A 144,179-nucleotide genomic window follows, 5' to 3' on the forward strand; every position below is an offset into this window, starting at 1 on the left:
GGGGCATTTTTTTGTGGTTAATGGACAATAGTGCTGATGCAAGATACCAAACTATCAGCTGTGAGCAGGAGATCTCACCACCTACCAAAGGAACTACCACATGTTATCATGATAGCTGCATATGTCCCCCACGTTACTGCCTGTCAAAAACGTTACTGCCTGTTATATCTACATGCTGTGACCCCCCTCCTCGTGTCCTCCAACCACATTCGGCTGTATTATTAACATCACTCCGCACAGAGAACTAAATGATCCTGCAGTGTGTCTGTTTCTTTCGTTTTAGTTGCTATGATTCCTAGGATTTCTCTATCTGCCATGAGCTTCTATGTGTTTCTCTCTTGTTATATACTACTGTACCATCTATGAAACTGTATCACTGAAATTTCCCCATTGTGGGACTATTAAACTATTAAAGGACTATCTTTATATCATATATATATATATATATATATATATATATATATATATATATATATATATATACACACACATACACACACACACACACCTGCCAGCGAGTCAAAAATTCCTCTTCTGAATAAATGATGAGGATCAAATTTTCTCATGTTGAATAGTAGTTTTCTGCAAAGTAAGAAAAATGTACAGATTTTCTATTACTACTATTTTAAAAAGTCTTTTTGGAGATATATGTAAACTAGTGAAATTCTTATGGAGTAATTCAAAATAGTAAAAAAAAAAAAAAAAAATTCTCATTAGAAAATTCTTTATTATTCCAGTGGTCAATGGTAGGGCCAGTGCCAACCTTCCCCTTCAAAATTTAAGAATTTGGAAATAGATAAACCCATCTACTATAAAATTGCAAATGATATGAACCTTATGGGTTGTTGGTTTTTTTTTTCCTCTGGATCAACACTGAATGGTTATAGGTTAGACTTGATGTACCTGTGTCTTCATCCAACCTCATCTACTACGTAAGGCCACAAAGTTCACTATAGATACAATGAAAATTGTAATTGATATTTCACATTAGGCTTATTCATCAAAAATATTCATGTGCAGTAGAATGATTTCGAATGAAGAAGTCAAGGTCTATCTCTAACTTGAAATGGTCTTTTATACTTCTCAAGAATCCAGATATGTAGACCTATCAATGTATATACATTTAAGCAGAGCCAGAACCTTTAGCAATCTGTGAACCTGGGAATGGTCCAGTCCATAGTGAGTGCTTCCATTATTTCAGATGGTGTCCATTGCACTGGTAACTGACGTGGGTGGAAGAAGTGAATAGTGTTCTGTTCAGTACTCACCAAACAGCTCTCCTAACTCTCTACCATGACAAAGAAAGGGCTGAGTGCTGATGAAATGCATACTCACCTCTCACTCCCCAGGGATCCACTGACACTTAGCACGTAGAGCGCGTTTGCACAATGCGTTACACTATATGGGGAGATAAACGGACATTATGCCATGAGGACACGTCATGTTGTGTGGGGGGCATTATACTGTGTGGGGCCTACAAGAGGGAATTACACTTTGTGGGAGGTACTGAGGGGGCACCATCCACTGTATTGTGGATGAATTTTTTACAAATCTTTTTGACATGCAGCAGTATTAAACCCACATCATGTCATTATAGCTACGGATCTCACTTCCAGTTTTCAACCTTTGTAATGCAGTTTTAGGGAGCCTTCACATGGAGTAAACGCTCATGTATTTTTGCAAAATACACGTGTAAAAATAACACTCCCATTGACTTCAATGACTTTTTACACGTGTAAAAAATATCATTGAAGTCAATGGGGGTCTTATTTTTACATGTCTATTTTGCAAAAATACTCGCGCGTTTACTCCGTGTCAAGGCTCTCTTAAAGCTACAGAAGACCTGAAGAATGTCTGGGTGTGTCACAGTGAAAACTGCCCCACTTCAGGTGGTGCTGCACCAACTTTTAGCTTAACACACTCCCAGCACATGATTTGGGCCACAGAGGGCCCACACAAACGTATAGCCAGCCCTGCATTTTAGAGCACATATTCTGTGTCCAACCTAATATTGCATGGTAATGTCGTCTTGGTTTCAGTCTCCTACTTAGCTTAATATAGTGCTTTGTCTAATTCAATGATATTAGTTCCCCCAACAAAATATGAAGTCCTTTCGATATACGACTTCTTGGCTGTTTTGGCAACAGTGTACCACCTATCTATTATAATCTTCAAAAGTTACAGCAATTTATGAGGAATGAAAATGGGGACATGGACTTGTTCGGTTTATTCTGCAGTGGTGAAGGATGCAATTGCTAAACAAGCCTGCTGGACAATTCTGATAAGTCCTTGACTTTGTAGCCCACCTATAGGAATGTGACTAGTATATAGCTTTTATGAATGATTGAGACAACCATAAATACCTTAACAGAGCGATGCGGCCATTTGTCCTACTGACAAACTGTCACCAAGCAGGCGGTTTGAATTTCCATGTCACCAACCCCTGTCATGTGGACTGCAGGCACCAGCATGTCCTGTGCAGCCTGGCTAAGGGGGCATTCACACTACCGTCATTGTCCGACAGGTAGTGTCCTCTGCTAGTGTCCGTTCAAAATCTCCCATGGACATTAGCAGCGGACACTAGCTGTGTCCGTGACACTTTTCATTCATTTAAATGGCGATCGGGTGCGTTGTTTTACACTCCGTGCCTGTCCTTAACTGTCCGTTTGTAAAAATGTCCGACTTTTCAAGCGGACAGAAAAAAACTACATGTCGGGTTTTGCTGTCTGCTTGAAAAGTCGGACATCTTTACAAACAGACAGTTAAGGAAGGGCACGGACAGTAAAAGAACGTACTCGATCTCCATTTAAATGAATGAAAAGTGTCACGGACACAGCTAGTGTCAGCTCCTAATGTCCATGCAAGATTTTGAACAGACACTAGGAGCGGACACTACCTGTCGGACAATGACGATAGTGTGAACGCTCCCTTACTGAGCAATTCTCTGATCTCTCATTCAATTTCAGCACAACATTTAAGGAACGTATACAAGCAACAAACAACGCCCATGTCCTTTCTCTAAGTAAGCGCAATGTAAACACAGAAGTGAATTCAGCCATAATTACTTCAGAGTATAGAAAGTAAAAAGTTGTGTGATTATATGCAAAATGGCAGACATGTGGACCCCAGTTGTTTCCTATGCCACTTTCAGAGATAACCCTCATTATGTATTATTTACTAGGGACACTTTAACTGATGATTTCTGAAAGCACCACATGTACTTTAATATTATGAATATATACATAAAGACGAAATATATATATATATATTATATATGAAACATATTTACATACAGCAAAGGAATAGAACTGACATAATGGTGAGCAGGATGCACTATTAAGCCTGTGTGCATTCTTTCCGCAGACAAGAGTTTCTTTAAACACTACCAGTCAGCAGAAGCAATAATGAAATGATAGATCTCACTGACTGCCAGAGGGAAAAAAGCCAACTCTTACAATAGACGTTAAAGGCTAAGTCTAGGATAGGATTATAAAGTATACTTGAATAGGACCAAGTTATAACTAGAGATGAGCGAACACTAAAATGTTCGAGGTTCGAAATCCGATTCGAACAGCCGCTCACTGTTCGAGTGTTCGAACGGGTTTCGAACCCCATTATAGTCTATGGGGAACATATACTCGTTAAGGGGGAAACCCAAATCCGTCTCAGGAGGGTCACCAAGTCCACTATGACACCCCAGGAAATGATACCAACACCCTGAAATGACACTGGGACAGCAGGGGAAGCATGTCTGGGGGCATAAAAGTCACTTTATTTCATGGAAATCCCTGTCAGTTTGCGATTTTCGCAAGCTAACTTTTTCCCATAGGAATGCATTGGCCAGCGCCGATTGGCCAGAGTACGGAATTCGACCAATCAGCGCTGGCTCTGTTGGAGGAGGCGGAGTCTAAGATCGCTCCACACCAGTCTCCATTCAGGTCCGACCTTAGACTCCGCCTCCTCCGGCAGAGCCAGCGCTGATTGGCCGAAGGCTGGCCAATGCATTCCTATGGGTATGCAGAGACTCAGCAGTGTTGAGCCAGTTCTGCTCAACTACACTGTGTGCCAATCAGCCTATCAGAACCCTTGTGCACACTCGGCTCTGCTACATCAGAGTCGAGGGTGCACTGGAACCCTTGTGCACACTCAGCTCTGCTACATCAGAGCCGAGGGTGCAATAGAACCCTTGTGCACACTCGGCTCTGCTACATCTGATGTAGCAGAGCCGAGGGTGCACTAGAACCCTTGTGCACACTCGGCTCTGCTACATCAGATGTAGCAGAGCCGAGGGTGCACTAGAACCCTTGTGCACACTCGGCTCTGCTACATCAGATGTAGCATAGCCGAGGGTGCACTAGAACCCTTGTTGGCCAATGCATTCTATTAGCCTGATGAAGCAGAGCTGAATGTGTGTGCTTAGCTCAACTACTCCACCGGCGTAGTTGAGCTAAGCACACACATTCAGCTCTACTTCATCATGCTAATAGAATGCATTGGCCAGCGCTGATTGGCCAGAGTACGGAATTCAACCAATCAGCGCTGGCTCTGCTGGAGGAGGCGGAGTCTAAGGTCGGACCAGAATGGAGACTGGTGTGGAGCGATCTTAGACTCCGCCTCCTCCAACAGAGCCAGCGCTGATTGGTCGAATTCCGTACTCTGGCCAATCAGCGCTGTCCAATGCATTCCTATGGGAAAAAGTTTATCTCACAAAAAACACAATTACACACCGATAGAGCCCCAAAAAGTTATTTTTAATAACATTCCTACCTAAATAAAGGTTATCCCTGCCTCTACAGCTGTCCCTGTCTCTTAGTCACAAAGTTCACATTCTCATATGACCCGGATGTGAAATCCACTATTCGTCTAAAATGGAGGTCACCTGATTTTGGCAGCCAATGACGTTTTCCGATTTTTTTCAATGCCCCCGTTGTCGTAGTTCCTGTCCCACCTACCCTGCGCTGTTATTGGTGCAAAAAAAGCGCCAGGGAAGGTGGGAGGGGAATCAAATTTTTTTGGAGTTTGCCACGTGGTGTTCGATTCGAATCGAACACATCGAACAGCCTGATATCCGATCGAACATGTGTTCGATAGAACACTGTTCGCTCATCTCTAGTTATAACAGGAAGAGTTTAAAAGATTCTAAGAATACAGACAAAATTGTGTTACCATGAGGAGCTACCAAAAAATATATTGTACTACTGCCTAATATAAAGGTTGTATGAACAGAAAACAAGCAAAAAATTCTGCATTGTTTTTAGAATTGATGACAAATCAGGAGTAGAATGTTATGATTTACCCCCAATAGATCTGCATCACCTTTTGCACCATTTATGCATGTATGAAGGACAATAAACAAATTCCTGTGCTGCTCTAGCTACATCTGACTCATTTAAGGGGGCTGTAGGATCAGAAAAATATGTAAATTTTTCCCAAGCAACAGTGTTATGCGTTCATGGAAAAAAAGAGGTAATGTTTCTCATTAGGCAAAGATGGTAGAGGGACTTATTAGACCATGCATGTCCTGTTAAGAATTCTATATGCCCAGGACCGTAAACGAAGGACCGCACTTCACTCGTTTCAGTTAGAATAGCTTCAAACAAGTTTATTGAGATTCATAACACAACGCGTTTCGGGACTCATGACCCTTTCTCAAGTGTACAAGAAATTTGTTCCATGACTAGTCAGTGTCAGGCAGATTGCACTCACTAGATACAATGTTTAAAGAGGGAAAGGTTTACAAGCAATGTGAGAATGAGCAATGAGCAGGACCAGAAGGAAATTCTCACATTGCTTGTAAACCATTCCCTCTTTAAACATTGTATCTAGTGAGTGCAATCTGCCTGACACTGACTAGTCATGGAACAAAGTTCTTGTACACTTGAGAAAGGGTCATGAGTCCCGAAACGCATTGTGTTATGAACCTCAATAAACAGGTGAAGCACGGTCCTTTGTTTACAGTTCTGGGCATATATCTTCACACCACTGGTGATTGGGTACTGCAGCTTGGAATCCACCCAGGGAGGAACCCCATGTTAAACAGTTCCAGAGCCTTAACGGTAGTTGTGATTCCTCACAGAGCAATCTACTTATTGTGATTGTCCCTCACTGTACTTAAATACTACACCATATACAGCGCGGTGCTGTTTTTTATTTTTGCACGGTTAAGAATTCTGAGTAGTATGCAAAAAGACCTCATTGGTGGAAAAGTAAAACTTGCTCCTAGCTCTTTTCCACTAATAAAGTCTTATTTGCATATTCCTTAGCAAGACATGCATGGTCTATAAAGCCCCTGTACCACCTCTCCCTAATGAGATACATTACCCATTATAAGCCATATCTAGACCTCTCACATAACTTACAATTACCCAGCCCTGCCCTGATGAGAGGCAACAACCCTGAAACTGCTGTCTGCGGATACACACATTTCCTTCTGGAGGAGTAAGGCCGGGTTCACACGATGTTTTTATGGTCCGGAACATTAGACGGAGGACAATTCAGGTTCTGGTCCAAAATACGGATAGCTGCAACTACACTTCGGATTAGGCTCAAATGAATGGGCTTAGTTGGGAGGAGGGAGTGTCTTCAGGCGGATTCGCGAGGCGACTCCGCCTAAAGAATGAGCATGTCAGTCCCTTTTCCCGGGAGCTGGAACAAACGGCTCCCGGAAAAAGAACTAATTGGCTCCCATTGATTTCAATGGGAGCCGTCTTTTTGGTCAGGATTTTGAGGTGAATACGTCCTCAAAATCCTGACCATAATACCCCGTGTGAACTCAGCCTTATACTTGCTTGCTCATTATTCCTACATTATAACTTAGGTTTCTTTTAAAAGCCATGCATTTCTCTATAGGACACTACCTTCCAAAAGGCAGCACAAGTTCCTCTTACTTGTATAAAAAAAAAAGTACTTTTTTTCCTGTAAAACAGTAACTTTGTACAACCAATTTAAATAATTTTGCAGACAGTCCGGAAAAAACCAAACACACTCTGATGATCACCATTTTCTGTATTCTTCTTGTGGTGGGTAGTGAGTGGAGGGGGGGGGGGGGGGTGCCAAATCACACTTTACATGTCATTCTCCTCAGGTCTTAAAATAGACCACATATTTCACATTCTCTACAGCTTGGGTGGTGCTTTATTCTGTGCCAGTTGTAGCTATACTTTTCTATTACTGGTCAAAAGGAATTGTAGGGGTTTAAGAATTGGTCTGGCGCAGGAACATTGCTCTATGAATTCACCTATTGGTCTGCTAAACTAAGCACATAAGACACTTACAAATAGCTAAGATCACCGGTCATGGAATCCAGAAATAGTCTTTGTTTTACTGCTTTTATACATAAACCAAATCTACAGTATATGCCAGTTTAGCTTTAAATTTACTTATCTTATAGTTTTATCAATAGGTTATATAAAATAAATGTCACTGATACCAGAACCACCATTCAGACTGCGTATCCTGAGAATAAACTAAACATTTTTACTGTTTTATATCGTTGGATAGACAATAACCCAATATTTTGTCCATCAAGATAAAGCGCTATTACAGTACAGTGAATCATCAGACTCTTATGCCTTCCTTTAGTATTTGTGTGGATTCCATTTATTACTCCTATCACATAAAGCAGTAGACAAGCATTCGATTTTTTTTGATTTTTTTTAGGCAATACTGCCACCTAAAAGTGAATACATGTACATCTGTTTAACCTGCAGTGTAGACTATCACTTAAAATGAAGAACAAACTCAATGTAAGACCATGGTTACTGGTCCTTTAGGACCCAGCAGCTTCTACAGTTCCTGACAGATCACTATTAGAGATGAGCGAACACTAAAATGTTCGAGGTTCGAAATTCGATTCGAACAGCCGCTCACTGTTCGAGTGTTCGAACGGGTTTCGAACCCCATTATAGTCTATGGGGAACATAAACTCGTTAAGGGGGAAACCCAAATTCGTGTCTGGAGGGTCACCAAGTACACTATCACACCCCAGGAAATGATACCAACACCCTGGAATGACACTGGGACAGCAGGGGAAGCATGTCTGGGGGCATAAAAGTCGCTTTATTTCATGGAAATCCCTGTCAGTTTGCGATTTTCGCAAGCTAACTTTTCCCCATAGAAATGCATTGGCCAGAGTACGGAATTCGACCAATCAGCGCTGGCTCTGCTGGAGGAGGCGGAGTCTAAGATCGCTCCACACCAGTCTCCATTCAGGTCCGACCTTAGACTCCGCCTCCTCCAGCAGAGCCAGCGCTGATTGGCCGAAGGCTGGCCAATGCATTCCTATGTGAATGCAGAGACTTAGCAGTGCTGAGCCAGTTCTGCTCAACTACACATCTGATGCACACTCGGCACTGCTACATCAGATGTAGCAATCTGATGTAGCAGAGCCGAGGGTGCACTAGAACCCCTGTGCAAACTCAGCTCATGCTAATAGAATGCATTGGCCAGCGCTGATTGGCCAATGCATTCTATTAGTCCGATGAAGTAGAGCTGAATGTGTGTGCTAAGCACACACATTCAGCTCTACTTCATCGGGCTAATAGAATGCATTGGCCAGCGCTGATTGGCCAGAGTACGGAACTCGACCAATCAGCGCTGGCTCTGCTGGAGGAGGCGGAGTCTAAGATCGCTCCACACCTGTCTCCATTCAGGTCCGACCTTAGACTCCGCTTCCTCCGGCAGAGCCAGCGCTGATTGGCACACACATTCAGCTCTACTTCATCGGGCTAATAGAATGCATTGGCCAATCAGCGCTGGCCAATGCATTCTATTAGCGTGAGCTGAGTTTGCACAGGGGTTCTAGTGCACCCTCGGCTCTGCTACATCAGATGTACATCATCTGATGTAGCAGAGCTGAGTGTGCATCAGATGTGTAGTTGAGCAGAACTGGCTCAGCACTGCTAAGTCTCTGCATTCGCATAGGAATGCAGTGGGCAGCCTTCGGCCAATCAGCGCTGGCTCTGCCGGAGGAGGCGGAGTCTAAGGTCGGACCTGAATGGAGACTGGTGTGGAGCGATCTTAGACTCCGCCTCCTCCAGCAGAGCCAGCGCTGATTGGTCGAGTTCCGTACTCTGGCCAATCAGCGCTGGCCAATGCATTCCTATTGGAAAAAGTTTATGTCACAAAAATCACAATTACACACCCGATAGAGCCCCAAAAAGTTATTTTTAATATCATTCCTACCTAAATAAAGGTTATCCCTAGCTATCCCTGCCTGTACAGCTATCCCTGTCTCTTAGTCACAAAGTTCACATTCTCATATGACCCGGATTTGAAATCCACTATTCGTCTAAAATGGAGGTCACCTGATTTCGGCAGCCAATGACTTTTTCCGACTTTTTTTTCGATGCCTCCGGTGTCATAGTTCCTGTCCCACCTCCCCTGCGCTGTTATTGGTGCAAAAAAAGCGCCAGGGAAGGTGGGAGGGGAATCAAATTTTTTTTGGAGTTTGCCACGTGATGTTCGATTCGAATCGAACACATCGAACAGCCTGATATCCGATCGAACATGTGTTCGATAGAACACTGTTCGCTCATCTCTAATCACTATGGCTGCACCCATAGCTGAATACACAGCAACTGGAAAAGCAGGGACAGTAAGACTGTCTCTGCCTTATCTAGAGGTGCTTAACACTGCAAGGGTCTAGAGTTACATCCTTACAGGGGTAAAAGAGGACCATTAGGACATAGAATAAATATAAAAGGTTTTGTATAATCTTAAATTTTCTATACTAAGTTGAGAAGTCAAGGGAACAGTCCTGACAAGTGACAAAGTTATCTCGGCACGAGATGTGCAAACATGAAAAGCTGTCCATCACCAAATAGGATCACCTTCTCAACATAAAGAGAAAACCGATAAGTGAATAAAACGACCGGCTATACTAAATCTTTTTCCTATAAAGCCGTATCTACTGAGCTACTCCTCTAGAACAAGTTGTCTGTGTATTAGCCCAAGAACGGTGGTCCAGTTTCCAGATAAGCTTTTGTTTCTAGTAGTATCATGTTGTCCTTTATCACAATCTGAACACATCCTAGCTCATTAATTTTAAAGTGATCCTATTATTAGACTCCCTTTTTTTCTAACACATAGGAATAGCCTTAAGAAAGGCTATTCTTCTCTAACCTTTAGATGTCTTCTCCGTGCCACCGTTCGGTAGATATTCTGTTTCCCGTATTTATGCAAATGAGTTCTCTTGCAGCACTGGGGGCGTACTCAGTGCTGCCAGCGCCGCCTCCATCTTCTTCAAGAACCAGCTTCTACACGTCGTCTTCCGGCCTGGCTTTCAATCTTCTACGTATGCGCAATCGACTGCACCTGCGAGCGGTCTTTTTTTTTTATTTTTTTACGCGAGCTCTTGTAGTAAGCAGCCATAACAAAAAAAAAATGGCCATGCGCAGTCGGCTCTGCCAATTGCGCATGCGCAGAAGATTGAAAGCCAGGCCAGAAGACAACGCGTAGAGGCCGGTTCCTGAAGAAGGTGGAGGCAGTGCTGGGGAGTTCTCTGTCAGCATTTGGGCCCGCCCACAGTGCTGTGAGAGAACTCATTTGCATAAAGACGGAAAACGGAATTTCTACCGAACTGCGGTGCGGAGAAGACATCTAAAGGTAGAAAAAGAATAGCCTTTCTTAAGGCTATTTCTACGTGTTAGAAAAAAAAACAAGGGATTCTAATGATAGGTTCTTTAAAGGGATCCTATCACCACCTCCACCAACTCTTTGGATCTTTTATTAGATGCTGCTTCACTGATTCCGAAGCAGTTGGAATTTTTTTTTTTTTTTTTTTACCTCTAGCCTCATTCCTGTTTTTTTTTTTTTTTCTTGTGTAGCATTTAGACAGTGTTTGTTTTTGTACTGTAGCTAGTTACCTCTAGTCATGTGTTGTAAATCATCCTGTACACTGTTTCCAATAGTTTGGATCGTTCTTGACGCCAGGTCATATTTTAATTTTGAAACATGTGTAGGCAGTCCTTCTATAATGTGACCGGTTTTTAGTAGACACTGTGCCATAAGTGTAGTCTCCGTGCACCTGTAGTGGATGTTAGCTGCTAGCTCATAAACCGTTTTCAGCTAGTTTTGGTGCCTGATATGCTAATTAGGCTGCATACTGTCAAATGGGCGGTCTCTTCCCAGAGCAGACAAGTGGACATGATTCAGAGCTCTTCAACCACTGCCCAATCAAACAAAAAATAACTTCACCATTCGCTCAGGAATGGTGAGGATTAAAGGAAAAGTTCCATCGGCATCAGAATACCTATTAAGCCATGCAAAGGAGGTGGAAAAAGCAGCAGTGGTGAAAGGTTTAAGACTAAATTTGCAAAAGAGTAAACATATGGGGAATATCTGTAAAAAAAAAAAAAAAAAAAAAAAAAGGGTACACATTTAGCCGGTCAATAATTGCATAAACAGTGATGAGAAAGGAAAAAAAAAAAAAAAACTAACAAAAATCAGACAGTGCTACTGTGCACACAGCATACATCTTGCTTCATAAAAGGGAGTCAGAAACAAATTTGTTATAAACCTAATCACAGTACCTTGTAGTGGTGAATTCTACAGTTTCTGAATATACCTCTCATTCATCTTTAGACCCCCGTTTTCAAGTAAGTTGGCATTTCATCAATATTTGAATGATTGAAAACTGCTTTGAAGGGCATGCATTAGCTTGGCTGGACTTTAGTATCCACTTTATATTCCCAGAGAATGCACTTTACACCTCAAGCGTATAAGAATAAAAATGTTGATTTACATATAAACTGGACTTATAAGCTAAGGCCCCACCTTGTAGAATGTAGCTCAAAAATTTTTCTATTTACTCTTTTTAAACATTGCATTCAACGGTACCGCATTTCTCTCTGTTTATTAAATCTATATGGAAAAATGTGAGTTTTTTTCCACAGGAAAAATGCAGTTTTTCTGCAATGTGTGAATGGGATTAGACATAATATCATTGACTTTGCAGATACTGTAAATATAGCATTTTTTTGTGCTGCATTTCTGCAAGCAAGCAAAATGGGGCCTTGGCCTCAGAGCTGTATCGCAGAAACATAATTGGAAACTACCATCAGGTGTGATATGATAAAAAGGAGTTTATAATGAATTTTCTGCTGACAATCTTACTTCAATAAATGGCAGACTTCTACAACGGTTGCAAAAAGTTGCTGATCTGAATAGTGGGATGACTGTATTAAATGTATAACATTTAGTTTTTAGACCAAAACAGATTTCCCTTCAAAAGAGATAAAACAAAAACACTCCGTGTGAACATACTCTAAAGTTGTCCACTACAAAATCTATTTGTCCTTTCAGGATCTTCTTCATTCTGACGAGTGGTTACAAAATATAGGTGACACACTGTATAAAGCAGGACCGTACCTACAAACAGACCATGTAATATCTACCATCTCCTTTGGTGGCACAGGTTTTCTGACAGATTACAGCAGACTGTTGAAGATTCTTTACCGTTGAACCCTATGAGGTTAGCATACTGTCAAAAGAACTTCCATATAACGATTTCTAAAGCAAAGAAAGCCTTTAAAGAGGACCTTTCATCAGATTGGGCACAGGCAGTTCTATATACTGCTGGAAAGCTGACAGTGCGCTGAATTCAGCGCACTGTCGGCTTTCCCGATCTGTGCCCTGGGTAAAGCGATATCGGTCCCGGTACCGTAGCGCTTTACAGTCAGAAGGGTGTTTCTGACAGCCAGGGACGCCCTTCTGCCCAGCAGCGCCTATTGCGCTGTACTGTGGAGCGGGGAGGAACGCCCCCTCCCTCTCCTGATAATACTCGTTTATGGACGAGCACTGTGAGCAGAGGGAGGCGGCGTTCCTCCCCGCTCACACTGTACAGCGTGATAGGCGCTGCTGGGCATAAGGGCGTCCCTGGCTGTCAGAAACACCCTTCTGACTGTAAAGCGCTACGGTACCGGGACCGATATCGCTTTACCCAGGGCACAGATCGGGAAAGCCGACAGTGCGCTGAATTCAGCGCACTGTCAGCTTTCCAGCAGTATATAGAACTGCCTGTGCCCAATCTGATGAAAGGTCCTCTTTAACAGTTTTCAAAGTATAATGAAAGTACTGCAACTTTCTAATTTACTTGTTACATTCTACATACTACAGTTAGGGCCAGAAATATTTGGACAGTGACACAAGTTTTGTTACTTTAGCTGTTTACTAAAACATGTTCAGAAATACAATTATATATATAATATGGGCTGAAAGTGCACACTCCCACCTGCAATAAGAGTTTCCACATCCAAATCGGAGAAAGGGTTTAGGAATCATAGCTCTGTAATGCATAGCCTCCTCTTTTTCAAGGGACCAAAAGTAATTGGACAATGGACTCTAAGGGCTGCAATTAACTCTGAAGGCGTCTCCCTCGTAAACCTGTAATCAATGAAGTAGTTAAAAGGTCTGGGGTTGATTCCAGGTGTGTGGTTTTGCATTTGGAAGCTGTTGCTGTGACCAGACAACATGCGGTCAAAGGAACTCTCAATTGAGGTGAAGCAGAACATCCTGAGGCTGAAAAAGAAAAAATCCATCAGAGAGATAGCAGACATGCTTGGAGTAGCAAAATCAACAGTCGGGTACATTCTAAGAAAAAAGGAATTGACTGGTGAGCTTGGGAACTCAAAAAGGCCTGGGCGTCCACGGATGACAACAGTGGTGGATGATCGCCGCATACTTTCTTTGGTCAAGAAGAACCCGTTCACAACATCAACTGAAGTCCAGAACACTCTCAGTGAAGTAGGTGTATCTGTCTCTAAGTCAACAGTAAAGAGAAGACTCCATGAAAGTAAATACAAAGGGTTCACATCTAGATGCAAACCATTCATCAATTCCAAAAATAGACAGGCCAGAGTTAAATTTGCTGAAAAACACCTCAAGAAGCCAGCACAGTTCTGGAAAAGTATTCTATGGACAGATGAGACAAAGATCAACCTGTACCAGAATGATGGGAAGAAAAAAAGTTTGGAGAAGAAAGGGAACGGCACATGATCCAAGGCACACCACATCCTCTGTAAAACATGGTGGAGGCAACGTGATGGCATGGGCATGCATGGCTTTCAATGGCACTGGGTCACTTGTGTTTATTGATGACATAACAGCAGACAAGAGTAGCCGGATGAATTCTGAAGTGTACCGGGATATACTTTCAGCCCAGATTCAGCCAAATTCTGCCAAGTTGATCGGACGGCGCTTCATAGTACAGATGGACAATGACCCCAAGCATACAGCCAAAGCTACCCAGGAGTTCATGAGTGCAAAAAAGTGGAACATTCTGCAATGGCCAAGTCAATCACCAGATCTTAACCCAATTGAGCATGCATTTCACTTGCTCAAATCCAGACTTAAGGCGGAAAGACCCACAAACAAGCAAGACCTGAAGGCTGCGGCTGTAAAGGCCTGGCAAAGTATTAAGAAGGAGGAAACCCAGCGTTTGGTGATGTCCATGGGTTCCAGACTTAAGGCAGTGATTGCCTCCAAAGGATTCGCAACAAAATATTGAAAAAAAAAAATATTTTGTTTGGGTTATGTTTATTTGTCCAATTACTTTTGAGCTCCTAAAATGTGGAGTGTTTGTAAAGAAATGTGTACAATTCCTACATTTTCTATCAGATATTTTTGTTCAACCCTTCAAATTAAACGTTACAATCTGCACTTGAATTCTGTTGTAGAGGTTTCATTTCAAAACCAATGTGGTGGCATGCAGAGCCCAACTCGCGAAAATTGTGTCACTGTCCAAATATTTCTGGCCCTAACTGTATATATGTATATACTTTTACATTTTGCCAGATACAGCTAAACATTCCTCCTTTTTACAGCTCATTGTCCAGGTTACAGACCACCTCTCTGGTCAGACTGATGACTCAGCTCCTGCTGACATACAGTATGTTATCTTCTCTCCCTCTCACTGCTTATTGCTTTCAGTTGCTGAGCCCTGATAAGGGTTAGAAAAGTTTCTTGCCCAATGCTTCTGTTATCTCTGCATGTGAACCCAAAAACAACTGCAATTTAAAAATCACCACCAAGAAGTTTTACAGAGGAAAAAAAATAATTTTTTAATATATATAATCACACATATACCGTGTTTCCCCAAAAATAAGACAGTGTCTTATATTAAATTGTCGTCCTAAACATAGGACCTGTCTTATGAAAACCGGCAGTCACAGCACTTCCTTAGCGGAGCATCAGCATGACTGCCGGTTGTAGGTAGTGTGTAGGGAGGGGGGGGGGGGGGGAGGTATCCTACTTACCTTTCCCATCTTCGTAGTAGCGCTGGTGCTGCTGTTCGTCCCGGCAGTGGTGGGCGGGGCTTAGCGAGCCTTCGGGGGTGGGGCTTAGCAAGAGTTTAATGGGCAGGGCTTAGCGATCCTCAATTCACTGACAGCTGCCTCTGGGATGAGCTAGGAGAGCTCATCCTACAGCAGCAGGGACTGCGGACACAACAGCAGAGGCAGCAGCCGGATTTCCTTTGCACACAGAGCACATCGCACAGTGTTCAGTCGGCTGCAAAGATTTTTAGGCATGCTTCATTTTCAGGGGGGGGGGGGCTTATATTGAGCAATTCAACAGAGAGACACCCCCCCCCCCCCCCCCGCATGCCTTACTATCGGGGGTGTCCTATTTTCAGGGAAACACAGTAAATACATACACACACCGTATTTTACAAAGGCTGTGCTTGGGATCACAACTTAGCCCAGTTCATTTGAATGGGACTAAGCTGCAAACAGACCTTCTAACCAATAAATGTGAGGTCACAAGGCCAGTGAGATGGAAGCAACGTGCATGTTGTCCCTTCAAGCCAGCTGATCTGCAAGACTCCTGCTAATCTTCAATTTATAACCCATCATAAAGAACAGGCTTCAATTGATAAGTCTTAAAAAGCCCTTTATGCATCAATGTTTTTCTTTTTGCTCATGCATCATTTTAACACTTCAGTAGTTACATTAATTATAGGGTGATAGGGAAATCAATACGTTCATATATATTCCCTATATGTGTATACATTCTGTCAATAACTTAAGATTGTAACATGCATCTCCAGGTCAGCTTGACACATATTCCATATTAATCAGAATATTTGCAGACATAATGCCGCACCCCATAATAAACAGAGTAATAAAGTGGCTGGAATAAAGTGATAAGATGGTTATTAAAATAGACTTTGTTATGCCACGCGGTAAGGTGACTAAAACATACACTACGTAATGTGCACTGAGTTACCCTCATCATCAGATGTCAGAACAGTTAGAATATTCATGATTAGGGGTGGGATATTCTTGTAATACTCATGTATAGAAATTGCTGAATCCTAACGGGTAATGATTACTCAATGACACACCCATATACGCCTACCAAGTTAATGATTACTCTATAATACACCCTGTATGTACACCCACTTCTTTGGGTATAAGGAGAGATGATTTGTTCAATAAAGTATGCTTTAGCCCAGATTCAACTTGTTTCTGTGTCATTGCATCACTGACGCTCCGGAGTGTGACGTAATTTGGAATCCATCCAATATACCTATTGGTCTGACTTGAGGACCACCTTGACAGTAAATGGCGCCCAACGTGGGGCTGGCAAAGGCAAAAGACCTCAATATCTTGAGACCCGGCAATAACAGAGTTAAGGATCAAAGGACACACAGACAATCACCGGTGAGGTAAGAACCATTGCTTCTTACTTACAATATCTCTGTGTTTCCGGGGGTCTTCTAACTCTGGGACCGGATCTGAAGGTATGCTATAGTCTGTCTTTTGTACTCCCAGCCCATATTATTTGGCAAAGAACCGTAGAATATCATTCTTGATACTTAATGGTATATTGGATTGGATAGCTCTATGTATTACTGTTTTGTTATGTCTAATGTGTAACGGCTGTGTGAATGTATGAGTCTACCTAATACCTGGAGGGTATGGAATGGTCTGTTGGGGTCTGCCGTAAAGACCAACTCTTCCCGGGATCAGACTGGCGTGTCCGGTGGATCAGGGAGGAGCGCCCCTGATGGGTGATCCTACATGCCAGATACCTCCTCTTGGGGACAATTAGAGATATGGGGTACAAAGTACATGAAATGACTGATAGATCCTCTGTAATTCTGTCCGGTAACCAAAGGGGGACGCCCCTAGCCAGAGGATAAGTCTTGTCATATGTTTGTCTTATGTTTGTCATTGTTTGTCTTGTAGTATGCACAACGCTATCTCACATGATTTCAGGAGAATTTGAAAGGGTTTAGGTTGTTCTTGTTTTGTTTAGCATTAGTTTGCTTCACCCTCTGGTTGATATATAGAATCTATTGTTATGGAAAAAGTAGCCTGATATCTGTACCGTATCTAGCTCCCCTGGCGGTGATCAGCGACTGGAAGGTGACTGAAATTTAGGAAGTCACGATTTGGCCAAAGGGGTCGCTGAACTGTTCTTGGGCCCAGCAAGCACTTTGTGAGCTACTGGGTGGGAGAAAATGCCTGGAGTGGGAGTTAGATCAGGAGGGTACAGTATCTGTGGCATCTTATAGAGTACGGTAGTGGTATACAGTACTGAGAGACATAGAGGTTTATATGTCAACCAGAGATGGGCATAGAGGAAAGTGCAAACATGGGAAATGTACCTAGCCAGCAGGAACCTGAAGGGGTTAAGGCTTGTGATGCTTGTGAGATAGTGTTATGTGTACATGCAAAGTTGTTATGAAAGAAAGATTCAAGTAAGTTATTAAGTTATTGCAAGTTCTAGAAATGTGAAGTGATCCATTGGTGAGCTGGCAATCAGCCTCAGTGCTGATTAATGGGTTAATGACAATAAGTTGGTCAGAAAAGGAAGTTTGGTTTGAGGTAATGAAAGATATGAAACAAGAAAGTAGTTGGATTGTGAAAAAGACTTTGGAAGGTATAATATATGAGAAAAATAGTAAATGTAAAGTTCCTCCACCATCTCAACCCCCATCTCATGTCTCCTGTGGCAACAGGACCAGGAGGATGGACTTGGGTGTATGGACAGAAAAACCATGAGTGGTGTAAATAATGTTTTTGCCAAAAGGGGGGGGGGAGGGAGGAACCAAGATCACACAAAGGAAAAGGACTATATCATGATGTTTGCATCTAGACTAGGGCATATGAACCTGAACCTAGTACCTCTGCGATAGAGCAAGAGGAAAGTTTTGTTACATTGGAAGAGGATAATCACCCTTCCTATCTTCAGACTATAGGGGGATAACATCATTCACCCTTTAGATTTCAATAAGCACCAATGACTATTATCTCATTACAAACCATGGGGTCTAAAAGATAAAAGGGTGCTACTCAAGAATGTCCCAGACTCATTTGATTTGTAAAGGGGCTTCTATAGACAGATTATGGGGTCTGAACAACATTTACATGGACAGATCTAGAGTCCATCTTAAAGGGAAAAAAATGATGAATCTATAATGCAATCAGTTATGGACACAATAGAGAAAATGGGAGAATCTACAATTCCTGGAATACAACCCAGCCAGGAAATCATGTAGGTGTCTTGAGTATTATAACTGTGAGGAGATAGTGAACATACCAAGCGTCACTGTAGGTCCCCACATAAAGGTAAAGTTCGGGGGAACTAGAACTCACAATAGGATCCTGTATCAATGTACCACAAATTGTAACTGCTCATATATGTATGACCAGATTGATAGACTATAGTCAGTGATATGTCACCTGTTAATTTATTAAGAGTAGATATACTGCTACAGTACAGGGTATACAGATGCATAGTGTATACAGCCCCACCTGACTCACTGTGGTCAAAGTCCCTGATAATGATATTGGGCATCTGCCAGTTTCTCCGGTGGTAAAGCTAGGAGCAAAGTCCCTTATAGTGGAGTAACCTCCAGCAATAGGGAAATATATCACAGAATTAATTCCTTCTGGTGCAATAAAGCCTACAAACATCTTGTAACCTTAAAGAGATACAGTACTTGCTTTTGAATCCAGCTGCTCTAGTTCCTATTGGTGCAGTGGATTCAAAAAGGGGGAAATGGGACAAGGAAATTCATTTGTTGATTTTATAGCCTGTGGCTCAGGGAAAATTAGGTTTTTCACATGTTTTTAATGTACCTCTCATTAATTCAGATGTTGAGTTTTTTTTTGTAGATGGCTCAAGAAACATTGGTGATGATGGACGGTTCTACACTGGGTATACAGAGATCACACAACATGAGGTAGTCACAGCAGAACCACTCCCTCCTCATATGTCTGCACAGGAGATGGAGCTGATGGCGCTCATTGAATTGCTTAGAGGGTTAGAAGGTAAACAGTACAACATATACACTGACTTCAGGTATGATTTTAGAGTTGCCCATGACTATGGTCCCATATGGAGGGCAAGAGATTTCATTACAACAGCAGGTACCCCTATTAAACATGGGAAGTCTTATTAAACAGTTGATGGAAACCCTGATGCTTCTAAAAGAAGTAGCTGTAAGAAAAGGTAAAGACACGCACAAAGCCACCAATGATGCAGAGACAAGGTGCAAACAAAAGCAGCAAGGAAACCAAGGTGAAAGGACACCCCAGGAACACCTCCGCTGATCATGGGGAGTACTGAGTGAAACCAGATGGACATAAGTACCTTTACAGGCTCTAACTTGGAAAACACCGGGGAAGAGATGGAAGGTCTGGTCAAAGGCTGGAGCTCAGGACAATGAAGGTCTGTGGAAGGTGGGATTGCGGGTATGCCTGCCAAGGTCCTTGTAGCTGTTCACGGTACAACCCACCTGTCTAAGAATGCTATTTGTGTTTTGGTGGATAAGCAATGTTTCACACCTGGGTTTCCAGTGGTTGCCAACAGATTTACACACATGTATACAACACAATCCGGGTAGTATAGTTAAGGTGCCCCAGATACATGCACCAAAAACCCTCTACCCATTTCAATGACTGCAGATTGACTTCATACAACTACCTAAGGTAGGCACGTATGAGTATGTGTTTGTGTGTGTTGATCTTTTCGCAGGGGAAGGCGTCCAGCCACCAATGCCAAAAGCCATTGCAAGAGCCCCTGCAAAGAAACTGATATTGGAGGTTTTCTGTAGGTGTGGATCTGAAGCCATAAAATTTGACAGAGGTATCCGTTTTACAGGAGAGGTAATGCAAAATGTTATGCAAATGTTGGGAGTCACACAAGCATTTCATACATCTTTTCATCCACAAACTAGGGAAAAAGTGGAGAGACTGAATGATACCCTAAAGCTTAAAAAGTCAGAAAGCAAGTGAGAAATTAGGGAAATCCTGCACAGAGTGCTTGCCATTGGGTTTATTTCCTATAGGGTACACGCCAATGGGAAAAGGAAAAATAAATAAATAGTCTCCTTTTAAAGGTTTTATTCAGGTCAGCATCAAGGCTAGGCTTGTATTTCCCACAGACACTAGTCTAGGCCTATACACTGTGACAATTTCTTCAGTTATGTCCAGAGCCTCCAAAAGAGACTCTCACTTGTGCATAAACAAGCTTATGATTCTATTCCAGGTTTGATGGTCCTTTCCAAGTCCTCCTTACTACCGCCACTTGAGGGGAAGGCCACTTGGATGCACACAAGCCACTATAAGCCCTGTAGCAAAAGAATGATCCTGTTTCTGATGATTCTAGTAACCTCGCTCCAAAAAGGGGAGACGACCGACGGGCTGATAACCCAAAATGACACTGTGATGACCATACGGCTTATAAATGATATTTTCTACAATCAGCCTAGATTTATAGAGGAAATAGCTGAACAATTTGGTCTAATTTCTTTGGTAACAGGGAGGAATAGAGTAGTTTAAGAGAAGTTATTAGTAGAAAAAGGAGGGGTTTGCAAAATTATTGGCATTAATGGTTGTACTTTTATCCCGAATAATACAGCCCCTGATGGAAGTGTCACTAGAGCGCTAGAGGGTCTTACATCCCTGTCTGAAGAGATGGCTGAAAACTCAGGCATCAACAACCCCTTCACTGATTGGCTGCAAACCTGGTTTGGGAAAATGGAGTGGTCTAATGTCAAGACTTTTTGTCTCGGTGGCAGTTGTAGCGGCAATACTTGTTACCTGTGGATACTTCTGAATTTCCTGCAATCAAGGACTTTGTCATAGATTGACTGATACAACTATGTGTTAGGAATCAAAGCCCTGCAATGATGATTAAATGTGAAATGCTATAAGTGAGAATAAGATATGATCCTTCCCATACCTTCAGGGAATTCGGGAAGGCCCGACAATAGCTTCTTGCTATTGAAGTACTTGTGGATGAGGGAGGTCTCATATCTGTTCTCAAAAGGAGGGATTGATAGGGAAATCAATACGTTCATATATATTCCCTATATGTGTATACATTCTGTCAATAACTTAAGATTGTAACATGCATCTCCAGGTCAGCTTGACACATATTCCATATTAATCAGAATATTTGCAGACATAATGCCGCACCCCATAATAAACAGAGTAATAAAGTGGCTGGAATAAAGTGATAAGATGGTTATTAAAATAGACTTTGTTATGCCACGCGGTAAGGTGACTAAAACATACACTACGTAATGCGCACTGAGTTACCCTCATCATCAGATGTCAGAACAGTTAGAATATTCATGATTAGGGGTGGGATATTCTTGTAATACTCATGTATAGAAATTGCTGAATCCTAACGGGTAATGATTACTCAATGACACACCCATATACGCCTACCAAGTTAATGATTACTCTATAATACACCCTGTATGTACACCCACTTCTTTGGGTATAAGGAGAGATGATTTGTTCAATAAAGTATGCTTTAGCCCAGATTCAACTTGTTTCTGTGTCATTGCATCACTGACGCTCCGGAGTGTGACGTAATTTGGAATCCATCCAATATACCTATTGGTCTGACTTGAGGACCACCTTGACAAGGGCAAACTGGAATTCATGTCAACCTGAGTCAATTCAAATCCAATATTTAATTGGCTGCAGTGAAAAAAAAGGGAAAATGCATATGTTTTTCAATAAATTCATCAGTAAAGAAAGATTTTTATATGTATATATAGAAAGTTTAACAGTAAAAATTGAAAGAAAAAAAATGCACGTAGATATATATACATCTTCAGATGCCCCCCTCCCCCCTAATGTCATGTTAGAAGAGAAAACAACATAATAAATATATTTATATATCTGTATAAACACAGGTGGCAAGTTGTTAGTGAGCAGTTTAACATTGAGAAGGTTTCCCTTGCTTGGTTTAAAACGCTTTAGTTGGTTTACATGACCATAAATAATGCAATTAAATTACTGTAAAACATGGCCTACCCTCTGAAGCATGTAAGTGGTACACAGCCAGTATATTTTTCTCTCCTGTCAATGTGTAGGTAGATGGTTTTAAAATATGTACAAGAGACCAGTAAATAGATCAAAAACAAAAGTTTTAGTGCCTTTTACATATGCATTCAAAACACTATATACATAAGAGAAGTATGCATATCTATATACCAGCTGAAAAATCCTGGTTAAAAACACAGTAATCAGATTCTTAGCAACTGCTCCATCTGCAAAATGAGGTAAAGAACACGTGAAGTTAGAAGGGTATCCAACTGGTTTTGTTCAGATTTCTAAACTTCACATTTGCGACCGCTGATAGATGTGTCTGCAGGCAGGAAGCAATATATGGATTCAGTACATTATAACAGAGTCATATTACAATCCAGTTAAATCTCATTTAGCAGTGCTTGTTTTTACAAGAACACACAGAAAAACACAAGGTCCAAGTGTTTGATCCCTGGCGTGGAGTAAGGAAGACATTGGATGCACCATTATAAATTGGTTTCATCCCAAGAAGGATCATTCATGTTCTTGAGAACTTTCCGGATGAGCTTCTCAAGTTCTTTACGTGCTCTTTGTTCTTCTTCTAAAGATCTCTTCATCTTTTTGCTATCCTGTTGATGACAGTGTAGATATGAATAATAAAGAAACAAAGATGGGACTTTTAACATAGAAAAAGTAGTAGATTTCTCTCACATGTGCTCACTGCTGATCAGTGTCTATCAGCTACTGTTTGTGGCTAAAAATAAAGGATTTTGATAGTGACTTTAAGAGCTCGTTCAGACGGGGCAAGAGGGGGCGGATTTAGTGCTGAATCTACATCATAATCTGCCCCCTCACAATAGAGGTCTATGTAGAAGCGAGTTGCCCTTTCTTCAGGCGGATTCTGCCACTGATTAAGTACCAGTGTCCACCTCGCGGCAGCACCCTCCGGACTAGGCCCATTCATTTGGGCCTACTCCGGAGCAGGAAGCCACGACTGTTGGAAGCCGTGAAAGTCATGGCTGGCGCATTTTGACCCTATTCTGATGCGGCTTCCCGCGTCAGAATCAAGACAAAAATCCGCCATTCCATGCCCCGTGTGAACTAGCTCTATATGGACAGGTCAGTCAACTAGCTTTTTAAATCAATCAATGAGTCTTCCTAGCAGTGGTAGCCAACCAAAACAGTGTAGCCATCTGCAGAAGCAACAATAGATCCCAGGGCCCAACTCTGTTTACAACATAGCTAAAGGCTATGAACAAAAAGACAAAAAAAAAAAAACGGTCATTGGTTTCTTGTATAAATAATTGCTAAACGCACATCAACTTAAGGGGAAGCAATCTTCAAAAAAATAAAAATAAAGCAATAATACAAAAACACAATAAAAATGAAGTACCGTATATACTCGAGTATAAGTCGACCCGAATGGAAGCCAAGGTCCCTAATTTTACCACAAAAAAAAACTGGGAAAACTTATTGACTCGAGTATAAGCTGAGGGGGAAATGCAGCAGCTACTGGAAATTTTCAAAAACTATAACGGTCGGAGGTTTTGGCTGCAGTAGTTGCTGGGTGCTGGGGAAGGGGAGAGGGTGTTTTGGTTGTCTGTCTGCCCTTTCCCTGAGCTTGAGGACTGGGTTTTTTTTCTCTGCACGTGGAATTCAGCCTGGCTGAATATAGGGGATCTGCAGTGCTCCTATTAACCCCTTCCTGACGGAACAGGAGCACAGATACCCTATATTCAGTAGACTGGGCACTTTAAGACACAGGAATACCTAATGTGTTTTATGGATTTTTTTTTAAGTATTTTATGGGAGATTCTATACATTAATATAATGGCTGGATATAGACACCCCACCACAAAAAGAAAAAAAAACCCACATAATATAATATACCGTATTTTTCGGACTATAAGACGCACCTAGGTTTTAGAGGAGGAAAATAGGGAAAAAAAATTTTGAAGCAAAAAATGGTAAAATATTTAATATATGGGAGTTGTAGTTTTGCAACAGCTGCAAGGCCACATTGACAGGTGACCCTGCAGCTGTACGGGGACGCATAGAGTGTTTTTTTTTTGCGGGGCCAGAAGTACTTTTTAGTTATACCGTTTTGGGGACTATCTATTGCTTAGATCACCTTGTATTGAAAAAAAACCCGGTGGTTTATGATATATGATTTTCTACTTTTATATATATATATTCTAGGGACAGGAGGTGATTTAGAACTTTTATTTATTTATTTCATATTTTTATTATATATTTTTAAAGCTTTTTTTTTTTTTTTTTTTTACTATTTTATTCCCCCCCGGGGGCTTGAACCTGCGGTCACTTGATTGCAAGTCCCATAGACGGCAATACAACTGTATTGCCGTCTATGGGACATTCCGTCTATTAGTATTACGGCTGGTCATAGAGACCAGCCGCAATACTAATATAGCAGTGACAGGCCTGGGAGCCTCATTAGGCTCCCGGCTGTCACCCGAACAGGTCGGCTCCTGCGATATCGCCGCGCAGGAGCCGGCCTGCAACTTTACAGGTACGGGGCCGGTGGGGACCAGCCCCGGGGGAGAAGGGGCCACCGATACTGACCCGGCATCCGCTGTACTAGAGAGGCGGATGCCGGCACGGGATAGACGCCGGGGCCTGAGACATCGCTGCGCTCCTCTGCCCTGCATGAAGCCAGCGGCGGGGGGACGGAGGAGCGGAATAGCATCGCCCCTGCCGCTGCTGGCTTCATGCAGGGCAGAGGAGCGCAGCGATGTCTCAGGCCCCGGCACCTGTGCCGGCGTCTATCCCTTGCCGGCATTCGCCTCTCTATTACGGCGGGTGCCAGGCGCTACATTCAGACTATAAGACGCACCCTTCTTTTCCCTCCAAATTTTGGGGAAAAAAAGTGCGTCTTATAGTCCGAAAAATACGGTAGATAGATAGGATAGATAGATAGATAGATATGGAGATATATAGAGACATATGGAGACATATAGAGACATATGGAGACATATAGAGACATATGGAGACATATAGAGATATATATAATTTATTTTTATTTATTTTTTTGCTTGGCTCGAGTATAAGCCGAGGGGGGACTTTCTCAACACAAAAACTGTGCTGAAAAACCCGGCTTATAATCGAGTATATGCAGTAACACAAAACAAGAATTCATGGGTGTCAGTGTATATTGTGGTGTAGAAAGTTATAATATAAAAGTATACACAGACCTGCTTTAGCTCTTGGACCTCATCTTTCAATGCATAAACTGTGTCAACAAGACTCCTAAAAGGATAAAAATCAGAGAGGTTTTTGGAAAGTGCACAATCCAAAGCAAAATCTCAATATAATAAAATTGAGTGATTTCCAGGGCTGTGGAGTCAGTAGTAAATACCACCAAACTCTTCAACTATTACACAGCCTGACTCCTTGATAAATGGCAGGCACGGCGAGCTAGAAGCAGTAAAGTTCCTCTAAATTATTAAAAAGTCAGTAAGTGAATTCCTAAGAAAGTAAAACTATACATCTAATTAATTATAATCTAAGCATCCAATTATTATCAGTAATTGTGTAATTTAAAATAATCGTCTTTCTTTGTCATTGATGTCAGAGTCGTTAAGTTTTCCTGACTTCACCGAAAATTGGCCCAGGCAGACACCACAGCCCTGGCTATTCCACCAAGAGAAATTTCTGTAGTACAAAATGCCACCAACCTTACCATTTCCATCAATGTGAATTGTTCTTAAGAAGGAGGGAGCAGTCTCAAAAGATGATCATCTGTTAGCAACTGTAGAAGTGGCCCTTTGATACACTGTCTAACAACATGCAGCTGAAAGCAATGGAATCAACTACTCACTTTTCTTCTATGACAGTCTGACCGTTGCTTCTCGTTTCTTCTACAATAATTTTCTCCTCTTCTGGAAGTAAAACCTGAGGAGCAGACTCTTTGCGTGAACCTGAATAGCAAGATGAAGAATGTTAACAAGAGTTCAGAACATTCATACTTTGTGCTACACTTCTATTGTATGTTACAAGGTTGAATAGTGCCCACAGGTACAAAGGTCTTCCAAACTACAACTAGAAAGCCTAAAAACTGATGGAGTACAAAGGCAAGATATCTATAAAATTACCTTATAGCCAGAGGAAAAGAGCAAACAGTTGTTCAATGTAGTTGGCTGTACATAAAAGATTACGAAAAAAAAAAAATCTATATACACAATACCTGCAGCATCAGAGCTCAAATATTACAGACTGTACATGATATTACAACATTAAAACAGGTTTACAGTGAAAACTTACCTAAAAACAGGCAATATGAAAAGGGACACACTAAAACAAATTACAAGAGGCAAGCTGGCTCGGATTACATTGACACAAATATTAGAACATTTGTTGACAAGAAGTCTATTATAGAGGGATGACACAATGGTGAAGCAGGGATATGCAGCATAACCTTTTAAAGGGAATTTTACACCGGTATTATTTTTTTTACTAATTCAAACCAGACCCTGCTACATAGTTTATTCTAATTCGTCTTTATTCCCTGAAGTCTTTCATCTATTTTCTACTCATGATCATGGAGCCTTTTAGCGATCTGCTTTACAGCATCAACATGGATCATAGGAAGCAACAGTCTTGAGATGACAGACTTCTGAATGAGAAATTGCAAGACATGCTTTGTGATCTGTGCAGAGGTCATTGTGCAGGAAGGGCGATCAGAGAAGGAGTGTCCATCACCTACTGTGAATGGTGGATCTAAAACCGCTTCATTGAAACCTTATTTTAGCATATTTCTAAATATAGATTATGATATGGAAAATTACAACATACATAATTAGAAATTCTTTAAAAAAAAAAAGTTTGACATAAAAACGACTTTTTTCTGACACACAATAGTTTTTTTTTTTTTTCATCACACATTTCCTTTAAGTCAATGAGACTTCGTTCCAAAGTGGACAAGCAGCTACTCTTTTAGCCTGAAGCCACAAACACAGTTGCGGAAAAAGTGCCTTTTTTGTTGCAGATTTTGCTGCGGTTTACTGAGCCAAAGTCAGGAGTGAATTTAGTAGAAAGGAAAAGTAGAAGAGCTTTCTATACATTTCCTATTTGAAGCTATTGTTGGTTTTGGCTCAAACAATTGCAGCAATATCTGCTTTTCCTCAATGTATGTATTCAGCATTAGACTGGAAGCACACAGTATTTTTATGGCAGTCTTTGATGAGATTTTAAAAGCCAAACCAGAAGTCTATATAAAAGAAAGCTTAGTCTCATTTTTACTTCCATTTTGGACGTGACCGGTGAAGCTAATCGGTGGGCTAAGGAAAGGAATCAGGTTGTTACTACCTGTGACCTTCTGTGTCCTTGGTCGCGATTTAGCCTCAGCGTTCACATGTGGCGAAGACTTTTGCCGGAATTAAACACTAAAGTAGCAAGACCAAATTGTGCTCGGAGACATAGAGCACACTTTTTTTGCCCAGCCTCATAAAAAAAAAAAAAACTAAAAATAAAGAATACACCTTAAAAGATTTAGAACATCTTAAAATCTTTAAAAAATAAAATAAAAAAAATAAATAAATAAATAAATAAATAAAAAAAATAAATTGAACACTGCAAAAGCAGCAAATGTTAGGTTTTCCTTAGAGATGAGCGAACACTGTTCGGATCAGCCGATCCGAACAGCACGCTCCCATAGAAATGAATGGAAGCACCTGGCACGCAGACTTTGCTGACGGCCGGCCGCTTAACCCCCCGCATGCTGGCCACTTCCATTCATTTCTATGGGAGCATGCTGTGAGCGTGCTGTTCGGAACAGCTGTTCCAAACATTGTTCGCTCATCTCTAGACTTTTCCTTAAAATTGCTTTAAAAAAAAAACAAAAAAAACAAAAAAAAAAAAAAAACCACACCACACCTAAAAGCTTTAACTCACAATTGAGGACCATATTAAGTAAGTTGTAGAAAAGTAAGATGTCGTGAATGATATTAACCTCTTTAAACCACCCATATGCACTTGTTGCAGCATATTCAGTCAATGGTAGGTCTGCTGGCTTGTGGAAGAAATAACTAAAAGGATTATGAGTTGGCTGCAGTTAAGTGGAAGATAAAATGATCTAGTATGTTTCAGGAAACCGGAACATGGAAAAAACAAATAGTAAATAGTAAATAGTAAAATAAATAGTCTGAGGCTCCGTTCCCACGGAGTAACGCGCCGCTCATTTAGACACGTAAACACGTGTCAGAGTGAGGCGCTTCAAAACAGATCCCACTGACTTCAATGTGTGCCAGCTTATGCACGCTACACATTGAAATCAATGGGAGGCTTTATAACCCATTGATTTCAAAGTGTAAGCCGGCACCCATTGAAGTCAATGGGATCTGTTTTTAAGCTCCTCACTCTGACATATGTTTACGTGTCTAAATGAGCAGCGCGTTACTCCATGGAAACAGAGCCTAAAGCTGTAGGAATCAGATGAAATATGAACAGTCATTTGAATGCTTAGTTTAAAAAAATTACACAAGGGGGAAAAAAAAAAAAAACTAAACTCCCACCCCTTTCATATTGAATATACAGACCACAACTATACAATAATTTGAGATTTCCAAATTTACAGACTTTTACTGGGGTATGGATTGCTAATGGAGAGCATAGTTTCCCAAAAATAATTCACTGAAACATTTCAAAATATGCACATTAACAAAGAAAACCCTTTCTAAAGAAAAAAAAAATGCCTGCAGTGTGGCGTGAGGGTCATCCGGGAGTGTGAGATGTGATCAGCTAAAACACTGCTACAATACTTCCTGCCACACACTAAACAGCTGGATGCAGGCAGGTAGGGGGAGGAACAAGAAAGCCATCTTTCTAGAATGAGAAAGACAACCCTCTCTATGCTGCAAGTCCCAACCAATATCATGACAGATACTAGTGACAAGGCGACCAGTCATGATAAGAGGAGGATGAGCAGGACTTCAGTATGAGAAGGAAAGGTACTGTGCTAGTAAAAAAAAAAAAAAGCCCTATACTGTAAAGATCACATCTGTGCTATGTATCTAGAGCAATGTGTAAATCTATTATGTGCAGGTGACAGTGTATAACACATACATACACATAGCAGAGCTGTGTGTACAGAGATCATATGCAGCACAGCTGTATATGTAGAGATGTGTAAATATACTGCGTCTAGATGTCCAAGTTTGTGTAGCAGTGCTGTGTGTATAGCATATATGTACAGAAGTATTGTGTGCACAGCAGAGCTGTATATGTACTGTTCATGCAGTACAGCAATGTGTTTGTGACACTAACCCTTTACTTCATTTGACCAACAGAAAATTAAATTTTACTAAACATTTTTTTTTTCTATCTAAATGTAGGATAACTTATTTTGGTCTGTAAAATATGGTACATTATGTGACAAAAAATAAATAAAAATGAATACTTTTTGCAGGACTCTGATGAGAGTGTTGCTTCGGCCAAGTTTAGATGATTTCTAATGACTTTTTTTTGTCATTTACACATCACATTTCTTTTTACGTATGTACAAGCCAATGTGCGGTTTTAACTCCCCATTTTGTATGGTCTGTATTATACTAAAAAGAAGAAACCAATGATAAAAGACTACTGCCAAGTAGAGATGAGCGAGTAGCATTTGGTCGAATACCTCCCCGCCATAGGTATTCGTGTAAGCGGCCGAACACCAAGGGGTTAAACGTATCGAATATTTGATGCGCTTAACCGCTTGGTGTTCGGCCACTCACACGAATACCTATGGCGGGGAGGTATTCGATCGAATACTACTCGCTCATCTCTACTGCTAAGCGTACATTTTTACACATGATATATTAATAAATTGTAAGAAAATGAAATCTGTTTTCTGAGATATTGATGACATTCATTAGATACCTCATCATCAGATTATTGAAGGTATGAAACGCCGCACCCCACTAATAGCTGCCAGAAGTGCAGCGTACATGGAGTCAGATGCAAACTGTGCCCTACACTGTACAGGGATGTGGAAACTAAGAAGAGCTGCAGTAGGCTGGCATGGCCATGCCACTATTAATAAGTAGTGCAGATTGTTTGCATGTTTTTTAGTCACTGATTTATATAATTGAGATTAAGAATGACAATCACTTTGGCCTAGCACATCATGTGTTTTCCTTTAGGAAAGCTATTACTAGGAAACAAAGTAGCATTCGAGTGTCTGGCATCCAAAGGAGACTCCGCCGCAGAATCCACCTAAAACTGGCAGCGAGATGAGTCCTGCAAGGACTATAGGGCAACATTTAGGCTGACCCGAAGGATGGAAACCCTAATGCTAGTGTGAGCTTAGCGTGAGTAGCTGCCAGCCTGTATGTTCTATATACTTTGGAGTCCAGTAGCACAGCTCAGGTATATATGTAGGAGGATTGATGAGACATATCAGCATACGAAGCTGGAACCTGTGTAATCCATTGTAAATCACTAGTGGAAGCCACACAGATCTGTCTTGTAAACGTTATATTAACAAGTCACTAAACTTTTATTATTTTTCTTATTTTGAGTGCAGGCAAGGATAAACTTTGTAATATACTTCATTCAAGAAAACTACCTGTTTCTCAGCGCCGCACCTCCCATGAGGCGACCTGAAGCGACCGCTTCAGGCGGTGCTATGCCAGGGCCCTAGGGAGGGTGGCATTTTCGCTTACCTAAGCCAGTCCAGGACAAGCTGTCCTGGACTGACTTAGCACCGAGCGGTGGATTGGGGAGGCCGCTGGAGAAGCGCTGCTCCAGCGGCCTTCCCTCCCGCTCAGGCAGAGAGCAGGTCCTCTCCCTGCCTGCGAACGCCGCTAAGCCCCACCCCCTTTGCTTCACCCTGCCCCTTCGCTCTGCCACGCCCCCCTCCGCTCCACCCCCTCCTCCCGAGGGGGAAGGGCAGCTTTCTGTCGTCCGCCTCGGGCGGCGAAAAGGGCAGGTTCACCCCTACTGTTTCTTCACTTACTTGCCTCCTTTTTCCAGTGATTAAATCTATACAATATTAGCCTATGAGGAGAAGGAGGAGAAGAGCTCCCAAAGCAGAGAGACATCTGCACTACAGATGGTTTTCTTTCACAACATACCAGAGTGGTCAGAAATTACAAGCCATCTTTCTCCTTACAGAAAGGACTCATTTAATGCTGTAGACTGCCTCATCTCTGTCTCCCTCCTTCCCTCTCTTATCTATAGATTTTATTGTAACCTTATCTGCTTGTGTACAGAGATCATTCCGATAAGGCAGGAGTAATCCTTAGGGTGCATTCATACTACGGATATGCTGACTGATTTTGAACGTTAAAACACGTTCAGAATCAGCGCGTATACAGCAGTTCCCATTCATTTCTATGGGAGCCGGCATACGAGCGCTCACCATTGAAATGAACGGTCTGCTTTTTTTCTCTACGAACGCTCCCATTGAAGTGAATGGGAAGCGCTCGCGTGTACGGCTCACTCGGCTCATTCCGAGCCGTACACGTGAGCGCTTCCCATTCACTTCAACGGGAGCGCTCGTAGAGGAAAAAAAGCAGACCATTCATTTCAATGGGGAACGCTCGTATGCCGGCTCCCATAGAAATGAATGGGATGTGCTTTATACGCCGCTGATTTTGAACGTGTTTTAACGTTCAGAATCAGTCAGCGTATCCGTAGTGTGAATGCACCCTTAGGCTGCGTTCACATATAGTTTTATGGTGAGGCGATTTTAGGAGGAGGAATTTGAGTCAGTTTTCTGACCAAATTCCTGACCAAAAAACCTTAAGGCAATTTTCTTTAGTTAAGTATATTGCAGTTTGGTCTCTTAACTTGCACTATTGATTTATGAAAAATAATTAAAAGTTTACTTACTCTTTGAGACCTGTCTCATCAGTTTCATAAACCCCTGTACACCAATATATTACAATGAGGACACTATTGCAGTTTTTCCTGCCCTGTAACGACAGCCATGAGTTATAGTAATTGAGCTTCAATGAAGTTATGCATTAAACTGAGGTAAGCCACCTTGGCTGTAAAAAAAATAGAAGGCTATCATGAGCGTAGGTATTTATGCCTTAAGTTCATTTACAGTGTCCATCACATCTACCACGTAAAAAAAAAGTCACTTTTGAAGGCACAAACTAGCAAAGGCAAAATTTATTTCAACTGTACATAACAAATGCATTCGCTCCAACTTTGCTTTTTTCAGTTTTTTTGAGAAAGCAAATATTTCAATGTCATACTGAACCACAATGCATATTTATACTGTACAATACAACATTCAGAAATACATCTGCGTTTTAGTTTGTAGTCTTAAGAAGGCAATGTCCCACCAGACATGGCTTTTCTCTTCTGTAAATGAGATGCACAGGAAATCACTCACACCACTGAACACTGGGTAATGTGTGCTTTGCCGAAGATACAGAAACACTGGACATAGAGATGAGTGCTCTATAATGCAGAGAAATACAGTGCGACAGTTCATGTCATTGAGGTGGAAAGGGATCAGGACATTCACTAACCTCTTGCTCCAATGCCCTTGTTCATCATATATAGTTATGTACATGGATATACTGTATGTATATTTATATATGTATATATGTTACAGGATTGCATAAACAAAGTGTTCACTTGACTCACAAAAATAGAAACACTGACTTTTGTAACATTTGTTATTTGACGTTACTAAAGAGAAGGAAATGCTTAATACTTCAGAACAGTTAATACTTCATAATGCATTGACTGCTTTTAGTGATAAAAATAAAACTAAGAACCAGAGATAGATTCTTCATGTACTAAAAAATAAATAAAATCTTTTTTAAAAGAGAGAATAAATACAAAGCTGTTTTCCATTGGTCATATTTCTAGTTCTCCAAATATAGCCAGTGATGTACACAACGGATGGTGCCATGGCTATGTCAAGCAATGTGTATGGCTACTTTCAGAACTGGGGGGGGGGGGGGGGGGGAGAGAAAAAGTTTTATAACTGGGGTGTCAAAAAAAAAAAAAACCAAAAAAAAAAAACAAAAAAAAAAAAACCATCACACACACACCACACGCCTTTTGACTTCTCACATCTGTGCTACAATTGTGCCTCATTGGGAAATCTGTGGAGGTTTCAGTCCCCTGTGATTCAGTGTCTTTCTACAGTTGGGTCTTAGAAAATGACTTATGGTGGTCTTGATACCTTAGAAATCAGATGATCAAAATCTTGGCTGACTGTGCATTGTTCTAAAAAGGTTGAATAGAATAAGATAGTCAGAGTCTCACCTTCAACCACCTTCCTTCAGGAGTCATCTTGAATACTCCTTCAGTGGATAGTACAGGATGCCTATTTATATGGCAATTTCCTTGACTTTGGAGAACTAGAGGAAACAATTAGTTCTGTATTCCAGGCAAATCTTTAATTCAGAATTTAACATTGCCACAAACATTAAATTGGCCGAATGCTTATTCAGCAGACGGCAATCTCACAGATCTTCTCATACACATGCACACTGAGCTTGACAGAACATGTATAGGTTCTGAACAGGGAGAGGGGTGAAAAGCTGCTGCTAGAAGACAAAAGGATCAGGCAAGTGAAATCCAACTGTCCAATATTCATCTCCCTCAACATTGGCAGAGTATCCAAAGAACCCCAATCATATTAGATGGGTGGTTAATGTGTATGGCCAGCTTTTGTCAAAGTGTATATCATGAAAAAGGATTCAGAATACACCTAAAAGGAATGGTATCTGTATAGAATAAAAACTTAAAAAGTGTAAACACAAATTTCCATCACTGCACCCTCAACTTCATTGTCCTTTACATTCTGCACTACTATTATGTATACTGTACTTCTTACAATGTAGCCTGCAATATAATTTTAAGATCCATACTTTCTGTGGTCTGCCATCAGCCCAACAATTATTTGGCACAGCAACACATGGGCAGCTAGAACCAGTACCTGTGCTGCCTGTCGAGAGTATACACAGTCATTATCCTATCCTCTATATTTTCCTACAGAAGCAGAGAGACCACAAGTATACTGTCATGGAGGCTGAACTGTGAGGTCCTGTATTATAACTGTGAATAATGTGTGACAGGGATCTCTTCAGCTGTGGAAGATCACTAGCACAGTTCATGCAAAGCTGTCATAGAGGGACTATAAAAGCCTATTATGGGTGACACAGATCTTCATAAAGGAAGGTAGAAAAGCATGTCACCAGAGCCACATTCAAAAATTGCTATATAGTGACATAAGCAGCGAGAAAAAGAACAGGCAAACGACCGACACACAGAATGGGAAAAGTTACTTGTGGGTAACTAATTTTTCTTTGAAGTTTTTAGATTTGTAACTATGACAAGAGTGTGTTTTCTATTAGCATTAAGAACTGGAGATTTGTGTGACCCAGACATGTTTTTAAAGGGATTCTCTCAGGTGGGTACCTCACTTCTAGTCCCTCCTAGACGTGGTGGCTGAATGGAGGTTACAATATCCCTCTTAGCATAGGTGTGGGGCGTGGAGTAGGGCAACGTCTTGTTAGGCATTTCTATCATACCCTCAGCAGAAGTCATAAAAGTCTGTGGTGAGGAGGACAGCCTGTCGGCTTTCTTTACATGTATTAGTTAACGCAGTGATTTTATTCCTCATAAAATAAGCAGAGATGCTCCAGTATCGTTGCTTCATGGGGCATAAAAGCATAGATAACAACAGACGAGTCTGAAATGATGGGAGGTTCTCTATCACAAAATGAAGACATAAAATTTATCATTTGAATTGGCAGAGCTCAAAAGACCGAAAGGTGAGGTACATCTGGATAGCACCCAATTTTATATACTATACTGAATGTAAAATACTATTGACAATGTAATTTTTGACAGATACACCATTTTCAGAAGAATACTTAATCTTTGGTGCTTTGCGAGTCAAAAAAAAGGAAAATTATATATATATATATATATATATATATATATATATATATATATATATATATATATATATATATATACACACACTCAACTGCTTCCTTTTTAGAACTTGTCCCTTTTTTCAATCTATATAGAAATTATGGGCAGCCTCTTGTCATGTTGGCACTAATGAGAAAAATGTCATTAAAATGTCAAGGATAAAAGGTGGAGGAAATATCCACACCAATCCAATGAAACGTTGTTCTTAAAATGTGATTATTACAGCCAATATTTGCAAGCCTACAAAGAAAGAGTGGATCATTTAAACAATAAGCACACAAAGTGTAACATACTAGATTTGGCCTATCAATAGACAACAGAAAAGCCTTCTGATTCAGTATCCAAAACATAAATTGGGCTTCATATTCTACAAGTATAAATGGAGAGAATCATCTCCACTACGTGCATATCTAATCTATAAGCCAAAAATGGGAAGTTCTCTTTGCTGTAAGACAAGTATTAACAGTTCTTTTAACAAGTGATGGCCCCCAAGAGGAAACATCAAATGAAAAAGCAATAAAATAGATTATTATATTTCTATTTAGTGGACATCTGGACATTCCCTTTAAGGTGACATTTTGGAGCCAATCTCAGAAGTGGGTCCAGCAGAAAATCGTATTAAATGCTTTCCCACTGTTAGAATAAACATCTAGCATTGGCTCAACAACCTGCATCAAAGCAGTTACAAATACTGCATGTGTAATGTTAGTCTTAGATTGCCAAAGGGAAAATGACTTACTATGGTAGAATAGGTTTTAATAGTGAATAATTGATTAGCAGAATCAGATCTAGAAAAGAACTCTGCAATAGTCATCCAATAAATTGCCAGGAGAGAGGGAGAAGGGAGTGAGACGTAATATTTACCAATAACTTTTTGATCAATCTCTTTGTAAACTACTGGATCATTTTGGCCATAACCTCAAGGTGCTACATAAAATCTCTATAGCCGATTAATTTGCAGAAGGAGTTTCTAAGCGCAATGGCTTTACTTGCATAGCGAGCAAGATAAAAAGCTACACTGTACGTAAAGAGAAAACAGCAGGCGAGGTGCTCAGCAGTAACTGCAAGCATTCTATATTAGACAAAAAGTTATCAGTTGTTCCATTACATTACGGAGGGGCTGCCTTAATAGTTTTATATGTGGAATCTCATGACAGTTGTTCCTTGTCAGTATTTGCCATGTCTAGGGTTTATTTTTAGTCTAGCAAATAGGATTGATTGAGATATATATATATATATATATATATATATATATATATATATATATATATATATATATATATATATATATATATATATACACAGTCCTATGAAAAAGTTTGGGCACCCCTATTAATCTTAATCATTTTTTGTTCTAAATATTTTGGTGTTTGCAACAGCCATTTCAGTTTGATATATCTAATAACTGATGGACACAGTAATATTTCAGGATTGAAATGAGGTTTATTGTACTAACAGAAAATGTGCAATATGCATTAAACCAAAATTTGACCGGTGCAAAAGTATAGGCACCCTTATCATTTTATTGATTTGAATTCCCCTACTTTTTACTGACTTACTGAAGCACAAAATTGGTTTTGTAACCTCAGTGAGCTTTGAACTTCATAGCCAGATGTATCCAATCATAAGAAAAGGTATTTAAGGTGGCCAATTGCAAGTTGATCTCCTATTTGAATCTCCTCTGAAGAGTGGCATCATGGGCTACTCAAAACAACTCTCAAATGATCTGAAAACAAAGATTGTTCAACATAGTTGTTCAGGGGAAGGATACAAAACGTTGTCTCAGAGATTTAACCTGTCAGTTTCCACTGTGAGGAACATAGTAAGGAAATGGAAGACCACAGGGACAGTTCTTGTTAAGCCCAGAAGTGGCAGGCCAAGAAAAATATCAGAAAGGCAGAGAAGAAGAATGGTGAGAACAGTCAAGGACAATCCACAGACCACCTCCAAAGAGCTGCAGCATCATCTTGCTGCAGATGGTGTCACTGTGCATCGGTCAACTATACAGCGCACTTTGCACAAATAGAAGCTGTATGGGAGAGTGATGAGAAAGAAGCCGTTTCTGCACGTACGCCACAAATAGAGTTGCCTGAGGTATGAAAAAGCACATTTGGACAAGGCAGCTTCATTTTGGAAACAAAAATTGAGTTGTTTGGTTATAAAAAAAAGGCGTTATGCATGGCGTCCAAAAAGAAACAGCATTCCAAGAAAAACACATGCTACCCACTGTAAAATTTGGTGGAGGTTCCATCATGCTTTGGGGCTGTGTGGCCAATGCCGGCATCGGGAATCTTGTTAAAGTTGAGAGTCGCATGGATTCCACTCAGTATCAGCAGATTCTTGAGAATAATGTTCAAGAATCAGTGACGAAGTTGAAGTTACGCCGGGGATGGATATTTCAGCAAGACAATGATCCAAAACACCGCTCCAAATCCTCAGGCATTCATGCAGAGGAACAATTACAATGTTCTGGAATGGCCATCCCAGTCCCCAGACCTGAATATCATTGAACATCTGTGGGATGATTTGAAGCGGGCTGTCCATGCTCGGCGACCATCTAACTGAACTGAACGCGAATTGTTTGTCCAAAATACCTTTATCCAGGATCCAGGAACTGATTAAAAGCTACAGGAAGCGACTAGAGGCTGTTATCTTTGCAAAAGGAGGATCTACTAAATATTAATGTCACTTTTCTGTTGAGGTGCCCATACTTTTGCACCGGTCAAATTTTGGTTTAATGCATATTGCACATTTTCTGTTAGTACAATAAACCTCATTTCAATCCTGAAATATTACTGTGTCCATCAGTTATTAGATATATCAAACTGAAATGGCTGTTATAAACACCAAAATATTTAGAACTAAAAATGATTAAGATTAATAGGGGTGCCCAAACTTTTTCATAGGACTGTATATATATATATATATATATATATATATATATATATATATATATATATACGGAAATACACAATAATAGTGACTAGCAGATAAATTTGCCCCCTCCCCTTTAACAGTCAGCAGGATTTTCTGCATAATCCTGAAATAACGGTTTGTAGAAATCTGGTAGAACAAACAGGAGTTTAGTTCTTACAAATTTGTTCCATTTTGGCTGGAAAATGGGAGAGAAGTTGGTGCTTTAAAAGGGGCCTCGGATAAACAAAATTATGGTATGCCAGACAAAGTAGGGGAAAGTGAAGGTTCCAGCTACAGCCAGATAAATAGACCACAAGGGAGAAGATGGGATTACATAAAGTTTCTTAATATATTGCCTCCGTTTAATTAGCAATATGAAACAAAGTAGGAATGAGGAAATTACCAGAAGAATTGTTGGCATTGTTTTTCATTTTGTTGTCTATTTTCTACGTTTAGTGTACATTTACAATCAACAATGAAACATGACATCCAACCATTAATAAGAAAAGCTGCTTATAATAATAAAAGCACTTATTGCTACCTAAACTGAGGCTTCGAAGAGCAGTATATGTAGCAGCTAACCAAAGAATGTCATCTGTACTGAAAAGTAAGATGAGAAAGATTTGAACCAAATGTATGTTGCCTGGTGCAAAGACTATAGTTTTCACCAAGGACTACAGCATGGGAAGTGGCCTAGTACTATAAAATAAAGAAACTGTGTTCATCTGGCTTACTAAGGCATGTTATTCCAAATTAGTTTTACCATTAAGAAAACCTTTACAAACTAGACCTCATATTATATCATGGAAAGAAGCCAAGAGACCATTAAATCATGTGATATAGCATTAAAGGGATTTTATCATTAGAAACACTTTGTACAGTGAATACACATAGGAATAGCCTTAAAAAATTCCCTAAAATTCCTACGTAATTTGGACCCAGAGAAGAGAATCGCGCAAGAAGGCGGCAGAGGCGGTGAAGAAGATAGCCCTTCGTTGGAGAGTTTTCAAGCAGCACTGGGGACGCCCCCTGTGCTGTTGAAAACTCCCCCAGTGCTGCGAGAAAACTGACTTGCATAAAGAAAGATGATATTTCTAAGGAATGGTGCTGTGGATCAGAATATTAAAAGTAAGAAGAATAGCCTTTAAGGCTATTCCTACGTGTATTCACTGTAAAAAGGGTTTCTATTGATAGAATCCCTTTAAAAGTTGATACGATTATTGGCATTTAGAAACAGAGCATTCAATTGCCATATTAGATTAAGCAATTCCTATTTCCTACTAATAAGGGGATATTCACACACTGTGAATATGGCATGGATGGATTCTTCATGGAAAAGCTATCAGAATAGTCCCAATGGAATGGGAATAATTGTCATATGGATCTGTGGCACACCGAACTAAAGATACTTTGGAAAACTTACCCGTAGATCCTCCACTAGAAGTCCTCACCATATACAACTTGCACATTAAATCAAATATATCAGGCGGTGTTGAGCCATACACATTTTTAGTGTGAGAAAGTGATAGTAATGCAATTTAGGAATAGATCGTGCTTGCTTTAGTGGCATTACATGAACCTAAACCTGGAGCCAAGTGTCAATAACAGGGCCAGAGGATCTTTACTGCTTCTGAAAAAAAAGGATGTCAAAAAACTGATGAAAGATCCCATGAAAGAGCATCTATTTTACACAGACTTCAAAGTTTTGGTTTTATTTTTTTTTTATAAAGAAAAAATAAAAACAAAAAAACTATCCGTTTTCATACAAAACAAGCAGTCTACGTTTTCATGTGCTGTCCAGATGTATAATATCTTTTTGCAATGAAGTCTATGTAAAACGGATGCATGAGAAGCATGGTAAAAATGCTAGTGTGATGCAAACTTGGCCTGTGCCTACATTCACATGACCGTGGCGCAACCAAGGGACCCCCATTTTTAAAGATTCCTCATAGATTTCAGTCCAGTCGGGGATCCATAAAAGCTGGTAAAGAGGACATGGCCCATTAAAACAGACTTTCAACAAGAGGTTATGTGAATAGCCTCCACTCCTATATGTTGAAATTAATGCAGCAGTGTGATGGCACATTATCACTGTCGTGTCAATGTAAGCTTAGGTTGATCCCTACTGCTAGTCACGCTGTTTTAAACCTGGTGTCACTTGTACACAATATTAGCTATTGACAAGAGCCACAGAAATGGGGCCAAAGAAGCAACAATAGATAGAAAGAATAATATTTCATCTAGACAAGCAGCAGCTTCTGTGTGATACTTTAAAAAACAAGGTGTCTTCCCACGGCATACATATTTCATACCAATAGAATATGCAATATATATACAAGGCAGGAAACCCTCTTTGATACCATCTGATAAGTTATATGCATGATGAACAATTAAAATAGCAATAAAACATAACACAAATGTAAATACTGTAAAATACATACAGGCACATTAAAATAGAACACAAACAAACAGTGACCATAGCAAGTGCTGGCAAGTTAGGCATTTTACCGTCACCCATTTCCATGTGCTGCATTGCCTTCCACTCATGGGTTGTGCAAACACTCCTCTCCTGCTAGTGAATTGCTATGCTGCAGACTTCCCTCAGAACTATCTTGCTTTGATAACTTAATTTATGAGTAATTTCTATACAAAATTATATATTCACAAAAGGTCCTCACAAATTTGTACGGTTTTAGGTTTCCAGATTACAAAAAAATACACAGAAAATTATCACTTCAAAAGAAACATCAAAGACAGAATATTTTAATCTGCCAGAGTTTTTTTTTTAAAAAAAATCCTCACATTCTCTTTACAGAAATCTAAGCTAGGAACTTACTGCAAGCATTTTAAGAGTGTGAGGTATATTACCAATATACATGTTACCTTCAGGAATAAATTTTTGTTTCTCCCCAGCAGAAAAAAGGAACCTGGATCCATATATATTTACACAAGTAGTACCAGAAGCTACCTTAGTTCTTATAATAATCACATTAAAGACATAGAACACAAGTAAACATCTAAGAAAAAAGTAGGTTGTGGTATAACAAGCATTTTGTTAAGAAAAAAAGTTTAGAAGTGCATTAGTTCTGGTGAGAGATATATGAGCAACAGCTCTTACGAGAAGTAGACCCCATTCTGTAACTATGGGCTGTCCATATACTGTCATAGTCAGAGTCTTCGGAGAGGTCTGAAGGCTCCAAACGTGAAAGACTACTGCGACGACCCAAGGAGTCTAGACTTGATTGGTCATCATCAGCCAAGACGTGATTATGCATCAGGTCAGTGCCTTGCCATGCTAAGGATGATGTATGGGTGAAATGAAATGGCAATGGTGGGAGGCAAAGATGGAAGGAATGAACAAAGGAGGAGGAAGAGGAGGAGAAGAACAGGACAGGAAAAGCCACAACCAAAATCATAACATGAAAACAAAACAAAAAGCAAAAAAAGGGTGATGGGAAGAAAGGGAAAAAGAAAATATTGTTAAAAAGGAGACCAAAGCTTTGCAGATTTCATTAGTTACTATTTCATGAGATAAGACTGTGCAGCCAGAGGTAGATACAACTATTGTTAGGTGTAACTGCATTCAATGAGCCTACAGCAACTACATTCTGTCTAGGGACCCGTCTAAAGCACAATATGGTGATTTACACTACAAATCTGAAAGGTCACAAAGTTAGAAGAGAGCAGAAGATCTATCTACAAAAGATTAAAGTGTTCAAGAAAATACTGAAAGGGATTCTAGTGTAAGAGGATGGCCATTTGGGATATTTATTTAGTGTCAAGAAATTAAAAGGGTATTCATATTGCTAGGTTGTACCCCAACATTAGAACGAGAGGAGGTCTGGTTTCTTGGACTTGCCAGCAAATAAAAGGGATGGAGTTCCCTGTGGGATTTCCCATGCAGGTACGTTGAAAGCATCAGCACAACAATGTATGGACCACTAAACTGAATACAGCATCCAGTTGGTACACTGTATAGGTGACATCTTCAACCGCAGCTCTGGGCCCATTCACATCAATAGAAGCAGAACCGCTTTTGGCCATATACCTAGTATACAGCTTCTAGCAGAAAAAAACAGCTGATTGCCACAGGTCTGACATATCCTGTAGATTGGCCATCAATATCCATTTTTACTATGTCTTTGACAACTCCTTTAAGGAGTGGTGGAGATATATCCAGTGCACTACCATAAGTCAGTAAGTGATATACTGTAGATCTATGCCACAACTGAAAATGGAGTTACTATAAACCCAGCCCCATATAATAGATAGGTTCAAACAGAATATCTCCCTTGTGAACCTAAGCCTCTATTGCTGAGTGCTCGCTGGTTTTGTCAATATGCAAATTAGCTCTTAGGAGCAAAGATGGCTTTGCCACTTTCTCTCTGGAGAAACGGCAATACCATCACTGCTCCACAGCAATCTTCCCATTTATTTTTTTTTAAGTGGCAATATGTCAGCGACAACAGAGACCTTGTTTGATTCAGGCAAGCCTAACTCATCTATCAGTGGACTGGGTTTACATGCTGGGTTTTGGTGACAGACTCCTTTGTGGAAGGATTACTGTGTGATAATACACATGTTGCACATTGCTGTTTTGTGTACTCACTAGATTCAAATGAGTGGCATAGTGGTAACGTGACTGGACACAGTAGTAGCCATGATAGTAATAACATGGCTACCACTGCTGTGTAGGCAGACTTCTTAAGCAAATATTTCTTGCACTCTATTACATGGGTTGACAAATGTGTCAGTGATTATGCTGACTACATCGTCAATAATGTGACTACCGTATAACAGCATCAGAGATAGGTGTAACAGGCTGGAAAACATTTACGCCTTTAAGGAGGATGCAGAGGCATAAACCATGAAGGAAGAAAGCAAAATGGAATAGCTTGATATAAACATGATTGCTTTAGATCTGGCCTTGATACAATCATTCATTAAAATTGTATATCATCTGCAAAGCATATGGGATAAGCTGCTTGGTTGTGATACATAAGCAAATCAGCAGGAAATAGTAACAGAAAAAAAAGACTTTTCTGTTTATTGCAAAGTCATGAAGAACGAGGCTGGAAATCTGCGGTTCCTTAATATAGAGCTCTCTGCTTACCTGCTGCATAACAGTACAGAAAAGCAAACACATCCAACCTACCAGCCATAAAAAATAAACACATGCATTTAACATACTGACTGAAGGATTTCTTGATAGATTTTACTACACCAGGAGTAAAGATGAGCAAGTTCACATAAAGGAGGTTAGTATATCAATTTAATACAGAGCTGCAGACAACTAGTCAGCGGCCATCTCACATTACATAGAAGCATTTAATAGGTAATAAAGCTGTAATTTATTTAGCCTAATGAACAGACATTTGACTAAATCTGTGAACACAAAGTATCTCCAAAACTGCAACAAACACAAACACACCCTTAGGGATGCTCACACTAGTAGTGCCTGTTCCTAGCAGCCTTTACAAAATGTTAACTATGGACACTAACAGAACCATCATAAATCCATTTTAAAAAATCCCATTGATTACAATGGAATTTGATCTGTTCGTTAGTTTTCATTTTCATCAAACCAGTCAAGTCTGACAATTACACACACACTAATTTATGTTAAAGTGTTTATTTTTTTTTAAAATGATTCATTTAATAGATTGGTTAAAAAAAGAAGACACATTAACATCAGTTAGTGTTCATTGATGTCCATTACGATTGGAGGTTGTTGTTTTTTTTTCTTTCTACTAGATAAAACAGACCCCATCAGAACAGAAAACCAACGATAGTGTGAACGTCCCCTTACATGCTTCCATTAGTGGAAATATACAAAAAATTGTTCTTTTGGAAAAACTGAACTATAATATAAGCTGCTATAAAATCTAGCCAAAGAAGGTGGTGGTGGTGGGGTTATATTTAAGATTAGTAACCAGAAATATATTTGTAATAACACTAACAGGCAATATAAATATGGATTTACTGAGGGACAAAAACAAAAAGTGACTCTGGGTAATATACTCCGTATAGGCCACGGTGCACTCCAGAATGTATACTTACAGATCTTTATCTTCATTCAGTAGAAAGTGACAATAGGACAAACCAATATGAACATTCAGCATTTTTTTTAAGGAAAACAAATCCCCCTTACAACAAATACTTTACTACAAAATTAATGAAAGGGGCTAAAAACAAAACTTACTGGAATTTAGTGTTTGGCGTGTTTTGGCACTTGTACAGTAGGCTTCAATAACTTTTAAAATTTGAGCATCTTCCTCTAGTGCGGCTGTGCCTAAAAAAAGACAAAAATATGAGAAGTTTGAATGCGGTTCTCAAGACAGATTTAGAGCACACATATTTCTGCTGGAACTTGTTTGTGAAATACATGGCCAGGTTTGTGTGTAGAAGTGATGCAGATAGTGGGATTGTGATCTCTACCGTCAGGCCTCTTTCAGGAAATAGCTGTATTCATCTTTCCTGATGCTATATTGTGCCATCTTTTTGTTAATCCTCCTAGAAACCAGGATTGTGGGGTTGGGAGGCCAAACCATTGAATCAGACTCCTGGTCTGGGTTTTTCTGAAAATTTGTTCATAAATGACTGACAGCAATCCAAGTCATTAACCGCCTCCCGCTGGAGACATTTTTTCGATTTTTGTTTTTTACTCCCCACTTTGCAAAGCACACAGAGCCATATGAGCACTTAATGTTTGAGAGACTAATTATTCATCCTAATGGTACCATTTATTATTCTGTAGAATGTACTGGTAAGCTGGGGGAAAAAAATGGTGTGGAATGAGAAAATGTATACTTGTGAAACTTTACGGGCTTCGTTTTTATGGCGTTCAATGTGCAGCCAAAATGACATATCACCTGTATTCTATGTTTCAGTATGATTCAGGGTATGCCAAATTTATATAGTTTTATTTACACTTTAACCCTTTAAAAATCCAAAGCTTTGTACGAAAAAAAAAATTAATTCTTAAAGTCACCCTATTTTTACACCAATTTTTTTTTTTTATATTTCCATGTATGGGGATCCATAGGGTCTTTGTTTTTGTTGGGCCAGGTTTTTATTGCTTTGATCACTTTTTATTCAGATTTTTAAATCAGAGGCAAAATAGCAGTTTGGCACTTTTTTTGGCATATTTTTATAAATTTTTGTAAGTTTTTTTACTTATATGTTCTAGGGAAAAGGGAAGGGGTGATTTTAATTTTTAATTTATATGACAGGCCGCCATACTTAAATACATGACATCCGTTGTAATAGTATGGCAGATGTCGGGAAGGGGTTAATAAACCAGTGATTTCTATTAAAGTAAATATGTGACTACAATAATAATTTTAAATTTATTTTGAAATAATATTATAATGTATTATTAAAAGAGCTACAGCAAGTAGCTTTTTTCCTACTCCAGTCAAGATTGGACTGAACTATACAGCCCTTCTGGAAACTTTTGTAACAGACAACTGGGTATTACCCAGTTGTCAAGCTATTCATAAATTTCTAGGAGGAATAACAGGGGTATGGTACAATTCAGTTACAGGAAAAGTGCACTAGAATGGGGAATTATAAATTATAAATGACAGCAGACAAGACTACACAGTAGACAGACCATATTTAAAGGAGTCAACAGCTTGGTTTGCTTGAGTCTTCAGATCTCTTCCAAAATAGAAGATGAACATTTATTGTACCATTTTAAGTAATGAATGGATAACCAACCATTTATATGCCAAGGTATACACACATGTAATATAGTCTAGCAATAAAAGTAAAAAGCCACATTCCACTAGCAAAAAAATGCTATTCTTGTCAAAGAGCTTTTTCTGAAACATACTTTTTCTTAGTGCAAACTCTTCATCTGATGGTTTTCTTTCTGGCTTGCGCTTGGGAAGTAATTTTTTCATAGTTTTGGGGCTTTTACTGAGGTCCTATTAACAAGGAAAATTGAAAATGTGGTTAATTACAAGTAATGGATATTCTTAACAGTCCAATTTTAAAGGAATTGTACCATTACACTTATTATTGCTAGATGTCAGACAGCTGGGACCTTTAGAAATCAGAAGAGCGGAGCCCCAAAAGTAAGACCCCCAGCAATATGACATGTACTCTCTATCTTGTAGATTGGGGATAAGCGTCTCTAATGGCACAACCACTTTAAGGACCAAAAGACTTGATCAACTGGACTGGAAAACACACAAAGGAAAAACCAAACAAATGCTGGTGTACGTGTGTGTCTATATAGTACAATCATTTAAGGAACACTGCAGTTATGACCATGGTTGTAGAATTATCAGCCCTAAAGCCCCTCACTCCAGTGGAACTCTACCTCTAACTCCTGTTTTAACTACTAAGATCTACTTTAATAAAAGGAAAGGTTGCTTGATAAACTGAGTTAGGCTGCAACCATTCCTGACTGAGAAGAGGCTAGACATTTATCAGTAATAGGTCCACAGAGTGTAATGGAAATTCAAAACACAAGAACCTCTTACTTAAAGGGAACTTATGCTGTATATTGCATCTGAACACCAGGTAGCATATTATAGAACAAAAAGGGCTGAGCATTATTGATATATAGTTTTGTGGCAAACAATTCAGTCCAACTTGTATTGTATTTAGGTAAATCCCTGCTGTGTCTTTGCTTAAAGGGACTATGTCCTCAGGATGAAGCATATTACATTAGTTAGACAGGCATTACCGTATTTTACGGACTATAAGGCGCACTGGACTATAAGCCGCATTGCCCATGAGCGCCTTATAGTCTGTCTCGGTTCATATATAAGGCGCACCGGACTATAAGCCGCAGTTCGGTGCGCATTATATGTTACTGAAAGCGGCGGCAGGCAGACTTTGCCAGCGGCCGCTTAACCCCCCGCGTGCCATCCGCTTCTATTGGAAGCGCTCGGCAGCCTGAAACAGAATGTGAAACTTACCGAGCGGTGCAGGGTGGGCGGGCATTCAAGCCTCCTCTTCCTGCGATGTTCCGTCCTCCTCCTCCGCCGCTCGCTGATAATGGCCTGGGCGCATGCACAGTAGTAGAAGCATTATGATATTGCGCATGCGCCCAGGCCATTAGTTCGCGAGCGCCGGAGGAAGTGGTCAGGACATCGGAGGAAGAGGAGGCCTGAATGCCCGCCCGCCCTGCACCGCTCGGTAAGTTTCACGTTCTGTTTCAGGCCGGCGTGACAGCAGGGCTGCCGGACACTTCCCATTCATTTCTATGGGAGCCGGCATGCGAGCGCTCCCCATAGAAATAAATGGACTGCTTTTTTCCATTCATTTCTATGGGGAGCGCTCGCATGCTGGCTCCCATAGAAATGAATGGGAAGTGTCTGTCCATTCATTTCTATGGGGAGCGCTCGCATGCCGGCTCCCATAGAAATGAATGGGAAGTGTCTGTCCATTCATTTCTATGGGGAGCGCTCGCATGCCGGCTCCCATAGAAATGAATGGGAAGTGTCCGGCAGCCCTGCTGTAACGCCGGCGTGTACGGCTGTGATACACGCCGGCGTTCCGTAGTGTGAATGCACCCTTACGGTGCCTTTTATGTATGTATGGAAGCGGCACGCAGACTTTGCCGCCGCTTCCATCCATATATAAGGCGCACCGGACTATAAGCCGCACTTACGATTTCTGAGGAAATCGTAGGTTTTTATGTGCGCCTTATAGTCCGGAAAATACGGTATATTCAGCCAGACCTTGTCCGTCAATAAAATGTATGGCTCAGTTGCCAAGTTAAATGATTTTTGTACTCACTAAAAAATCCTTTTCTTGTTGTATTCATTGGGGGGGGGGGGGGGGTCGGGCACACAACACCATGGCTATAGGACTTGGCCACTAGGAATAAAGGATGTTGGCTCTGCCTCTGGGCTATATCCTCTCCACTGATACTATGCTAGTTAATTTGGACGGACAGACGGACAGGAGGGAAGGGAAGGGAGGAACAAAAACAACCAACATGTCGTGAACCAAAAATAGCCTGAGGCAGGAACAAGACAAGACAAAAAAAAAAAAAAAAAAAGAGTGAGATCTGTGTCATCCAATGAATAGAATGAGAAAAGAGTTTTATGGAAAGTACAAAAATCTACTGTATTTTTCTTGCTTATTTCAATGGGGGACACAACACCATGGGAAGTTTTAAAGCAGTCTGCACAGCCACTGCAGAACCTACAACACAAGGTGACATCAGCAGAGACCACAGAATGGATCTGGTAGAACTTGGTGAAAACTGTGGACAGAGGCCCAGGTGGAACCCTTGTAGACATGGGCAGCAGAAGCCTGATATCGAAAAGCCCAGGAGGCTCTAACAGCTCTAGTGGAATAAGCCTTCCCACAGAGAGACGACTGCCAACCCTTGAGCTGATAGACTTCCCTGATAGACCAAATCCACTTAGAGATACAAGGGCTTGGCTGCTTCCAAGGCTTCTAAGAGGCCTCAGAGAGAACAAATGAACGACAGAAGGGGTCTGAAATACACAAACAGACCACATACGTACATGCTGAAGACCCCCCCCTGAAAAAGAAAGAAATAAAAATGATGCAAGACAGAAGACCCGAGTCAGGTCATGTCTGCCTCATACGAACACTAGGCTAAAATTGATTGGTATAGTATCAGTGGAGAGGATATAGCCCAGAGGCACAGCTAACATCTTTTGTTATTCCTAGTGTCAGCCTCCTAGAGGCCAGGTCTATACACATGGTGCTGTAGCCACCAATAAAATAAGCGAGAAATTAATTTATTCCACAGTATGCAAATGAGCAGTCTGGACCATCATGAGCGGCTCAGTTACTCCAAATTGCCACACATTACCTACTCTCTTCTTGGAGAGACCAGGCCAATGAGGTATACTGAAATCTCACCTGGCCCTGTGTTCTCACATTCATGCCTGCATATTAGAGCAGTGTGAGATAACAGAGCTGCCCTCGGTACTCCAAACTGCTCTTTCGCATATTGTGGAATAAATTAATTTTTTTTTACAACAGAGACAGGAATTTCCATGGGGAAAAGGGTAATACTGTCAGGTGAGCCTGACTTCATTGACTAGCTGTGTTGCTGGTTTAATATGCTTCACTCTGATGACAGCCTCCCTTTTAAGTGTCCATTGGGAGGTCCTTTTAACAGCTACCTCTGCATGGAGTCAGAAGAGATGTCAGCTACTGAAAGAAAAACAATTTAACTAAATAAAATACAAGTTATTGAAGCTTTTACCAAAAACCTATATATTGAATTTGCACAGCTCCTCCTGTCCACACCATGCAGCCTACAGACAGACTCCCTTTCATCCTAATTCAAATGTTTAACTTTAGGTAATTCCATTTAAGGCTATATAAAGAAAAACATTATTAAACCCAGTCAGTCAGTCAGTCTCATGCTAAGGCCAGTGAATACTGCAAGTGGTAGACAAGCACAAAAGGTAGTGTGTCTAATCAGGAACAAATACATTAACTTACAGAGATTTAGGAATAAAGGCAGGACAGATGTGGAGAGAGGATCCTAAAGAGGGAAGGCACTAGACACCTTTTGTTTGCCATCAACAGCAAACAAGCTGTCATAAAGGGAACAGACCACTAGCAAGGTGGCAATGCATAATGTGCAGATCTGCTCTACATGCCATACTAAGACGACACATTGAGCCTACCCTTACCTTAAGAATACAAGACATCCCCTAATAAAGATTGAAAGAAGCAAAAACAAAGTAATGAGCAACATGCTGGCCAGACATTATTGAAAGCAGTTTCTGAATTGCAAGGTTTTTTTTTTTTTGACATTTTTGGTTCCTCAAAACATAATTTGCATTCACTCATGATAAATTATATTAATATCTACAGTTTTAGGATGTATTCAAACAGCTTTAGAAGATATCTTCTATTGGACTTACTAAAACAGAAATAAGCCATGTTCTTACAATCTAAACTAAGGTTTCCTTACCTCTTTGTAACACAGTGCCGCAGAAGGTCGAAGAGGAGGAGCAGGACGCAAGCAACTCAAGCTCCATGGCTTTGAGGTTTTTGGTGGCTCTAATGGGCTCCAGTTAATGCTGTGTGGTGTCCCGTGGTGTGAAAGGTGGGGTAACGTGTGATAGGCTGGAGTGTGAGGTGCTGGCTTGCAGTCTGAATGCTTGCTTGATGGCGTCACTGGATGTGAAGGAAGCTGAAGCCAAAATAAAAAAAACTACATTATGCTAAGACATTGTGATGAGATCTAAAGGTACCCTTTTACATAGGATTCAATAACGACAATACAATTTAAAAAACATACATAAGTCCATTTTGTGTCAGGCAAGCATCGCTTCATAATAACCATCTACATTCAGTATACAAATGAGCTCCAAAATGCTTCACACTAGGAAATACATTTATTAACCATTATGAAAATAAATCTATATTAAATAGGATATGTAAATGTAACCTTTACCTATGAATTAACATTCTTCTCACATAATTATGTAAAATTTGACGTTTAGCCAGAAACATATTAACTGAAGCAAAAAATATGTGTAAGGCAGCATAATGTATTTCAAAGAAACCGCAAGCCTCAATTCCAGCAGGGATTTCTATTAGAAAGTTTACAGCATTCAGCCCAAATAACAGTAGCGTGATTATAAAAGTGATAAAATATGCCTGGAATGGGCTCCTCATTTCAAAGAAAACCTAGTTAAAAAATAAATTAAAAAAAATTAAAAAAAAAAAAAAAGTGTTGGCTAACCAGTAGTCTATTCGAATTAAAATGTAAATACCATAAGGGAGTGTTCCTGAAAGACACAGCTGGGAAATTGAAGGTGGAGGGGGGTTCTAATCACCCAAATTATAAGGTTTTTTTCCTAATTTATTTATTCTAATGAAGTCCTTTTAAAGTGTAGGCCAAGTGCTGTATGCATTCACTATATAGACTTTCAATGGACAATCAAAATTTGCAGTCTGTAGAATTTCTACACATTCTTGCAACATATCAGTGTCAGCAAAGACATGTAACAGTGCCATGACTCCAATTTGTTGCAATGTGACGATTTGCACCAAGTAATAGAAATCCATGCCCATGATAAAATAAGATTACGGCCAGCAAATTACTATAAAGCCAAAGATGGAAGCTACCACCAGAATGCCAAACCACTGTATTAAAAAATAAATTCTACAAGTCTCTGCTATTAGCAATGGTTTCAAGGTTCTGCTACATGAAAATTTACTAATATTTTATAGATAAATCTGACTCTTACAGTATGACAGGGCACAGAGTGAGGCTTTATTGTAGGGGTGGTCATAGAGGTGAATTTTGTCTGTTTATGTAGATGGTCAACCCATTCCTGTAGATCTTGTTGGTTATTACATGATACAGTTATCCGTTCAATCATGTTACCTAGAAATAAGATATAAAAGACAGACAATGGCATTTGGGTTAAAAACATATTTCTCATTAGTGTGGTTTCTTCACAGCAGAAAATCACCCAAGTTTAACTTAAATAATTATTCAGTTGGCCTGGAATGTGCATAAACAAATAAATATTCAATATTACCAGAAATTTCATAGGCATTCTTGTGATTTTCATTGTCTTCTAGTTTTGTGATGCAAGTACCTGTCAATGGAAGTTTTCCCTGGAGAAAAAGACAAAAATGACCATCTACATTACACAAGAAGGTGTGCTTGCCATGCATAAGTATATAATTGATCCTAACTGGCATCTGGAAAGTAAAACCGTTGTTTCCTATTAAAATCAATCAAGAAATGGGGTTGGCTCGAGACAGTTTGATCTAACCTACAGATGTTCAAGTATTGACCATGTACTATTTCAAAGAAAAGCTTAATATCAGTTCATGTTCTGTGCAGCGGAATGCATATCCAGTCACAGTTAGTATTGTACTGGTTTAGTATATTTTGCATAATGTATGTAAACCCTCAAATGTACATCACCAAGGAATATACCACTATGGAATATAATGTACTGCACCATGGAATTAAAGGGATCCTATCATTTAAACACTTTTTTTTTTTCTAGTTGACACGTTGGAATAGCCTTATCAGTCGCCTCTGGCCCACTGTTCGGTAGAAATACCAGTTTTTACCGGTATGCAAATTAGTTCTTTCGCAGCACTGGGGGCGTTCCCAATGCTGCCAGAGAACTCTCTCCAGCGACGCCTTCATCTTCAACAGCAACTGCCTCTTCTGCGTCTTCTTCCGGCTGGGGGACCACACTCCGGCATCTACGCCATCGGGACGCAGGCAAGAGCCGAGTGCACAGACCAGCCAGCGTCTTTTTTTTTTTTTTTTTTTTTTAGGCCGTTACGCGGTAGCGTAGTTCTACGCTACCTGTAGTTCTACGGAGAACAGGAGTGTACTGCGCATGCAAGCGGCCTAAAAAAAAAAAAGAAAAAAAAAATGGCCGCCGGCCTGTGCACTCGGCTTTTGCCTGCTTCCCGATGGCAGAACAGACTGCGCAGGCGCCGGAGTGTGACCCCCCCCCAGCCGGAAGAAGACACAGAAGAGGCGGTTGCTGTTGAAGATGGAGGGGTCGCTGGAGAGAGTTCTCTGGCAGCATTGGGGACACTCCCAGTGCTGTCACGAGCGCTGGGGCCCACCCCTAGTGCTGCGAAAGAACTCATTTGCATACCGGTAAAAAAACGAAATTTCTACCGAACAGCGGGCCAGAGGTGACTGATAAAGGTAGGAGACAAAGAGCCTTTAAGGCTATTCCGACAGGTCAACCAGAAAAAAAAAAAAAAAGTGTTTAAATGATAGGTTCCCTTTAATATAATGTGTGCTGTTCGGCTCATATTTATTAAATGTCCTGTATTACTAATTCCTTCTCATGTTATTACAATGCATTGTTGTTGCTGCCATCTGCTGGTCAGAATTTGCATGCTGCATGCCCTTGCCCTCGTTAATAAAGTTTTTTTCTCTCTGGGCTTGGTTTTAGGAAAGCCCTGGTCCATGTCACTCCCTGCAGCCATTTTAGCTCTTCATAGCTGTATGACAGGACTTGCTAATACTTGGGCTTGTCAAGGCATCAGTTAGCCTCAGGAAAGACACCAACAGGACTGCAGCAATACCACTACTACTAAGGCTACTACAGAAATGTTTTATCGCTTGTCGCTGTTCTTGGGTCAAATAAACCCACGGTGGTTCATATCATCGTGTCTACGTTTGAATCTATCTATCCTGAGCTCCTGCCAGTCCGGTCTGCTCCACTGCTTGGATACGAAGGTAGGAGAGTCACATTAGTTACACCTTCATTCGCCTTCATGTGGGGACAGAACATAATGTACAGCACAACGGAATTGATGGTGTTCTATAAATAAATCTATTGCTCCCTCTAAGTAGACATTTTGGCCAAGGAAAAGGCCGGCGGATATTGTTTTTTTTTTTTTTTTTTTTTTAACAATAAGACTATAGATGAAGTCTTGAGAATTGCCCACCCTACTCATAATTTCCAGAAATATTTAAGTGCATATTGTAATAAAGATAGTTTTTGCCATCTCCTTGTTTTAACTGTTTGCATACTGTCTCTTCTCACTTCCGGTATTTCTCCTCCCCCTCACATTTTTATTTTATGATGAAATGCTCTTTAACACACCACTGACACAAAAACAGGAATCCCAAGGGCATTTTAAGCGCCCATTCTTTGCTTTGGGCAATCCATGTTTGTTAGAAGGGACCATGTGATCATAAATTACGGCTGATTACTATGATCAGTTTATTAAGTAACATGGCTGCAAGGGTTAAGGGGTATTGAAGTATGAAATCTTTATTTTACTGATTTCATTTAAAAAAAAATTTAAAAAAATTTCAACTTAAGACAACAAAAACTGCAAAGATGTTGCTACGTCTGCTGTAGTCAAATGAATGGGTTTGAAAAGTGTATGGCCTTGAGCGCCGGTGAGTGTTTTTTGCTCTCCGCGGCAAAACTTTTTTTTTTTTAACCAGACACAAACTCGGAACATGCAAGACTTTGTGACCAGTTATATAGAATAAAAAATCTAGTGCTTTATCAGTAGATTTTCAATAATGACTGAGCTAAAGATGCATACAAACAACCCTTTTCACATAATTTACTGCCCAGTCGGCATATGGCACACCCTGAACTCATTGACGCCAACCTAGATACATTAAGTTGATGCTTGTTAAACCTGACTAGTGCAAGATATGGAAATCATATGGTCTCTACTCAGATGGGCATGAGAGGTGGGGAGACAATGGGCAATACTATTTATACTACTACTGTTAATACGGTTATGTTGTGGGGGGAAATAGGAAAGTAAAGAAAAAAAAAAAAAACACTATCATAAATATATATATATATATATATATATATATATATATATATATATATATTTATTTATTTATAGTGGCCACTAGAACACAGATTTAGCTGGGTAGACAGAACTAACAGGGAATGAATAGTTATTATAGATTTGATCTGCAGTAGAATAAAGGACTACAAACTGGGCCTTTAGTTTATAAGGTAGCAAATAGATAGACTTACCTGATAAATAAAACCACTCATTCTGGGACTGGCAGAAAGCATTAATAATACATTGGGAAAGAGTAGGAGATACCTCTCATTCTTTTCCTTTAGAAAAAAAAAAAAAAAAAATAGATGAGCAGTTAGTATCACGTAGTGTGCATGTTCTGTATACCAAGTGTAAGCAGCAAGACACACAACAGGCTGTAGTGTCAATGGGTCATGAATAAGCATAACCAGTCACTGTGGTAAATCTTGTGCATTTTCAGCCTGCTGCTAAAGTTCTATCTACCTTAAAAAGAAAAAGTCAGTCTACTACCTCGAAAATATAATTGAAATATTCAAGTACATATTACTACATCTTGGCTAAAATGCAAACTCAAACAATACAGCAGGCTGCTAAGACATATGCAAATATTTATAGATTTATTCTTCTAAAGTACATTATTGCCATATTTACTATAGATAAATCCTCGATCTAAACCTACAAAAAGAACTCAAGTAGAAAAGATTCAGCTGCAGCTTGATCTATTTAATAGCCTTTAGACATATGGGTAAAAGCACAGCCAAAATGGAGACAGCCTTTCTCCCATACGCAAAAAACTAAGTCAGACGAACACGTTCAACTATTATGAAGTAAATATGTGGGGTGTTCAGAGAACAGCAACTGACCATGATGAAACAGTAATTACATTACTTCCTCTCTGATGGCCATCACAAGAAGATCCACATTCAATCCTGAGAACAATTGTGGAATTCAAGCCCATAACTAAGCCAAGTGGTAGAAAAAGCCTTTACCTCACTTCCTGCACACTGTATCATTACTTGGGACATATATATAACTGAACCCAGAGTTTTAATATCGTCGCCTTCCCAGCCTCGTATAGCCTCATTTAGAATCTGCAGTTCCAATTCCTTTCTTTTTCTCACTTCTTGACATTGTGCCTGCAAAAAAAAAAAAAATAAGTGTCTGTAAATATTCTGAGAGACAGAGCAACACATAAATGCAACAGCCAAAACACTACACAATTTGTTACGCAGGATCATTTCATATAATGGTATAATTCACTGTTGCACAGCACCACCACTAAATTCTGCACAAAATCCATTATAATCAGCCTGCAAATGAAACTCAATTGGATGGAATCTTAACTCTCCCATAACCGTACTCACTGAGGGAGGTTTTTTTTTTTTTTTTTTTACTCATCTCTTCTGAACAGATTAAGCCCAATATAAGAGCTAATTCAGATTGCTGTGATGTGGCTTTATCAAATGTCTGCAAATGCAACTTCAAAACATGCATACCTGACCTTACAATATAGATCCATACAATGCTACTAGTTCAGATAATTAGGGATTGGGATTTGTCCATAATATGAACCATATTATACTCATTAGTGGAAAAAAAAACCCAGGGAAAAATAGATGTCAGATAGCGGCAAAGCTCTGCATACAGTTATGTGTCAGGTAGATATGTAAATGCAACATCTGTGGACAAATGTGCTTCAGGATCCCATCTCTGTATGCATCAATACCTGACCATATCATTTTTTTTTTTTTTATTAAGGCTAGGGGTGGCCCCCAAAAGGGTACTAGAGCCTCCTTTCAACTGTACAGTTTTCCCCCAATGGTCCATGGTCATGTGATATATACGCTTACATATATCATAATTACATTCATATATATATATATATATATATATATATATATATATATATATATATATATGTTCACACAATTTCTATTTGATGTCAACAAGTCCTGCTTTGTTTGTTTGTTTTTTTTTTTTGTTTTTTTTTTTAGTAGTGTTTATGCCTATTCTATGGGGCTTGATAAGTTTTGTGAGTTTTTACCTAAGGCAAACTGCTTCACATATATTACTAACCTGGCAACAGTTGAATCTGTTCCTAAAATAATATGCAGGGTAAGTCAAGAGCCAAGATCAGCAGTCAGAGGGAAGGAGGAATACTACAATCGTACACACAAAGATCTATTTTCAATGTATTTTTTTTTATATAGTTTCATATTTATCTCTGTTGAAATATGTTAAAGGAGTTGGCCAATTTCAGACCAATATTGAGACATAAACGTTATAGAATTGTACAATAAAAGGATATACAATTTTCCAATGTACTTTCTGTATCAATTCCTCGCGGTTTTCTAGATTTCGGCTTGCTGTCCTTCATTCTGTTACTACTAGTGGATAAAACACGGACCATGGTCATGTGATTTACGGTCCATAGTCATGTGATACACACAGGTGCCACTCGTTACAGTCAGCACATCTGCCTGGTAATTAGCTGTGCACCTGTGTACTCATCACATGACCATGGACCGTAAATCACATGACCATGGGCAGAGTTTTATCCACTAGAAGTAACAGAATGAAGGACAGCAAGCCGAAATCTAGAAAACCGTGAGGAATTAATACAGAAAGTATATTGGAAAATTGTAGATCATTCTATTGTACAATTATTGTATAACGTTTATTTCTCAATATTGGTCTGAAATTGGCCAACTCCTTTAACATATTTCAACAGAGATAAATATGAAACTATAAAAAAAAAAATACATTGAAAATAGATCTTTGTGTGTAGGATTGTAGTATTCCTCCTTCCCCCATAACTGCTGATCTTGGCTCTTGACTTATCCTGAATCTTATTTTAGGAACAAATTCAACTGTTGCCAGGTTAGTAATACATGTGAAGCAGTTTGCCTTAGTCTGAATGTGGCTTGATAAATTTTGTGAGTTTTTACCTGTCATAAAATAGGCATAAACACTACTAAAAAAAAACAAAAACAAAAAAAAAAACCCACAAACCAAGCATATTATTATACAAACCATAACATTTGCCTCAACATTGGTCTGAAAGTGGATAACCCTTTAACACATACATGTGTATTAATATAATTACCGAGAGGTTCTTGAAAGCAGTCATGGACTTCTGGATATCAGGCCTATCAGGATGATAATCCTGTAAAAAAAACATTAGATAGGATAATAAAATTTCACACACTTCCAGTCAAGAAATAAAAATATGAAAAATGCATTTGGAGAATTGGGAAAAACAGCATAGTAAAATTAAAGTATACTGCTGCCAATCACAAAAGCCTTTCAACAGTCAGAAAAATGTGAGGCACTAAAGCACTTGCAGGTCCATATGAACCAGTGGTCAAAGGCCCATTGTATTCTATTGTCTCCATTCGCCTTGACCTGCTTATTGCCCAAAATATCCATAAAAGTACTAGAAAATTACTAGTCACTAAGAGGAAGACGGGAGTTACAATAGCACTCAGAGCAGAGTCTTGGAACTTTGGAAAATGCCACCTGAATCAATATTTGTTGTACGTATCATCTTTATGCCACCCTAAACACATTCCTAACAGTGGCAAGGAGTGTGGTGGGCCTATCTGCCCTGTCAGATGTATAGTCATTCATGCTAGTTTATAGCAGAAATTATTCCTCAAATCTATACCCCAGCAACTCGCTCCTATAATGTCATATGAAAGAGGAGATTCTCACAGGTTGCAGTTCTATCTGGATTATTTTCAGATATACCATCAGCTGAAAACACAGTAAGAACAGGGGTATTTGTATGCTTCCCAATGCTGACTGTTTTCAACTGCAACCTTGGAATGAAAGGTGAGAATTTCCTCTTTAAGGCTAAGGCCCCACGTTGCGGAAATGCAGTTTTTTTTCTGTTGCAGATTTTGTTGTGGTTTTTTGAAACCTTTGAAAAGGAATAGGAAATATAAAGAAAGTTCTTATACTTTTCCCTTCTGCTCACTCCTGGCTTTGGCTCAAAAAAAACTAATTTTTTTTTTTTTTTTTTTTTTTTAAATAAAATTAAAAAAAACCCTGCTTTTTTGCAACGTGGGGACTTAGCCTAATACAAACACCAGAAACATATTCTAGGTTTTATAATGCCCGAGATATAATGGTTTGAAGTGACCCTACCCACCCTTATTTATCCTTGCATTACTCAGTGAGAAGCAGGGTACAACTCTAGAAGACTTAAGGGGGGGGTTTGAACAAAAGGCAGAAAAAAAGGGGCCAAAACGTTCAAGTATATTACAAAATGTATTACTGACACAAATCCAGCCAGAAAATCACAAGTTGTTAGAAGGCTTAAGTTACTTAAAACTGTTCTACATCTCACCATTCTGGAGTCATCAGCAATTCTGAGGCATCAAAACTGCTGATATTCTCCCTATAAATCCCTTACATACAAAGTGCAATATTTTCATTTTTAGAGAAGATCTGAAACGATTTAGCATGTATACAAGGGCTGTGGAGTGAGAAGGACAAAGCACTGACTCCAGCTACTGGTGCGCTTCAGATTCCTTCATTAATGGCTGACAGCCATGTTCAGAAAGAGACTAGTGACTGAATTCCCATAAAAGCATCCTAATACTTCTACAAAACCAATAATCGTATATTACTATTAAAAATAATCATTTTAATTTTGAAAGCAAAGTTGGTAATTTTTTTGTCTGACAGACTGCATTATGTACAATGGTTTTGTGGGGAACAAAAAAAAAAAAAAAAAAAGTCAGTTCCACAAAACAAAAACATCCTTCCACTTTTAGCCAAGCCAAATATGTGCTTGCAATTTTATGGAGCCATAACAGACAGTCCAATATGCAAGTCTTGTGACACATTAAACTAGGCATATATACTTCAACAGACAAATGAAGAATAAAGTGACCAAGCCCAAGCAGATCCTACAGTAACAGCAAAATGTACTCAAGAGTCTGTCTATGCCACCATTCATAGACTAGTCTGTTAACCCTTAAACACTGCTAGCAGACTAGAATATGCACATAAGTCTGGTCAAACATATAAGAAACCTGTTAGACACAACAGCTATTCTTCCAGCCTGCGCCAACAATAAGAATGCTTAGCCAAGCCCAGATATGTTCTGAATAGGAATAGAGGAATACATGACTGCCAGACACCTCCCCGAAAACAAAAGGAACAAGCGTGTATAACTGGTGACCATTTTTTGTAATATACTTTATTAAATTCCTTTTCCATTATGAAACAGACTGTAACATTCTCTTAGTAAAACCTTCTAACTAAGTGGTTACTGACGAACGTCTGTACACATTTGTATTGTGAATATGCAGAGCTGAAGTATTTACCAAAGTAGGGATAGTCGTTTCATAGGACTGCATTTTTAGTATTTATTTTACCATCTAGAAAAATTATTCTGGTATACCAAGGTTGTAGCATTAGCTACAACAGAACATGAGAAATCACTGGTTAAAAAACAGTTGGGGATTAGATCTTTAAATTTAGAATGAACTGCTACATATTAAGTCACATTCCCTAATGCTGTGATGGCGAACCTATAGCACGCGTGCGGTCACCCGGATTGCTCACTAACAGGGAGTCAGGTACAGGATTCCCTGTTTATGAGTGATCGCTGCCTTCAGTTGTTTGTGCAAATGCAAATACAGCTGAAAGCCGTCAGTGTAGGCTGCAGATCACGCGACCACGGCTTACACTGGCTGCAGAGTTTGACCTCTGCCCGGCGCAGGCGCTATGACATGAGTAATCAGTGCCCGCAGTCAAAAGGAGTTGGATGCCGGGGGCGGAATAATGAAAATATATAAAACTGGGGGTGTATTGATAGACCTATAATATTGTGTGTGGGTGCCACTGTGGGGTATATAATACAGTGTGTGTGTGTGTGGGGGGGTATATGGAGCGTATAATACTGTGCAGTGGGCCTACTGTAGAGCATATAATACTGTCTGGGGTCCCCTCACTATTTGTGTCACACAGTTTTATAGCAGACGTGATATTAGTACAGGCTGTAATAATATTGCACGGTCACTATAATACAGATCCTGTGCGATGTAAATAGTGAACATTAATTGTTCAAAAGTACTAAATGCAGAGACCTTTACATTTCAGTAAAAAGTTGTTTGAATGGGGCTTTACAGAGCTTTCAACAATACACCCAACTGTAATTTGTGGGTCCATAACTGTCGCAATTGTGGATACGCACAGTATTAAGGTTAAATTGCCGTGTTGGCACTTCGCGATAGTGTGTTTAGGGTTGCAGTTTGGGCACTTGGTCTCTAAAAAGTTTACCATCACTGCCCTAATGTGTTGTTCAATAGTGATAACTCATTCTGCTACAACTAGTACTTCAATCTCGGTTTTCTTATGATACCAGAGCCATTTTTATAGGTGGTATAAAACTGAAGATACAGCCATATGATCATCCCCTTGTAGCAAGGAGTACAGGTGTACAGTCAGGGTCTCACTGGCAGTGCTTAGTTAGAAAACGGGCTGTAAAGTTTCCAATAGCCATGATCTCTTAAAAGATCATAAAAAAAAAAATGATTTGTTAATATCCTAGTAACTGCACAGTATATCCGGTAAACACCTTCCATAACACTAAGGCATTTTTCTAATTATCACTGTTAAAGAATCTCCCATATGCTGGTAAATACACAATCCTTGAGCTTCAACAAAATCCTCATGCTTCCAACCTTACGTGCACTGGCTCAGTGTCACAGGGATTTAAGCCCATACAAACAGCTCATTGAAATAACATAAGAAAGGTAGGGACAATTCCAAGGCTGAAAAACATTGTAACAACTACAAGTCTGCAAACTGTACTAAACTTATTAATATTCATGTCACTACAGAATAAACTAAACTATGCAAACCCCCACCAGCATGATATATAGAGCAGGAGGAGCTGAGTGGATTTATACATGTGTTTTGTGAGGGAAGATTCAGTATTAACCTGCCATTTATTGTTTTTGTATTGTAAGCCGATGGCTGGTCAGATAATGGAGGGGGTATACAGCTCACCCAGACTACTCAGGTGGGGGAGATGAATAACTCCAGCAAGACTGGTTCTCAGCAGATACCTTTTGTCTGCTGAGCGTTATTTCAAGTTCTCTCAATTGGGCTGGATTTTTAGGAATGACAGGTAGGATTGGTAGTGGGACCTGTCATTCCACCACTCCTCCAGTCCACACATTGTGAATGTTTCTGCAGCGTGTCAGCTGCTGTGAATTGTCCTCATCAGTGAGGTTTAAAAAGTCAGCTCCAGCAGCAAGACTGTGGACAGAGCTTGGCTGGAGAACCAGCAGGAAGGTCAGACTGTTGGAGCTGTCTTGGTTGATGCAACCTACTGCTGAGTCTGCTATTACAGGTGAGGTAACCTATGTTTTAGTAAGAGCCTAACCGGGCAGGTATTTATTTTTGTATTGTTTCCTTTTGTTGCTGCACTACCTTTTTGAGTGAAAATAAAACTCTACCTTTGTTATGGACTAAAGAAACTGGACTTGTGTGTCTATGCCACCCCACCTAGCAACCCCAGACCCTGACAGTATCTTTGTTCGTTCTATGCTTAGAAGAAGTCAACTAGTCACAGTCCTAATTGCTATATATGACTACACAGAGATAGCAGTCAACCACTGAGACAACTTGTAAATGTCCCACTCCCTACGCCAGTCAGAACCTTTATTAAAAGTGCTGTATGATGCACCAGTCTTAATTTTGCCCATCTGTGTTTCCCTTGGCAAGGGATGCGATTCAGTTGGGAAAGGGTGTGGATTAAGTGCATCAAAATTTTGTTCAAAAAATATAGGTGGTGTAAAATTTAATACAAGTGTCTAAAGATGCACCAAATGTATCAAACAGTATCAGTCACTGACAAATTGGCTCATCTTGAGACTCCTTTGAATGAGGTTATGCTGTTGACGTATGAGACATTGGTACATTTACAGTATACACTGAAAATATTAAAACTGTACGCTTATCTGATGCCCAGGGATACGCAACAACATAATGATCAGTTGTGGCCATCTATTGGAGGGGAATAAAAAAACAAAACCAGACAGGAAAATCCAAACAATGTAACTAATCCTCAGGGGGAATAGCAACCACATGGACATTAATTGTTAGATGCCATATAAATCGGAGGAATGTGCTGACATATTTAATATGAAGAACAATGAGAAAATATACGTTCAGTAAAAGTAAAAAAAAAAAGCTCTTGCAAACTAAAGGTAAGCATCTGACAACCCATTTAAGACACCTAATCTATGAATGTAGCTTATCTGCAACTTCAGGAACTGATAGAAAGCTCTCAGCGCAAAGAACTACCAGTGATGGTATATTTTTATCCTCTGCAGAGAAAAAAAAAACAAAAAACTAAATAGTTGTCAAGCATAGAATGTTATAACTGTCCATCTCTTATTCATGTTGCTACACCTATGCTTATGGTTTTCTACTCTGAAAGAAGAAATAAAAAAAATCTTTTTTATTGGGTGATGTAAGAGTTGCCATGTTTGGAAGTAATAAGACTTTCCATACCTCCATGTGTCGTTCCAGCTCTTTTAGTAGTGTTGGATACTTGTCCAGACGCATGAATGGCTTACTGAGGCCTGTCGTAAGCACAAGAATACCAGGGCTATTGGCACCTTTCATCTCCATAAACTCTCCAAGCTCTTCACTGAAACACAAAAGGTACAAAATGTTATTTTTCGCTTGCTTTCAAACATGCAGTTCAGTAGTCATAAACATTACAGATATTCCTGTAAACCAAGTTAAACACATAAAAAAAAAAAAAAAAAAAAAAAAAAGGGGGGGGGGGTGTCAGCTACCCCAACATTACAAGTTATACCACTTCACTTGCAGGAGGAGAGAGCATTTACAGTATCCTCTGTCTATACTGGTGTATACGAGAAGATAAGCAGTCGCATGTTACATCACGCAACCATGGGCTCCATTACTACGGTTAACATGCTCTCGATAACCACATTGCAAGCAATAAATCAATGTAGGGAATGGAGATGTAAACACAATGTAATGAGGTATGTTCAGAAAGTGTCAAACCACATTGAATTCTTATATTTAATATGCAGATCCAGTTATAATCTACCATAAATGAAAAGTGTGTGCATATAAGAAACTATGTAATAAATCTAATTAAGGAAGTCCATAGCTGTATCCTATATACACACACAGAGCTCTAAGGAGAAGGGGGAGGGGTGAAGAAAATGTAAATTGATTTATTTCAAATCACAGAATTGCAGAGTGCAGCAGTTATCTTTGGTTTTCTCCAGTAGCCGCCTTCTAACCCTACCTAATATGTAAAACGTAACTCAATTCGATAAGTTCTTGTTAAATAATGTATATTACTTCAGCTTAGTTTCTTACTCGACTGTATTATTCATTTCTGAAAGTTTTTTTTTTTTTTTCTATAATTAAAAAGGTACACTTTAATATCTACTACATTCATCAGTCCATAGGAACACCAAGGCATGGGAATGTGACAGCAACACGTTTAGCCCAAAGTTTAACAGAAAAGGACCAACTTTAGCGACCCCTCTTAAATGGAGTATTCCACCACCAAAATCACTTGCATGCTGTTCCAGGTAAGGTCATTGGCATTATGAAGCCTTTATCTAGCTAAACCCTAATGATCATGTCTGGATCACTGCCAACTCCCCCACTATTTCCTATATCAGATAATCTGCACCCCACCCAATTAAAAATTAGTCTATTTGTAGCACTTTATGACATGAATCAGTCATTACAAATATCTTTTCTCTGTTGTCGAATGCCGGGTTCACACTTGCGTCCTGGCCTCCGTTATGCAGGTTTCCGTTTCCTGCCAGAAACAGGGCATGCATCTTTCAAACCCATTCATTTGAATGGGTTTGAAAAGTGTCCAGCCGTGAGCGTTTTATGCTCTCCGTGGTGAAACAGTTTTTTTTTTCTTTTTTTAACTGGACACAAAGTCGGACATGCAGGACTTTGTGTCTGGTTTAAAAAAAAAAAAAAAAAAAAAAAAAAAAAAAACTGTTTTGCCGCGGAGAGCCCAAAGCGCTCCCTGGCACTCACAGCCGGACACTGTCTGTCGGGTTTCCAGAAACAGAGACCGGACGCAGATGTGAACGACCCATAAGGGCTCGTTCACATCTGCGCCCGGGAGTCCGTTTTGCAGGTTTCCGTTTCCTGCACAAAACAGAGCAGGAGATGAAAAGCTGCAGGACTCTTTCAAACCCATTCATTTGAATGGGTTTGAAAGGTGTCTGGCCGTGAGCGTTTTATGCTCTCCACGGCGAAACCGTTTTATTCTTTTTTAAACGGACACAGAGTCGGACATGCAGTACTCTGTGTCCGGTTTAAAAAAAAAAAAAAAAAAAAAAAAAAAACCGGTTTCGCCGTGGAGAGCACAAAACGCTCACCGGCGCTCATGGCCAGACTCGGCATGACAGGTTTCAACCTGAACGGAATGCCGAACGCTAGTGTGAACCCAGCGTCAGTCTGTATATATAAGGAATTACCACCCACCGGTGTCTATCTCTGATCAACGTTATAATGCAAGCACTTGCCTCTTATTGTAAAATAGTACACCATTATTATACCCTCTTCCAATTCAGATCTGCACAATTGCAATGTGAAAGTTCATTCTAGTGTTTCAAAAGGGACATGCATGTTTAATAACCCAAGAAAATCCCATTTAAGGTTTGTGTTAAGGAGTGCAAACCACCAAACCTTCCCAGATGCTCCTCAGAGTTTCATCACAAGCCTGGAATCTATCTAAACCCCAGGAGAACACCTGCCACTGATACCGATATTTACCTATCATAGATCAATATCTGTTCACCCAAAGAAAGTATGCCTTATTATATAGCTTTGGCCACAAATCAAAGACAATGTAAATTGAAGAAAGACCAACTCTTCAATTTTAACCATCTTCTCCTTGCTCAATTGGAAAAGGGGTTCTGAAACGTAATAAAAACACTCACGTTGAAAAACCCTAAAAATGAATTTTACAGAAGAACCTTTATATTGTATACAAGAATTCATTTTTAGAAGAGAGATTGACCAGTTACAGGACTAAAGCAGTGCACATAAAGTTAAAATGCAAGCTGTACAGCCAATGATTTTAATCTAATGTTCTAGGTACAATGAAATCTGTCGCCAGGATCCATGTGCACACAAAGGTATTCTGGATTCGACTGGACTATAAAGAAACGGGAAGAAAAGAATCCATCCATGAATAGCTGAATGCAGTAATTCTAGATTTCCTGGCATTTCACTTTACCACAGTGCCTCTGTTATCTGTGAAAAGGGGCAGCAAAATTATAACAATTCTCTGATCCCAGCTGTACTAAATAGGACAAAACATTCTTTCATGGGGTTTGTTTGAGTGCTTGTAAGCCCTGCGCAGACCATCTCCTCTATGCTCGGCTTACACGTATCGCAAGCTACAGATATACCACAAACATACAGTGAACAGTAACCCACCTACAAGGCAATGCTACAGCATTAAAGAGCGAATTCCAGCTCTAGGCCACACCAAAGGCACCAGAAAAAGTTAAGCGTTAAGATTTCATTTATCCTAACAATGTACCTAGTTATTGAAAATATATTTACTGTTCTCTCGAATTCTTAAAACCCAATGTAAAGGATCATCTCATTCGCCCATATCGGGGGGATTTACACAGTTTCCAATGTGACTATGCACAAACAAATATAATATTAAATCTACAGTGTGTATATGGTACTTGGAAGTCTACAGCATTTTAGAGAGATCAATGTACTCATCCAAGCAGGAGGTGGAAAGAGAAAGAACATCTGCATGACCAGGTGCCAAAGCAATATCTTCACACAAATAAGCGGCAGTCACGGCCTAAAAGACAAGTTACTTTAAAAAAAAATTCCTTTGTGACTTACACTTCAGTCGATGACTTCTGCTTGTAGTAAATGGAACAGGAACTTTCCGCACTGACAGGCCTTAAGATGGCACACAGGCAACGCATTGTACTGAGAGCACAAGCGCTGTGGTACAACAGACTAGTAGCTGTATGTCTTATGTCCTGATAGAAGGCTGGGGCTCTGATGGGAGGATGACATCACCTCTCCTGCATACAGCCAAGCTAGGGGAAGGCAGTGTGCAAGAGACACAAAGACTTCTCTGCCTGGGTTATCCATGCTCCAGTTCCTCTGCAGATATACGGAGCTTTCACCAATCGCACTTACTTTAGACAAACACAGCTTGCACTTAAGCTATCATCTGCTTCACTACTTGGCTCAATAGAGATAACGGATTTTAGAAAAAGCACAAAACCTGCCTCTCAATCATCGTTCAACGAAAAGTGAAAAAATTCCTTACAAGATTTGGACTTTGCAGGTTTTCTTTATAACTGATGAAGCAGAAACCTCATGCAGGGATGTATTTAACCCCTGAGACCATTCTATTAAGTTTATTCGCCAGTGCTCTTAAACAACAAGGTGCTGTTCCCATGGGTGACTAATTCACAAACATGAGTCAACACTATATTATATAGTTAGTTTTGCTCAACATATGACAATGAGTTCTGATACACAATGAGCAAGTTTAGGCAATATTCACATTGCATTTGGGTGAATATACTCAGCATATGTACTAAGAAAGCTTTAGAGCCTCCCTTGGCCGATATGCATAAGCACTACTTATACAGTGGGTCACTGCAAACAAAAAAACTGCACAGTCTACATTTTTTCCTTTTGTAACAAATGGCTGACCTATGCACTTATTCCACAATATGGATTCATGTTCTCCGGAATATTTCCAATACATACCTCAAACGTGATGTGAACGTTGTATTTTAACTGTAATTAATACACCATACACGCTAAAATTAGAATATTGGACATTCTGTAATCCAGTAGTTCACAGGAAAGAATTATCACCCATCAAATCCCTACTGGCAATTCTCAGCAACTTCCTCCCTACCAAGCTCTTCTCTTCCTTGTTCCCCTTTTACTGCTGAATAGATCACTTCTAAAGCAATGTAACAGGCGAGTTCACATGGTGATTAATCGTGCTTACAACTGTACACACACACACACACACACACACACACACTATCTGCACTTGCTGAATGCAGAATTTCCAGTGTACGTTTATGAGACACCACTGCTTGTAAGTGCTAACCCTAACTGACCTATCAGAACGGATATTTAATGGTACTGTGAACGAACCCCTAGTATAAATGACAAACCTACAACAGGAAGTTATGAAAGATGGATTCCAGTTCTAGGCTAAAGTCAGAGGACATAGCCTTGTACTGAGAACAGATTGCCTTCATGTAAAGCAGGGGTAGGGAACCTTGGCTCTCCAGCTGTTACAAAACTACAACTCCCAGCATGCATACTTGCACTGCTGTTCTTGGAACTCCGATGGAAGTGAATGGGGCATGATGAGAGTTTTAGTTTCACCCCTAATGTAAAGGCTTAAAAAAATTAAGTGTTATTGCACATAGAGTCTGGACCTCGATCAGTGAAGAAGAGTTTGTGTTGGATTTGGACTTTGGACAAGAAGAATCATTATAGGTCTACAGGGGAGGAGTCTGTTATACAAGGAAAACCACAAAAATAACAGTTAAAAATAAAATGTCAAAAATACTATGAAAGGAAAAGCACAAACTGTAGATACTTATTAAGAGAACGCAATTGTCATATGATGCAGAGACATATACATATGGTATGGTCAGGGTGCGCACACTTTTTATGGGGCAACCTTTTAAGTAGATGTGTGAATACATAATGGTGCCAGCTACATGTATGCCAATACAGAGACAGAAAACCCAGTGTATATACAGTAGATCTTTAAGTAAGCACCTTATTGAACTGCTATATTGATGTGCATTTGTAAACCACAGCAGCTAAGTATAGTGTTTGTAGTATGAAGTAGAACACTAATGATTTAAAAAAAAAAAAAAAAAAACACCCACACACACACACACCTTAAACACTAGGACCCATACAAATAACAGAAAGCTTCAATGTGGGGGAAAGGTCTTTAAGATTTCATACCTGTGTCATGTTCTTAATGCCAGTCCTGATTATTCCCTAGTTTCATTTTAGCTTTTCTGTTTTACTTACTAATAAGTCTGTTGCATAAAAAAATGCATGAAGTATGCTATCCATAACTGGCTTCATACCTGTGCTGTGTGAGGACATTAACCGCTGAAGGATGGTTGGCGCAGTATGCCAAATACAGACTCTTCATTTGATTCATTAGGCTCATGAAACAACCTCCAACTCTTTGCTGCCCTTCTGGTAATCTAGTAAAGAAAGTCACAAAAATACAGATACATCAGAAAGATAGATTCTATGAGATTTGGGTAATAGGTTTATGATTCTTTCCAATACAATGGTTTTACTACATTAGTTCAAAAAGTTCATCGCTCGACCAAAAGGCAAAATATATATTAGTAGACTTGCGTAGGAACTAGCAGGGATGCACGGAATCCAAAACTCTGGACTGAAATAAATATGTGACTGGCTCTGGCTCCAAAATAAAAATATTAAGGCTAAAGCCCCACGTTGCGGAAATACAGCTTTTTCATTAAATTAATTCCAGACAACCCCTTTCGTTATTTTTAATTACTGTATACTGTTATTGATATTTCATAATTAATAAGATGCACTTGACACAGGTTTACTTTCATAAGAAGTCTCTCACTGATGTTTTAATGAATTAGAGAAGCTTTACTGCTTCTGACTATCTATGGCTATCAGCCAGTCATAATGGAGTCTGAGTCAGGCTTAGAAAAAACAGGAGTCACAGTCCGAGTCAGTGATTTGGCCTGCTGTCTCCACAGCCCTGGAAAGTTGCTTGAAAAAAATACTGTAAACGTTACAAGATAGGAAAAGAAGAGCATAAAGTGTCAAAGTTACATAGTTTGATAAATCAGCACTTACTTTGTACAATCCTCTAATGACTGAACCAACATTTGTTGAAAAGCACAAATCTCTTCCAGATTCCCCATTAAATAGGAAATGCTAGTGGGACTCAGCCTTAAAAGGAAAAAAAAAAAAAAAAAAAACACCACCTGTTAAAACGGCTTGCATGTAGTATAAATACAAAATCATGAAAGAAGGAAGACTATAACATTACAGGGGTTATCCAAGAGGAGTGATATGCTGTTTTCAAGTGAGAAGGAGCGGAGCTGCGATAGCACAGCCACTACACTGTGTACTAAGCAATCTGCCTCTAGCTCTAGATATTTATTTTGCTCCCTTATACAATGCCATCATATCCCGCAGCACTTTCAATCACCGTCCCATATAGGGCTCACAGACTACATTACCTATCAGTATGTCTTTAGAGGGTGGTAGGAAACCCACATCAATATGGAGAACATACAAACTCCTTGTACTGATATTAGATGATCAGTTAGGTGCTGGGAGAATCTCCATCAATCTCACTGATGAGCAATGCAAAGGATAGGTCAGCAATATGTAGACTTGGACAACCAATATATGTACATTTTATGACTGCAAAGTTATGCAACTCAAAGAAACAGCACATTTCACTAAAATCTGCTCAGATGTCAGATTGAAAGCAAAGATTTTTAGCCAAATGAAACTTCAAAAATCAGAGCAGGTGGTGTGAAATGGCTGTGCTATGCCTCCTGTCTATCAACGTGCTAGTTATCGCCATTTGCCGGAAAAGAGCCACTACTGTTAAACGTTGCATGGTAAATCGCACACTGATCACGCTGCACTGTAAATGTTGGCACATCCAAAGCCTAGAGTGGCAAATAGTGTCACCACAAACCATCAAAAGGCATTTTTGCGGCACTGGGCTCTACACCAGATGTACAATTACAGGTGTGCCATTGCTCTCACACCATCATTCTCAAAGGCTATCATGGTGCAAAGGAGGATGGAATGAAGGCATATCCTCTTCAGTGATGAGTCACAAGGCGATGTCACACTGGACCTATTCTTTGTATTATGGAGTGGGTTGCCATAATGTATAGTAGTTGGACCCTTCTAGTCCTCATTTCAAGTACACGAACAGCTCAAAGTTATATTGACTTGGATGCAGAACCAGGGGTACGGCCATTTATCCATATTGTCACGAGTAGTATTTCAACAGGACAAGGTCAGGTCATGTGTAACTTGGGCTACTGTGAGCAGCCTGAATGTCCTAAACATGCTACCACAGCCTGCAGCATCTCCAGTCTTGTCTCCCATTGAACATATCTGGAACCTCTATGGTTTGAAACTTGCAAAAGAAGCTGTCAGCAGCAATTTTTGATGACTTATATGCCCAAGTGCATTCAGCATGGCATAACATGCCGCAGGCAACCATTAAGAACCTCGTTGATAGCATGCCAAAGCGTGTAATTTTGGCCATTTCTGCACAAGCCGCTCATACTTGATACTGAATAAAAGCGAGACATTTTGAATATTTTGTTTCTATGTTTTTATCATTTGCATATCATTAACATGTCTATCAATCCTGTGATTTTCATAATTTTAACATTTCCTTCTTGGTGCTGCAATTTCAATGTTAAGCAGTGTAGCACATATTGTCCTGATGGCACAACCCTTTTAATGCAGCTTAGCAGTTGAACTACCACCAGAAAAGGACATATAATAAATAGAACCTTACTTTTCACTTGTTTGTAAATGTCGAAGATAATTGGACAATAAATTCTGGATCTCTTTGAAGTATTCGTTTTCCGTTTCTAAAATATTTTGTAGCACCTGAAATAAAAAAAAAATAAAAAATTATATATTATAAAATAAATAATAATAGAGAGCAAATAACTCTAGATATACAACCAACTAGTGATAACCAGCTCATTCAATTAGCAGTCATTTTACAAGACTATGACTTACCAAGCGGTGTCAAGTGTACAGCGCTAATGTGGTCGCGACTGTGAAATATACGTTATAGCAATTCACAACATAAGGCTGTACTGAACTTAGCGAGCTAGAATGAGATGATGTATGAAGATGAAACTAGAAGAATGCATCATGGCAAGTCACAGATGTGATTATCTAATGCACTTGATAGATTCCCATGTTCCACACACTACCAACTTCCAAACGAAGAACAAGAAAACGACCAATGATCCCAAGTTCGCATCTAGGACATTGCCACCATAAAAAGGCTAGTTGTCCACATCATTCAATTGAGAATGGCATCTACAGTTTCGGAGCCAATCCTGCTTCACTACAATCTCTGTAAGACCGCGCGAGACAGACTGTAGATTTTTATGGTTTGTGATAAATGCCAGTGTCTTCAGACATAGCAAAAAATATCAGCAAATCTATACACCAAGGCTTTCAGTATTCATTGTGCAAATCTCTAACTGGATAGCACAGACAGAAAGACTTGATGTTTCATGACTACATTAGAGCCTGTTCATTGCCTTCAATGCTCCCATTCATTGCAAACTACACAGAGAGGAATAAGGGCATTTTTGTTGAATTTTGCAAGTTCATTCACTACCCAGGACCTAATTGTTGACCTTCACAGTAAATTGGCTCCATTCTACCATACCCGCGGTGTCTCAGAAAAGCCACAAAGTAGTCAGCTGGCCATAACCAAGTTGATATTGGCAACCAGGCAGAAACTTGGGGAAAAGGGGCAGTGCAAACAAAAAAGTGACTCAAAGTACAAAATCAAAATAAAAGGTAATCTATATAAGAAGGATGAAGGGTAAAGGAGTTTTCCCACAAACCTAAGTATATTTAAATTTATAGTCAATTAACAGTTACATTTTGTAAATTTAATTAAAACCTTTGCACAATTTTAAAGATTCTCTCTCACAATCTTAGTGTGGACAGCCTTGTGCCTGGATCAGTTACCAATGGATAAGACCATGAATGCAGTAACCTGCCATGATAGCCTTATTGTGGTCAGGTTATCAGGCAGGGACACTACATGGACGAGAAGATAACCTGGCCATTCGTGGCTTGGTTCCTAACAAGCCTCAGACAACACAGTGTTCCTGTATTCATATTTTTTTTTAAATTACATTATTCATATTTTCAAAAACCTATAACTGAATTGCCTATAAATTTAAAGACTGTCTTGTCCGCAAATTTCAATATGGTTTTGTCTATGTGGAAACCCCTTTAAGTGAGCACATTCATTTGTGAAGCAGAAATACATTGAAGGATATAAAAACCATAAAATGGGATTTGTATAAGCTGCTAAAAGATCAGAATGCCACAAATCTAAAACATAAAGCTTAGCTAACAAAGTAATAGAGCATTGTACACAGTTAACCTCAAATAAATGCATTGATAGTATATGTTGAAAATAAGTCACCTCTTTTGCACCTCTCTTCAGCCATATCCCCTTGCGTGGGCTGCAAATGCCGGGAATGCTCAGTGAAGACCCCATGACACAAAAAACGAGTTTCTGTTAGTCTCCCCATCCCACTGATGCTCTGGAGGAATGGACAAGCATCAAAACAGAGCCTTGCTGTTGAAGCCCAAGATAAACAGTCCATGCCAAGGAAGCTATGAATGCTGAGGACATCACAGCTAGGAGACATCCCAGTATACAGAGGGGGGAGACGGGGGACGATGCTAGACAACTCTCAGTATTTTCACAGAAAACTCAGCAAACAAGACAGACACGAGTAAGAAATAAGCCCTTTCATAGTAACGGTAGCTTCCAAAGATACTGGATTTCTTCGCACAGTACAATGAGGCATCTACACTTATGGACTAACACAGTCAGTGGGTTGTTCTGTGCGGTCCCATAACATTAGTAATTTTACATGGTATATAACGCCTCCATACAGATCAAGTAAGCACCTATAATATTACGCTATGTAAACCCAATTTCATAGGATTCGCAGCATATGAGCATTTACAGTTGTAAAAAGATTTACCAAGGGGACCCCCAAATCTATGACTCAGTCCAAGATATGCGCTAGGATCATTTTGACAGTAAAACAATTAATACCCAGGGAAACAACATTCAACCATAAAGGATATCCTATATGGATTTGACGCCAAACTAAATGTTACATTTTGACAACCAGCTTTATATATTTAGCATGTGCCATGTGAACAGACAAGATTTATAGTAAGTGGTCTGGGTGTATATATATATATATATATATATATATATATATATATATATATATATATATATATATATATATATCATTGGAAAAAAAAAAAAAAACACACCTCTATAAAAACTAGTATACAACAACATTCCCGACTCGATGTAACGCCAAGACATTCTATTGTTATTTATATGCTAAATAAAAATGTTAATGCATTAATATTTCCAGTATATACTTTTTTTTCTGCAAACCACAAGAGGGCAGCCTTGTCATAATGACCAAGTGTAGGGGGAAGAAGAAGAAAAGAAAAATACATACAGCCCCCCACACAAAAAAAAAAAAACAAACAAACAAACACAAACATGATGTAGATTAAATATAAAGTTAGAATTCTGATCTTCTTTACATTATGTAAATTACAAGAGCCTGGCAATTCTTTCTAAACAGTTACCAGCAGCCCAGTGTCAAACAAACCTTTCCTTTATATCCAGTGTTCCCTCACTGACTTCAGCGAATGTCATTTACTGCAACGTTCCTGAGAAAAAGCGGACATGCCCAGCACCTATACACCTATATCTGGCAATAACAGAAGATTGCGCAGAGTTTGCATTTTACAACAGCTCTTATTCTATTGATAAAACTGTAGAAATTTCAGCTGTGAAATCAGAACAATTGTGAGTGCTTTTATGCCCTATAATACAAGCTGTATATCATGACCAGTGAAGAAACGCACTGCATATACAAACATCAGCACTGCAAATGTCATTGCTCCCTATGGTGTAAATTATGTTAAACTTGGCACGGAAAAAAAATAATGCTGCCAAAAGAAAGTAGGTCTCAACGAAACCTGACAGATCTTAACATGCTGCAACAACCATGCAGAAAGTAGCATTACTTTTTTTTTTTTTTTTAAAATGCTTTTTAATTAAAGTGAAGTGACAATATTTTTAATGTATGCAGGATATGTCTGGGAATAGAAGGACCCTTGGAGGGGTGACTATAAATTTACGTAGAAAAGTCATCTTAAGAGTTAACCCTCCCAAAGCCATGAAATGTGATAACAGCTCCAACTCTCCAGAAGGAGTCTGGATTTATAGAGAAGGTGTAAATAGGAGATGACAATAGAAATAGAATATTGTCTGCAAACCTTAAGCGTTTATAGTGAACAGAAGAAAGCTCAAGTCTTCGGGGTTAATGCATAATCTGACTGCCAAGGGCTCCAAAGCCAGTATAAAGAAGAGTGGAGGAGCATACCTGCCGCACCTCACTGGATCAGAAACAAAACTGAACTAAACCCCTTATAATGGACAAAGGCCCATGGGTCAGCCTATAGTACTTGAATGTGGCATTAGTCTAAACACTAAAACTCACTGTGCTGAGGTAACCTTTCATTTTCCCCTATGTTGCAGGCTTCATATCTCAGTCCACACTACTTTCTGCTGCTTCCAACTCGAAGACATTTCTTCGATACATGCTTTCCTTATTCCATAGTTGATAAAAATGCTAATCACCAATCTACTAGCTACTGCAATATCCTTCTATGTGCCTACTATGTATTGCATCAATTGGGCACAAAAAGTATTTAAAAAAAAATGCATACATCGTGAGGTAGTCAGTGTGTGTAAACATTTACACAAAAGCTATACAACAAAGCACACAAAGCTGAACTTACAAATATGCAAAAAGACTATAAATCTTATTAAAAAATGGTCATTAAGCAAACGTGCCACACAGGAATATAAAAGTAAAACAACTTTTGTGAGGAGACCCAATTGGAATGGAAAATGAGGCATAACCCCCTAAAATGGTTATGTAAACTACAAAGTATTTGTCAGCCCCGCTGTGTGTCTCGGCGGTAAAACCCTCAACGATAAGGTATTAATCCTCTAGCCTATGTATAGAGGATAAAATACTCTTCATGGCATAACCTCTTTAACGTGGGGAAAGACGATATAGCGATTGTGGTCTTACAATGACAAACAAGGTTGTCCACAAACAGTCCTTTCCATAAATCTTGGCTCTAATCTCCTATTAAAACCCCAAATGTAGTCTCCAATCCTCATGAGACATCCTCCTTCAGACTGGCCAATAATTAAGCACTTGCACTTTTATCAGCAACAAGTACTCCAAGGAATGCTCATTGCGTTAAAGGAGTTGTCCAGTAATTACAGGTTTCGGTAAGGAAGCTAGAAAATAAATACACACTAAACAAACAAGTCAACGGCCTGAGGAAAGGAACCAGGATGTCACAGGTGACATGTGAGTGACTCCGTGGTTCCTTTCCTTAGGCCACTGATTGGCCTCAGTGGTCACGTGCAGCAAGGACTTCCACGAGAACAAGCCTCGGGTAGCTGCTGGACTAGACCATGGTGGCGTACACAAGACATGAGAGGTTTTTTTTTTTTTCTTTTTTTTCCACTTTGCCGAAACCTGTAATTCCTGGACAGTCCCTATAACGATAGCCTGTGTAATTATGACAATGCAAATGAGTGCCAACCAATGCATTTCTCATTGATCGGCACTTCTGCAGGCAGACACGTGACTCTGATGGCTGTTTTTTACGTATACTTTCCCTAATAAAGGATGCCTTTTAGAAGATGTTAGTCTATGGGTGAGTGCCCTTCCTGCTTTTTCTTCTACTTTATTCATTTTGAAAAGACACGTGACTCTGCCCATACATCTTCTCTTTTATCTGCTCCTCATGAAATAGTCTCCATAAATTAGTCAACTACGTCTACCATACCTAAGAAAATGTTAAACACATAAGACTGTCCATCAAAATCTACCTCCTTAAGGCAACCTGAACCCCACCCCCCAATTCTTTTCAGGAAAGCCTACAATTTACAATGCAACAACAACAACCATGTCATTAACCCCTTAAGGACCAGGCCATTTTTTGGTTTCGCATTTTCGTTTTTCCCTCCTCACATTTCAAGAGCCATAACTTTTTCATTTTTCAGTTCACAGAGTCACATGATGGCTTATTGTTTGCGGGACAAATTGTACTTTGTAATGGCATCATTCAATATGCTGTGCAATGTACTGGGAAGCTGGAAAAAAATTCAGAATGAGGTGCAATTGGAGAAAAAATGCATTTGCGCCATTTTCTTATGGGTTTAATTTTTACAGCGTTCACTGTTTGGTACAAATGACATGTTACCTGTGTTCTACGTGTCAGTACGAACGCGGTGATACCAAATTTATATAGTATTTGAAATGTTTTGATACTTTTAAAAAAATGATAAACTTTGCAAAATAGAAAAAAAATTGTGTCATCATGTTCTAACACCTGTAACTTTTTCATATTTCCATGTATGGAGCTGGTTGTGGTGTCTTTTTATGCGGGACAAGATGACGTTTCTATTGATACCATTTGGGGAAAGATCTGATGGTTTGATCACTTTTTATTCAATTTTTTATAGGAGGCAAAGTGTTGAAAAAAACGCTTTTTGGCTGTTTTTATTTTTTTTGCCGCTACGCCGTTCGCAGTATGGGATAAATGTTTTAATATTCTAATAGTTCGGGCATTTTGGAGCGCGGGGATACCTAATATGTTTATGTTTAATGTTCTTTAATTACTTTTATAGCTAATCTAGGGAAAGGGGGGTGATTTGAACTTTATTTTTTTTATTTTTTTAATACTTTTAAAAACTTTTTTTTTTCTTCTGTTACATTTATGATCAGACCCCTTAGGTACCTTGAAACCTAGGGGGTCTGATCGCTCATACTATTCACTGCAATACTACAGTATTGCAGTGAATAGGAAAATCGCAGCACTTCTATTAGACGATGCCTCTGGCATCGTCTAATAGATCTAGTGCAGAGACAAGCCTGGAAGCCTTCAATAGGCTTCTGGCTGTCATAGCAACCGATCACCGCCCTCATGTGACGTTCAGGAGGGCGGCGATCGGGGAAACATGGCGGCGCCCATGCCGCCTGCGCTGTTTACACGCTGCGGTCGCGTTTGACCGCAGTGTGTAAAGGGTTAACAGCAGCGATCGGCTCGGGCACCGACCGCTGCTGTTAGTGGCAGGTCCTGGCTGTATGATACAGCCGGCATCTGCCGTGTATGGAGCGAGCTCAGCGTGTGAGCTCGCTCCATACATCCCCATGCGACCCATGACGTACAGTTACGTCAAGGGTCGCTAAGGGGTTAAACTACCATCAGAACAGTGAATGGAGGATACTAAAATGTGATATTGACTCATTAGGAAGAAAAGGATCTCAAACAAAACGTTTCTTCGATTTATTTGATATCTGGGAGTGAACGGGTTGGAACTGATTTCTAAAACGTAGTACACTGCTAATGCTCTGTGTAAGGACAGGCACGTGTAAACATTTCATACAAAACATCCTACAGGTAGAGAAAACTCACCACATTATAGTAGCTTTTGTTGATTGCAGAAGTCTCAAACCCTTTTGGAGGGCTTTTCAGTGTTGTAGACTTGGGAGATACTGGTTTTTCTGAAGAACAGAAAAAAAAAAAAAAAAAGTTATGTTAAAAATCTGACACCCCAAAAATACTAGTCAAAGACATAAAATCACCTCTCACGATCATATATTGAAGCATTTGTGGTTAATCTATGGATCAACACCATCAACAACTAGTAATACAAATGGAAGTCTGGCATCCGTAAAAATCTATTTTTATGGATGCCAGCAAATTTATTTCATACACATAAAATCCACAGATGAAGCTACACTTGTTTTTTAAGATTAGGTTGCTTCTAGTCATAGCATACAGTTTTGTGATCTTAAAATTATACATATAACCAAATATGAGCCAAGAATCTGACCACATGATCTGGTTAAGGTAAAGCAGAATTAGAGCCAGTTCTTGCAGCAGAATTTCACATTGAATTTGAGATATATACACTGGTATCTGTTCTATTTCTTGACCTGCTAATATAGTGGTTACCCTCCATGCACATGCGTAAAGTGCAGTTCCTCTTTGCCTTACCATGGTGCATGCAGGAGAAACAACATTAGTATTTCAAAGACAGACCATCACTGTAGACAATTTGTCCCCAAGCCTGTGTAAAGGGCATAAATTGCAAACCTGGCACAAGCCCTTTAAGGCACTGGAGATGCTGTAGCGTATGCTACAGGCAACATGCAAGACAGCAGAATCACATCCTTGTAATTGTCACCAAAGCTTTGGTCAAGTGAACACTTTCTATTTATACATATGCATCGATAGGTCATATAGACCGTTCTCATCTTCATGAGACATCCCTTTACTTACATGTTAGTAGTAATGAAAAAAAAAAAAATAGATATATACCAGAAGACTTGATTTCTCTGACATAGTTGCTTGGGAACCATCCTGTCTTGCCACTATGTGTTCCCTCCCACCAGCCTCCTTCTTCCAATCGTGTAACATGGATAATATCACCCTTACAGAAAGACAGTTCATCTTCATTGGTTTGCTGAAAATTAAACTTCGCCCTCACCACCATGTGATGGTTACTGTTATCTGTCATGTCCTATAGGGGGAGAGAAGAGAGAGAAAAAAAAATAAAAAAATACGTTAACAGACTTCATCTCTGAAACCAGAATAAATGTCACTCATACCCGGACTATAACGCAGGCTGTAATCCAGGATCTACAGTAGAAAGTATTGTAATTGTAAGACGACTCAACTTGTTAAGTATAATAATTTTATGTCTTATGTTCTGTTCCCACTTACACTCACCGGCCACTTTATTAGGTACACCATGCTAGTAACGGGTTGGACCCCCTTTTGCCTTCAGAACTGCCTCAATTCTTCGTGGCATAGATTCAACAAGGTGCTGGAAGCATTCCTCAGAGATTTTGGTCCATATTGACATGATGGCATCACACAGTTGCCGCAGATTTGTCGACTGCACATCCATGATGCGAATCTCCCGTTCCACCACATCCCAAAGATGCTCTATTGGATTGAGATCTGGTGACTGTGGAGGCCATTGGAGTACAGTGAACTCATTGTCATGTTCAAGAAACCAGTCTGAGATGATTCCAGCTTTATGACATGGCATTGCATTATCCTGCTGAAAGTAGCCATCAGATGTTGGGTACATTGTGGTCATAAAGGGATGGACATGGTCAGCAACAATACTCAGGTAGGCTTTGGCGTTGCAACGATGCTCAATTGGTACCAAGGGGCCCAAAGAGTGCCAAGAAAATATTCCCCACACCATGACACCACCACCACCAGCCTGAACCGTTGATACAAGGCAGGATGGATCCATGCTTTCATGTTGTTGACGCCAAATTCTGACCCTACCATCCGAATGTCGCAGCAGTAATCGAGACTCATCAGACCAGGCAACGTTTTTCCAATCTTCAATTGTCCAATTTCGATGAGCTTGTGCAAATTGTAGCCTCAGTTTCCTGTTCTTAGCTGAAAGGAGTGGCACCCGGTGTGGTCTTCTGCTGCTGTAGCCCATCTGCCTCAAAGTTCGACGTACTGTGCGTTCAGAGATGCTCTTCTGGCTACCTTGCTTGTAACGGGTGGCTATTTGAGTCACTGTTGCCTTTCTATCAGCTCGAACCAGTCTGGCCATTCTCCTCTGACCTCTGGCATCAACAATGCATTTCCGCCCCCAGAACTGCCACTCACTGGATGTTTTTTCTTTTTCGGACCATTCTCTGTAAACCCTAGAGATGGTTGTGCGTAAAAATCCCAGTAGATCAGCAGTTTCTGAAATACTCAGACCAGCCCTTCTGGCACCAACAACCATGCCACGTTCAAAGGCACTCAAATCACCTTTCTTCCCCATACTGATGCTCGGTTTGAACTGCAGGAGATTGTCTTGACCATGTCTACATGCCTAAATGCACTGAGTTGCCGCCATGTGATTGACTGATTAGAAATTAAGTGTTAACGAGCAGTTGGACAGGTGTACCTAATAAAGTGGCCGGTGAGTGTATATTACAAGCTACATTTGAGGGGGGAGCTCAAAAACCTTAGCCGAATCCAACCAATTCTTAAGTCAATGAAATAATAAATTTGGCAGTGCATTGCAGCTTCCACTGCAAATAGAATAACTATTATCCAAATAATTTACATTAATTGATAGTTTTATTTTTAAGTTCCGGTCGCAAAAAGTGTGCAGGGATGCCAGACAGCCTGGCCAGACAGATCTATAGAAGACTTGGTTTTAGTTCTAGCTGAGATCTATGTTTGATTTCAATTCTGGTGCATGGGGCTCCATTAATAATTCTGAAATAAAAAGATATTAGCCACATTCCCTTTTGTAATGTGAAGTGCATATAAATAAATTTTTCTTTTTCTTCATGGCGCTTAATGGGAGCCTGTCAGATCCAAAGATAATAGCACACTGAAGTAATGCAAAGATAATCATCTTTTACGGGTATGGAAATCAGTGGCCTCATAAGGAAGGGACGAGCTTAGTCCCGAGCTTAGTCCTCAAACGTGTCGCTGCTCCTACATGACATAGTTCAATCCACCAGTTATGCTGTATCTTTTTATCAAGATGGAATTAAAAGCTATATTTTACATTTATCCGTGATTGTATTTGGATCCTTCCTGTGGAGTTTACCTTTTTCTTTATATAGTGGATATATTCACTGTGATAACCTAGACTGAGACATTTTATCGACATCTGTTGAACACTATACAGCAATGAACCTGGAATTTGAGGACACAAACTCATTTGAAATTAATTCCTGATGCCCAGTCTCTAAAAATGATGTGACGGCTGCCAGGACATACAATGCCAAGTAATACATTAATGATTACTAGAAGATCTAAAACCATAACCAAGGTTATATGAAGTAAGAGTTAATATTCAGTTTTGCACAGTAGAAACCTTTGGAAATCCAAATACACAGGGTACATCATGGAACCTAAAAGCTGGGATACAACAAAACAACTCACCAGGCTTCGATATTGACTCTGCAACAATTTTGACGAGCGGCTGAGAACAGACTGGGACCCAAGGGAATCAAAAGACTTAATCCGGTGTGATGATGGACGAGCACACACAGAGTCACTTCCCAAGCCAATGTCTAAAGATTTAAGAAATATATAAAATTACATTCAGAAAGAAAAGAGAGACCGGTATACACAGACAATCTGCACATTAAACCACAATACAAGAAAGAACAACAAGAAGGATTCAGAGGTTTTCATTCAGGGGGAATTTGCTAAACCAGTTACACCAGTTTTCTACACTATATAAATTGCCATGTTTGTGCAAAAAACTGAACCTTTTTGTAGTTTTGTTCATCCAATGTTATTTTCTAAAAATATTTTTAGTACAACCTCAGAAAACCCTTAGGGCTAGTACACACGGAGTTTTTTTGCACACAGATTTTGACATGGAATCCGCTTCAAATTATAATCCATCTGCAAAAAAAGTCTCCCATTCATTTGAATGGGAGACGCTCACTTTTTTTCCCACTAGAGTTTTTCTTTCCGCTAGCGAGAAAAAGAAGAGACATGCCCATTCTTCCAGCGGATTCCGTGCCAGAGTTAGCCGCAGTGCGAGACTCACTCCCAATTAGGCCCATTCATTCGGGCCTAATCAGGAGTGGGATGCCGGTGCACTGCATCGGCATCCCGTCGTGGCTACCCACGCGGAAACTTCACATGGCGGAAGAGGTGGGTGTTTGAGTTCCAACAAAAATACACCACAAACCACGTACCTTAATTATACAATATTAAATAATTATGAAAAACTGTGAACCTCCATTCCCATCTTCAGTGTCTAATTATTTTTAAGTTTTATATGGATTTTGTATTTGGATTTGATTTATTGTTTGTATTTCCCAAGTATTTGGTGCTATATTCTCATTTTGTCTTGTTGTTCTGGTCTGTTTGCACACATGGGCCTCAAACAGGGAACACTACAGTGCCTAACAGACCCATTGACTAAAATGTAATCCATCAGGTGTCTATGCTTTAAGACAAACTGCTGGAATCGCAGCACTTTTCATCTAGCAATTGTAGACTCCATCATAGTGACGGATGACAAAGACTCCGGCACAGATGTGAGCCAAGCCTTACTCTTACGGAATTCTATGTGGCAATTCTTTTATTTTGATAACCCTTAATAAATACAGTAAAACCATAATTAAAATTTATTTTGAAGCTGGAGCTCACTAGAACCGAAATTGCTCCCAAGTACACAGGACCGCGATAACAAAAACTGTGCCACCCCTACGCCAAAAGACTGATCATAGCATCAGAATTTCTTAACCCGAGTTTTCCTAGATTGCACAAGCAAATCTGGGGCATTTATAAATCCCGTTATTAATGAAATTATTGCACTGTCTCTGCACAAACATGTTCTGCAACCCGCTTTGGGAGGCTGAAAGGAGTGTCAAGATTTTAAAAGAACACTGCCTGAAAGAAATAAGACAGTGTGAAATGTCTGTAGTGTTTGGGCTGATGTTGGCTTTCAGGAAGAAGAGATGAACAGGATGTCCGTTTTCCATCACTGGCCTGACTTGCATACTCATTGTTCACTGCCTGCTGCTTACAGAGGAAGCAGCTGGGAGACGACAAAGCAGGACGCCCTTGTGTGTACAATTGTGAACAAATATAGAGCACATAGACCAGTAAGACAGGGAATAGCAAGATATAAATAATAACCAGGAAAGCACTGAAGACAACCCCCGACACAGGCTCCATTATATCTGCACTGTGCTATACTAGAACTGTGAAAAGACATGCAAATCAATTCTATCCTGCACAGGTTACAAGATTTGTATTTACACAATGTCAAACGACAACATTGACAGAAGTTTTTTTTTTTTTTGCTTTTCATTTTGCAGTTCTATACTGAAGATACCAAGTCAAGGATTTATAATAGAGTGTTCAAAATACCAAACAGTAAACCAGAGATCACATGTATGGAAGAAACCAAGATCCACAGTTCAATATACATCTTACCAGCCACCATTTTACCTATTAGGAAACTGCCAGCGTTTCTGTAGGTATAACTGACATGTAGTGATTTCCAAGATCACAGCATTTTTGGAAATCGCAGCGTATCCGCTGCATGTATTTTTCTGCAAATTGTGGGTGGGATTCGCTAGAATCTCATCCACTTTGCTGCGATTGTGGCAACGTTTACGCCACGTGGGGCTCCAGTCAAACTAATTTTAGTGGACTGTAAGACTGATAGCCTGTTAGAACAGGTCTTCCATATGTTGGTTTAAGTCCAATTCCAGCACACTGACTGTTTTGCTGCCAACGAGGACAGTAATGAGAAATAGCCAGGAATTACAGTAATCAGTGTATAACTTACTTATTAGTGACAGCAAATGTGTCCCCCAAATCTAAGTGCAGTTCTAACTGTACATCCAAGTACATAATGTGTCAACCCCTCAGTAATAAGAAATAACCTGGAATTAAGGAGTGAGTACTATTCCCAGAAGGAGGAGAGAACCCTCTTAAAAGCTACACAGAGCCTATTAGATTTCAGAAAACTATTTTAGGTTAAGGCCCCACATTGCATCCAGAATCAAAAAAGTGCTGCGGGGGAAAAAACCACAACAGCAAAGCATAGCGGTTCTTCCCACAACACTTTTGACAGAAAGTGCAGAGTTTTTCTCTGCACACTTTCTGCTTCAATAATACCTTCAGGGAAACTGCCGGTGTTTCCATATGTATAACTAGCCTCTACCCGTGACTTCGTCTGTGTGCTGTTGGCGTCGATGATTCGCCTACATTCAGCAAATCGCTGCAGTCAATGGTTCACCTGCTCTGGCGTTTTGGCAGCTCTCAAGCTGTCCTGCTGCTGAACTGGTTCCTCACACCTTGCCTTTGATTATTCCGGCATCTCCACAGCTTGCTGGGACGCCATATAATGAGTGTGTTGCTGGCATTGATGATCCGCCTGCTCAATCCTCCTTAGCTCCACTTGAGGAGAAATCTGACTTCAGGCTACCTTCATTGCTCTCGTGGTTTTAGAATTTCGTAACAAATTAGATTTTCTTTTTCCCAGCATATTTATAATTGGCAAACTGCCAAATTAAACTATAGGGGTTTTCCCAGGTCAGTATGTCAGCACTGGAGCAGATCAGATAATATACAAATACTTGTATATTACTTGGACTCATTGTTATCTGTGTGTTTACATAGAGAGATAACAGACTTGGCTTTATCAGCAACCTCCAATTAGCTGAGACAAGCTGCTGGCAAAAGCAGTTTATTATAGTATATGAGCATAAATTCAGAACAGTCATGAAGCCTTGTCATTTACCAGGATATAAAGTAGCCTGTGTGTTAATCCAGGTTACAAACTATGTGCCAAATTTCATCCAAATCCGTTCAGCAGTTTTTGCAGGAAAGAGTAAGAAACACACAAACTTTCACATTTATAATATTAGTAGGATAGGATTGACATGCTACAATTTCCAAAACCGCAACATTTTTGGAAATCATTAGAGATGAGAGAGTACTGTTTGGATCAGTCGATCCGAACAGCACGCTCCATAGAAATGAATGAATGCACCTGGTACTTCCGCTTTGACGGCGGCCGGGCGCTTAACCCCCTACGTGCCGGCTACGTCCATTCATTTCTATGCGAGCGTGCTGTTCGGATCGGCTGATCCGAACAGTACTCGCTCATCTCTAGAAATCATCACTTGTTCACAGCATGTATTGTAACACAAAATGGGGATGGAATTCCCTAGAACCCCATTCACTTCGCTGTGACTGCAAAGCGCTGCATTTACACCACGTGAGGCCTTGGCCTTAGGCTGAAGCCCCATGCTGTAAAAACGCTGCGTTTTACAGTACCTGCAAAGTTAATGGGATTCTGGTCAATTCCATCCACACATTGCAAAAAATAAAAAAAAATTCTGCATTGGAAATAGCTGAAGGAGAAAAAAAAAAAAAATAGAAAGAAAACGTACTCACTTGGTACTCACCTGCCCCCAGTGCTGTAATGCCTCCCAGTCCTGAGAGCAGAAGCCCCCCATTGAACATGACCGCTGAGGCCCATCAGCAGGACACTACCTGTGACGTCCCAAGTTCTTTCCTGAGGCCGCTGATGTGAGCTGAGCAGCAGGACAGGACTGTACTGGGAGGACACTGGAGCACGGGGACAGGTGAGCAGTTTTTATCCCCTCACCTGCGCTAGCCTATTTAAAAAATTATTTTTTTTGGCCAGGACAACCTCTTTAAGGAAAATAAAAACAGATCAACAGTTGAACTTCACTACACAACAGATCACAAGGAACACATTTTTGCATTCAAGATGCTTAAAGTGGACCTTTCACCATTTTGCCCACAGGCAGTTCTATATAATGTCGGAAAGCTGACAGTGCGCTGAGTTCAGCGCACTGTCGGCTTTCCCAATCTGGGCCCAGTGTGAAGAGCTTACGGTCCCGGTACCGTAGCTCTTCTATGGTCAGAAGGGCGTTTCTGACACTCAGTCAGAGACGTCCTTCTTCACTGCCTGAGGGCAAAATGGTGAAAGGTCCTCTTTAAAGGGATAGCTTTACAATGAACCTCAACATCAATATTATTTATACGGTGTGAAATATATTTCTACAAAAGGTAAAAGGTAACAACTGGAGACAAAAGAATTTTAACACAAAGTATTTCGACTCATAGGACAGAACTAAAAGGGGGTTTGCCACTATTTACAATTATCCCGTACTGAAAAGTGACCCAAGAGAGCAGGACAACACTTCTATGGAGCTGCAGGCGCATTACAGTTCCAGCAGCACCATAGAAGTGAATGGAGCGTGGGTCACGCAAGTGCACTGGTGCTCCATTCACAAGGAGGCCTCAGAGAGACTTTTGGTCCCCAGTCCTCCTGATCGCTAGAGGACCTGGTGATGGGGCCCCCAGTGTTCAGATAATTATCCTCTATTCTGAGGACAGATAATTGTCAATAGCGGCACAACCCCTTTAAATATTTCATAATCTATATTTTTTTTTTTTCTTTTTTATTAACTTCTATAAATAATCATGAAGGCTTTTATTAATCATCTTTATGTTCAGGACAGCAAAAACCAAGCTCTAGCTGTCTATACATACCTGCTGTGACTTTATTCAGAAGGACTAAGGAATTCAGCACCTTATTGAAATTCTGCCCTTGGTACAGGTCATTGGCCTCAAAGGTCTAAAAAAAAAAACAAACACCAAGACGGTAAAATCTCTGCAACATAAAGAATCTGCATTTACAACTCAGGTCACAGGGAAAAATTCAGTCTCCACATCGACATTTTAAAAATTCTATATAGTACATGATACAAAAGTCACAAAACACATAATAAAAGGATAAAATGGAGAGGTTGCAAAGAGCAACCAAACGGCTTCAAAACAATCTGAAAAATAAAACCTGGAAACTGAATGGTTGCAAAGGACAAACTTTTCCACTTTTATTCAGACCAAATACATCAAAAATACAACCCACAGCAGCAAATACAGAAAATAAGACAAAACCAAGTGAAGTTATACACAAAGCCATTAAACTAAAAATTGTGAAAAATATATAAACGTAAATATCACTGAACCTTCATTGTGGAAGATCTTATAGGAAGACGTTCACCAAATCCTATCCAGCAATGAAATGAATAACAGGATATTCCAGCCTTTTCTAGGCTTCCTGTTCCATGGGCGTCCATAGAGAGAGATTAGTTAAGTGGAAAGCCTATGATTGGAGGGTCCAGCACCCCCTGCTTTGTGGGAACCGGCCTTTACATGCAGAAAGAAAAGGTAATCTATATGCTGAGGCTTTGCTTCTTACACACTGCTCTAATTTCCCTCAGACACTAACAGGTCTGAGTAATATCCGCATAAGATAAGTAAGCTCAGAGAATTTAGGAATAACACAAGCGTAATGAGCCATATATTGGTGCTCGGAAAGGCCAATGGCTGTAAAAATCAATGAAATGACCTACAGAATGGAAGAGATTTAGGCTCCATTCACACAAAAGAAAATGGTGTGGAATTTCAGCGATGAAAAAAATAAAAAGCTTCCCATTTACTTCAATGGGTTCCTTTTCCTGCAGAAAAGGGAAGACATTGAAGTCAATGGGAGGCTTTTTTTTTTTTTTCAGCGCTGAAATTCCACACCAAATTCCTCACCATTTTCCTCCGTGTGAATGGACTGCGTTCACACAGAGTTGTTTGGTTCATGAATTTGGTCAGGAAACTGACTCAAATTCCTCCTCCAAAAAATGCCTCACCATACAGTCCTATGGTGAGGAGTTTTTAAGAGGAGGAATTTGAGTCAGTTTCCTGACCAAATTCCTGAGCCAAACAACTCCGTGTGAACGCAGCGCGCGATCCAAAATACTGCTGTGAGCACATTTATAAAGCTCCTTTATGAACTTGTAAAAAAGGGGCATGGCATCAATTTAAGAGGGGTGTGGCCTCTTTGGAAAGGGAGCATGACCTAAGTTGCAACTCTCTGCACCCAAAAAAAACAAATATGCACCAGCACTTTCAATTGGTGTAGACCAGACCAGGGGGCTCAAACTTAAATACAAAAATAATTTTTTAAAAAGAGGCCCAGTACAGTTTAATGTCCCCCACACAATCTAATGCATCCCCCAGACTCATACTTACCTCACTGTTCCCAGGCAAAAAGAGGGATGTGCTGAGGAGCAAAGAGCTAAGTAACTACTTATAGGTTGCAGGTTTGTGGTCTACAAGTTTGGGAATTTTTAGAAGCAGGATTCTTTTCCTCCTGCTGGATGTGCAGAACCAGGGAGAAGGCTGCGGGCGCAGATTAGAGCCTCACGAGGCGCCTGAGTCTATCCTAAAATACTGAGAGTCTGGTGAGACTGTAACGTGCTACTCTGTGTGGCTGGTAGTAAGTAACATATATAGTTTTTACTGTTTAGTTAGTGCTCAGACGAGCAGGGCTTTGTTTGACTTTCTTTCGCCTGCAAGTTAAGGCTGCATTTTATTTTGCTTATTTTGAAACAGAAGTGAAGGTTTATTTATTTTGCTGTTTTTCCATACAAACCTGTCTGCAGCAGATATTGTGTTCTTGTCTCTGACTGGTTGGGACAGCACCATTGCCACTGCCGAGCTACCCTCCCCACAATAGCCTTAAAAAGCTTTTTTCTTTTATTTATTTATGACAAACAAAAGCAAAACATCTGAAAACTAAGGGTAAAGTTCACAGGGAGTATTTTGAGGCCGTATCTGCCTCAAAATCCTGACCAAAAAGACGGCTCCCATTGAAATCAATGGGAGCCGCTCAGGTCTTTTTTCTGGGAGCTGGTTTGTTGCTCCCAGAAAAAGAACAGACATGCTCATTGTTCAGGCGGAGTCGCCTCCCGATTAGGCCTGAAGACACTCCCTCCTTCTAACTAGGCCCATTCATTGGGCCTAATCCGGAGCAGAGTGCGCAACTGGATGCCGGTGCAGTGCACCGGCTTTCAGTCGCAGCTACCTGTAACTCCATCTGAACTTACCCTAATGGAAAACAACAAATCTATGGAGAGCACCATGACTGGCCTCAGCTGTGAAGGGTTACTGCAGGTGACTAAGAGCATCCATTGTGGTATACATGATATGCTAATTTGGTTCTGAAAATTGTGACTATTTAAAGCAATACCAAATTTAGGGAGCCTTCACACGGAGTAACACCGGGCTCAATGTGTACTTATTTTTACTGCCGTAGAAAAGCGAGGGTCACGTTTATGTCGCGTTTACGCAGCTTTGTTTTTTACTATGAGCGTATACGCGGCTTTTAAGACCGCGTTTTTTACGCCAGCAAAAAACGCGGCCGTAAACGCCGCGTATACGTTCATAGTAAAAAAAAAAAAACCGCTGTGTAAACGTGACCCTCGCTTTTCTACGGCAGTACACATTGAGCCCGGCTTTACTCCGTGTGAAGGCTCCCTTATATAGATTTTTTTTTTTAACATTCATTTTTTACAGGCCGATTTTGCTTACTTTCACATAGTTATTTTAGAGCTGTTTTTATTTATTTTTTAACTCCACAGTGAAATGAAAACCTCTTGAAAATTGAGCATCAATACATCAGTATTGTAAAGGGCCACATTACAGCTGCAAATCCCAGCCCAGCCATGGTATTTGTACCACAAACATATTATGGCCATGTGATTTCAGCATAAAAGGTATTTGAAGACCCCAAGAATGCAAAAATGCAGGATTTCACGCAATTAAATTTACACCCAATTAATCAAACCCAAAGCAAGAAGGGAATATTGGCAACTGATCAGAGACAAAATAACACGACAGGTCTGCATTACTGCAACATGTTCATCTCCCTCACATAGGTCTACATATAAAATAAGTGTACCTTGAAAAGCTAAATTAAGAGATTTGACATCAAAATCCTAAATCTATACTGCTCACAGCTGAAGGACCCCTCCCCTAGGTGATACACTGAATTCAAGGAGAATATACTGAGCAACATTCATGGTGACTCTATTCATTTGCAGTGTGAAAGAATTCAGAATAAAGGGGCAGCTATTTTCTTGTAAAACTTTTATATACCAATGACTGTAAGTGAATGAGCAGCTGTTTTGTATGCAGGAAACGCTGTAGATCCTTGGCTTGTGCACTGTTTGATGACAATTTTCACAGTAAGAGTTGAAGTTTTATCAAGTAAATCAGGGACAAGTCCAATAGTTACCCATCACTGCATGGCAGGGGTCCAATGTGAACCTTAACTTTTGTCTACAGTGTGGCGGGGTATAAAGAAAGTCATTTTATATCATAACTCGATGACTGAACACACCATTTTCTTTCAGGCTCACTTGGTCTTATTCGATCACTTCCGACTCTCAGTAGTGACTAAACTAACTCGGTCAGAGCCCCACTGAAATACCAGCACAGTATGTAATACAAAACACCAGTCAAAAGGGGTAATCCAGGATTAAGAAGATATGGCTCATTTATTCCTAAACACCTGTCCATATGGTAGACCAGACCCTGACCAATCATGGACAACTCTACAAAGACACTGGGGGAGATTTACCGTATTTTTACAGTTTTGCCGGACTCTGCATTGGTGTAATATGCACTGTCACTCCTTTCCTCAAATCCTCCTCCACCCACAAGAGTGAGATTGTGACAATTTTTGCGAGTTGCATTTGATAACAGCTGGACAGACTAACCAAGCACATGTTCCCTCCCAAAGTCACAGACATTTTTTGACAAATTAACTCATAAGGTTGCAAATCCTTATGCTGTAACTTTTTACGCCAGAATTCTGGAGTGCAGGATAAATTTCCCCCACTATCTTCATTGGTACAACACCAATAAATAGCAAAGTTTTCTCACCATTTTCCTCTGCTTGAATGCACCCCATGGAGAACAATATGAGACTTATTTTCAGGGTGCAGTTTGGGGGAAGATCAAGGAAAGCAAGTTGTTAAAGATATCTGGGTGACCATCTATGTAGGGATGAATCGTGGAGCGATTAGGAAGATTTGGACCAGATCAGCTCTAATCATAGGAGGCCCCTGTAAGTCACTAAATGTAAAGGCTTGCTCTGCCAATATCAGAGTAGGGTCAGTGCTGTAACCTCTATATGTACATCTATGCTCTATATTCTGTAGCAGGGGTCAGAAACGTTCGGAACTCCAGCTGCTGTGAAGTTACAACTCCTGACATGCTCTGTTCACTTCCATGGGAGCTGCAAGAACAGCTGAGCAAGTAAGCATGCTGGAAGTTCTAGCTTTATAACAGCTGGAGTGCTGAAGGTTGTCTATCCCTGTTGTATAGAGTGATGGTGGGTTGCAGCGTTCTTATTTGTGAATCTACATCTTTCTGCATACCCTTCCTACACAGTTTAATACCAAATAAGCATCAGAAAAATCTGATGAGTATTTCACCTGTGGAAACTGCTTCAGAAAATGAATTCTCAAGTAGTTTCCATATTGCACTGATTATCTTCAGTGGGGAGTGTAAAGGAGCCTTCACACGGAGTTTATGCTCCGTTCATTCTGAACGTAAAACTCGTTCAGAGTGAGCGGCGTAAAAAACAGATCCCATTGACTTGAATGGGTGTCGGCATACGTGCGCTACCCATTGAAATCAATGGGAGGCTTTTTTGCTTATTGCTTTCAATGTGATACAAGCGTTACAGTGATATCTATAGGTCCAGAGATATCACAGTCGGAATTGGGATTTTTATGTTATATATATTATATAGCTACATGCAGGATTTTACAGAAAGGATCCAAAATTAGTTAATAGAATAAATTAATTTTGTAATATATTTGTCTGAAAGTTTAGTTATGCTTTAAACATTCTGTAGGTCTTTTCTTTGCAGCACTCCTTCATTTACACAAATAAAACAGTATTACAATAAAAGGTAACACCTCCATAGGTAACATCCATAGTGACCCATCACTGCATCCACTACTGACAACAGATTAGGTTACAGCTGCTACTCCCACTCCCTGCACAGAGCATGCCTAGGCCTAAGGACATAACTATGCTGTACGGCATATCACAAAATTCTGGTAACAGCGCAAAAAAAAAAAAAAAAAAAGATGGCAGCCACCCCTAATCGCATACAGGAGATAGAGTAAAAAAAATTTATATATATATATATATATATATATATATATATATATATATATACACACACACACACACACACACTCCCCGGCCACTTTATTAGGTACACCTGTCCAACTGCTCGTTAACACTTAATTTCTAATCAGCCAATCACATGGCGGCAACTCAGTGCATTTAGGCATGTAGACATGGTCAAGACAATCTCCTGCAGTTCAAACCGAGCATCAGTATGGGGAAGAAAGGTGATTTGAGTGCCTTTGAACGTGGCATGGTTGTTGGTGCCAGAAGGGCTGGTCTGAGTATTTCAGAAACTGCTGATCTACTGGGATTTTCACGCACAACCATCTCTAGGGTTTACAGAGAATGGTCCGAAAAAGAAAAAACATCCAGTGAGCGGCAGTTCTGGGGGCGGAAATGCGTTGTTGATGCCAGAGGAGAATGGCCAGACTGGTTCGAGCTGATAGAAAGGCAACAGTGACTCAAATAGCCACCCGTTACAACCAAGGTAGCCAGAAGAGCATCTCTGAACGCACAGTACGTCGAACTTTGAGGCAGATGGGCTACAGCAGCAGAAGACCACACCGGGTGCCACGCCTTTCAGCTAAGAACAGGAAACTGAGGCTACAATTTGCACAAGCTCATCTAAATTGGACAATTGAAGATTGGAAAAACGTTGCCTGGTCTGATGAGTCTCGATTACTGCTGCGACATTCGGATGGTAGGGTCAGAATTTGGCGTCAACAACATGAAAGCATGGATCCATCCTGCCTTGTATCAACGGTTCAAGCTGGTGGTGGTGGTGTCATGGTGTGGGGAATATTTTCTTGGCACTCTTTGGGCCCCTTGGTACCAATTGAGCATCGTTGCAACGTCAAAGCCTACCTGAGTATTGTTGCTGACCATGTCCATCCCTTTATGACCACAATGTACCCAACATCTGATGGCTACTTTCAGCAGGATAATGCGACATGTCATAAAGCTGGAATCATCTCAGACTGGTTTCTTGAACATGACAATGAGTTCACTGTACTCCAATAGCCTCCACAGTCACCAGATCTCAATCCAATAGAGCATCTTTGGGATGTGGTGGAACGGGAGATTCGCATCATGGATGTGCAGCCGACAAATCTGCGGCAACTGTGTGATGCCATCATGTCAATATGGACTAAAATCTCTGAGGAATGCTTCCAGCACCTTGTTGAATCTATGCCACGAAGAATTGAGGCAGTTCTGAAGGCAAAAGGGGGTCCAACCCGTTACTAGCATGGTGTACCTAATAAAGTGACCGGTGCGTGTGTGTGTGTATATATTATATATATATATATATTTACAAATTAAAAACTTATATTGCACTATCTGCTTCAGAGGTGTCACTATGCTTGAAAAAAGACCTCAATTTGTTTCACTGCTTGCTAACAGAGATCTGATGAAGGGGTGCATTCTTCTGATTGTATTAATACCCCGAAATACATTATCTTCTCAATAAAGCTTGGATTATTCACTCTCCAAAGCGTTTGGGTTGATTTCAACAAAGAGGAGTGTACCTGGGTTTTTAGGAACTATATGCTCCAATCATAAAACCAGTTGCCACACGGTCAGTCAACGCGACAGTCCGTCACCCCGGATGGATGCGGCCCCCGCTTAAGGCACCTAATACGCATTTCCTACTCTGTAATGGATTCCGTGAAGGTTTCCATGGTCTAGAGGAGAATCAGGGGAACCTCAACATGCTTACATAATTCATGTATCTAAGGAGTGCTCTTTCTCCCTTCCACATTATACAACACTCAAAAACATATAGAGCAGATTCCAACACAGAAATTTGCTGGCAAAAATACATTCACTCCACCTTACCTTCAAAATTACTAGTAAAGCAAGTTTATCACCCTGCTCTTAACCTATTCAAGCCCAGAGGCACAGGTGGGTTACACTTACACCAAAGACAACATTTCATTTTACTATTTAAGTTAACGCTGCAGCAGTCTTTGTTTCCTCTTACTGTTCTTTTTATAGTATTGTATGAAGAAAACTAGGGAACACAAAAACATATAACCCTATACAGGAATACTAGTTGTAAAAGAAAAGTCCCTTGCTCACAATCCCCTCAAAGACAGAGGCCAATATAAAAAAACAAAACAAAAAACAAACACAACGCTGTCATTCTGGAGGACCCATGTTTGTGTAATACAAGGACATCTGGGCGACTGTTGAGTGTCATATATTTCTTCTATAACATCAATAGTTTGGGACCATGAAAGCAGAAAAGTGAGGAGATCCCAACAACACATAGGTTGGGTGGAAGAGTACAGCCAAGACAGACCAATAACTCCTTTTAAAAGGTTTAATTAGGGTCCATTCACACAGTTTATTTTACTAGCAAAAAAAGGAACCCATTGAAGTCAATGGGAGGCTTTTTTTTCAGCACTGAAATTCCACAAATTCCTCACCATTTTACTCCGTGTGAATGGACCCTATTTGGCGCTGAATTTTCAGCGCTGAAAAATAAGCCTCCCATTGATTTCAAAATCAAGTCCGCTAGTGGAACAAAAAGTTAGTGGCACCCATGGGAGACTTTTTTTAGCTCTGAAAATTCAGTGCCAAATAAAGTGCGCTACTAAAGATACAGATGTAGCTACAGATGCTACTAAAGATAGCGATTATTTTGAGGATTATTGATAAATAAATAGTGATTACAATTACTCTGAAATGAACAAACCGCAAATGTCTACTGTACAAAGCAGGACTGTGAAGTTGGTTATGGACTGTGGCCCGTTTTCAGTGGAGTCAGGGTCCATAACGTTTTTCAACCTCAAAATAACATTTGAATTTTTCAATTACTGAAATTGTATAACTAATTATATGCATATTTACTTGCATAGAAATTCAGACACTAGATTTTAAATGAATTGCAAAAGCTTTTAAAGCTTCTGACAATGGCTGTCAGCCATTTCTGAAGAAGTCAGAGCAGGAGTAGACGGTTAGACGTACCCAATTCACAACCCTGGGGACAATGCCAATCCCGTAGGTACATTTGGATCCTATTGGCTACAATATCACTCACTACACTACATAAGGACATCGATATGCCACCAGCAGTTTCTGACAGAGAAGGCCCTCAGTCTCCAACACTGGAGTCCAGACTGAGGTCTAATGAACATATCTGCATTATGCTGGGGCCCCACATTGCAAAAATGCAGCGTTCTGGCTGCAGCAGAAACACCACAGCCAAAAACAACGCATCTTACAGTACCTACAAATTGGATAGGATTCTGTCTAAACCCATCCACACACTACAGGGGAAAAAAAATAAAAAAATCTACAACCAAGAAACTTGCAGCATGTCAATTATACCTGCAGAAAAATATGGCATTTTGCATATGGATATAATAGGGGCAGAAAATCTGCAGAAGAAAACTGAAAATATGCATTGAAAAATGTTGTGGGGACAAAAAAAAAAAAACAAAACACAATGCGATTTCTTTCTGCATATCGCTACGTGGGGTTTTAGCCTTCAGGCTTCTTCACATGACAAAGCCTCAGCCTTCTCAGCATGATGATCCACAACACATCCATGGCCCAAATCTGAATATCATCCTCAGACTTCTGCCCTTGAAATACACATTGGGTGAAATTTATTAGCAAATTCTGTTAGCGTAATTAGCGAACAAAATGCTAGACTTCTTAAATCCCCCCCCCATGTGATTTAATATCAATGTGTGTTTCACCACCTCCTGCCATCTCTTACCTTGTTGTCTATGCCCCCTGGTGTCTGTTTCTCCCTTCTCTTTTCCTTGTTCTCCCCTTGACATGCCTTTTTTTGGACTTGTACGTCCATCAATGTACTTGTTAATGTTTACATTTATTCCTGTGCTTACATTCTGCATTTGTTTTGTTCCATATAAAGCTTTAATAAAACTTGATTATAACTTATATCAACGTGTGAATATAGTCTAAACAGATCTAATATGTAACCTAGAACTTAACAACATCAGCAACTAAATGTGAGTGTTTCAGTGGAGTTAGGCTCGGTTCACACCTATGTTCGGGCCATTCCATTCCCCTCTCCGCATGAAAAATATGGAGAGAAAATTCCTGCAAGTAGTATTTTTCTCTCCGCGTTTTTCATGCAGAAACCGAGAGGAAACTACAAGGACCCAATATAGTTCGTATGGGGTCTGTGTGTTTCCTTAGGCAATTGCTTTTTTTATGCAAATTAGGTTTCCATTCGGGGGTCCACAAGCAGACTCCCTAAACGGAAACCCATGGATAGTTGTGAAATGGGATTTAGATCTCCTGCACACAGGCAAACATGGAGATAAATATCTTGCCGACATTTCCCATACTGAATCTGGTCAGGAGACACGGACTCTATGCATCATAAGGATTCATAATGCTAGTAGTCTCTGCTTCCCCAGGAGGAACTCCTAGCATTAGAGATTGCTATGACGTAGGGAGTTGAGGTCTCCTGACTGGGTTCAGGTCATGCAATTTGGATGATGTATGGACAGAATCCCCTGGCTTGCACTCCCCTACATGCAGAAAGCCTTAAAGGAGTCTTCTGCTCCAAATGTGAAAATCAAGGAAAGGACTTGAAATAACACAAGGTTACCTACTCACCTGTCCCAGGTGAACCTCTCAGGTCATGACCTGTTCATCCGCACTTGAGCATTGATTGGCTGTAACAGCCACATGGTGGTGGAGACACCTGAGACAGTGGGGCTTAGGACAAGTGACCGTGGTCTCTCTGGCTATTTTAACCCTTTCCTTGTCCTCCATTTGTTTTCACACCTGGCCCAGAAAACCCCTTTAATACTAGCATTTCCTGATACTATAGACTTTGGACAATGTTCTCATTGGTGCTGGGGAATTGTCACAAAGTCTGCCAGATTTGACAGGAAAAATATCTCTCAGCATATAGCATTAGTAAAAAAAAAAAAAACAGGTACCACCATCCTCTCTGTTATAAGTCAATGATAACTCTTGGGCGGTATCTGACATATGATGGATCTGACACTGCCTTGTGGTTTCTATAATAAAAGGAAGCCACATTGCAAGTGTGAACACAGCATTAGATGTTAGTCCAATGCTTATTCAGCAGTGATATCACAGCAATAAGGAAAGGGGATATCCAGTATGGAAACAGCTTTGTGGCTGCTCATCTCTAATGAAACAAATAAAACAACATGTTATATAAGATAAGATAATCCTTTAACGGTCCCACAATGGGGAAATTTCAGATGCCCTTACCCCACTGTCACTCATGGGGTGCTATGTCTGCCCCTATTATACAGACACATAACAATGTGACAGCAGGAGGCTGGGACACATGGACACTCACCTCCAAGTTGAAGTGGCTGCAGCCCTTCAGGAACTCCCTGATATTGCCCAGGCACTCGGTCTCGGTGCGCGGTTCCGGGTACACCTGCGGGTACAGACAGACACCGGGTTAGAGGCAGGACCGGGTCACTCTGCCGGGACTACTTTACACTGTATATAAGACATTTGCGGAGATTCTGGCGCTCGCTATACACGTGCAGTGACTTGTTGTGATTTGCACCTTATAGATTTCTCTCCTCACTCTGCGGCTTCTTTCCTAAAATCCACCAGGAAGCAAATCCCAGCTCCGGAAGTGACGTCAGGGAAGACACGGCCTCCCACACTCCGTGCAGAGCCGGGGCCGGGAGCCGCATTACCTGAGGAGCTGCGGATGAAACCTGCTCCTTAACCCCGTCACTGCCGGAGCCCAGCGCCCTGAGGCAGCCACACCAAAACACTGGCAACACCATGCACATCATGACAGCTAAACACTGACAACACCATACACATCGTGTCAGGACTGACAACACCATACACATCATGTCAGGGCTGACAACACCATACACATCGTGTCAGGACTGACAACACCATACACATCGTGTCAGGGCTGACAACACCATACACATCATGTCAGCTAAACACTGACAACACCATACACATCATGTCAGCTAAACACTGACAACACCATACACATCATGTCAGCAAAACACTGGAAACACCATACACATCATGTCAGCTAAACACTGGAAACACCATACACATCATGTCAGCCAAATACTGACAACACCATACACATCATGTCAGCTAAACACTGACAACACCATACACATCATGTCAGCCAAATACTGACAACACCATACACATCATGTCAGCTAAACACTGGAAACACCATACACATCATGTCAGCTAAACACTGACAACACCATACACATCATGTCAGCTAAACACTGACAACACCATACACATCATGTCAGCAAAACACTGGAAACACCATACACATCATGTCAGCTAAACACTGACAACACCATACACATCATGTCAGCCAAATACTGACAACACCATACACATCATGTCAGCTAAACACTGACAACACCATACACATCATGTCAGGACTGACAACACCATACACATCGTGTCAGCTAAACACGGACAACACCATACACATCATGTCAGCTAAACACTGACAACACCATACACATCGTGTCAGCTAAACACTGACAACACCATACACATCATGTCAGCTAAATACTGACAACACCATACACATCGTGTCAGCTAAACACTGACAACACCATACACATCGTGTCAGCTAAACACTGACAACACCATACACATCATGTCAGCCAAATACTGACAACACCATACACATCATGTCAGCTAAACACTGACAACACCATACACATCATGTCAGCTAAATACTGACAACACCATACACATCATGTCAGCTAAACACTGACAACACCATACACATCATGTCAGGACTGACAACACCATACACATCGTGTCAGCTAAACACGGACAACACCATACACATCATGTCAGCTAAACACTGACAACACCATACACATCGTGTCAGCTAAACACTGACAACACCATACACATCATGTCAGCTAAATACTGACAACACCATACACATCGTGTCAGCTAAACACTGACAACACCATACACATCGTGTCAGCTAAACACTGACAACACCATACACATCATGTCAGCCAAATACTGACAACACCATACACATCATGTCAGCTAAACACTGACAACACCATACACATCATGTCAGCTAAATACTGACAACACCATACACATCGTGTCAGCTAAATACTGACAACACCATACACATCATGTCAGGACTGACAACACCATACATATCATGTCAGCTAAACACTGACAACACCATACACATCGTGTCAGCTAGACACTGACAACACCATACACATCATGTCAGCTAAACACTGACAACACCATACACATCGTGTCAGCTAAACACTGACAACACCATACACATCATGTCAGCCAAATACTGACAACACCATACACATCATGTCAGCCAAATACTGACAACACCATACACATCATGCCAGCTTAACACTAACAACACCATACACATCATGTCACGATGTCAGCTAAACACTGACAACACCATACACATTGTGTCAGCAAAACACTGACAACACCATACACATCATGTCAGCAAAACACTGACAACACCATACACATCATGTCAGCTAAACACTGACAACACCATACACATAATGTCAGGACTGACAACACCATACACATCATGTCAGCTATAACACTGACAACACCATACACATCATGTCAGCAAAACACTGACAACACCATACACATCATGTCAGCTAAACACTGACAACACCATACACATCGTGTCAGCTAAACACTGAAAACACCATACACATAATGTCAGGACTGACAACACCATATACATCATGTCAGCAAAACACTGGAAACACCATACACATAATTTCAGAGCCTGGTCACACATGGCAGTTACAACTCTTATAATATACTGTGCAGACTTGTAGCCACACATAAGATCTGGAAGCCATATATTTCCTACTATGTAATGTGATTGAAAGCAAGCCAAAAGACAACCCCATAAACATACACATTCACTTCAGCCAAGCCATTCTGTCAGCTCTGGTATCACCACATGGAACAAAGGATATGTCAGGACAAAGCTGGCCATAGACATGCACAGCTGTACTCCCTATACACATACATGCTCAGCATGGCTGCACTACTGAATTGGACCATCAAAACTTCTGTCCTGTGAATAGCCCCCTTTCACGGAAAGCTACTGGGGGGACAAGTTTTGCTTTTTCACAATTTTAGCATCTGACCCCACAAATGCTCTTCTGGGCGACTGGGCAAAAATTCTCACAGCTGTTTTGTCCATTACAGTGTATCTAAGGCCCAGTTCACAAATGCATTCGGGTTTTGCCAAGCAGTCTCACCAAATAGAAACCTATCCACATAAAAAAGCGGTTATCTAAGGAAACTCGCACACCCCATAGACTTTAATGGGGTGTGTGTTATCCCCATGAAAAATGGGGAGAGAAAAGTGCCACTTACAGGGCTTATTGCATATTTCATACAGATAGGGGAACAGAATGGCCCGAACGCAGATGAGAACCGGGCCTAAGATGGGTATACCCCTTTAGGCTAAGGCTCCACATTGCAGAAAAGCTAATATTTTGTTGCAGATTTCTCAAGCCAAAACCAAGAGTGGACTAAGCAGAAGAGCAAAATATAAAAAATTCCGGAATATTTCCCATTCCTTTTGTAGCCACTTCTGGGTTTGGCTAAATAAAACCAACACACAACAAAATCTGCAACAAAAAAGCATTATTTCCTTAGCCTTAAACAAACATTGGTATCACATTACAGGGATTATAAATACAATATAAGGGCAATAGACACAGTAGTGTAACCACAAGTATAATAAACACACTAATGGGAAGGTATTATTGAACAGTGTACAATGTATCACAATACACCGCTGATATACAGTGCAAGCAGATGTCACACAACAGGAACAATAAACACAGTAATATCACAGTATAAATAATCAACAATGAACTCATAGGATATTAGAATGCAGTAATATCATAGTATGGGAATAATATGCATAGTGATGTCAAAGAAACTATGCCACAGAAGAGGGATAATAAATGATACAGAGTATAGAAATGTAAATGTACAGGGATAAACATGGCATCACAATACAATACTATAGCGCACAATGATGTCACAGTAATTGGATAATACACATTGATATTCCCTTTCGTGGTACTTGGGCCAGGTGCATGAGCAGCCTCTGCACGCCCTATTGTTATGCTCATGTTCAATGGACTAATATTTGGAACTGTAATTTACCAGCAGCTTCTCTACGGTGAACCAGTGAAGTTCACTGCACCAGATGGTGGAAAGCCATGAACTGCAGGAAAACAAGTAATAGGATCCTACTGTGGTTTGCGTGGTAACCTCTCCAAACGGTGCACAATAGTTCTAAGGATTACAATCTCAGGAACTGTACAGTAGTCTAGCTACAAGTATTAGGAAGAATGAATTCTGCTTTATATACTAGCCAGATATAAACATGCAGTTCATATTAGCCAAGAGAGTTTCCTGAAACGCTAGCTAACCAATAGCCTATATAACCTCTCTCTTGCTTTGTCTTGTTTGCTTCCCTGACTGACATTTTGTATAATTCAGTTGGTGCCAGATGGTTAACAGATCTGCACAAGATGCATTATGGTGTGGTAGAACACCCATCTGTCTTGAAGCAGATATAACCGGGACTACTAATAAAAATGATATGTATTCTTATTTTAGTTATATCTGTTAAGTTCAGATGGTTTTGTCATAATACACAGTGTTTTTGTTTATTTCCTTAACTAGTAGTTTGGCAGTCACTTTGCATATGATGTCATAGCCAAATAGCCATATTTCACTTGGAAATCCTTTTCTTAACATAATAATAGAAATCCTGGCAGTAGTCATGTCTTCATACTATCCCTGCAGTGGCATCAGCAATGTGGCTTAGGAGGAAAGGTAGGAATTTTTTATATTTCTATACTTCCACCATTTCTTCTAGCATTATATTGTGACTTTAAAAGGAGTCTACCACCTTACCCATGCATATTTAATTGTGACCATCATGTTACAGAACACATTACAGTGATAAATATCATACCTGTTATATATGTTGCTTTTGTAAATTTGGAGAAAAACAACTTTAGGCTAAGGCCCCATGGGATGTCCTGCAGCAAAAAAAAACGCTGCAGGAAAAACTGCAGCAGCAATGCATCACTTCCAGCAGCGCTTTAGACAGAAAGATCGCAGAATTACAGACTTTCTGTTACAATTATATCTTTGGGGAAACTGCCGGCATGCCAGTGTTGGAAATCTCAGCATGTCCATTACACGTTTTTTTCTCAAAGTGGGCATGGGAATAGCTAGAATCCCATCCACTTTGCCCTGACTGTAAAATGCCGCAAATCGTAGGGTTTACATCCCATGGGGCCCTGTGAGGAACGCCCCCCTCTCCGACTGTACTTGTCCATAGACTAGTACTGGAGGGGAGTTCCTCACAGCTCAGTGTCATCGCTAGGCAATAAGAAACACCCCCTCTGACATTACAGGGCTATGAATGCGTACTGTCGGGGAGGGCGTTCCTCACACCCCAGCTAAACTGTCAGGAACGCCCTTCTGACAGTGGGCTGAGATCAGTAATGGAACCAATATCTCCAGCCCCGGGGCACATAACGGGAAAGAGGACCTTTTATAGTCTCAGGCACCTGCGGTATATTTTATATACCACTAGAAAGCCAACAGTGTAATGATTACAGCACACTGTCAGCTTTCTAGCGGTATATAAAATATACTGCATGTGCCTGACGACATGAAAGGTCTTCTGCATAGGAGGCGGTACATACGGGGTAGGCCTCAGCTCCAGGAGCAACACTCATACCACATAAGACTCTACCATCTCCTGCTTGCACCACCACATGGCCTCAAAATCCTGACCGAAAAGACGGCTCCCATTGAAATCAATGGGAGCTGCTCAGGAGCTTTTTCCGGGAGCCAGAAAAAAGTGAGATGTTCATTCTTCAGGCCGAGTCGCCTCACGATTCGGCCTGAAGAAACTCCACCCTCCAGACTAGGCCCATTCATTGGGCCTAATCTGGAGCGGAGTGCGCGGCTGGATGACGGTGCAGTGCACCGGCTTTCAGTCGCGGCGACCCGTTTTTTGGATCGGAACCTGAGGCTGCCTCAGCCTCAGGTTCCGATCAAAAAAACTCTGTGTGAACTTACCCTAAGAGTTGGTCCTCTCACTGCTATGACATCACCTACCCTACTGAGCAGCAAGAGCTTTGCTCCAAGGCTGAAGTCCCACTCCCAGTGGACCAACTGCCTCATTTGCACAAGACTTCAAAGTTGCTTTTTAACAGCTAAGTCCCTTTTAAATAGATGAATGGGGCTGAGGTGCAATGCCAATCACAACTGCTATACATTGCACTGAACAAAAGCAACCTCATCTATCTTGACAAGTTTGCCTAAAACAACACTAAAAGCATTGCACGATGGCCAAACACTGCTTAGCCCTATATGTGTAAACAAAAAAACATGTTGGAAAAAAAACACTTCAAATCCATGTTAAAAAAAATTAAAAACAAAGGGGTTGTTCAGCTTTTTCATACAATTGACCTATCCTTAGATATGGATATTAGATTGGCAGGGTTCTAATACCCAGCATCTCCACCAATCAGCTGTTCTCAGTGGGCTGTGGACCTATACCGTGAAGGGAGCCACAAGCAGGTGAGTGAATTCCAACAAGTCTGACCTTTCTTTTCTCTTACATCTTCTGTCAGGGATGATTTGGGAGGCACCCATACATATTAGATGGTTGGCCAGTCCTGCCAAAATCAGTAGGATCAGCCAATAGGCACCGAATGTGTTTGTCCAGCTATAGACATGAGATATTTGTAGGGAAAGGCAACCAATTTTGGTGAGAACCAAGGGTGTAAGCAGGGAGGCAGTTAAAACCACCCCTTGCAGTCTCTGGTCTGTCACAGGCCTATTTCAAAGTCATGGCATGGGGCAAGATGAGAGTGGTGGTGCTTGTAGGGGATGTATTTGGTGAAGATTATTCACCTTCATCACCAAACTCACAGCACAGCAGAAGAGCAGTGGTGCATTGGACCTTGCAGATGATCGGGAAGGGGTGGTAACTAGAGATGAGCGAGTACTGTTCGGATCAGCCGATCCGAACAGCACGCTCCATAGAAATGAATGGATGCCCCTGGTACTTCCGCTTTGACGGCGGCCGGCCGCTTAACCCCCCCCCCCCCCCCCAGAACCTTGGTTATGATGATGATGATGATAAAGCTCATCATCATAATTAAAGTTAACAGATTGAAGTGGGGTGGAATCTTTGATTTGGATCAGCAGTAGCAGTAGGGGCTACATATCCCACCAAAACTGGCTGTAATATAATAACTAATAGCTATGTCATAAGTAACACCTACACCAGATTGTGGCTACCGTAAGACTACAAGCAAAACAAATTTTCTACAGCCAACACAAGCGTTTACCAAATAATAAAAATAAAAAATTTCTATATGAGCTTTTTGCAGTCCCACACGAGCATTATGCAGCTGCTCATAGACAATGATAATGATGGAATGGCAGAGGTTTTCATCCAGTGTGACATTGCCCTTGGCCAAGTTTTAATCAAACCCAGTCAATATTTTGTGTCTATGTAGATGCACATGAAGATAAATAAGCCATTACTTTTCTTTATGTTACAAAAGTGTCAACATGATTATTCATTTCCAGAAATATTGCATGACTGCCAAATTGTCTATAATGGTCTATGTTAGTGAGAAATGGCAAATAACGTGAATCACATAAAAAATTAAGCTGATCCTAGAGCCACATTATTCTTTAAAGGGGCTCCATCATTGGGAAGAGTCATTTTTAACTAAACATATACTTGCATAGCCTTTAGCAAGGTTATTCCACACATACCTTTTGTAAGTTAAATCCCTCAGCAGTTTTTCAATAAGCCCGCTTTTATTCATATGCTAATTAGCCTCCAGCGGACTTTCTGTTACCATTATATCTACCAGAACACTGCTGGCATTTCCGTAGACATAATTGACATGCTGCGATTTACAAAACTGTGCCGGTTTTGGAAATCGCAGTGTGTCCACGCTGCGGTTTTTACCGCAAAGTGGGCATGGGATTCGCATGAATCTCATCCACTTTGCAGTTACTGTAAAGCGCTGCAATTTTTTCCCGCGGCATTTCCGGCGCGGGCAAATCGTGGCATTTCCGGCCCATGGGGCCCCGGCCTAAAGGTTATTGCCATTCTATAAAGAGATGACAATACACACTGACACTATCAATCTAGGTTTTTCTTAGTTGAATCTTACTTTCTTCTATTCCTAGAGAGGTCATGTGACTGCTCTCACTGCACTTTCTACCCTTCCTATGGTAAAGGAGTTGCTACTGCATCCAGAGACTGGTGATCTCAGCACCTAAAGGAGACACTATCTACAGTTCCACTGACATATCACTCTCAGCTAGACAGTGGTGATGTCAATACTGAAGGGCAGCCTGCAGCTATAAAGAAGAGCCAATGAGAGGGAGGAGGCATGTCTTTGAACTCTCTCCCGGCTGGCATGTCGCGAATAATGTTGCGAGAGCCAGAACGAATCCTAAAAAATAAAAACAATCTATGGAGAGCAACTCAGAGGTGGATTAGAAAGCAAGTTACTATTTTTTTAATATATGATTTTGAGCCTGGAAAACCCCTTTAAGAGGCATAGGGCATGTTAATCATTGTGTCTCCTTCTAAAGTTCCTCTTCCACTGCCTGGTACTGATTCACCTCAGTTCACCTTGGACTGCATTTGTAATTTTTCCACAGTGAAAAAATACCAGATAATTTTTAATATCCGCTTTAGACTAGGTACCAAATAGTACTAGAAAGACACGTGTCGAAACACGGCTAAACTGGTTGGTTGTATATATACTATAAGGCTAAGTTCAGACTGAGTATTTTGGACCAGAATCTGAGGCGGAGGCCGCCTCAAGTTCCTGTCCAAAATACGGGGTAGCTGCGACTGGATGCCGATGCACTGCACTGCCATCCGGATTAGGCCCAAATGAATGAGCAGGTCTGTTCTTTTTTCTGGGAGTCAGAACAAACCACATACAGCCTCAAAATCCTGACCAAAATACCCCGTGTGAACTCAGCCTAAGTGACAACCAACTACATGAAACAAAACAACTTCATAGTACCGAATTGTGTCAAAATGGACCAAATATACTGCAAGTTTTTCTTCCACAACAGCAATCCTGGCCACACTGCTTGTGTAAAGAACTGCAGCACAGCTCCATTTACTAAATCAACTCTGCTACCCCTTTATTTTCAGGACCCAGAGGATCAAAAAGTGATGACAAGTAGTGAAATACTGAAAATATGATAGAGATGCCAGTAGCTCAAAATCCAAACAAATGATAACAAATAGGCAACTAAGGATAGGTTCACACTACTGTTATTAATGTCCTAAGATTAATGTCCAACAGACATTATTTGAAGAATACAGACAGAGCACTCTCTGTCCGATATCTGTTTGCATTTACCTTCATGTTTTAAAGCATAACAGAAGTTTTCTTCCAACATGATTTTCACTTTTCTTGAATGTAGGACCTTTTCTTCCATTATTGCTTTCAACAATTAGTGTCCATTGCTGTCATCCTACGACAGATGACAGCAACAGACATTAATAAAACAAGGCAGGAAGGTTTGGGACGCCTTGGCCCAACAAATTAACTTTAACTCACACCTGAAAACAGGAGCACTTGTTCAGCTGCCCACTTGGGGACCCCCTGTATGGAAACCTATCTGCATAAAAAAGTGGTTACCTAAGGAAACCTGCGGACCACTTAGACTATAATGGGGTCCATGTGGTTACCGCACGAAAAATGCAGAGGGAAAAGTGCTGCTTGCAGGACTTTTCTCTCCACATATTTCATGCGGATAGGGGAACGGAATGGCCCGAACACAGATGTGAACTGGGCCTTAATATATATGGGATGCCTTCTCCTGACTTGTCCTTTCCAATGCTGATCTCTGGCTACAGAAATTAACACAGGAAGTCATTTTGACCCCTTGATACCATGGAAGTACTGTAATACCTAAAGCATCCTGGCCTATATAACAGATGCCAGTCATGTACTGTATAAAAGATATACATGGCTATTTGTTACTGCTTTCTATGAAACAATTAGAGACATATTTGTTAACAATGCACAACCTCAGTCATAATAAAACATATGGCGCAAAGTATACAGTATTGTAAATTCAGCAAACACAAGCATTGCCTTATACACACCTCTAATTCCACCTATAAATGCAGGTAGAACATATATTTCGGCATGTATGTACTAAGCTAGGATTGGGGCGATGTGATGACCAGCAGCATGTGACACAGATGTCTCTTATTGGTTGTAGTGTGGATCTCCACCAGTAGGAGCGTCTGAGGAGATCTCACACTGACAAAGAGCACAGCTGTCATAGCCATCTCCTTCCCTGGAAGCATGGCTATGGGCTCACATCACAGCTAAGATTTCATATATGGGGCCACCTGTACAGGGCACGGCAGACATATATGTGTAGTAGAGATATATTGATGTAGGGGCCTAGGTGTATCCTGTGTGTACAGACACATATAATATACACAGCAGTGTGGCACCAGAGGTTACTGTGTGTCTGTTGTCTGCCATGACCCCAAGCACTTGGGCCCCCTGCACTGTGAATGGTGAGGGCACCTCCTCCATCTCCAGCTGTCGGTCCCATAACCTTACAGAGTGGGGGCGGTGGTGGTGCTCGCCATTAACCCCCGCCGCGCTGGAGCCCCCAACAGGCGGGTTACCTTGTCTATGGTGCCCGGCAGCAGCCTCTCCAGCAGTCTGCATAGCACCACCCCATCCTTCAGGGACGCCTGCAGGAAGCCCTCCGGGTCGGAAATAGTCTTCTTGGGAGACTCCAGCACCCCGAGTGTTATCAGCCATGTAACGGTCTGCTCTGCTGAATTCATGGCTCACTGAGGACACAGGGGGCAGGGGCAACCAGCGCAGGCTCCCCCGAATATCGCCCCTTCCCCCTTTCTGAGGAGATGTGCTGCTGCTTTCCAGTAGTTCACATTGAAGCCCGGGCTGCTGTCGCTGATCCCTCCTTTCCTGGGTAGATGCAGATGATGACGCCTCGATGCTGTAGAAAATGCAGCAGGTCCACTCCCTCTCCTCCTCCCCCTCCTATTCCTGGCTCTCCCTTGCAGCCCCCCTTTCTTTCATGGCTGGGCCTGGCAGCCTGTCATTGCATACACAACCTGCAGTACTGCCTCAGTCTGAACTCTTCCCAGGCTCCTGGAGATCACTGGCACTGGATTTACTGTATGAGGCTGCGGCACATCTGAAGCCACAGGCTCAGAGCACAGTAGAAGGGCAGAGAGTCATGTTACTATGGCTAATCTCTCTTTATGCATGGAAATCCACACCATTGGCTGATTCCTGAGGATCACTGCAGCCTACAGGGCCCTCCATTATCTCTGTTTATTAGGCTCCCCTACTACTCAGTATATATGTAGGAATAAACCACTGCACCTTCCTCTCAACTTGCTAGTGTAAGGAGTCTTTTAGTCAATGCTCCAGAAATTCACAGAATTTGAAGAGCAACAATTTAGCAATAGCAATGTCCAGATTATCGCAGTATATGTATGTCACGGAGCAAAGGTATACGTCCTTCCTCCGGAAGGTCTTTTGAATCAACACGGACGCAAGAGGTCGGGAGACAACAGCAATTTATTGTAATCCACAAAGTTAGTAGCCGGCGGCGGTCACATCAACCGTAATAACAATAAGTCCACAGAAGTCACAATCCAATGATAGCTTTGGTTCCTTGGTCCTGTAACTAAATCCTGGCTCTCTGCAGAGCTGTGCACAGGCCGGCTAACACATACTAACTGCTAGCTACAACTATATACTAAGACTGTTACACCTATATCTGTGGGTGGGAAGGGCTGAGTCACAGATCCTTCCCCCCCTCACCTATACCAAGGAGAGCAGACTCCCTGTCTACTATGGACAATGCACCATCCAACATCTTCTTGGAGACACTGATCAGATTATCTCCACCCATTGTCCTCACTAGTTAGAGGTATTTGCATACAATGTGCTAACACACTAGACCCTAATCAGCCAACTACACATTGATGTATTAACAGGTTAGAGAATACATTCCACATGAAATATATATTACACATTGCCTATAGTATAGACTCTAACCATCCCGTGACAATGTAGTACAAACATGGTATCCAGATAGTCACAATGTACATAATACAGCAACAGTGAAGGTAAAAGCGACAGTGCAAAGACGTTTCGGCCCAACCTTGGCCTTATTCAAAGTCGCTGGAATGTAAACAAAGACAAGGTGAGATATATAACAGAGAAGACGCAGCAAAAAAGGAAAGTAACGTAAAAAGGGAAAATATAGATGATGAGATGAAAAATAAATAGAATACATAATAAGAAAATCTAGAATAAAAGGATACAAACATTGTAGGGATAAAGTATACATGGAGATAGTGGACAATAAACAAATAAATATCAGGCGGAATAAGGCGGCCTTACTATAACTCCTAGGCAGCATGCCCGCTGCCTTGGGCTCATGTTTGACGCAGACCTTTCCTTCACCCCTCATATTGAATCACTCGCACGTTCATGTTACCTCCACCTCAAAAACATCTCCAGAATACGCCCTTTCCTTACCAGAGATACACTAAAGACACTTATTGTCTCTCTGATTCATTCTCGCCTTGACTACTGTAACTCCTTACTAATCGGTCTTCCCCCTCACTAAACTCTCCCCTCTACAATCTATTCTGAATGCAGCGGCCAGGCTCATCTATCAGGCTAGACACTACAGTGATGCCTCTGGTCTGTGCCAGTCGTTACATTGGCTGCCTATTCATTATAGAAAAAAATATAAAGTAATCCCCCTCATCCACAAGGCTCTCCATAATGCCGCACCTCCCTACATTTCCTCCCTCATCTCTGTCTACCGCCCACCCCGTGTTCTCAGATCACTCAATGACCTAACACTTACATCCTCTATTATCAGAACCTCCCACGCTCGTATACAAGACTTCTCCCGAGCTGCACCCCTTCTCTGGAATGCTCTACCCCACACAATCAGATTAACTCCCAATTTCTACAGTTTCAAACGCAAACTAAAGACACATCTTTTCAGACAGGCCTATCACAATTTCTAACGTAAACCCTTCCGTACTATAATTAGAATCCCCAAAATTTAACCCTCCTCTGTGCCCACTCCCACACTTCCCCACATGATATGAGGCCTTAATAAGTTTGTGTAATGACAGTAACCTCTATTACAAAAGTGTCTGACCTCTGTATAAGCAATGCCGCCCCTGCTACCTCTTGTGTCACCCCCTCTACCACATAGATTGTAAGCTTTTGCGAGCAGGGCCCTCAGTCCCATTGTGTGAAATGACTTTCTTTTTAATGTATCTCTCTGTCTGTATTTGAACCCTACAAATTGTACAGCGCTGCGGAATAAATTTTATTATTATTATTATTATTATTATTAAGAAAACAAGAAGACAAGATACATAAAAGGAGGAAAGGAATGAAAGAAGGAAGTATATAGTTAGAATGAAAAATTTAAACAATTACATTACAATTTCCTATTCAGTCCTCTGGGGATAATGTCTGTAATGTATAAATCCAGAATGATTCCCATTGTTTTAGAATCTTGATGTGGTTACCTCTTCTGCACGAACCCAGTACTTGGAACTTGAGTTGTGAGACCAATTGTTTGGCCATTGTGAAGTGATGGGTGAATGGTAGCCATATTTATCCACATCTGATTGTGAACTTATGACTAGAGAACCTAACCGGTATTGCTTGTGTCCTTACGCCTATATAGAGTATATCACAAAGGTATTTGATTAGATACACAACAAATGAGGTGCCACATGTGTAAAATTCTTTGATAGAGTATGCTCTTCGGGTGTGAGGGTGGTTTCCCTCGCCTTCTGTAGACTGTAAGCCATTGCGGGCAGGGCCCTCTATCCCACTGTGCCAGTTGGTCACTGTTAGTATAATAATTTTTTTGTATATTTTGTGTACCGTTTGTAAACCCTCAAATGTACAGCTCCATGGAATTAACGGTGCTATATAAATAAATAATAATGAATAATAGAAGGCATTCCCAAATCGGCTTAAAAAATGCAGAGAAAAGTCCTTCAGGCCGGGGCCCCACGGACCGGAAACGCCGCGATTTGCCCGCAGCGGAAAAGCATTGCAGGGTTACGAGGAGCCGAAAGTGAGGATAGGAGAGGTGTGGGTGAAGAGTGAGAGAGAGGGGAGAACAAGGAATCCCAACAACCCAACCAACGGAGAAAGATGCAGCCAGCAGTCAGCCTATCCCACGGGATCTCTATAGCCCTGTGAGCCCTGGAAAAGAATCCAGGGGGTCCAGGCCACAATAAAAGCCTTGTGTGTTTAACATAGACTTGTGGTGAGGTCTTCCATGTTTTGGATAATTTCCACTTTTCCAGTGAAGGGGGGAAGAGAGGGCAGTGGCGGATCTCCCAATAGAGGGAATGCAAGCCCGAGTTGTGATGACTAGGAATCAGGATTGTCATAGCATTACTGTAACTAAAACCATATAGTCTTACTAGCAATACCCGCGACTTCGTTTGCGTCCCCATTCCCGCCCTGCCCAACACACCTGCAACGCGGCCCCGGCCGCCCCCTATTGCCCTGTGACGCCGGCCTCCCCTCCCTTCGACCACGGGCCCCCGATGCGATCCCGGCCTACCCCCCCTCCAAAACCCAACCCCAGCTTCTCATCTCCCCCCGCGCGACCCCAGCTCCCCCCAAACCACCCCCCCTTCCCCACTGGGGGGTCCTGGCTCGCTTCCCTACCCCTGCGTGACCCCGACTTGCGACCCACCCACGACCCTGATTCCCCGTCCCCCCACGACCCTGATTCCCCCCCCATGACCCTGATTCCTTCCTCCAACCAACAACCCCTCTGCCCCCCCCCCCCCCGGGCCTCCCGTGCGCCTACTATCCCGGAGTGCATTTGTTGTGCAGACTGTGCCGCGTAGCAGCTGCGGTCATGCACTGTGCACGATGGGGAGACTGTGGGCTTGCGTACTTCGCTCCAGTTTCCCCCTCATCTTCCCACCCTCGGGGCCCCGGCGGACTCACCAATCAACGCCATGCACCAGGCTCCCCTGACGGCGGCATGTTCGGCACTCCACCTATGCACCGCCATGTTCTCCGTCTTGCTCGGAGGCCGGCTTGAGACGCCATAGCTCTGCCTCCTGTGTCGGCCGGTCCAATCTGAGCCCAGTGTGATGGCTCTGCGGCAGGCGTGAGACTCTCCAGCTCCGTCCCCTCCATCGCTTGCTCTAATAGGAGCCCAGCTGGAAGACCTGTGATGATGTCATATCATGTCTTGCAGCGGAGCCAGAGAGAACGTTCGCCGGTCACAGTCGGGATTTTGGGTGAGTGTGGGACCTAAGAAGTCACCTATCTTTCCTTCCTAGTGAATATCTAGGTAAGTGTGAAATCTCACTTAAATCCATTCAGCCGTTTGGCTGTGACTGCGGAACAAACATCCAAACACACAAACATTCAAACAGTAATCAGTATCGCTAAACAACAATTGTCGTATTTGAAAGTGGCTTGTGACGCACTATAGGCTAGGGACCACTGCTCTGATATATAAGGACACAATAAAACTAATTGGCCCTGCCCCTTGTCTTAATGATCAGCTGCGGTCACAGGAATTACCTGAATATAAATGCTCATTCATAGAAAGTACAGCATTGGGTTACTCTTTATGATCAACGGATATTCATTCATTTGTCCAGAATAGAGGTGCACAGAGGACCTGTACACCTCCCGACATGCCTATTCTTCAAAAATAATTGTACCCTCATAAAATAATAATTCTGGAAAATCTTTTGTAAGAATGCTTTATTATTCCATTTCAGTTATTCATTCTGGAAATGTATGAATAAATTGACAACTGGGTGTTAACAATTCTCTTGTCATTAGGTGGTGAATTTAAACAGTCTGATGATGCCCGGTTCACACTAGCTTATGTGTTCCGTCCAGAAGGAGTCTGCATGATTCGTGCGGGCAGTTCGCAGCAAGCACACGGACCCCATTATAGTCTATGGGTTCCGTGCACTTTAACTGCACATCGCTTGCAGTTGCGCTTGTATTCCTCCCGGGGGGGACCTCATGCGGACTCCTTGCAGACGGAACACATAAGCTAGTGTGAACCGACCCTAACTCAGCAATGATTGGACAGAGTCTGGGTATGTGTATACTGCAGAATTTGGTGCTTTTGAGGCAACTAGATATTAATAAAACTGCTATAGAATAGTGAAGTAGAAGTGAGAACATTAAAGTTTGCTTTTTATATTTCTTTAGCTACAGATATTGACATTTTATTAAGTGCAGTCACATTGCTTGCCACTTTTCAGTAACATTTTCATAATTTTTTTTAGGAAAATCTGTCATATTAATATAATATATAGAGATGAGCGAACACTGTTCGGATCAGCCGATCCGAACAGCACGCTCCCATAGAAATGAATGGAAGCACCTGTGACGCCGGCCGGCCACCGGCAAAGTCAGCGTCATAGGTGCTTCCATTCATTTCTATGGGAGCGTGCTGTTCGGATTGGCTGATCCAAACAGTGTTCGCTCATCTCTAATAATATAACATAAAATAACATAACATAATGGGGTTTTCTGTCACCAAATGGATTCTTCATATTGATGACCTATTCACAGGTGATCTCTGAGGGTCTGATACAGATCAGCTGCTGTAGTAGACAAGAAGCTGGTGCAGACTGCTTCTATTCAAGTAATAGGAGCCGTGCAGAAGCCCGATCCACTCTATAAGGGTGGTTTCCGAATATTTGCAGCGCCGCTCGTATTACTTGAAAAACAGCAGTTTATGCAAATTCTCCATCCACTGCACCAGGTTCCAGCACTTTGAGACTAACAGAACAGCTGATCTGATAATACTAATAATACATTTTATTTATATAGCGCCCTGAGATTCCACAGCACTTTAGAAATTGTAGAGTTCAAGTACAGACAAAAAGATACATTACAGAGTAAAAGTCAATTCACACAATGAGACTGAGGGCCCTTCTCACAAAAGCTTACAATCTATGAGGAAGAGGGGGTGACACAAGAGGTAGCAGAGGCAGCATAGGAGGTAGCAGGTCCAGCTGCTTTTGTGATAGAGGTTACTTTCGTTACCATTGCCATCATCAGTCAGTGTCTCTTAATGTACAGATGGTGTCTGGAGATATAAAGTTACAGTCCAATGCAACATCATATTATCCAGCAGGGTAATGTGCGTGAACAGAAGAGGATTCGTTTTCGGGATTTTAACTGCAGAAGGGTTTAGATTAGGAATAGTGATAGACCTGTCTGAAAACATATGCCTTTAGTTTGCGCATGAAGCTGTAGAAATTGAGAGTTAATCTGATTGTCAGGGGTAGAGTATTCCATAGAAGTGCAGCTCGAGAGAAGTCTTGGATATGGGAGTGGGAGGTTCTGATCATAGATCACTGATTGATGTCCTATCCTGTGAATAGATGATCAGCATGAAAACTCCATTTAGGGCCAGTAAACCCCTTTAGATAACCACTAAGGGCCCCTTCACACTACGGATACGCTGACTGATTCTGAATGTTAAAACACGTTCAGAATCAGCGCGCATAAAGCACATCCCATTCATTTCAATGGTAGCCGGCATACGAGCACTCCCCATTGAAATGAATGGGCTGCTTTTTTCTCTATGAGCGCTCCCATTGAAGTGAAGCGCTCGCGTGTACGGCTCACTTGGCTCATTCCTAGCCGTACACGCGAGCGCTTCCCATTCAATTCAATGGGAGCGCTCGTAGAGAAAAAAGCAGCCCTTTAACCCCTTAGCGACCCTTGACGTAACTGTATGTCATGGGTCGCATGGGGATGTATAGAGCGAGCTCACACGCTGAGCTCGCTCCATACACGGCAGATGTCGGCTGTATAATACAGCCAGGACCTGCCAATAACAGCAGCGGTCGGTGCCCGAGCCGATCGCTGCTGTTAACCCTTTACACACTGCGGTCAAACGCGACCGCAGCGTGTAAACAGCGCAGGCGGCATGGGCGCCGCCATGTTTCCCCGATCGCCGCCCTCCTGAACGTCACATGAGGGCGGTGATCGGTTGCTATGACAGCCGGAAGCCTATTGAAGGCTTCCAGGCTTGTCTCTGCCCGAGATCTATTAGACGATGCCAGAGGCATCGTCTAATAGAAGTGCTGGGATTCTGCTATTCACTGCAGTACTGTAGTATTGCAGTGAATAGTATGAGCGATCAGACCCCCTAGGTTTCAAGGTACCTAAGGGGTCTGATCATAAATGTAACAGAAGAAAAAAAAAAGTTTTTAAAAGTATTAAAAAAATAAAAAAAATATAAAAGTTCAAATCACCCCCCTTTCCCTAGATTAGCTATAAAAGTAATTAAAGAACATTAAACATAAACATATTAGGTATCCCCGCGCTCCAAAATGCCCGAACTATTAGAATATTAAAACATTTATCCCGTACTGCGAACGGCGTAGCGGCAAAAAAAATAAAAACAGCCAAAAAGCGTTTTTTTCAACACTTTGCCTCCTATAAAAAATTGAATAAAAAGTGATCAAACCATCAGATCTTTCCCCAAATGGTATCAATAGAAACGTCATCTTGTCCCGCATAAAAAGACACCACAACCAGCTCCATACATGGAAATATGAAAAAGTTACAGGTGTTAGAACATGATGACACAAAAAATTTTTTCTATTTTGCAAAGTTTATCATTTTTTTAAAAGTATCAAAACATTTCAAATACTATATAAATTTGGTATCACCGCGTTCGTACTGACACGTAGAACACAGGTAACATGTCATTTGTACCAAACAGTGAACGCTGTAAAAATTAAACCCATAAGAAAATGGCGCAAATGCATTTTTTCTCCAATTGCACCTCATTCTGAATTTTTTTCCAGCTTCCCAGTACATTGCACAGCATATTGAATGATGCCATTACAAAGTACAATTTGTCCCGCAAACAATAAGCCATCATGTGACTCTGTGAACTGAAAAATGAAAAAGTTATGGCTCTTGAAATGTGAGGAGGGAAAAACGAAAATGCGAAACCAAAAAATGGCCTGGTCCTTAATGGGGAGCGCTCGTATGCCGGCTCCCATTGAAATGAATGCGAACTGCTTTATACGCGCTGATTCTGAACGTGTTTTAATGTTCAGAATCATTCAGCGTATCCGTAGTGTGAAGGGGCCCTAAGAACATCTAAACTTAATGAGGACCTTTCACTTCTTCATACATGTACAGTATTATATACTGCTAGAAAGCAGACAGTACACTGAAGTCGGCACACTGTCTTCTTTCCCAGTATGAGCCCCAGTGCTGAACATATCGGTGCAAGTTCATTTAGAGTCTGATCTCTCCCCACTGTCAGAATGGCAGCGCTCACAGCTCAACATCATCACTGGGCTGAAGGGAATAGTACAAGTCTATGGAAGAGTACAGTCAGGGAAGATGTTCCTCACAGCCCAATGATAACGCTGAGCTGTAAGCCCCGCCCTTCTGATAGTGGGGAGATATCAGTGCCGAAATTCTGAACACCAATATCTCAAGCACAGGGCCTCATACAGGGAAGGCCAACAGTATGCTGAATGGTATTTTTATTTTTATTTTATTTTTTTTTAGAAATTGCAATAAAATATACTATTACACTATATGAATGTCATCCAGCCCTGCTTTACAGCCACTGTCTGATACCAATGAGTCTTCAGCAACACTTAACTTGTTTGAGAGATCCATCAAATTCATTCAATTAAAAGTCACACAATTTGTATTGGATTTTAAGTTTTATCAAAAGTAAGGCAATATTCCTTTTTCACTTTTCAATTAAAAGAAAAAAAAGTCTCCAGATGCAAGCCTCTAAGGTAAGCCAAAGGACACACCTTTCTATATATCTGCACGATAGAAGTGTATTACCTATGTTATAAAGCTCTCAGCAGTAAAACAAAAATGTGGTATGAACAAATGTATTTTATTCTTGTTTTGATATATGTGACCAAGAAATTCAATGACATGTCAATATTGCAAAATGAAAATAAAGCGCCCTCTTGTGGTTAAAAAGACCTTGCAAGGCTCATGAGTGAATTATTCACTTGTATAACGCCAACATGTTCCACGGCACTTTACAGACACTATTCCGAGTAGATCTCACAATCTAAATCCCCTAGCAGTATGTGTTTGGAGTGTGTGTGTGATGGGGGGACATCCATATAAACATAGGGAGAACATTAAAACTCCATGCAAATTGAGTCAAATCCAGGATTCCTGCACTGTTAAACAATAGTGCTAACCAAGGAACCACCATGCTGCTAAGCTATCAAATAGTCAGGGTGTTTCATATCTTGTAGCGTCAAATTTCCAGCTTTAGTTTCCACATACAATTCCATAACATGGGAACACAGGGTATCAGTCACTTCTGTACACAAGTGAAATATCACAACTAAAAGGGACCATAGCGGTATTCACAGTACTATCCGCCAATGTAAAGATTGAGATTTACTGTATATGCCCCAAGCATCACATTTCAGTATGATCACTAACTGCCCCTACAACAACATATAAGTGGTGTACAGGTGATGTCAGTGGTCGTAGATTCTCTAGACTCCTTTTGCCCTCTTTCACCTTCTGCGTTTGCTCATATTTCAATAACATGACCACCAGTTTCTCAAAATACTTTATGCATACTTTTGTAGTCCAAGACACTCCTATTATTCAGATGAACTAGCCACATGTAATGTGAAATTTTTACTGTGAATTGGAGCAGCTCTTTAATTAATCACACTGTACATTGTAGGCTTCATCCATGTTATCCATTACTGGGCTGTGTCTGTTGGAGACATTGTGGGCAGGTTTTGTGAGGGCACTATAGAATAGTAAAGAGCACAATATATATGGAAACTTTACTCATTAGTTAAAATTAGAGATGAGCGAACACTAAAATGTTCGAGGTTCGAAATTCGATTCGAACAGCCGCTCAATGTTCGTGTGTTCGAACGGGTTTCGAACCCCATTATAGTCTATGGGGAACAGATACTCGTTAAGGGGGAAACCCAAATCCGTGTCTGGAGGGTCACCAAGTCCACTATGACACCCCAGGAAATGATGCCAACACCTCTGGAATGACACTGGGACAGCAGGGGAAGCATGTCTGGGGGCATCTAACACACCAAAGACCCTCTATTACCCCAACATCACAGCCTAACAACTACACACTTTACACACTCAATACCACCTCTCTGACAGTAGGAAAACACCTTGAAACATGTGTATTTGGCACTTGCAGTGAGGAGAGCTTGTCACCAGCAGTGAATTTGGCCCTTGTAGTAAGTTGAGGTTGGCACCAACATTTGTTTTGAAAATCAGGGTGGATTGAGCCTCTAACCAGCAGAGTTTGGGCAAATTCATGGTGGAGGGAGCCTCTAAAAACCCCAGTTTGGACCAATTCATGGTGGAGGGAGCCTCTAACCAGCCCAGTTTGGGCAAATTCATGGTGGAGGGAGCCTCTAAAAAACCCAGTTTGGACCAATTCATGGTGGAGGGAGCCTCTAACCAGCCCAGTTTGGGCAAATTCATGGTGAAGGGAGCCTCTAACCAGCCCAGTTTGGACCAATTAATGGTGGAGGGAGCCTCTAACCAGCCCAGTTTGGACCAATTAATGGTGGAGGGAGCCTCTAACCACCCCAGTTTGGACCAATTCATGGTGGAGGGAGCCTCTAAACAGCCCAGTTTGGGCAAATTCATGGTGGAGGGAGCCTCTAAAAAACCCAGTTTGGACCAATTCATGGTGGAGGGAGCCTCTAACCAGCCCAGTTTGGACCAATTAATGGTGGAGGGAGCCTCTAAACAGCCAAGTTTGGACCAATTCATGGTGGAGGGAGCCTCTAAAAACCCCAGTTTGGACCAATTCATGGTGGAGGGAGCCTCTAACCAGCCCAGTTTGGGCAAATTCATGGTGGAGGGAGCCTCTAAACAGCCCAGTTTGGGCAAATTCATGGTGGAGGGAGCCTCTAACCAGCCCAGTTTGGACCAATTAATGGTGGAGGGAGCCTCTAACCAGCCCAGTTTGGACCAATTAATGGTGGAGGGAGCCTCTAACCACCCCAGTTTGGACCAATTCATGGTGGAGGGAGCCTCTAACCAGCCCAGTTTGGACCAATTCATGGTGGAGGGAGCCTCTAAAAAACCCAGTTTGGACCAATTCATGGTGGAGGGAGCCTCTAAACAGCCCAGTTTGGGCAAATTCATGGTGGAGGGAGCCTCTAAAAACCCCAGTTTGGACCAATTCATGGTGGAGGGAGCCTCTAACCAGCCCAGTTTGGGCAAATTCATGGTGGAGGGAGCCTCTAAAAAACCCAGTTTGGACCAATTCATGGTGGAGGGAGCCTCTAACCAGCCCAGTTTGGGCAAATTCATGGTGGAGGGAGCCTCTAACCAGCCCAGTTTGGACCAATTAATGGTGGAGGGAGCCTCTAACCAGCCCAGTTTGGACCAATTAATGGTGGAGGGAGCCTCTAACCACCCCAGTTTGGACCAATTCATGGTGGAGGGAGCCTCTAAACAGCCCAGTTTGGGCAAATTCATGGTGGAGGGAGCCTCTAAAAAACCCAGTTTGGACCAATTCATGGTGGAGGGAGCCTCTAACCAGCCCAGTTTGGACCAATTAATGGTGGAGGGAGCCTCTAAACAGCCAAGTTTGGACCAATTCATGGTGGAGGGAGCCTCTAAAAACCCCAGTTTGGACCAATTCATGGTGGAGGGAGCCTCTAACCAGCCCAGTTTGGGCAAATTCATGGTGGAGGGAGCCTCTAAACAGCCCAGTTTGGGCAAATTCATGGTGGAGGGAGCCTCTAACCAGCCCAGTTTGGACCAATTAATGGTGGAGGGAGCCTCTAACCAGCCCAGTTTGGACCAATTAATGGTGGAGGGAGCCTCTAACCAGCCCAGTTTGGACCAATTAATGGTGGAGGGAGCCTCTAACCACCCCAGTTTGGACCAATTCATGGTGGAGGGAGCCTCTAAAAAACCCAGTTTGGACCAATTCATGGTGGAGGGAGCCTCTAAACAGCCCAGTTTGGGCAAATTCATGGTGGAGGGAGCCTCTAAAAAACCCAGTTTGGACCAATTCATGGTGGAGGGAGCCTCTAACCAGCCCAGTTTGGACCAATTAATGGTGGAGGGAGCCTCTAAACAGCCAAGTTTGGACCAATTCATGGTGGAGGGAGCCTCTAAAAACCCCAGTTTGGACCAATTCATGGTGGAGGGAGCCTCTAACCAGCCCAGTTTGGACCAATTAATGGTGGAGGGAGCCTCTAACCAGCCCAGTTTGGACCAATTAATGGTGGAGGGAGCCTCTAACCACCCCAGTTTGGACCAATTCATGGTGGAGGGAGCCTCTAAACAGCCCAGTTTGGGCAAATTCATGGTGGAGGGAGCCTCTAAAAAACCCAGTTTGGACCAATTCATGGTGGAGGGAGCCTCTAACCAGCCCAGTTTGGACCAATTAATGGTGGAGGGAGCCTCTAAACAGCCAAGTTTGGACCAATTCATGGTGGAGGGAGCCTCTAAAAACCCCAGTTTGGACCAATTCATGGTGGAGGGAGCCTCTAACCAGCCCAGTTTGGACCAATTCATGGTGGAGGGAGCCTCTAACCAGCCCAGTTTGGACCAATTAATGGTGGAGGGAGCCTCTAACCACCCCAGTTTGGACCAATTCATGGTGGAGGGAGCCTCTAAACAGCCCAGTTTGGGCAAATTCATGGTGGATGGAGCCTCTAAAAAACCCAGTTTGGACCAATTCATGGTGGAGGGAGCCTCTAAACAGCCCAGTTTGGGCAAATTCATGGTGGAGGGAGCCTCTAAAAAACCCAGTTTGGACCAATTCATGGTGGAGGGAGCCTCTAACCAGCCCAGTTTGGACCAATTAATGGTGGAGGGAGCCTCTAAACAGCCAAGTTTGGACCAATTCATGGTGGAGGGAGCCTCTAAAAACCCCAGTTTGGACCAATTCATGGTGGAGGGAGCCTCTAACCAGCCCAGTTTGGACCAATTAATGGTGGAGGGAGCCTCTAACCAGCCCAGTTTGGACCAATTAATGGTGGAGGGAGCCTCTAACCACCCCAGTTTGGACCAATTCATGGTGGAGGGAGCCTCTAAACAGCCAAGTTTGGACCAATTCATGGTGAAGGGAGCCTCTAAAAACCCGTTTGGACCAATTCATGGTGGAGGGAGCCTCTAACCAGCCCAGTTTGGGCAAATTCATGGTGGAGGGAGCCTCTAAACAGCCCAGTTTGGGCAAATTCATGGTGGAGGGAGCCTCTAACCAGCCCAGTTTGGACCAATTAATGGTGGAGGGAGCCTCTAACCAGCCCAGTTTGGACCAATTAATGGTGGAGGGAGCCTCTAACCACCCCAGTTTGGACCAATTCATGGTGGAGGGAGCCTCTAAACAGCCAAGTTTGGACCAATTCATGGTGGAGGGAGCCTCTAAAAACCCCAGTTTGGACCAATTCATGGTGGAGGGAGCCTCTAACCAGCCCAGTTTGGACCAATTAATGGTGGAGGGAGCCTCTAAACAGCCAAGTTTTGGGAAATTCATGGTGGAGGGAGCCTCTAACCAGCCCAGTTTGGACCAATTCATGGTGGAGGGAGCCTCTAAACAGCCCAGTTTGGGCAAATTCATGGTGGAGGGAGCCTCTAAAAAACCCAGTTTGGACCAATTCATGGTGGAGGGAGCCTCTAACCAGCCCAGTTTGGACCAATTAATGGTGGAGGGAGCCTCTAACCAGCCCAGTTTGGACCAATTAATGGTGGAGGGAGCCTCTAACCACCCCAGTTTGGACCAATTCATGGTGGAGGGAGCCTCTAAACAGCCAAGTTTGGACCAATTCATGGTGGAGGGAGCCTCTAACCAGCCCAGTTTGGACCAATTCATGGTGGAGGGAGCCTCTAAACAGCCCAGTTTTGGCAAATTCATGGTGGAAGGAGCCTCTAACCAGCAGAGTTGTGGGAAAGCAGGGTGGAGGGAGCCTCTAACCAGCAGAGTTGGTGGAAATCAGGGTGGAGGGAGCCTCTAACCAGCAGAGTTGGGGGAAATCATGTTGGAGGGAGCCTAGTATTAGCAGAATTGTGCAACGCTTATGGTGGATGAGTATGAGGATGCGGAGGAATTGGAGAGGTTGAGTACAGACATGGAGTTTCATGTTGGGGTGCTTTACACAGGTGGGCACAAAAATGAAGGCTCTATCCAGTGGTGGTTCATTTTTATCAAAGTGAGCCGGTCGGCACTCTCAGCTGACAGACGGGTGCGCTTGTCAGTGATGATGCCACCGGCTGCACTGAACACCCTCTCAGATAGGACGCTGGCGGCAGGACAGGACAGCACCTCCAAGGCATATAGGGCAAGTTCAAGCCACAGGTCCAACTTCGACACCCAATACGTGTAGGGCGCAGAGGGGTCGGAGAGGACAGGGCTGTGGTCGGAAAGGTATTCCCGCAACATGCGCCTATACTTCTCACGCCTGGTGACACTAGGACCCTCCGTGGCGGCACTTTGGCGAGGGGGTGCCATCAAGGTGTCCCAGACCTTAGACAGTGTGCCCCTCGTTTGTGTGGACCGGTGAGAACTTGGTTGCCTACTGGAGGAACTGCCCTCCCTGCCGCCAACGTCACATGCTGGAAACATCTCCATCATATTCTGCACCAATTGCCTGTGGCAAGCATTGATGCGATTGGCCCTCCCCTCTACCGGAATAAAAGACGAGATGTTGTTTTTATACCGGGGGTCAAGGATAGCAAAGATCCAGTACTGGTTGTCCTCCATGATTTTGACAATACGCTTGTCGGTTGTAAAGCACCCCAACATGAACTCAGCCATGTCTGCCACAGTGTTAGTTGGCATGACTCCTCTGGCCCCACCGGAAAGTTCAATCTCCATTTCCTCCTCATCCTCCATGTCTACCCATCCGCGCTGCAACAATGGGACGATTCGAAGTTGCCCGGAAGCCTCCTGTATCACCATCACATCATCGGACAACTCTTCTTCCTCCTCCTCCTCCTCCTCCTCCTCCTCCATTAAACGCAGTGAAGCGGACAGATGTGTGGACCTACTCTCCAGCTGTGACGGATCGGATGCTATCCCTAACTCCTCTGTGTGATCTGAGTTATCCCTGATGTCAATCAGGGATTCTCTCAGAACACACAAGAGCGGGATTGTAAGGCTCACCATCGCATCCTCAGAGCTCACCCTCCTTGTGGACTCCTCAAAGACCCGTAGGATGTCACAAAGGTCTCTCATCCATGGCCACTCATGGATGTGAAACTGAGGCAGCTGACTTTGTGGCACCCTAGGGTTTTGTAGCTGGTATTCCATCAAAGGTCTCTGCTGCTCAACCACTCTATTCAACATCTGAAACGTTGAGTTCCAGCGTGTGGGGACGTCGCACAAAAGCCGGTGTTGTGGCACATGCAGGCGTTGCTGGAGAGATTTTAAGCTAGCAGCGGCTACTGTCGACTTGCGAAAGTGGGCGCACATGCGCCGCACTTTCACCAGTAGCTCTGGAACATTGGGGTAGCTCTTTAGGAAACGTTGCACCACTAGGTTGAAGACGTGGGCCAGGCATGGAACATGTTGGAGTCCGGCAAGCTCCAGAGCTGCTACCAGGTTCCGGCCGTTATCACAAACGACCATGCCTGGGCCCAGGTGCAGCGGCTCAAACCATATTGCCGTCTCATCGAGGAGGGCATCCCTCACCTCGGAGGCAGTGTGCTGTCTGTCCCCCAAGCTGATCAGCTTCAGCACAGCCTGCTGACGTCTACCAACGCCAGTGCTGCAGCGTTTCCAACTCGTAGCTGGGGTCAATCTAACAGCGGAGGAGGAGGCGGTGGCGGAGGAGGAGGCGGTGGCGGAGGAGGAGGCGGTAGAGGAGGAGGAGGAGGGGGGTGTTCTTCTCGTGTCCCTGCCAGGAATGTTAGGCGGGGAGACGAGGTACACCGGGCCAGTTTGGGAAGCAGTCCCAGCCTCAACTACATTCACCCAGTGTGCCGTCAGTGAAATGTAGCGTCCCTGTCCGCATGCACTTGTCCACGCGTCGGTGGTCAAGTGGACCTTTGTGCAAAGCGCGGAACTAAGGGCCCGCCTGATGTTGAGTGACACGTGCTGGTGCAAGGCGGGGACGGCACACCGGGAGAAGTAGTGACGGCTAGGGACGGCATAGCGAGGTGCCGCAGTTGCCATCAGGTCCAGGAAGGCGGGAGTTTCAACAAGCCGGAACGCCAACATCTCCTGGGCCAGCAGTTTAGCGATGTTGGCGTTCAAGGCTTGCGCGTGTGGGTGGTTAGCAGTGTATTTCTGCCGCCGCTCCAATGTCTGAGAGATGGTGGGTTGTTGTAAAGAAACGCCTGATGGTGCCTTTGATGGTGCAGGAGAAGGAGATAAGACAGGACCAGGGGAGGATGAGGTAGAAGTCAACAAAGTGGTGGAGGCAGATGAAGTGGTGTCCTGGCTCGTCCTCTGGAGTGCATCGCCAGCACAGTCAGCAGTGGCAGTGGCAGAGGCAGAGGCAGTGGCAGAGGCAGTGGCAGTGGCGTGAACGGCAGGCGGCCTTTGTCCTGCCGTTGCTGCCTGCCACTGATTCCAGTGCTTGGATTCCAAATGACGGCGCATTGAAGTGGTGGACAGGTTGCTCTTCTCAGAGCCCCTAATCAATTTCGAGAGGCAAATTGTGCAGACAACACTATATCTGTCCTCGGCGCATTCCTTGAAAAAACTCCACACCTTCGAGAAACGTGCCCTCGAGGTGGGAGTTTTTCGGGGCTGGGTACGAACTGGAACATCTTGGGAGATTCCGGGTGTGGCCTGGCTTCGCCTAAGCTGCTGACCTCTGCCTCTGCCTCTAGCTACCCTTTTTGGTGCTGCACCTGCCTCAACATCCACACTACTTTCCCCGCTTGACATCCCCCCTGTCCAGGTCGGGTCAGTGTCCTCATCATCCACCACTTCCTCTTCCAACTCCTGTCTCATCTCCTCCTCCCGCACAATGCGCCGGTCAACTGGATGCCCTGACGGCAACTGCGTCACATCATCGTCGATGAGGGTGGGTTGCTGGTCATCCACCACCAAATCGAACGGAGATGGAGGAGACTCTAGTGTTTGAGCATCTGGACACAGATGCTCCTCTGTTAGGTTCGTGGAATCGTGACGTGGAGAGGCAGGTTGAGGGACAATGAAAGGAGCGGAGAACAGCTCTGGGGAGCAGGGACAGTTTGAGTTATTGTTCTGTAAAGCTTCGGAATTTTGGGAGGAAGGAAGACAAGACTGTTGGGTAATAGGAGGAGAGGAGGCAGAGTCTGACTGGCTGCTGGACAATGTGCTGTAAGCGTTCTCTGACAGCCATTGCAAGACCTGTTCCTGGTTCTCGGGCCTACTAAGGTTTGTACCCTGCAGTTTAGTTAATGTGGCAAGCAACCCTGGCACTGTGGAGTGGCGCAATGCTTGCTGCCCCACAGGAGTAGGCACGGGACGCCCTGTGGCTTCACTGCTACCTTGCTCCCCAGAACCATTCCCCCGACCTCGCCCACGGCCTCGTCCACGTCCCTTTCCGGGAGCCTTGCGCATTTTGAATTCCTAGTTAGAAATTGGCACTGTATACCAGTAGTAAAAATTGTGGGTGCACGTAACCCCAATATATTCTTTGAATTCCCAGTCAGACACTGGCACTATATGGCAGTAGCAAGAAATGAGGGTATTTGTATTCCCAATATACTCTTTAAATTCCCAGTCAGACAATGGCACTGTATACCAGTAGTAAAAATTGTGGGTGCACGTAACCCCAATATATTCTTTGAATTCCCAGTCAGAAACTGGCACTATATGGCAGTAGCAAGAAATGAGGGTATTTGTATTCCCAATATACTCTTTGAATTCCCAGTCAGACAATGGCACTGTATACCAGTAGTAAAAATTGTGGGTGCACGTAACCCCAATATATTCTTTGAATTACCAGTCAGAAACTGGCACTATATGGCAGTAGCAAGAAATGAGGGTATTTATAACCCCAATATATTCTTTGAATTCCCAGTCAGACAATGGCACTGTATACCAGTAGTAAAAATTGTGGGTGCACGTAACCCCAATATATTCTTTGAATTCCCAGTCAGAAACTGGCACTATATGGCAGTAGCAAGAAATGAGGGTATTTGTATTCCCAATATACTCTTTAAATTCCCAGTCAGACAATGGCACTGTATACCAGTAGTAAAAATTGTGGGTGCACGTAACCCCAATATATTCTTTGAATTCCCAGTCAGACACTGGCACTATATGGCAGTAGCAAGAAATGAGGGTATTTGTATTCCCAATATACTCTTTAAATTCCCAGTCAGACAATGGCACTGTATACCAGTAGTAAAAATTGTGGGTGCACGTAACCCCAATATATTCTTTGAATTCCCAGTCAGAAACTGGCACTATATGGCAGTAGCAAGAAATGAGGGTATTTGTATTCCCAATATACTCTTTGAATTCCCAGTCAGACAATGGCACTGTATACCAGTAGTAAAAATTGTGGGTGCACGTAACCCCAATATATTCTTTGAATTCCCAGTCAGAAACTGGCACTATATGGCAGTAGCAAGAAATGAGGGTATTTGTATTCCCAATATACTCTTTGAATTCCCAGTCAGACAATGGCACTGTATACCAGTAGTAAAAATTGTGGGTGCACGTAACCCCAATATATTCTTTGAATTACCAGTCAGAAACTGGCACTATATGGCAGTAGCAAGAAATGAGGGTATTTATAACCCCAATATATTCTTTGAATTCCCAGTCAGACAATGGCACTGTATACCAGTAGTAAAAATTGTGGGTGCACGTAACCCCAATATATTCTTTGAATTCCCAGTCAGAAACTGGCACTATATGGCAGTAGCAAGAAATGAGGGTATTTGTATTCCCAATATACTCTTTGAATTCCCAGTCAGACAATGGCACTGTATACCAGTAGTAAAAATTGTGGGTGCACGTAACCCCAATATATTCTTTGAATTACCAGTCAGAAACTGGCACTATATGGCAGTAGCAAGAAATGAGGGTATTTATAACCCCAATATATTCTTTGAATTCCCAGTCAGACAATGGCACTGTATACCAGTAGTAAAAATTGTGGGTGCACGTAACCCCAATATATTCTTTGAATTACCAGTCAGAAACTGGCACTATATGGCAGTAGCAAGAAATGAGGGTATTTGTATTCCCAATATACTCTTTGAATTCCCAGTCAGACAATGGCACTGTATACCAGTAGTAAAAATTGTGGGTGCACGTAACCCCAATATATTCTTTGAATTACCAGTCAGAAACTGGCACTATATGGCAGTAGCAAGAAATAAGGGTATTTGTATTCCCAATATACTCTTTGAATTCCCAGTCAAACAATGGCACTGTATACCAGTAGTAAAAATTGTGGGTGCACGTAACCCCAATATATTCTTTGAATTACCAGTCAGAAACTGGCACTATATGGCAGTAGCAAGAAATGAGGGTATTTATAACCCCAATATATTCTTTGAATTCCCAGTCAGACAATGGCACTGTATACCAGTAGTAAAAATTGTGGGTGCACGTAACCCCAATATATTCTTTGAATTACCAGTCAGAAACTGGCACTATATGGCAGTAGCAAGAAATGAGGGTATTTGTATTCCCAATATACTCTTTGAATTCCCAGTCAGACAATGGCACTGTATACCAGTAGTAAAAATTGTGGGTGCACGTAACCCCAATATATTCTTTGAATTACCAGTCAGAAACTGGCACTATATGGCAGTAGCAAGAAATGAGGGTATTTATAACCCCAATATATTCTTTGAATTCCCAGTCAGACAATGGCACTGTATACCAGTAGTATAAATTGTGGGTGCACGTAACCCCAATATATTCTTTGAATTCCCAGTCAGACACTGGCACTATATGGCAGTAGCAAGAAATGAGGGTATTTGTATTCCCAATATATTCTTTGAATTCCCAGTCAGACAATGGCACTGTATACCAGTAGTAAAAATTGTGGGTGCACGTAACCCCAATATATTCTTTGAATTCCCAGTCAGACACTGGCACTATATGGCAGTAGCAAGAAATGAGGGTATTTGTATTCCCAATATATTCTTTGAATTCCCAGTCAGACAATGGCACTGTATACCAGTAGTAAAAATTGTGGGTGCACGTAACCCCAATATATTCTTTGAATTACCAGTCAGAAACTGGCACTATATGGCAGTAGCAAGAAATGAGGGTATTTGTATTCCCAATATATTCTTTGAATTCCCAGTCAGACAATGGCACTGTATACCAGTAGTAAAAATTGTGGGTGCACGTAACCCCAATATATTCTTTGAATTCCCAGTCAGACACTGGCACTATATGGCAGTAGCAAGAAATGAGGGTATTTGTATTCCCAATATATTCTTTGAATTCCCAGTCAGACAATGGCACTGTATACCAGTAGTAAAAATTGTGGGTGTATATAGCCCCAATTCTATTGCTAGGGGACTTGCAGGGTATTTCTGGGGTGAAGGTGGGGGGGCACACCGTTGGAACGGGTATCGGGGTATATATCGGGTATACGGGAATACACTGACAGTGTATTCCATTCAGGATCCTGGGAAAGCTGGGTTGCGGCGATTGAGCCCGTCAGTGCCACGTTACACTGACAAGCTTCTCCCTGGAATTTAGCTCTTATAAGAGCTGTTGGTTGTCTTCTCCTTCCTATCCTAGCCTGTCCCTGCCTACCCAGAATCTAAGCCCTAGCTAGCTGGACGGAAACCTCCGTCCTCGGTGAATTGCAAGCTCAGAATGACGCGAACCTGGGCGGCGCTGTTCTTTTAAATTAGAGGTCACATGTATTCGGCAGCCAATGGGTTTTGCCTACTTTTTTCAACGTCACCGGTGTCGTAGTTCCTGTCCCACCTACCCTGCGCTGTTATTGGAGCAAAAAAGGCGCCAGGGAAGGTGGGAGGGGAATCGAGTAATGGCGCACTTTACCACGCGGTGTTCGATTCGATTCGAACATGCCGAACAGCCTAATATCCGATCGAACATGAGTTCGATAGAACACTGTTCGCTCATCTCTAGTTAAAATACTACTGCGAGATTTTCCACTTGTAATCATATGCAATTTGTTGTTCCATTCTGATATTACAGATTCAGTACAATCCAGAGATCTAAACTCAAAATCACATACTTAGCAGTACTTGCCATGCCTGAGTCACCCATTGTTCACATCTGCATTGGTATTCCGTACGGGGGAATACAGGGGCATTTGCAAGCACTGTGCAGTAAAAGCACACAGACCGCATAGACTATAATGGGGTTCATGTGCTTGCCGTGCACTGCCTGCAAGAATTGTGAACTACTTTCCTCTCCGCATATTCCCTGCAGAGATCTGGTGGCAAGTAGAGATGAGCGAGTACTGTTCGGATCAGCCGATCCGAACAGCACGCTCCATAGAAATGAATGGATGCACCTGGCACTTCCGCTTTGACATCGACCGGCTGCTTAATCCCCTGCGTGCCGGCTACGTCCATTCATTTCTATGTGAGCGTGCTGTTCGGATCGGCTGATCCGAACAGTACTCGCTCATCTCTAGTGGCAAGCACACAGACCCCATTATAGTCTAAAGGGATCCATGTGCTTTTACTGCACAGCGCTGGCTAATGCGTTTGGTATTCCATTGGGGAGGGGGGGGGGGTCACCATGCGGACTCCCCTGTACAGAATACCAACGCAGATGTGAACAAGGGGTCACAGGTTTGTCACCAATGTTCAGTCATTTTGATTCTGAATACCGTCCCTAAGGAGAAAGCACCTTTCCTGTTCTGCATTTTGAGAACAGGATGCAGAATGGCCACTGGGTGATCTGAGCAACATTATCTGGACCAAAAGAAAATCATAAAATAAAGTTATCAAACATGTCTAGTGGTTCTATACATTATTGTTTATATAGCTAGATACATTTTGTAAAGTCAGATCAGAATAATATATATTTTTACAAAAATAGGCAGCACTCCAATGAAGTAGTGAAAAAAGTCAGTGTATAGTGGTGGAAGAGGTTATGACAGTCTCTTATAGATAAGTGAGTTGTAGCTGGCACTAGGTAGCAGAGTTCTCCTCTTCATAACATACATACACTATGACAATCAAGGGTATCTAAACAGAAGCTGATCTATCCAGAAGGTACCATTCAGAAAAGGGCTCAGATACTTCTGATAAGACTAGCAGACAATAGTACAATACTATACAGAAGAGACAGAAGTGACTATAGAGTATTGGTTGTCAGATAAACACATCTATTGTATTTACATGTTCTATGAAGCTAAACATAGTAACAGATTTGTTATTCCCTCTATACCAGATGGAAATAGTTGTGGCATAATGCTTTTTTTTTTGTACCAAAAATGTGCTACTTCCCTCTTTCTTTGCCTCAGCCCAATAAACTTACTACAACTCTCACCAGAAAACTGGTGTGCATTATACAGGAAATCTTCCATTCTAGAACACAAGCCTGCACCTGACTTATTAAGTGACCAGAGCCTAATAACATTGGCATACAGAATGCCAGCCATAATAACGTTCCTACAGTGTGTTCATGCTGAAATGTAGATGTCTCTTACTAGGACTGTTATCTGAGGGGAGACCCCAGGTCATATTTAAAAAATATTTACTTAAAGATGATCTTTCACCATTTGGGGTACATACGGTTTTATATACCACTAGAGAGTCAACAGTTCACTGAATTCAGCACACTATCAGCTTTCATGTTCTGTGCCCCGAGTGAAGAGCTATCGGTGCCTGTACCGTAGCTCTTCACCGTCAGAAGGGCGTTTCTGACAGTCAGTCAGGAACGCCGTTCCTCACAGCTGTACAGTGAGAGCGGGGAGGAACGCCCTCCCCCCCCCAGTATTCGTCTATGGGCGAGTACTATCAGGAGGGGAGGGGGGCGTTCCTCACTACTCTCACAGTACAGCGCAATAGACGCTACTGCTCCTGACTGTCAGAAACAGCCTTCTGACGGTGAAGAGCTACGGTACCGGCACTGATAGCTCTTCACTCTGGGCACAGAACATGAAAGCCAATAGTGCGCTGAATTCCGTGCACTGTCGACTTTCTAGCGGTATATAAAACCGCATGTGCCCCAAGTGATTAAAGGTCCTCTTTAAAAATAAAATGAAATTTCCCATAACTGACCAGATCTAACCAGCAGTCATAGTCTAACATTACCAGGATGAGTAGGCCTACAGTTTTTGGCCATTCCCAGCTTGAGTATTTTAGCCTGCTACTACCAGAGTACCAGACTATCATGTCTGATGATTGGATACTTGCCACTCCTTGGCCCTACATTACTATTGAACACTGGCAGACAGCTGTGCATTACTAAGACAACAACAAAGTATAATTAAAACCTACACATTAATCACACAAGAATATTTTTTTTATTGAAATAAAAATCCCTCACATACTCCTCTTTGACCAATGTATTGCCAAAAAAAAAAAAAGGGGGGGGGGGGCGATCAAACAAAGCCAAGGAATGCAAAATAGCCCAAACAATCAAGGGAATCTGCAACACAGAAAAAGACAATAAGAAATTAATAAACAAAACAAATCTGATTCTCACCTGATCGTGGCCAGATTATATTCTTGTGCATGCACCGTCCCTGCCTGATGATTAGACATTTTTATTTGCAAAAATATTTAAAGGAGCTCTATCAGCAAAATTATGCTGTATGAGCCCCACATATGTGTGAATAGCCTTTAAAAAGGTTATTCAGGCACCGCTAATGTTATTTTAACCCCCCCCCCTCCCCCATTTTAAAATAAAAACATAAAAACATATATGCAAATTATAATTATCGTGCACAGTGGGCAGTCATGCACAGTTCAACGTCATCTTCTGGCACGCCTTCCTCTTCTTTCGACGATACCCTCTGGTCCTGGCTCTTCCCCGGCTTCATCGTCCTCTTCTTCCAGTGGGATTGGTTCAAATCCGAAACATGCGCAGTATCGCTCCCTCCAGAGCGCTACTGCGCACGCTCCGGCGCCGTTTTTCTCAATGGCAGTACGCTCGTGTCTTTTTAAAACGGGGGGAAGGGGTTAAAATAACATTAGCGGTGCCTGAATAGCCTTTTTAAAGGCTATTCACGCATATGTGGGGCTCATACAGCATAATTTTGCTGATAGAGCCCCTTTAACTGTTAATTGTCAAGAAATTGAAATATGGTTAGTATCGTGGTAGGGGGTTTTCTGGCCGCAAATGAATTATGCTGATGATCTATCCACCAAGAAAACAAAGAGGAGAAACTGAAAAATACTGGGCATCAATGAGGCTGGTAAAAATAAAAAAAAACTGCACTAACTTCTCTGTGAAAATAGCTAGGCTAGTGGTTTACCATACATACTGCATATCTTTCTTCATTTAAAGTTTCTTAAATAATTGTTTCTGAGCTTAAAAAAGAGGAGAAATTAATTTTGATATGATCATATCCAAACAATATACAATAATGTACATGTTTACCGAAAAAAAATTCATTTATATTTAGCAAATAGCATCAATTCAACTTTCCAAATTCCCATGTCTTTCCCAGAAAAGGAAGAGATGGTTGTCATGACTCACAAGCTCCAGTCCTGTATACTATTTTCAGCTTTACTGCTGACGTGTTGTCACTTATTAGTTGACTAATTCTGCCATCTCTAACAAGCCGCTAAATGCACAAGAAATATCTTAGCACAGTTTTTCTCCTCTAGATTTTTCAGCTGCTATTTTGGATATTTTTTTTTCTTAATCAAGCTTTATTGGCTTTCAAGTTAAACTGACACTTAACAGTATAACATCATACAGAATATAGTATGGAGTTTGTTAATAAATTACATGAGTGCAAAAAAGCCATGAACAACATGATAATATATATATACCAGAAGTGAAAAAGAGCAAATAAGAAGATATGAAGTAATGCCAAGCCTATACCATTGTACTGGAAACAAAATGTAAAAGATATAAAGTGAGAATATGAAGCTTGTCCAGGGGAAAAGTAATGAAGAAAGGAGAAAGGAGTGAGGAAAGAGAATAAGAGTTGAGAAAATGGAGGAAGGCAGCAGCAAGAGGTAAAGCAATGGTGAAACGCAGAGGTTCACTCTAGGCTGTAACTCCTAAGGGATGGACCAAGCGCATCCCGCAAGGAGACAGGGTAAGGGTAAGTTCAGACGGAGTTCTTTTGGTCCTGATTCTGAGACGGAGGCCCCCTCAGGTTCCGGACCAAAAACCGCGTAGCCGCGACTGAAAGCCAGTGCACTGCAGCTGCATCCAGTCGCACACTCCGCTCCGGATTAGGACCAATGAATAGTCCTATTCCGGAGGAGGGTGTGTCTTCAGGGCGAATCGCGAGGCGAAACAGCCTGAAGAATGAGCATCTCGCTTCTTTTTCCGGGAGCCAGAACAAACCGGCTTCCCATAAAAAGACCTGAGCCGCTCCCATTGATTTCAATGGGAGTCGTCTTTTAGGTCAGGATTTTGAGGCGGATACAGCCTCAAAATCCTGACCAAAAAACTCTGTGTGTACGTACCCTTACAAGGTCTGGCTGTTTAAAAGGCAGGTGTGATCAATGCCTTCCCTGAACATGATCTAGAAGTTCCTAGTGTTGCAGAACTTCTCAAAAGTGGTCATCTGTGGTCATCATCCATCAAGTTTTCGATTCCCAATAAGTGGATCATTTCTACTACCCAATCCTAAAAGGTAAACTATATTTCCAAATTCTGGAAACAATGGTTTGGGGGGCAGGAAAAAAATGTTTTAGCAACAACCCACTTCAGTGATTAAACATATCCTGGGAAGAAGCTAGATTATACATTGTAAGTTTATATCCACCGGTTATGGCCTCTAAGTTTTGGGTTTTTTTTACAAGTTCCACAGTGCTCTGCTATTCTATCCCACTCTCTATGCCTGTATAGCATACATGCCTGCTTTTGATCATTCTTAATGTGCCAGAGCACAAACCAGCACTATTTGTTATGGTCAATCCCTGGCCACCTCTGCCTAAGTTAAAGTCCTTCACATGCAGTAAGACACCTGAGCAATATAGGTTCCTAGTGTCACTACCTGTATATTAACCTCGACTTCTTACCTGACTTCATTCCCACTTCCTAATATTTGGTTTGCTGATCTGCTGTGTCTGACCCTAGTTTGTTTCTGACCTCCAAAGCTGTGTGGTCACTCTATATGAATGCTGCCAGCCCTGACATCAGCCCTACTTGACCATTTAAAAGTCTCTGAAAACCCCTTTCACCAGTTCCAGACCGCCCATAGACTTTATACATCTGTCCACTGTTAACCTGTACGTCCCTGCAATGTTTAGCAGCTGCACAACATGGTGTCCTAGAGGGCCCAGATCAGCTCTACAATATATTACATTCCTCCTGTAACTGGGGCTAAATGTATCAGCCACAATTCGAGGAAGTCAGCCAAAAAACAGTACTATAAAGATGCCCCCAAAAGAAAATATACTTTATCCAAGGTGGTGGGAAGAAAAAAAAAATAAAAAAAAACAAAAACATACTCATCTTTCCTTGGTGCATCCCCGCACAGTCCGGTCCTGACGGTCCATTGTTGTCTTCCGGTGGAAGTCTCTGCCACATGTCAGTGGTCTCAGCCAAGGGCACGTTACGTCACTAGCTGTAACGTTCCAGAGTCTATTCCTGATGCCACTGATTAACCTCAGTGGTCATGTGACCTATTAGCGGCTTCAAGTGAAGGGATCTGGGACATCACAGCCGGTGGGGAGTTTCACTTCAAGAAGACAGCCCAGCAGAAGGACCACATCGTGCTGGGAGAACACCAGAGCATCGGGGTCAACAGAGTATGATTTTTGGTAAATGGCTATTTATCCAGCAGCTCTCAGTAACTCTCATGCAATAACCTCTGCACTCTGGCTGTCTTACGCTAGGTTCACATATGCATTGGGGTTTCTGTTCTTTGACTCCGCTTCGAGACCCGAAACATGGAAACTCAATCCAATTGCAAAGCAGTTACCTGACTCCATGGACTATAATAGGGTCCACCAGGTTTCCGCCTGAAAAATATGGAGAGCATAGTCCTGCTTCTCTCTGCAGCGGGACTATTCAGGCATATGTTTATCTAAAATAGCAAAAATCCAATGATAGAGACCTGTAACGATTTAGGAGATGTTGTGGGGTAACATCACAGACACCATGCTTACTAAGTTATTCAATGGAATTTATTACTATAAATTAACATGAGGAATTTTTTTCCAGCCTGATGTCTGCTGCATCTTTAAGAAAACTGTATCTCGGTAATTACCTACTTTCTAAACAAATACAATGAGAACCAGAACTTTTTTTTACAGTATGGCAATATTTTTTTCAATGGTGTAAAACCCCTATACTGTACTCTTCCCTGTACAACCTTTAATAAGTTTTCTTTGATGTAAAGAAAGGTATTTTACAATTCAAGAGTTCTTCTAGCCATTATGTTTCAGCCAACCATTATCTGATTTTTTTTTTGGCAGAATACAGGCATCATCACTTATCCACTTGTTCTTTCAGTGCTACATCTGAATGGTTTCAGATGACTTATAATGCAATGGGAAACTCTATATTTCTCAAGCAGCAGGGTCATTCAATTTCACATTTACAAATAGTTTGCTCTCCAGGAAGAATTATGGGTTTTCCATTGAAAAACAAAGTAAAGTCTTCACCTATCCAGGCTGAAGTTTTTCAATCAGCACACCTTTGTTTCCTTGGTATAATTTACAGCTCTGCTGACTATATTCGCCATACTCCAGGTGTCAACTGCCTTTATTCTCGCTCTCTTTAGATTAAATTACATATATATATATATATATATATATATATATATATATACACACACCTTATAAAGTATGAATATGTATGAAATAGGCTTCATGCATTATAGTAATTACTAAATGTAGTATAGAAAAGTAAGCCTCAGAGACATAAAGATTAGACAGGCATTTTTACAGAATATCTTGGGCAGGGTCACTGTTCTTACCTAGGAACAGATTCTAAACACCTGGAGTATACATGAAGGCTATACAGATCGCAGAACTATAGGGATATATACTTTCCTTAGCATATACAGAAATGCAACTGAACAGTACCCTCTGCAGGCTGTTTTCTATTGTAGCAAGATCTCTCGAATTCCTGGCCAAGTTGTTGTCCTCTCCTTATTATAAGTACAGTGAAACCTCACCCCCCCCCCTTCCTTTTTTTATTTAGTGACTGCTTTTCTTCCCATTATACTTTATGGAAGCTACCTCTCTATAAGCAGACCATATCCTTATTCAACCAAATACCACTTTATCAAGCAAATTTTTCCATGGTAACCCCTTCGAAAAGTCCACATATTGGATTTATATACAAGACCAAAATGAATGCAGATCTATACTGTGCCTCGTCTCTGGACTGTAGCAACCAAGAGCAAGAGACATCAGGGGATTACATGACCAGCATCACACTAGAGCAGAGCACCCATAACATGCTGCCAGAGGATTAGATACATGCGTCTGCACAAAGTACCACACGCTGGAGGATTAGATACACAGGTCAGCACACATTATCACACGCCAGAGGATTAGACACGCACGTCTGAACACAGTTCCACATGCCGCAGGATTAGATACGCACATCTGTGCACAGTTACACACACCAGAGGATTAGATACGCGCGTTTGCACACAATACCACACGATGGAGAATTAGATATGCACATCTGCACACAATACCACACGGGGATGGTTACATACATGTGTCTACACACAGTTTCACATGCCAGAGGATTAGATACGCATGTCAGCACACAGTACCACACGTGGGAGGATTATATACGCGCGTCTGCACACAGTACCACACACTGGAGGATTAGATACACAAGTCAGCACACAGTACCACATGCCGAAAGATTAGATACACACGTTAGCACACAGTTCCACACGCCAATGGAATAGATATGCGCGTCTGCACACAGTTCCACACGCCAATGGATTAGATACGCACGTCTGCACACAGTTCCATACGCCAATGGATTAGATACGCACGTCTGCACACAGTTCCACATAGCAGAGGATTAGATACGCGTGTCTGCACAAAGTACCACAAGCCAGAGGATTAAATACACAAACAGCAAACAGTATCACACGCCAGAGGATTAGATATGTGCGTCTTCACACAGTACCACACACTGGAGGATTAGATACGCACGTCTTCACACAATACCACATGCAGGAGGATTAGATACGCAGCACTGCACACAATACCACATGCAGGAGGATTAGATACGCACATCTGCACACAATTCCACATGCCACAGGATTAGATATGCGCCACTGCACACAATACCAAACGCCGGAGGATTGGATACGCGCCAATGCACACAGTTACACATGCTGCAGGATTAGATATGCGAGTCTGTACACAGTTTCACACACCAGAGGATTAGATATACACCTCAATACATAGTACCACACACCAGAGGATTAGATACGTGCATCTTCACACAGTTTTACATTCTGCAGGATTAGATACGCACATCTACACACAATTCCACATGCTGGAGGATTAGATACGCGAATCTATACACAGTTCCACACGCCAGAGGATTAGATATGCGCATCTTCACACAGTTTTACATGCCGGAGGATTAGATACGTGCATCTATACACAGTTACACACACGCCGGAGGATTAGATACGTTCATCTTTACCCAATACCACACGATGGAGGATTAGATACGCGTCACTGCACACAATACCTCACGGGGAGGGTTAGATACACGTGTCTGCACACAGTACCACACACTGGAGGATTAGATATGCGCATCTGCACACAGTACCACACACTGGAGGATTAGATACACAAGTCAGCACACAGTATGACACGCCAGAGGATTAGATACGCGCAACTGCACACAGTTCCAAGTGCCAGAGGATTAGATACACGCGTCTTCACACAATTGTACACGCCATAGGATTACAGTCCTATGAAAAAGTTTGGGCACCCCTATTAATCTTAATCATTTTTAGTTATAAATATTTTGGTGTTTGCAGCAGCCATTTCAGTTTGATATATCTAATAACTGATGGACACAGTAATATTTCTGGATTGAAATGAGGTTTATTGTACTAACGGAAAATGTGCAATATGCATTAAACCAAAATTTGACCGGTGCAAAAGTATGGGCACCTCAACAGAAAAGTGACATTAATATTTAGTAGATCCTCCTTTTGCACAGATAACAGCCTCTAGTCGCTTCCTGTAGCTTTTAATCAGTTCCTGGATCCTGGATGAAGGTATTTTGGACCATTCCTCTTTACAAAACAATTCAAGTTCAGTTAAGTTTGATGGTTGCCGAGCATCAAATCATCCCACAGATATTCAATGATATTCAGGTCTGGGGACTGGGATGGCCATTCCAGAACATTGTAATTGTTCCTCTGCATGAATGCCTGAGTCGATTTGGAGCAGTGTTTGGACATTGTATTGCTGAAATATCCATCCCCGGCGTAACTTCAACTTCGTCACTGATTCTTGAACATTATTCTCAGGAATCTGCTGATACTGAGTGGAATCCATGTGACCCTCAACTTTAACAAGATTCCCGGTGCCGGCATTGGCCATAAAGCCCCAAAGCATGATGGAACCTCCACCAAATTTTACAGTGGATAGCAAGTGTTTTTCTTGGAATGCTGTTTTTTTGGACACCATGCATAACGCCTTTTTGTATGACCAAACAACTCAATCTTTGTTTCATCAGTCCACAGGACCTTCTTCCAAAATGAAGCTGGCTTGTCCAAATGTGCTTTTGCATACCTCAGGAGACTCTGTTTGTGGCGTACGTGCAGAAACGGCTTCTTTCTCATCACTCTCCCATACAGCTTCTCCTTGTGCAAAGTGTGCTGTATTGTTGACCGATGCACAGTGACACCATCTGCAGCAAGATGATGCTGCAGCTCTTTGGAGGTGGTCTGTGGATTGTCCTTGACTGTTCTCACCATTCTTTTTCTCTGCCTTTCTGATATTTTTCTTGGCCTGCCACTTCTGGGCTTAACAAGAACTGTCCCTGTGGTCTTCCATTTCCTTACTATGTTCCTCACAGTGGAAACTGACAGGTTAAATCTCTGAGACAACTTTTTGTATCCTTACCCTGAACAACTGTGTTGAACAATCTTTGTTTTCAGATCATTTGAGAGCAGGTTGTCCATGTTCGGCGACCATCAAACTTAACTGAACTTGAATTGTTTTGTAAAGAGGAATGGTCCAAAATACCTTCATCCAGGATCCAGGAACTGATTAAAAGCTACAGGAAGCGACTAGAGGCTGTTATCTTTGCAAAAGGAGGGTCTACTAAATATTAATGTGACTTTTCTGTTGAGGTGCCCATACTTTTGCACCGGTCAAATTTTGGTTTAATGCATATTGCACATTTTCTGTAAGTACAATAAACCTCATTTCAATCCTGAAATATTACTGTGTCCATCAGTTATTAGATATATCAAACTGAAATGGCTGCTGCAAACACCAAAATATTTAGAACTAAAAATGATTAAGATTAATAGGGGTGCCCAAACTTTTTCATAGGACTGTAGATATGCACCATTGCACACAAAACCACACGCCGGAGAATTAGATACACAGCTCTGCACAGAGTACCACATATTAGAGTTTTACTCCAGGTGTCTATAGCAACCCAGACATTTTTCTTCACTGCTTTATGTCAGCTTTAAAGGGGCAGGGCGCTGTGGATGACACTGTTACACAAGGTCACATACACACAGCTTTACTCCAGGTCTCCATAACAACCGATCGCAGGTTTTTCACTGATATCCAAAATGAGATGCTTATGGACACACACACAAATGATATACAAAATACACCAGTGCAAAACTGGACAATTCTTATGGGGCCACTACACAAACAAAAAATGAAATATCCCTGTGCGAGGCCAGGTCCTCCTGCTAGTTAAGAATAAAATACATGATTTTGGGCTCTGTGATTGGTGAACTGTACATACTTGCTGACTCCATTAGACACTTTTAACCTGCGTTCTATAAACTTTTTCCTTTACAAACCCCTATGAAAGACCTAATTTTTGTGCAAATTTAGGCGGTTTTCTCAAAGAATTTTCACTGTACTCTAATAGCAAACGGTCCTTATTAAAGAGGAAGAGGCTGTGGCAGCGATGGCTGCCATACTTACTTTATTCCTTTACTTAAACACCTGGTCTTCAACCAACTTACACAGTATATGAGTGTCATACTGGCTGGTTCCATGAGTACACTAAATATTGCTACACTAGGGCTAATGAACCCTGTGTTATCCTAATAACACTCATAGTGGCACTTTGCCAGCATATAAGTAGTGTAGACCATGGAATGAGGATGCCATAGCAGGCTTTGGTCATTGACAGGTCACATTGCTGTCACAGATTGTAGCGCTGGACTGTAACATAATGTAAAGCAGCAGATTTGTATTGATTTATGGCAGATTAGGATTTGTGGCTGGCAAGTTAAAGAAAGGCATCTGCTGCTGTAATACTGAATTTCCAGTCACATCACATGCTAGTTTCTTGTGGCATGCTACATTATATTTCACGAGAGATGTTGTGTGTCTGTGAGTATACATGAGTCCCCCTGCGAACTTCCGGTTGGCACATGCGCAATGGAAGGGCGGCAAGAAGACTTCCTGTTCCTTAGTGAATTAACGAGGGCTGGGTATGTACTTCAGGGTATGGTCCTCGGGTTACGACGAGCCTGCTGCAGAACCACATTTTCTGAATGCTATACAGTGTATAGCATTCGGCAAATGAAGGCTGATTGTGTAGCAGGCTCGTCCTTGCTACAAGCAGGTAAGTATGCTGTTACCAGTTGACTTTTTCTCATTGAAATGAATAGACCAGCGTTGATTGGCCAGTTGCCAGTGATTTGGCCAATCAACGCTGGTTCTGCCAGAGGCTCGTCTGAGGAGGCGGAGTCTAACATTGGACTATTCATTCCAATGAGAAAAACTCTTGCCTGCCTGTAGCAAGGACGTGCCTGCTGCAGAATCAGTGTTCATTTGCCGAATGCTATACATATATATAGCATTCGGCAAATGAATATATATACTGTATAGCATTTAGCAAATGAGGTTCTGCAGCAGGCTCGTCGTAACCACGAAACAGTATGCCTATACCCCTGCTAGACATGGCAAACTCTCAAAACCGGAAAGAGATCTTCGACCGGAAATAGGAAGGGCGGGACTTAATCCTTTGTTATTGTTGTCAAAGGGGGACTCATGTATATATCTGGGCAATCCCTCTACTGTACAGAGAAGACAGCAGCACAACAGCCATCTGCTGGTGAGGAAGCAGAACACTGTCTGCTTGTTATTCTGCAGAAATGACATCATACCCTCATTTCTAAATTTAGCTCAAGCTAGCGGCAGTAAAAATAAAAAGGTCAGTCTGGGAAGGATGCCAGCTTCTGTGACCAGCTGCACATTTGGGAAGTTACAGTTATCTCAAGGTTCAATGTTTTACGCTAAGTATTGAAAGGCAGATTTGTAATTTCATTTTATATTTATTTAAATATTGGTAAATTCAAGACAAGTAGCTAAAATGTATTCTGTAGTAAAAGCAAGAAGCGGGATTCTTATGTAACTGGATGACTGAATCAGTGTAGTATTAGGATTGTTCACATCTTCATTTTGCCACAAGTCAAACAAATGCATCTATATACAAAAGAAAATATAAAGATGTCTGCCGTACAGCCTTCTACCATGCAGAAGAAAGCTGCCGCTTTAGAATTGTCCATTTGTTACATGTAGCTTTTACTTAAAATTTTGCCATAGGTTTTACAGTATGCCCATTTATACGCTGTTAATACATTTGACATAGGCTGTTTTTTTTTTTTTTTTTGCATTGTTTTTTGCTATATGACTTAGTAGACAGCTAGTGGAAAACCTTCATAAATGAGTGGTGATCAATACCCCCCCCCACTCCCCCCCTTTTTTACCCCCTCCATCTACTGACTCTACACCCAATTTTTGAGATCAGTTGATATAAGATTGGCTCACAAACATCTTCATACTTCCCCACGTTTTCCATCGTTGGTTGGTGTTATGTTTCTGGTTTCTTTATGTTTATTGTCTTTTATTTCCTCACAAATTATTTACAGACTTTACCTTTTTAGGTATTGCGCTATGTCTACAGTGTACAATCCTTTTTGTTTTTTGTATTAGAGTATGTATGTGGTGAACATTTCTTCTTTGTAAAATGTTGTAAAAATCATAATAAAATGAGAATTGAAAAAAAATAAATGAGTGGTGATCTGTACAACTGTGGAGCCTGACGACTTTACCTGACTTTTTGATTATAGTTGCAACATACAGTATACGCAACTTGGAAGAGATGAAGGAAAAATTATGCCGAGCATTAAAAATGGAATCAGAGTAACCTCTTGTTGAGGAGTACCTGAAGAACAAGAAGATAACTTCATTTGGAAGGGCACTTTGAATCATTGAGCCATTACACCATGTAAAATTGTGCATTTAACTTTTAGATTTGGCTCCTATACCCAGGGGTGAACCTAGGGTTTGTGCCGCCTGGGGCGGAAGTCAGAAAGCCGCCCTCCCCCCCCCCCCCCCCAGGAGGAGGGGGCGGAGCGGAGGGGGCAGGGCCGAACGGAGGGGCGGGGCCGAGCAGAGGGGGCGGAGCGAGCGTCGTTAGCAGGCAGAGAGCAGGCAGGGAGAGGACCTGCTCTCTGCTAAGCGTGAGGGGCGGCCGATGGAGCAGCGCTGCATCCACAGGGCCGCCCCAATCCACTGCTCGCTTCCCGTGCGGTTCTGCACAGCTTGTCCTGGACTGGCTTAGGTCAGCAAAAATGCCGCCCTCCCCCGGGGCCCCGGCATAGCGCCGCCTGAAGCGGTCGCTTCAGGTCGCCTCATGGGAAGTGCGGCGCTGCCTATACCTACGATTTTTCCAGGCCTGATGTACTGATTGCTTATGGTGTCAATGTCCGCATTTAAATCTTTACTTTTTGCACTATATATGTTTTCTTCCACTTATATGGAATCTGTTACCATCTTAATACTGCTGTCTCTGTGGTCATCGGGTTCCACAGTGAAAGGGAGAAAGCCATCAAATGCTGGCGACAGAAAAAGCAGCATAAAGGTGGTGACAGATTCCAATCATGTGGTCCATTAGTGGCCAAAGTTTTGGGCTAGCTCTGCAGCCCATGAAGATAATGCAATGTGAGGGCTGCTATTTCTAGGCAGGGGCCCCATGTGACATAAACGTCCCCAAAAAAAGCAGCGTTTCACAGTCACAGTAAAGTAGATATGGGATTCTGGTGAATCCCATCCCCACTTTGCGGTAAAATACACAATGCAGACATGCAGTGATCTCCAAAACTGTTGCGGTTTTGAAAATCACAGCATGTCAATTATACCTACAGAAATACCAGCGGTTTCCTATAGGTATGAATGAAGCAGAAAGTCCACAGAGGAAACCTCTGCGAAACTTTCTTGTTTTTTTTTTGTTTTTTTTTTAATGTAGATTGTGAGCCCCACATAGAGCTCACAATGTACATTTTTTTCCCCCCTATCAGTATGTCTTTTTTGGAATATGGGATTGAAGTCCAAGCAGATGTTTTTTTGGCCCTTGGCAGGATTTGAACACCAGGATGCCGGTGCTGCAAGGCTGCAGTGCTGACCACTGAGCCACCGTGTGGCCCCCTCTGTGAAACTTTCTCAACAAAGCCATGAGGGAAGAATCGCGATGCAATGTTTTTTTTTCCTGCAGCACTTTTTTGCTGCAGGATGCTGCATGGGGCCTTAGCCATAAAGTGTTGTTCAGAAAATAAATTACACAAGCAGAGAACAGACATAGTACTGAAATCAGTTTAGCAACTGATCAATAATGACAAGCATCCATAGATGGAATACACACAGACTGATCAGTAAGAAATTAGCTCTGTCACATCACATCAATAAGTCTGATTTTATGGAAAAGCATGCCCTATTACATATTGGTTCCCAATCTCTGAGGGATATGACATGGATTGGTGCCAGAGCGTACAATCTTTTCTTATACACCAGGGGTGCCCAATACGTT

General features: G+C 41.5%; 1 protein-coding gene across 5 annotated transcripts; it reads right to left on the minus strand.

The window, feature by feature from the left end:
* Positions 1-22,043: 22,043 nt before the first annotated feature.
* On the minus strand, positions 22,044-108,029 carry ARHGEF7 (Rho guanine nucleotide exchange factor 7). 5 transcript variants are annotated; one of them, XM_075265280.1, is made up of 23 exons: positions 107,692-108,029; positions 97,246-97,329; positions 86,430-86,514; positions 81,309-81,439; positions 78,708-78,909; positions 77,799-77,887; positions 70,999-71,093; positions 69,297-69,392; positions 68,534-68,656; positions 62,907-63,045; positions 57,475-57,534; positions 55,358-55,504; positions 54,581-54,667; positions 51,617-51,695; positions 51,320-51,459; positions 50,035-50,256; positions 49,751-49,771; positions 45,943-46,036; positions 44,308-44,397; positions 41,224-41,400; positions 26,116-26,215; positions 25,490-25,544; positions 22,044-22,906 (listed from the first exon to the last, which is right to left on the minus strand). In XM_075265280.1, exons 1-23 carry the CDS (start codon positions 107,854-107,856, stop codon positions 22,784-22,786), a joined length of 2,604 nt encoding a protein of 867 aa, XP_075121381.1. In that variant the 5' UTR covers positions 107,857-108,029; the 3' UTR covers positions 22,044-22,783. The 5 variants fall into 5 exon arrangements, with proteins under 5 accessions (XP_075121381.1, XP_075121386.1, XP_075121382.1 ...); XM_075265285.1 differs by lacking the exon at positions 107,692-108,029 and adding an exon at positions 97,465-97,482 and having other exon boundaries at positions 22,045-22,906; XM_075265281.1 differs by lacking the exon at positions 49,751-49,771 and having other exon boundaries at positions 22,045-22,906; positions 107,692-108,028.
* Between the last annotated feature and the right edge of the window lie 36,150 nt (positions 108,030-144,179).

This window comes from Leptodactylus fuscus, chromosome 2, assembly GCF_031893055.1.
Source record: "Leptodactylus fuscus isolate aLepFus1 chromosome 2, aLepFus1.hap2, whole genome shotgun sequence".
In the NCBI taxonomy this organism is placed as follows: Eukaryota; Metazoa; Chordata; class Amphibia; order Anura; family Leptodactylidae; genus Leptodactylus; species Leptodactylus fuscus.

Excerpts from the sequence above, each read along its gene's own strand:
- ARHGEF7 (XM_075265280.1), bottom strand. The coding sequence starts at position 107,856 with ATGAATTCAGCAGAGCAGACCGTTACATGGCTGATAACACTCGGGGTG. Across the intron at positions 55,505-57,474 it reads CTGCTTTCAAGAACCTCTCG|GCACAATGTCAAGAAGTGAG; the intron begins GTAATTATATTA and ends TTTTTTTTGCAG. Across the intron at positions 54,668-55,357 it reads TACAGTGTGCAGGAAGTGAG|GAAAAGAATGAGAGGTATCT; the intron begins GTAAAGGCTTTT and ends TTTTTTCTAAAG.